Source organism: Pseudorca crassidens, chromosome 11 (assembly GCF_039906515.1).
Source record: "Pseudorca crassidens isolate mPseCra1 chromosome 11, mPseCra1.hap1, whole genome shotgun sequence".
In the NCBI taxonomy this organism is placed as follows: Eukaryota; Metazoa; Chordata; class Mammalia; order Artiodactyla; family Delphinidae; genus Pseudorca; species Pseudorca crassidens.
The window spans coordinates 49,174,544-49,318,722 of NC_090306.1; the positions used below are offsets into that span (position 1 = coordinate 49,174,544).

The 144,179-nt window shown below is 44.5% G+C and overlaps 1 protein-coding gene across 14 annotated transcripts; it reads left to right on the plus strand.

Annotated features, from left to right (window-relative positions):
• The first annotated feature begins 422 nt into the window (after positions 1–422).
• ATP23 (ATP23 metallopeptidase and ATP synthase assembly factor homolog) lies at positions 423–93,188 on the plus strand. Of its 14 annotated transcripts, XM_067697174.1 has the most exons (9): positions 423–680; positions 2,506–2,594; positions 13,689–13,734; positions 27,780–27,862; positions 84,033–84,078; positions 84,784–84,865; positions 88,480–88,617; positions 90,556–90,639; positions 92,728–93,188. In XM_067697174.1, the coding sequence occupies exons 5-9, from the start codon at positions 84,062–84,064 to the stop codon at positions 92,929–92,931; spliced, it is 525 nt and encodes a 174-aa protein (XP_067553275.1). In that variant the 5' UTR covers positions 423–680; positions 2,506–2,594; positions 13,689–13,734; positions 27,780–27,862; positions 84,033–84,061; the 3' UTR covers positions 92,932–93,188. The 14 variants fall into 14 exon arrangements, with proteins under 14 accessions (XP_067553275.1, XP_067553276.1, XP_067553278.1 ...); XM_067697175.1 differs by lacking the exon at positions 13,689–13,734; XM_067697166.1 differs by lacking the exons at positions 423–680; positions 2,506–2,594; positions 13,689–13,734; positions 27,780–27,862 and adding exons at positions 72,219–72,516; positions 73,046–73,112; positions 81,567–81,640.
• Positions 93,189–144,179: the final 50,991 nt, after the last annotated feature.

The following is a 144,179-nucleotide window of genomic DNA, read 5'->3' on the forward strand; positions in this document are numbered from 1 at the left end:
TCGGGAGCACTGCCTCCCCTCCCCCCACCTAGTCCTGGGAGGCCACGTGACCTGCGCCCCCAGGAGCCACTAATCGCCTGGCTCCGTCCCTTCTCCTAAATAGGGAAGCGACAAGAGTAGATCGAGTTTCTCGGCCCGTATTTACAGGTTTCCTGGACGAAGCCAAACCACCTCCTTCCCTCGCTCCCCCAGCGCGCGCACTGGGGAAAGGAGAGAAGGGCCCCCTCCCGCGCCCCACCCCCACCCCTCCAGTCCTCCGAGCCGCGGGTGCGGCCACTACTTTCTCCCTCCCTCTTCCCTCCCTCCCTCCCTCCGCAGCCGCTCCGCCGGCCCCTCTGGGGGCAAAGCAGAGGTTGCCGCATTCCAAACCCCGGACGGCCCTTTGAGGTCACGTGGCGCGATGGGGGTGGGGCGGCAGGACGCCCCTGACCTAGGCTGGCGACCTAGAGGCTTTGCAGTGAAGCGGCTCCTGGTGCCTTCTCCCCAGGCCTCTTGGAGGCCAGCTTCGTTTGGGGAGTGATGCAAGGCGGATTTTTACCCTCCAGCGCCTACTGTGTGCCTGGCCGGTGCTGAGTACTCACGCTTCTTACCTCCAGGCCTCCCTGCACCCAGGCAGGGGGCTCACGCCTTTCCCACTGGAAACACTGGCCGGGAGTCACCAAGGCAAAATGGATAGGGAGGTGAGAGACTGGCTTAGTTTATGCCAAGGGTCTTTGTTAGGCCCAAGTCCAGAGCTAACCGTGTCCCCTCTGCGTAGCCTGGGACCCAGCCTGACCTCTGAGAGCTGTACTTAGGGCCCCGGGGACAAGAAAACTTAAGAGGGGTGTGCTTTCCTTCCGGGCTGTGCAGACAGTCTCTGAAGTGCTCCGTCAATTTTAGTGTGAACTCAGTTGGAAATCCCTTTCCTGGAGCTAAACCTGGTCCCGTGAAGGGGCCTTGGCTGCCTTATGAGGTCAAGGCAGGAGTGGGTAGACGGGAAGTTGAGGCACTGGCCACAGCCAACTTGCCTGAGAAGTTTGACCTTGTAGGGGAGGGAGAGTATGGAGGGTAGAATGGAGATGACAGGAGGGAGGCATATTTTGGATGGAGGGGGAGGTCTGCGTCTGAATATTTATTACTCTTTCAAATCTTTATTGAGCCCTTACTAAATGTGAATCACGTGTTTAGCCATTGGCATGATCATCGGCTATTTTACCAGTCACAGGTCCTGACCTGGAGCTAGAGTGATTAAGAATGAATTCCTGTCCTCATCGAGCTTACAGTCTAGCGGGAAAGCTAAACAAGTGAGGGACATTTACAGAGCAGTGTGCTAAGAGCGACAGTGGGGACGCAGAGTTGTAGGAAAACACAGAGGAAGAGCATTTAGCCCAGACTAGGTTGGGAAGGAGGATGGCCATGGAGTAAGTGTTATCTCTGCCGAGGGCTGAAGTTTAAACTATCCTATATAGGTTGGGGTGAGAGTGGAATAGGAAAGAGTAACCTTACAGGTAGAGGGCACGCACGGTGCATGTGAAGTCCCAGAAGCTCGTTCTGGACCGTGGAGTACAGCCACCCTGTGAATGGCTGACAGAACAGGAGGAGATGGAGAGAGTGCATTTGGGAGAAGAGGGCTGAGCTGATGAGTAATGCCCATCTGGGGGGGGATGAGGTTGGGGAGACCCTTGCTCCTCTGAGTATACAGAGTTCCTCAGGCATTCTGTAGTGGAGGATGTGACACCTCCTTTTATAGTTGCTTTATAAAATTAATTTTTTTTTATCGAGCTAATACAAACACATCGCTTACAAATCAAGTCATTCTAAAGGGCTTGGAATAAACACAGAAGTCCCACTGGCGTTTCTCCCAATTTTAATCCTACTCCCCAGGGGCAACCGCTTTCAACTCGTTTAGCTGTGTCTTCTGGTATTTCCTTCCTTATTTCTAAATAATATATGTACTGCCATTCTGGGTTCATTTATCTAATTTGTTGACTCCCTGTCTTGGTAGATGAGGGTTTTGATTCTCTTCCTTGCCTCTTTCCCTCTTCCCACTCCCATTATGTTTATATCACAATTTAGGGTTAAATCCATGTTCAGTGATCTCGTTATTGACTTTGAAAATATTGTTTACTTTTGAGGCAAGTATGCTGGTTCCATTTCCTTTTCTAATATAACTTTTTGTTGTGTGCTCTGTTTACATTTCCTTTCTTGTACTACTTTTTTGTTTTTCCTGGAGTTAATTGCCTCATTTTTTATTTGCTTGGTTTTCTTTGAATCTCTGACTCCATCTTCCCACACCCTTCAACAGCTCTGTAAAACATCTTCTCAGTACAGTTTTGCATATGGCCAAACCTGTCATATAATCTTATTGGTTCTGTTTTGTTTCTCCTTGGAGACATTTGTCCTGTGGTGCTCCATCCTTCTGCTTTTCTCTGGATGCGTTGCTCTTGAGGCCTGTAGCACACCTGTCACCCTGGGACTTCTCATGGCCAGTAATTAAGAATTCACTTTGCCCTTTTCCTCTTTCAGGGACCCAGTGTCTTCCTCTTCCTCGGTTTACTTCGTTGTTTGGATGAAGCACATCCTCCAGTAGCTTCCTGAGAAAGAATGCCTGGGAGGTAACAGTTTAGAGACTTTTGCCTACCTAAAATGGTTTTATCCCACCCTCACTCTTTCTTTTCCTTTCCTTTCCCTTCCTTCCTTCTTTTCTTTCTTTCTTTTTTAATATTTATTTATTTGGCTGCGCCGGGTCTTAGATGCAGCATGCAGGATCTTTGTTGCATCATGTGGGATCTTTAGTTGGGGCATGTGGGATCTTTAGTTGCAGCGTGCAGGATCTAGTTCCCTAACCAGGGATTGAACTTAGACCCCCTGCTTTGGGAGTGCGCAGTCTCAACCGCTGGACCATCAGGGAAGTCCCTCCCTCAGCTTTTTTTTTTTTTTGGTGGTAAGCGGGCCTCACTGTTGTGGCCTCTCCCGTTGCGGAGCACAGGCTCCGGACGCGCAGGCTCAGTGGCCATGGCTCGCGGGCCCAGCCGCTCCGTGGCATGTGGGATCTTCCCGGACTGGGGCACGAACCCGTGTCCCCTAAGTCGGTAGGCGGACTCTCAACCACTGCGCCACCAGGGAAGCCCCCTCCCTCAGCTTTTGATCCCACTCCTTCTTCTCCCCCTGACCCCCCGCAAAGTCCAGAATCTCTCTGTTTCAATACTGTATCTCCAGAATCGATCTTCCTGTCTCCTGCATGAGTGGGGAAGGGGACACAATAAATCACTTCATTGCGCTGGGTACCACTGAGTTTCCTGACGATCAAATTGCACTTTAAGTAGGTCTTTGAACAAGCCCCCAGCTTTTAGACCCCTGCCTTCTAGTTTACTCACTCCTTCCAATTCCTAGCCTCTCTGAGGGGAGTGTCCACTTGCTTCTCGTGGGTGTTCTGGGCCTGCCTTTCTTGCCACTCTCCCATACACTTTCTGTTTTCATACGATGTAGTTCAGGATTCTTTTTTTTTTAAAAAAATTATTTATTTATGGCTGCATTGGGTCTTCGTTGCTGCGCGCGGTCTTTCTCTAGTTACGGCGAGCAACTATTCTTCATTGCGGTGCGCAGGCTTCTCGTTGCGGTGGCTTCTCTTGCTGCGGAGCACGGGCTGTAGGCGCACAGGCTTCAGTAGCTGTGGCACGTGGCCTCAGCAGTTGTGGCTCGCGGGCTCTAAAGCTCAGGCTCAGTAGTTGTGGCTCACTGGCCTAGTTGCTCCGCGGTATGTGGGATCTTCCCAAACCAGGGCTTGAACCTGTGTCCCCTGCATTGGCAGGCGGATTCTTAACCACTGCACCACCAGGGAAGCCTGGTTCAGGATTCTTAATGTCTCTTAGTTTAGTTGAAGGTGAAGTTTGGGTTTCTGTTTCTGATTCTCCTTGTTTTGAGGGTGATGTTTTGAGAGAAAAAGGGGACAGAAAGGGCTGTACTCCACCATCTTGTGACCACAAGTCTGAGATGTCTCCCTGAGGTGGACAGTAGAGCCAGTCTGTGCCTGACACTCCTGCTGACAGAGAGGGAGGGGCTTATCTGTAGGAGGAGGTGAGCAGGGGAGAAGAGGAGCTTCAGAGCTTAGAAGAGCTGCTGTGGGAACCTGATTGGGAGGCCCCCAGAGATAACAAGGATTACTGGGCCCCAGTGAGGCCTGGGTGAGGTGAGACTGAGAATCAGCAGAGAAGGCAGCAAGGAACAGGGATGGAGGTAGTGAGAGGCAGGGAGTAACCCCTAGCTGGGAGGGAGAGAGTGAGGGGCTGGGGGCCGTTCTAGAATTGGGGGGTAGGGGGGAGGGGAGAGGCAACAAAGTGACTGGCTTTGAGGCAGGCCATTCGCCAGGAGGCAGAAGAGGATGAGGTAGTCTTGATAACCACTAATCAGATGTTGATTATGTGCCAGGGGCTGAACCAAGTTCTTCAAAGCAGGCTCAGAGGAGTGGGCAGCCGAGAGGAGGGGAAAGAAAGTTTAAGGTCAGAGAGGGCAGGTCTGAGGCTCAGGTTTGAAGGTGAGGCAGGTCGGAGTGACAGTGGAGTCTTGGGTCCAGAGGTGGGAGAGCCCCTCAGGGCAGAACCACCAAGCGGCACGTCCCTGAGGAGGGTGAGATGTGAGGTGGGGGGAAAGGGCTGTGTGATTGCTCAAGTCTTCTGCAGGAAACGCGGTGGGTGGGAAAGGCCAGTCATTTCAGTCATCTACATGGATGGCCTCTTGGACACCGAGGAAGGATAGAGTTTTTAAAAGGGAGGGTGGTCACTTCAGTCCACTTCAATATTTACTGAACTTCCATGTGACCCACCTTCCCCAGGTTACATAGCCTGGGGGTACAATCAGAGTAAAGTCACTTGAAGTATACAGCCTCTGGCTCTAAGCCCTAATCATGCAGCTCTCAAAACCCCACAGGCTCTTTCCGGGGTCTTAGAGCTCTTTCCCGCCTGCTCCTTGTGTGGCCATTCTATTCCACCTCTCGGCTGTGTGCTGACATCACTCCTCCTGGCCATGAATGCCACTTCTGTCACTCCTCACTGTGCAGCCCCAGAGCTGCACCAGCCAGGATTCTGTGGTTACAGGCCACAGAAACCAACTCTGGCTAACTTCAGCAGAAAAGCAGTTGATTGGAAGGTTATTGGGCAGCTCACAGATTCAATAGCCACTCCCTACCTTTTTGTCTGGGCGGGTAAGCCTTGATTTTGTTCTGGAATTAACCTGCCCTGTACTCAGGGAAGGGGACCCCCCTCAGCCACAGGAGTTGAATGTTGATCAATCTAAGCAGCCAATCAGGGTGCTTCTGCCTCCCTGCCAGTGATTGGTTTAGGCCTAGGCATGTGATACAACCCTGGTCAATGAGACATGAGGTGGGAAGCCCACTAGGCCAGGGGTCTCCACAGAATCACAGAGAAGCTGACTGGAACCTTGACCTTATTGAAGGTGGAATCAACCCTGTGTGCCTCTGAAAAATGATATACTTTTCTTTTTTTTTGCGGTACGCGGGCCTCTCACTGTTGTGGCCTCTCCTGCTGCGGAGCACAGGCTCCGGACGCGCAGGCTCAGCGGCCATGGCTCACGGGCCCAGCTGCTCCGCGGCATGTGGGATCCTCCCAGACCAAGGCACGAACCCGCATCCCCTGCATTGGCAGGCGGATTCTCAACCACTGCGCCACCAGGGAAGCCCGAAAAATGATATACTTGTTCATTGTTTAAACCACCTTTAGTTGGTCTTCTGTTGCTTTCCACCAAAAGGTCCTAACCGACACATAAGACACTGCCAAGTATCTTTCCCTGGTAGCCTGGGGTGAAGGAGGAAAAAATAAGCTGATGGCTAAGGAGTAGGATTGATAAGTTTTCAAAATAAAGGAGACTGATGCATCTTTTGAAGATACAAGAATTACCTCATAAATAAGAATTGACTAAAAATGCTAGAGAGAAGGGGAATAACTCTGAGAGGGGACCACCAGTTATTAAGTAGACACTATATACCAGGCATTGTGAAAGGGGCTAAGGTGTGGTGATGAGCAGAAGACAAGATCCCTGCTCTTACGGAACTTTCAGTCTGAGTGGCGCAGAGAGACAATAAGCATGTAAATAACACAATAAACAGGATAAGGTAATGGAAGGTAATCTTAGGGGGGTAGTTAATTTTGATAGATGGAGGTCCAGAAAGTCTGCTCTGAAGAGGAGACCCAAAGGGTGGGAATGAGCCAGCTACGTGAAGAACCATATGGAGATTCCAGAAAATGTCTCAGGGAGCAGCAGTTGGCTCTGTCCTGGCTGGGAATTCCAGAAAGGGAAAGACATGGCGGCAAAACTTGCCTTGGAGGCTCACTCGGGCCAGGAGTGACAGAATAGCTGAAGACCTGTATTTTCCCGGCTCTGCCTTGGACATTAGCTCCCCTGTGACAGGACAGGCTGGGAACTGAGGTGTCGTTGACTTTCTAGAGGCTGAAAAAGTTTGAATGCAGTATTTTGAGAGACAGCCTGTGGGTTGAAAGAAAGACACCTGGGGCCAGCAGGTGACCCTGGTGCTACCACGTGTCTCCTCTTGTCTCTCCAGTCTAGAGTCCCAACCTGTTCCTCTGTTTTAACATGTCTTAGTTCAGACTGCTATAACATGATACCATAGACTAGGAGGCTTTATAAACAAGAGAAATTTATTTTTCACATTCCCATTTCCAGATCAAGGTGCAGGAAGGGTCAGCGTCGGGTGAGGGCCCGCTTCCTGGTTCCTAGATGGCTGGCTTCTAGTTGTGTGCTCACGTGGCAGAAGGGGCAAGAGAGCTCTATGAGGCAAGAGAGCTCTATGAGATCTCTTTTAAGAGGGCACTAATTCCATTCATGAGGGCTTATGATCTAATCACCACCCAAAGGCCCCACCTCCTAATACCATCACATTGGGAGTTAAGATCTCAGCATATGAATTTGGGTGGGGCCGGGGGGGGAGGGAGTGGGGGTGGTGATGGATGGACGGGGACACACACACACACACACACACACACACACGCCCCTTTAGTCCATAACAAACAGCTCAACCAAACCAATAAGCACTTCCAGAGTGTTTACTTTTTGTGTAGCTTCTCCTGGGAGTTTCTGTGGGGTGGATACCACGACAGAAAGATAAAACCTAACCTCAAGGAGCTTGCTGGTAAAGGATTCAAGAACTCTGCCTCTGAAACAACTAGAAAACAATTTCTCAGCAGAAAATCAAGGATACCTCATAGGGTTATATACCACGGTGACCATCACAGTCCCCTCACTGTCTACTGCGGTGGTGACACCCTCCCAGCCTAGCACCAATGGTCCCGTCTCCTCACCTACTGTTCCCTTCTTCCCCCAGGGTTAAGGGTGACCTATTTCTTACTGAGCTACCCCCACCCCATCCCTTTAAGGTGATTCATCAAGTTGGAGCCTGATGTATGATTTCTGTTCATCCTGTGCTGCCTTCCTCCAGTCTCCTGGGGATGTGAAGGAGGAGATGGGAGGGACCAGTTAGCTGGATTGAGATCCCTTTGCCCAGAGGTGACAGTGCCACAGTGGGGCTCTTCAAGGGCCTATCCAGCAAGAGGTCCTAGTTTGGGGGATCCTGAAGCTGAACAAATAAGAAAAACATTGAACACGTTCCTTGTTGATCTGTTGGAGAGGCAGACCACTAACAATTTTCTTGTGCTATCTCATTAAATCTACACAACAACCCCTCAAGGGCGGCGGAGGGGGGCGGGGGGCGGTTTATTCCATTTTACAGTGGAAGAAACTAAGGCACAGAGAAGCAAAGTCACTGTCCTAGTCAAACAACGAGTGGGTCGTGCAGCCAAGATTTGAACCCAAGCCGTGTGACTGCAGGTGTCCATCCCCGTTTGACACCACAGTCCACACTGCCAAACTGGCTCATTCTAGGAATTTCCCTTCTCCTTGCCACAATATTAAGAACTGAGCTAGAGGCCATTCTGAGCAAGGACCAGTTCCCCTCCTCCCTGTGTGAGGAGAAGGAGCTGGGATCCAAGAGAGGAATTCCGGAAGAGACACTGCCATTTGGGTTATTCTTCCTTAATGTTCCCCAGGCGGGGAACGCTAGCTTTTGATTTGCCAGGTGTCTCTCTGTTCTTCTAATTAATGCCAGGGTCAGCTTGTAGCTGGATCCCTGCCTGTAGCTGGAATCCGTGCCCCTGTGGCTCAGGGGCCAGTCCCCTGTGAGAGCAGGAGAGGACAAAGCAAGCCCTCACTCGGGGTGGAGCTTCCTGTGATGATGTTCCCTTCGCCTCATCTATAAAAAGCTCCAATCTGATCTACCCCATTTCTGGTGGAGGCCAGGGTGGCAGAGTGTGCGGGAGGAGGAAGAATCAGGCTGAAACAGCTCCTCTTTGCCTCCCTGGATTCTCTTCCAAAATGCTGGCAGCACTGCCAGTTGGAAAATATTTTTTTCCCTCCCTTTGTCTTCTTTCTTATTTAAAAAAAAAAAAAAAGCCATCTGGTGTCAAATTCACTCCTGGCACATCATAAAGGGTAGCACTAAAAATGTCCCTGAAAAACTAAAAGCAAAACCACAGCAGTACACATGGGATTTAATCTCAGCATCCTAGAATTTCAGAGTTGCTAGGGGCCTCAGAGATCAAACCGTTTGTTGCACCGAGAAGGAAACTGAGGCCAGGAGGGATTAGATCACACTTTCAAAACTGTTTATTGAGCGCCTGCTCTGTTCATGGCACTCTGCAGGCGGGGGGGACTAATCGAGATCATAAAAGACAAAAACCTCTGCCTTCCTAGAGTTCTCAGTGGGAGGTTCTTGCCTCTGTCCTCGGGCCTGCCTCTGCCACCGCCCTTCCCAAACGGCCCGGCCATCCTACTCCCGTGCTGCACCACCGGGCCGCGTGGTTGTCACCTCCAGGCCGTGGGCCGGCTGGGGCCTGGGGCGGCCCAGCTTTGCGCGCCGCACCCGGGGTTTTCATGGGGCCAAGTTTGCAGCGCGCCGCCCCAGCGCGGTCCCCCGCCGGCCGTCGCTGGGATCTCCCGCCGCTTCCGCCCGCCGCCGCTGCGGCTACGCATTCCTCAGGGTTGAGCAACAACTTTCCCTCCGAAGGCGGCTGGGCCGGGGCCAGGCGCCCCGGGCCGCTTGCGCTGGGCCCTTCGCAGGGCACGGCGCGGGTCGCCAGTGTGGGCCTCCTAAGGGGTGCGGTCCGCTCTCCGGTACCTGTCGCGGCGCTCTCGGCGCGGATCCCCGTCCAGGGCGCGGCGCCACAGCCGCCGGCCCTTCCCCTGGGAGCCGAGGCGGGCGCAGGCCGGGGACGCTCCGCGCTTCCTGCCCGCTGCAACAGGACTGCCTAAGGACCAAGCGGCTGCGTGGGCCTGACCCTGGCTGAGCGCGCAATGTTTGCCTCGATTTTTCACTCCAGTTGCGAAGGTTCTTTGACGACGGAAGGAGGAGGGTTTGTAGTAACTACAGAAGAGAGGTCCTAACCCACTTCTTAGTCTGAATCTAAATATTTACAACAATCGTATTAATGCAAGCACTTTTATCCTTTGAATACACATTATGCCCACTGAACTTCAGCATATCTCTGGGAGGAAGTTGGTTTCTTACTGCTTTACTCATGTTACAAATGAGAAAGGCCAGGCATGTAGTTCCATCTCTAGTCAGAAGCCAAGAAGCAGCCCAATTCGGCGCACAATCCGGGGCCACCTCAGGCCTCCTGACTCTCGCTGGTCAAAGCAAGCCCTTCCTGGACCCTGATGTGACCCCGAGAGGAACTGGCCCAGCTTTTCAGTCTTGGGGGCTGAGTGTTGGAGCCTGTAGGGTGGAGTGGGGTTAGACAAACAGATTAAGCTCTAGAGTGTAGACTAGTGAGTCTAGACTCACTAAAATGTAAGCCCCAGGTTGGCAGGGGTTGGCTCTGTTTTGTTCACTGCTGTAACCCCAACTCTGAAAACAATGCTTGGCACATAGTAGATGCTCAATAAATATTTGTTGAGTGGATAAATGCATACAGAAAAGGTCTTCAGATTTCTAACTAAGAATTAAACATATATCCCACTTTCTGCATCTTTACCTTCCCTTTGAACTTTTGCTTTCTCTTTTTTTTTTGCCTCTTAAATCTTGAACTTATGTTTTAAAGGTTTTGGGGGTTTTGTTTTATTTTAATATATTTGGAATAAGTTTAGACTTACAGAAAAGTTGCAAGATAGTGTAGAGTGTTCCCAAATACTTTTCATTTTACCTAGCTTCCCCTAAAGTTAACAACTTCCCTAACTGTGGTACATTTGTCAAAATGAAGAAATTAACATTGGCGCAATACTATTAACCAAACTATTGACTTCTTGCGGATTTCATGTTTTCCACTTATGTCCTTTTTCTGTTCCAAAATCCAAATCCAATCAAGGATGTCACATTGCATTTAGGGTGTGAAGCTTTTTTTTTTTTTTTTTTTTTAAAGAGTTAAAAAAATTTTTAATGTGGACCATGTTTAAAGTCCCTGTTGAAAGTACCACAACATTGCCCCCGTTTTATGTTTTGGTTCTTTGGCCCCGAGGCACTTGGGGTCTTAGCTCCCGGCCAGGGATCGAACCCACACCCCCTGCATTGGAAGGCAAGGTCTTAACCACTGGACCACCAGGGAAGTCCCTAGGGTGTGAAGCTTTTTAATATGTGAGCCAGGTCTCATTGTGTAGGGTCTCTTTACTTGGCAGTGAGGTAGGAGAGAGTGTCCCTTGTCACTGGACTGAGCTCCCTGTCCTGGGGGCCAAGGAAATACCTTGAGCCCTGGATTTCCTGAGAGTGCTGCTAAGGGATTCCTTCTGGGCCTGCCTGCTGGATCTGGTAGCATCTGGTTCAAATCCAGACCCCACTGGGTCTCCCCTCCCTGCCCCCTTCCCTCCACCATGCACATACCTGCCAGGGAATAGCCATGCTGCTCCAGGTCTGCATTTCCTTTGGGACCTGACTCTTCTCTATGCCCCTCACTATCTGGCTGCCATTCCTTGGTCTTCATGAGGGGGCAACCCCCCATACACCCCTCCCCAGCTTCACTGTTCCTCTTTCTCCATTCTGGAGTCGTCTTCCAGCCTGAAACCCTCAGGGCGACCTCTCTCTTGAGCTGTGTTACTTGGTCACAGCTCACCATCCAGTGAGCCTTGGGGTTAGAGATGAATGAAGTGAGACAATCCATTTATTTGGTCAGCCAGGATTTTTGGAGCATGGCTGGGTCACAAAGATGAACAATTCCGGTGTCTGCTCTCCAGGATCTTACCATCTGGAGGAGGAGACAATGTGAACAAATAATTGCGTAAATGGGGACATGCCCTAATGGAGATAATGTGTGTGAACAGTTGTGTGGCAGGAAAGGGGGCAGAGCCCAGCTGCTGGGGTTGTGCAGGACCATAGGGACAGCTTCTCAAATGAGGTCATGCTTGAGATGGGTCTTGAAAGATGGATAGGAAGTGGTAGGTGCCCAAAAAGTGGGCAGGGAGAGGAGTGAAGAAGGGCATTCCCAGAAGGATTGAGAGCAGGTGTGAAAGCGCAGGGGTGTTTGAGAGCAGGGCATTTTCGGGGAACTGCAGGGTAGCCCAGCGTGGCTTACCCTCAGGTGGTTTAGGAGAGGGTGGTTAGAGAGACCAGTGGGACAGGTGGAACAGCCAGGGCTTAGGTGCCATGGTAAGACGTTTGAACCTTGTTCAGCAGGGGGTGAGGGCTAGGAGTCAGTTTACTTCTTGGAATGGTCACTTGGGCACTCTGTGGAGCCTGGACTGGAGTTCAGGGGCACCTGGTAGGTGGCTGCTACGAGAAACCAGACAAGAAGCAATGGGGTGTGAACCAGGGCCGTGGGTTTGGGGCAGAGGGAACAGACGCCAGAGAAGCTTAGGAGGCAGGACTTAGTGACTGGATGGCAGGGGCCGTGGTGAGAGGTGAGAGGGGTTAAGGGTGACTTCAGAGCCCTGGCTTGCAGGAGGACGGGAAGGGAGGCTCAGGGGGCTGCTCATCAGACAGATGAGCATCGTTTTTTCTTTTATTTTTTATTTTTTTTTTTTTTTGGTGATACGCAGGCCTCTCACTGTTGTGGCCACTCCCGTTGCGGAGCACAGGCTCCGGACGCGCAGGCGCAGAGGCCATGGCTCACGGGCCCAGCCGCTCCGCGGCATGTGGGATCCCTCCGAACGGGGCACGAACCCATGTCCCCTGCATCGGCAGGCGGACTCTCAACCACTACGCCACCAGGGAAGCCCTCTTTTATGTTTTATGTTATTTATTTATTTATATTTGGCTGCGTGGGTCTTCGTTGCTGCCCGTGGGCTTTCTCTAGCTGCGGTGAGTGGGGACTACTTTTCGTTGCAGTCCGCGGGCTTCTCATTGCGGTGCTTTCTCTGGCTGCGGAGCACGGGCTCTAGAGCGCAGGCTCAGTAGTTGTGGCGCACTGGCTTAGTTTAGTTGCTCCGTGGCACGTGGGATCTTCCCGGAGCAGGGCTCGAACCCATTTCCCTGCATCGGTAGGAGGATTCTTAACCACTGCGCCACCAGGGAAGCCCCAGATAAGCGTCTTGAGTGGGGGCCGAGGATGGGGTGTTGCACAGATGGGCTCGCTGGACCGCCAGCTTCACTGCCCGGAGGAGAACTGTCTTAGGGATGGGAGGCAGCTGCAGAACAGGCCAACTGAGGGTTGTAGCTCCCTCAGGTGGCTCAGGGGGCCCTGACCTGGGAGACGTTGGTGGGAGGGTGGGGAAGTGGAGAGGAGGGGCACTGAAAGAAATGGCGTGAGGGATGGAGAAGGAGGGCAGTTTGGTTCAGGGAACTGAGGGAAGGTCACCATGTCATTCCAGACACAGAGCCAGAGCAGGATTCAACATCCTCCTGAAATCTGAGAATGGACCACCTGGGGACAAGGAGGTCCATGGGGCCCTGAGAGAATGCGCAGAGGCGAGGAAGTGAGCAACTGTTTTAACCCCACCCCCCAGCTTTGGATGTGTCAGCACCTGCTGGAGTTCCGGAAGTGGCTGGAGTTTAATCTGAAGGCTGATGCTTCTGTTTGCTTGTGGGAGCAGCAGAGGTACCTGAAAACACCTATGTGGACAGTTTATGCAGCTGGAAGGGACCTGTGGCAGGTTTCTAGTAACCGCCCCACAGAAACCCTGATTCTCAGCTGAACACTGTTGAGAATTGTGAAGGTCTGAGATTTTATTCTATTTACAAGCTAGCAAATGAGCCCCTGTGATAGCTGCTGGGGAGCTGAGACTCCTGGTCCGAGATGAAGGGCAGTTTATTACAGCAATAGCAGTAGAAGAGTATCAACCTCAGTTCCCATAGGGCTTCACAAGGATGGCCAAGTGATGATGTCCGGACACACAGTCAGTTGCATTTCAGGAGAGGAACCCCGAACTTGGGGAACCCAAATCTTTTATAATGGGAAGTATGCTTGCCCTTCACTCTAGAGGAAGGCACTATATACCTTCTATGGATGTTCACTGTATCCTGGAAATGATAATCTAACATGGAGGACAGTCAGTGGTTCACTTGCAAGATATGCAGAAATGGAATAGAACCATGGAGAATTCTCTGCCAGGAAACACATGGCCAGAGAAAACAAACAACACATTTCCCAGCCTCTCTTTTTTTTCTTTTTAAATGAGAAGTGTTGGATACAGAAGCCCATAGGTAAAACAGCCCTAATCTTTTTTTTTTTTAATTAATTAATTTTATTTATTTATTTTAGGCTGCGTTGGGTCTTCATTGCTGCACGCGGGCTTTCTCTAGCTGCGGTGAGTGGGGACTACTTTTCGTTGCAGTGCGCGGGTTTCTCATTGCGGTGGCTTCTCTTGTTGTGGAGAACAGGCTCTAGGGTGTGTGGGCTTCAATAGTTGGCATGCGGGCTCAGTAGTTGTGGCTCATAGGCTCTGTAGTTGTGGTGCACAGGCTTAGTTGCTCCGCAGCATGTGGGATCTTCCTGGACCAGGGCTCAAACCTGTGTCCCCTGCATTGGCAGGTGGATTCTTAACCACTGCACAATCAGGGAAGCCCCCAGCCTCTCTTGCAGCTAGGTGTAACCATCTAATTAAGTTGTGGTCTATTAAGTGTAAGCTTTTATGTGGCAGCTTCTGGGGAATTGCAAAAAAAAAAAAAGGGGGGGGGGCTGGCATATGCCCTGCGCTTCTGATGGCTGGAATGTGGATATGATGTTGGAGTGTGAGCAACCATGTTAGGCCAGGAGTGGCATGTAAGGACTAAGGATGCCAGACTAGTAGATGCAAGGGGCCTAGGTCTCTGATTATGTTTGGACTTCTTTACATGGGAGAAAAAGAAACTTCCATCTTAACTTTTTTTTTTTTTTTTTTGCATATGCAACTGAACTTGATTCCAACTGATATAGGGCTAGCACAGAGAAAGAACAATGGAGGATGAGACTTGTCAGCAGAGAGAAGGGTTAGGGTACTTCTCCCCCTTCCTTCTGCCTCAGCCTCATCAGGGACAGGGAGAGGGGATGGGGAGTCACCTCTGGCTTGTTCACCACCCACCGGTGATGCCCCATTCACAAGGGGGCCCAGGCTGGCCACGCGACCCAGCAGCATCCTTTCGAAGGCAGCAAGCAACAAGCTGGCTCCATTCACAAACCCTGTCCTCCTTTGAAAACCAATCATCGTGCGAAGCGTGACTGGGTGGTGGCCAGCGCTGGCCCATCTGTCATGCCCTTTCAGAGAGCCAGGCATCAGCGGCCGGCCTGGGCCGATCCAGCCCCTCTCCCTTTGTACCCCAGGGACACGCACTGTAACGAGATCACAGTGCCTGCTGAATTATTCAGAGCCGCCCTGAGTGTCAGTGTTATTATAAACATGCAGATTTCTCCGGGCTCCCAACTTCCAAATCTCCAGCAGCCATCTCCCTCCAGGAATTTTCATTGGCTGCTTTGTGCCTGTGATTTCAGATTCCCCAGGCCTTGATGGCCTAATCTGCCTTTGACTAGCTCCTACCTGCCGCCGGGCATGAAGGCCTCGGTGCCCTTTACGCACCACTTCAGGCCCCATTCTTTGCTCAGCAGCCAGTCCTCACTGGCACCCCGGCAGCCTGCCTCTTCCCTGTCTCCTCCCGGCTTCACCGCCCAGGTTGGTGACATCAGACTCTCCCAAGTGCCTGCCTGATGGGGACATGTTAATAACAGCATCCACCACTTCCGTGGGTCTCCGTCTCATCTGTGTCCTTGTGAGGCTTTAAGCCTCTGGGTCTCCCCTCCCGTCCCCATGTTCTAGCTCCAGCACAATCTTCCCCTTCCCCACAAGTCCCAGATTCCCGGTTCTCTCTGGAGTTGGTCTGGAGAATACCCCCCAGCTGGTAATGAGGCAGAGATGGTAATGCACATTTAAGAGTAATGAAATGCAGTGATATTTCAGGCCTGACAGACCTATTTCTGGCAGCCTTAGAATTAAAGTGTGAGGCTTTGTACTGCAGCTGCTACTAGGAGCCTTCAGAGTTTTTCTAAAGATGTGAATAAAGCTTGCAGGGTTTCAGCTCAGATCTCTGTGGCTATTTATCCTGCTGATGCTTTCATTGTACCTTTTTATTTGAAATTTTAGAGCTTTTAGATGAAGGAAACGCAGCAGCAAGTGTAAAGCATACAAAATACCCTGGTGGGGGAGAACGTCCCGGTTTTTCTCTCAATTGTCCGTGACAGCTCTGGGGAGGAAGAGGGCTCGCAGGGCTTCCCCGGTGTGGCCTCCATCTCCCCTTTGAGTGGGCTCCACCTGGATCCTTGCTCTGCCAAACCACGGAGCAGGGCCTCGTGAGAAAGCTCTAGGAGGGAGTCCATGCCACAGAGATCGATGGGGCCGCGCAGCCAGCCCTCCCTCACTGCCTCCCTGCTGTGTGAGCTGAGCCTATGCCGTCTCTGGTTGGGGCATGTGGCAGAAGGGAGTAGATCCCCTCTGGGCCAATAGTGAGACCTCACTCTCCAGACTCCGGACAGGAAAGGCGGCCTGCTGACCCCTGCCTCGGCACGCAGCTCCATCCTGCCAGGCCACCAGGAAGGCTGGAACCGTTCACAGGCAGAGCTGCAGAGGGCAGTGGTGCGAATCGCGGGCTCTGCCGTCAGACCAACCTGGGGGTGAACCCTGGCTCTGCTCACCAACTGCAGTGACCCTTCTGGACCTCAGTTTCCCCACCTGTAAAGTGGGGATAATAATGCGTCTATCATTTAGGTCCTTGTGATGTGTTAAGGTACCTGGCACATCCGAAGTCACAGTATCTATTACTAATACGAAAGTTACCTCAGGAGTCAGGATAGCTAGGTTTCCTTCCCGCCTGCCACTTGTGGGTCAAGTCCCTTTCCCACCCTGGGGCAGTGGAAAGAGAAGGGGCTCTGGAGTCAGATAGAACCAGGTTCCAACCTGGCTCCTTCATTTTCTGGCTTTGTGAGCTGGGCGGGTTGCTTAACATCTCTGAGCTCCAGTTTCTTCATCTGTCAAAGCAGTGATAATGAGTACTCACCTCCGAGGGTTGAGGTGGGGATTAAATGAGATTATCTTCCTGAAGAGCCCACCCACTGCCTGCCGTATAGTAGGTGTTGTATAAATAATGGCCCCCTTCCCTCTTCCCTTCTCTTCCCTCTGCTTCTGTTCAAAGGGGAGAAATTTTAGATCCAGAATTTCAGAAATTCTATAGGAAAAATGACCCAGAATCCTCAACTGGTAAATGATGAGAGAGAGAAAGAGGGAGAAACAAATGGAATGTGTGGACCTTATTTGGATCCTGATTCAGACAAACCGACCGGGAGAAGAAAAAGACCATCAGGGAGGTTTTGCTATTGGCTGGATATTCAATAATGTGAAGTAATTGTCGCTGATTTTTTAGGTGTGATAATGGTATTGTAGTTACTCTTAAAAAGAGTCTTTATCTTTTAGGGTATATACGGAAGAAATTACAGATGAAATAATATGGTAGTTGGGATTTGCTTTAAAATAATTGAGTGGACTGAAGTGGGTGCTGGGGCGCAGATGAGGCAGAATTGGCAATCCACCACGTGTCGATGACAGTTAAAGCCGGGTGATGGGACTTCCCTGGCGGCCCAGTGGTTAAGACTTTGGGCTTCCAATGCAGGGGGTGCGGGTTTGATCCCTGGTTGGGGAACTAAGATCCCACATGCCATGCAGAGCGACCAAAAAAAAAAAAAAAAAAAAAAAGCTGGGTGATGGTCTATGGGGGGTTGGTCAACTATTTTCTATGCTCTTGTGTAAAAAAGGCAGTGATCCTTTCTAGATGGGAAGTGTCTCTTCCATCTGTCTCTTCCTGTGGATCCTTCCAGCTCTTCCCTTGCTTCAAGTCCACCTTATTGCTCTCCTGGACTATTAGGACAGCCTCCTCCTATAGTCTCCCAGCCTTTGGTCTCTCTCCCTTCCAATCTCCTTCCCATTTTGCTGCCGAAGTTATCCTCCCAGCACACAGATCAGATCTTGTTACTTACCTGCTTAAAAATCTTTCGGTAACTCCCTACTGTCAATAACCTATAGGAGTATAAAACCCTTAGTATGATACACAAAGCCCTTCACAGTCTAAACTCAGCCTTTCTGCCCAGTCCCAATCCCAGCCTGATCTTCACCCCTCATGAAGCCAGGCTTTGGTCACACTGGCCAGGCACTTTCAGACCTCCGTGTCTTCTCCTGTGCAGCTCTCTGTTTGGCAGGTCCTCCCACCTCTCCCCTAACTCCATCTATTAAAGACTAAATTATTTTTCAAAGCGTGGTTCGAGCGTCATTCTTCCTTCATGCTTTCTGGAAGTCTTAGCACCGTTCACTGAATATCTGTCTCTCTGTCTTCTGGCATATGGCGGGCTCTCACTTCCTTGGCTCTCTGAGGTTGGATGGGGCCATGTGACCAGTTTTAGCCAATGGGTTGTAAGTGGAAGTCACACATTTCACTTCTGAGCCAAGAATTCAATTGCTAATTCAAAATCCTCCCAAGCTCTCTTTCCCTCTGGCTCAGCAATATCCAGATATCTGCTGCTCTGTCAGCCTGGGTTCTGGCGTGCGCGTGATGCTATGGGGCAGAACCTCCTGTCCAGCATGAGGGCTAAATAAGTGTGGGAGAAATAAATCGGAGGGGGTGCTTGTCTCTTCAGCATAACCGAGTCTATTCTGACTGATAATTCTTCTCTCTGTGATGTAGAATCAACTGTGCTGTTCTCCTTCTGTTTGCGCCCTAGTCCTGTGTGTGTACCGTGTCTAGATGATACAGCCCTTCAGGTCAGGAATTCTATTTTGCGCTGCTTGTATTCTGGCCCCCAGCGCTTAGCATGGTGACCTGCAGAGCGGAGGTGTGCACCGAACATCCAGCAGTGCAGAGCTGTGGTTGGTGCAGCTGGTGGGGCGGGTCGTGCAGGGGTTAAGATGTGCCATCCTTGCGAGGGGCCCCCACACTCATTCGTCACGGGAGTCGTGATGGTTTGGAGATGGAGCTGGGATGGAGCTTGATGTTCTCAGTGGATGCTGTGCGCAGCCCCAGGGAATGGCTCGTGCCTGGTCTAAGCCAATCATAATCATCCCCTTACCCTTGTGCTTATGAGTCGTTTACACACGGGCAATTACATGGTCCAGTTCTGGACAATGAGATGTAAGGGGAAGTCTTGTTCTCTCCTTGAAAAACAGAAAGAGATGAGAAACACAACTGGTCTGTTTGGAGTTTGGATTTCACTGAAAGCAGAATCTGAGAAAGGACTCAAATGCTAACGTTTCCATGAGAGGTTTCCGTGAGAGGGGATCCCAGGGAGCAGAGGAGAGGGAGAAGAGAGGGTAGAGTTGGGAGAATGAAACAGGAAAGGAAGACAAGCCAATAAAGGGTGTACTTTTGAGCTTGTTGCACTGGGGCTTAGTCCTGCTGGGGACCCTCTGAGGGACATCCGAATTGTCCCTCCATAGGCGGGAGGCTGGGGCATTTACCCAACGATGTTCATTGGTTGCTGGTCATTCCTCCTTTTCCTGGAACTGGATGTTCACTGGTAACCTCCTGGTGACCAGAATCCAGTGGGCATCTTGCTATTCAGTTGCTTCTTTGCTGTGTTTGTCCCCCACTTCCTGCTCCTGAGCTCTCTTCTGCCCTGGTTTCTAGGCCAAGTCTTCCTCCGTTGCTTCTCTGCAGCCTCTCTGGCCACCTCTTGGTTTCCTTCCCAGGCTCCTTTCCCTTTTTCCACTCTGTAGACATCTCCTAGATTCTATTCTGGTCTTCCCCACTTCTTCTACCTACTCTCACTGGGCAAACTGATTCATGAAATCGTTTCAGCTGTTACTGTTGTGACGCCAGCTCCCAAATCTACACCCCCAGCTCCCTGTCCTGAGTTCCGCAGGCATATATCTATCCAGCCAACCAACAAATATTTATTGAGCAGTTTTGTTCTTTTTTGTCCTTTGGCCACGCCGGGCAGCTTGTGGGATCTTAGTTCCCCGACCAGGGATCGAACCTGGGCCCCTGGCAGTGAGCGCACCGAGTCCTAACCACTGGACCGTCAGGGAATTTCCTTTATCCAGCAGTTTGAACCTGCCAGGAGTTGGGATAAAGCAGTAGACAGGAACTCACCTTCTAGGAGGGCTAGACAATATGGAGCAGTAGACAAAATCCAAATAAACCAGATAATTTTAGCTAATGGTAAGTGCTACGCAGACAATAGTACAGGCCCGTGTGATAGAGCGTGTGCGTGTGTGTGCGCACTATTTCCGACTGACTGAGGAGGTGGCATTTGAGCAGGGATCCTGTTGTTTGTGGTTGTGAAAGTGCAAAGGTCAGAGTGAACTTACCAGTGTATCTGAGGACGGATAGGAAGGCCGGAATGGCTGGAATGACGTCAGCACAAGGCAGTGTGGTGAGAGATAAGGTCAGGAAAATAGCAGGGCCGGGTGAGCAAAGTTTTAACAAGGTCTGCAGGTGATGGTTACATGCGCTTTTGCACACATTGGAGAGCAACTTGGGGAGGTGGAGAAGGGAGGAGATGAGAAGAGAAACTTCATTTAAGTTATTCTCCCAGGGAATTCCTTGGTTGGTCCAGTGGTTAGGACTCGGGGCTTTCACTGCCGGATACCTGGTTGGGGAACTAAGATCTCCGCCAACCTCGCGGTTCGGCCAAAAAAAAAAAAGAAAACAAAAAAAAATTATTCTTCAAAAGTATCTTGGGAAGTGTAGAACACAGAGAAGTATAAAATACTACCACGCCCTCCTATGAGCCCATAGCCAGCTTCAACACCATTAACTTAATTTAACAAAGGAAACTGAAAGTAACAGCCCGGAATGTAGGAGGAAAACCAGGGAAGTACTATGTCCATGAAGCCTGTCAAAGAGAGAGGTCATTGGTGGCAAATAAAGGCAACATGGTCTTGTAGGTTTCTTTTAGTTTTAATCTTTTTACTCAAGTATAGCTGATTTTCTTTTTTAAAAAAATTATTTATTTATTTGTTTGGCTGCATTGGGTCTTCGTTGCTGCACGCAGGCTTTCTCTAGTTGCGGTGAGCAGGGGCTACTCTTCGTTGCGGTATGCGGGCTTCTCATTGCAGTGGCTTCTCTTGTTGTAGAGCACGGGCTCTAGGCTCACAGGCTTCAGTAGTTGTGGCACATGGGCTTCAGTAGTTGTGGCTCACGGGCTCTAGAGCGCAGGCTCAGTAGTTGTGGCACACGAGCTTAGTTGCTCCGCGGCATGTGGGATCTTCCCAGACCAGGGCTCGAACCCATGTCCCCTGCATTGGCAGGCGGATTCTTAACCACTGGGACCCCAGGGAAGTCCATAGCTGATTTTCAATATTGTGTTAGTTTCAGGTGTGCACCATAGGGATTCAGTATTTCTGCAGATTATACTCCATTATTGGTTATTACAAGATAATGGGTATAATTCCTTGTGCTATACAGTCTATCCTTGTTGCTAATCTATTTTATATATAATAGTTTATATCTGTTAATCCCATACTCCTAATTTATACTCCCTCTTCCCTCTCTGCTTTGTAACCGTAAGTTTGTTTCTATGCCTGTGAGTCTATTTTTGTTTTGCATATACATTCATTTGTATTATTTTTTAGATTCCACATACAAGTGATATCCTACAGTTTTGTCTTTCTCTGTCTGACATTTCACTAAGCATAATATTCTCTAGGTCCATCCCTGTTGCTGCAAATGGCAATATTTGGTTCTTTTTATGGCTGAGTAATACTCCATTTATATAACCATTCCGCATCTTCTTAATCCAGTCGCCTGTTGATGGGCATTTGGGTTGCTTCCATGTCTTGGCTATTGTAAATAGTGCCGCTGTGAACATTGGGATGCATGTATCTTTTCGAATTAGTGTTTTCATTTTTGTCCAGATATGTGCCCAGGAGTGGAACTGCTGAGTCATATGATAGTTCTATTTTTAGGGAACCTCCATACTGTTTTCCATAGTGGCTACACCAACTTACACTCCCACCAACCGTGTAGGAGGGTTCCCTTTTCTCCACATCCTCACCAACATTTGAGAAGCCTTTCTAAATTTCTCAAGGCAGACTTAGGTGCACCTTCTTTTATCCCCCTGGTTAATGTTACAGTCCTAACCTCATTTTGGTAACACCATTTAGGTGTCTGCTCCCCTCTACATTTGGCTATAAACTCCTTGTTGGTTGCCTACCCAGCAGCCATTCCCTCCCTACTGCCACAGTGCATGGTTCCCCTTGGAAGATTTCGCCCATTGCCAGCACTGGGATTTGGGTGGGATGGACTCTTATCTCCAATTATCCCTTAGCCACTCAGCACACTGGCCACAAGGGCTGGCTCAGGGGTGGTTACTTGACCCATTTCGAGTGAATGAGAGAATATGAGTCCCAGGACTTGTAAAGCAGATACTAGTGTGAGGATATGAGTTGGGAATTGCTGTGGCCACTTTATGACCGGATGAACCTGGAGCTGATGGAAGGCCTGAAGCTGCATGAAACATGGTGATGAAGCCACCATGAAAAGCTGAGGGGGAGACAGGGAGCAGAGTCCTTGCTGACACTGTATGCACTCTTGCATCAAGCCTTGCTCAGAGCCAGCTCTTCCTCTGGACTTTAGAGTAATGTGATCCAATAAATTTTCTTTATTGTTTAAGCCGATTGAGTTGGATTTTTGTTTATTTCAACCTAAAAAGTCCTAACTAGCACAGAAATTAGTACCATGAGCCAGGGGTTTCAAGAGGCAGCTCCCCCCTTAGATGATTCAACCCTAAAATGATTCAACCCAAGGAGGTAAGATGAAGGGTAGTAATAACCCCTATATCTTGGGTTGAGAAACTGGCAGTCTGATACAGCTAGTTATATAGTTTCCTATTGTATCTTGGGATGTAGCTCATGTGCCTACTGTGGTTATAGCAGCACATTACTTAGTAGAGAAATTTAGAGCATTGGATAGGGTTAGTTCCTTCTTGTTGCTCTTAGTAAGGTACTATAAAAAGGTAAACTTATGTTCAAACTAGCCTACCCAAAAACAGAAAAGGAAGAAAATAGAGCTTTGCTAAGAGAAGCTCTTTCTGCCTATGGTCAAAAGTGGCTAAGGGGGCTTCCCTGGTGGCGCAGTGGTTGAGAGTCTGCCTGCCGATGCAGGGGACACGGATTTGTGCCCCGGTCCAGGAAGATCCCACATGCCGCGGAGCGGCTGGGCCCGTGAGCCATGGCCGCTGAGCCTGCGCATCCGGAGCCTGTGCTCCGCAACGGGAGAGGCCACAGCAGTGAGAGGCCCGCGTACCGCAAAAAAAAAAAAAAAAAAAAAAGTGGCTAAGATTCTGGAAACTGGAAGGACAGGGACTTCCCTGGTGGTCCAGTGGGTAAGACTTCACGCTCCCAATGCAGGAAACCCGGGTTCAATCCCTGGTTGGGGAACTAGATCCCGCATGCCGCAACTTAAGAGTCCGCATGCAGCAATTAAAAAAAAAGATCCCGCATGCTGCAACTAAGACCCGGCGCAGCCAAAATAAATAAATAAATAAATATTAAATTAAAAAAAAGACTGGGACACACATGAAGTCTGATCCCTAGCTCTTTCCTAAGTACCTCCTGGTTTTCATTACCTCCAAGACAAAGGGAACCATCAATTCCATTAGATATGTAAGTGGGATATAGCCTACAGGCCAGGACCAGACTCGGGATGCCTCTCCAGCTGTCCTAAGGTATAGCTCAAGATTAAATGTAAGGCTGAGTGTCTGGGAAAGCACTAAGGCCTGTTACTTAGAGAAAGATATACCCACACCAGACTCCAGACCCAAAGACTAGTCTCAACAAGATTTGTGGGGGGTTTTTTTGTTTTTTTTTTGCGGTACGCGGGCCTCTCACTGTCGTGGCCTCTCACTGTCGTGGAAGCCCAAGGTTTCTGGTTTTATAGACTAGCTCACAGAATCCACCAGAAGCAAACAGACTGGAAGCCTATCAAGGGAGTTATAGTGCCAAAGAAACTCTAAGCCCAGATGCCAATGGCCAGAGACTGTTCAACTCCTAACAAATTTCTTAGGTTTCCAGACCCAGTGAATCAACCTTCATAGGGATAAAACATTAAAGCAGTATTTCTTACATTTTTATGTATATAAGAAGCTTATTAAAAATATCAATTCTTGGGAATTCCCTGGTGGTCCAGTGGTTAGAACTCCATGATTCCATTGCAGGGGACCCGGTATCTCTGGTCAGGGAACTAAGTTCTCACAAGCCGTGAGGTTCGGCCAAGAAAGAAAAGAAAGTATCAATTCTTGGGCTTCATTCCTAAAGAATATGATTCCTTCTGTCTGGGAGTGAGCTCTGGCATCTGCATTATTAATAAACTTCCCTGACGGTTCACATGCAGGTGACTGGGAACCCGCACTTTGGGAAGCATTGCATTTAGGGAACTTATTAAATTCCTTAAGGACAGCAGGACTTCTTTTGTCCTTGTAGCATCTAGCACTGTGTAGGGCACAGAATGGGAGCTTGGCAGGGCCTTGCCCACTAGACCTGAAAAGCAGGGGTATCCAAGGTTGATTTGGGAAGTGTGCAGACTGTGATTCCAGAGACGGATCTGCCCGGAGTCCCCCCTCCTCGACTCCTCGATTCTGCTTGTTCCTGCTTTGCACCTATTGGGGTGGCCTTATCCAGACACTGAGCTGGCAGTGACTATGTCTGGGATCCTCTGTCAGTGCCCCTTGTACAGGCAGAGAGTTCCGGATACATCTGTGGGAGTGAGGAGAGTGTTTACTAGGTTTCGCCATGTCTATTTTCTTCCTTCTACTGCACCTCAGACAGGGAGTGTTCTGAGAGCCTGAGTGAAGCAGCTACACTTTTCTAGTACCTTAGGTGACTCATGTGTCTCAACTCCACACGCCTTCCATCGAAGGCCTTGGAATTGTCAAGGTCAGGATATTTAAAGCCACATTCTTGGGAGTGCCCTGGACACTGCCAGCTCAGCTCAGGAAGAGGGAAGTGCTCAGAGGACAGCTGTCAGAGTTAGTGCCCACTGTTTATGGCAAGTCTGAAGCATATACCAGTCATGAGTATGGCCGTATGGTTCTGATTGGTCATGGCCAAGTGATCATAGATTTCTCTTTATTCATTCTCCTACATATTTAATTCAGCACCTACTGTATGCCAGACACCAGGGAGGATACAAAGCTATGTAGACACAACCCCACCCCAAATGAGCTCACAGACTAAGAAGTGACATAGGGCCCTGCAGAGAGACTCATGAACAATGATCATAGTCACAGGCAGGGTATTCTGAGCTCACTAAGGAAGGGCATACAATCTGGAGAGATGGATATGATGGTGGGGTGTAGCGAAATCTTCTGGGAGCAGACTCCCGGCTGAATGTATAAACTTAAGTATAAGCAACCCAGGTCAACTTCAGCTTCTGGCCAAGATGGACTAACAGGAATGGGATTTACCCTCCCACCTGAGGCCATGAAAAGGTTGTACAAAATATATGAAGCAATCGTTATGGACATCAGACAGCCCAGTGATCCTTGAGAGAGGGAGAAAAAATGAAATGAGCCCTGTGAGTGCTTCAGCCTAGTTCCTTGGGAGAGTTTCCAGGATGCAGCACAAAGAAGAGGAACACAGGTGGAGTCCAATAGTCTTTCTGAGCTGGGGAGATGGACCAGGGAGTCCAGGGAGGCCAAGGCAGCTAGACTTTTCAGGGCAGAGTACCAGAGAGTAAGATGTGGAGAGAGGAAGGAGGATAGAGAAGAGAGACAGACAGAGACAGAGATATCCAGAAATCTGCAGAGGGTTCCTTCAAGTTTTCAGCTGAGCACTGGTCAGAGCATGTGTACGAGGAAACTACCTGAGTCTAGAGAAGCAACCAAATAAAGGCAGCAGAGGAAACAATCCCTGGAGGTCACACAAGACAAATAATAGTTTTTGTTCCCACTATAGCCAGAATGGCAAACCTCATACATCACGAGGCATCAGATAGAGTGCTCAGAAGGGGATCACCTCAGTAGTGGGGAAAAATTAGCTCTAGACTAATGGATATTCTGGTCCCAACTCACAAAACTGAAAAGCAAGCCTGAAAAGGATTAAACTATTTCCAAGTAACTTAACTGTATCCCAGAACAAAGCTCAAGAATATTTATAGGAATACAAAAATATCCAGCACCTAGCAAGGTAAAATTCACAGTGTCTGCCATTCAGTTCAAAATCACCAGACATGCAAATAATTAGGAAAATATGACCCATAACAAGGAAAATCAATCTATCAATGAAAGCAGACCCAGAATTGACACAGATGTTAGAACAAAGATATTAGCAGACAGACATTAAAACAGTTACTATATGCTCAAGAAAGTAAAAGAAATATTAAGCATGTTACGTAAAGGCATGGAAGATATAAGAAAGATCCAAGTCAATCTTCTAGAAATGAAAATTATAATGTGAAATAAAAAATACCCTGATGGGATTAACATCAGATTAGACACTGAGGAAGAAAACACTAGTGACCTTGAAGATATAATTATAGAGACTATTCAAAATGAAACACAGAGAAAATAGACTGAGGAAAGAAAAAACGAACAGGGTATCAGTGGATCTGTGAGAAAACTTCTGGGAGTCTAATATATGTGTAATTGGAGTTCCAGGAAAAGGGGGAGGGCAGAAAATATATTTGAAGAAATAATGGCCAAATATATTCCAAATGTGATGAAAACTATAAACCCACATTTCCAAAAAGTTCAATGAAACCCTAGCACAAGAAACTGAATTTCAACAAGGGACATCATAATGAAATTGCTTAAAATCAGTGCTAAATAGAACATCTTAAGAGTGGGCAGTGTGGGGGGAGGGAGAGACATTTTATGACAAAGGAACAAAGATAAACAATTTCAGCAGACTTTTTTTAAAAAATAAATTTATTTATTTTTGGCTGCATTGGGTCTTCTTTGCTGCATGCGGGCTTTCTCTAGTTGCAGTGAGCAGGGGCTACTCTTCGTTGCAGTGCGCGGGCTTCTCATTGCGGTGGCTTCTCTTGTTGCGGAACACGGGCTCTAGGCGCATGGGCTTCAGTAGTTGTGGCACGCAGGCTCTAGAGCGCAGGGTCAGTAGTTGTGGCGCACGGGCTTAGTTGCTCCACGGCATGTGCGATCTTCCCGGACCAGGGCTCAAACCTGTGTCCCCTGCATTGGCAGGCAGATTCTTAACCACTGCACCACCAGGGAAGCCCCAGACTTCTTTTTAAAAACAATGAAACCAGAAGTCAATGGAGCAACATAGTTAAAGTACTGAAAGAAGAAACTGTCACCCTTGAATTCTATACCCAACAAAAAATACCTTTCAGAAATTATGGTGAAATGAAAACTTTTTTAGACAAAATGTGAAAAAATTCATCATCAGCAGACCTGCACTATGAGAAATGTTGACATAAGTCCTTCAAGCAGAAGGAAACTTATACTGTTGGATTGGCCAAAAAGTTCATTTGGGTTTTTCTGTAAGATGGTATGGAAAAACCTGAATGAACTTTTTGGTCAACGCAATATATAGAAGTTTGGATGTAGATCCAGTTAAGAGCAGTAGAAATGAGATGTCCCAACTAATAAATGAAGAGGGAATGATATAACTAGAATATCACAATTTTAAAATTATTTATTTTTGGCTGCATCAGGTCTTAGTTGCGGTGGGCGGGCTCCAGAGCGGGTGGGCTCTGTAGTTGCGGCACTTGGGCTCTCTAGTTGTAGCTCAAGGACTTAGTTGCCCCATGGCATGTGGGATCTTAGTTCCCCAACCAGGGATTGAACCCGCATCCCCTGCATTAGAAGGCGGTTTCTTAACCACAGGACCACCAGGGAAATCCCAAGAACATCACAGTTTTGAAACCCCTACTGAATTAATGGATCTAGGCAATGAAGAACAATGGCTGATAGTATGACAAAGAGAGACAACCAGGTATTATACACGTTGTTAGAGGCACACTTCACCACCTATGTGCTATCAAAAAACAAAAACAAAAACAAAAAGATAATACTAAACCTGAATCTAGCCTCGAGATCTAACTACCAATTTACAAGATATCTAAGGGGAAGAGAAACATGTTAAATGACGCCACTGTGTTTTAATTAAAAAAAAAAAATCTAGGGGCTTCCCTGGTGGCGCAGTGGTTGAGAGTCCGCCTGCCGATGCAGGGGACGCAGGTTCGTGCCCCGGTCCGGGAAGATCCCACATGCCGTGGAGCAGCTGGGCCCGTGAGCCGTGGCAGCTGAGCCTGCGCGTCCGGAGCGGAGAAGCCACAACAGTGAGAGGCCCGCGTACCGCAAAAAAAAAAAAAAAAAAAAAAAAAAATCTAGGCTTGGGCAATTCTGTAGGATAAACAATCAGATTGTTTTCATCAACAGAGAGATTGACATTTACACGGATGGGGAGCTACAGACTACAAGAGACTTAAGAGCCACGTAAGAGCCACGTCAACAATCCCAAGGTATGGACCTTTAGATTCCTAATTCAAACTAACGAAAAAGGGACAAAAAAAAAAGATAAGACATTTAGGGAAATGCGAACACTGACAGATACATTAAGGAATTACTGGAGGAAAAAAAAAGTTATCCAGGCCAAAGAGAGGAGGAAGATCCCTTCAGTGGGTGGGGACAGCACTGGCAAAGGCATGGCCTCTTAGGGAGAGGGGCGGAGTTGGCATTTACAGGAGAAAAGACTCCTGCTGCATATGCGTCGCGTCCTCTGACCTTGCCCCCGGGCTAGGGCTGGCTGGGGTGCTCTGGCTTCTGACAAAGGAAAATGCAGAATATTGACGTGGAGACTATTTCTGTTGACTTCTTCTGGCCTCCCTGGGTGTAGGGACCACCTGGGGGAAGAAATCTCGTTGAGGGCTTTCAAGGCCACCCTTAGCAACAGGGGACAAGCACCCAGCAGCCTGAGGGAGACAGAGGCTTTGAGCACTTCAGCCTCCTCCCACCTTCTCAGCTCTGCCTGGGGGTAGAAGACCAGGAGAGAGGAGAGAACTGCCCTGAAGGAGAGGGAAGGAGAAGAGGGAAGAGAACAAGGAGAGAGAGCTCAGCGTGCACTCAGATGCTTCCAAGTACCAACTGACTTCAGCCTCTAGACGTTAGGTGGAACACTCCCCTCCTCCCCTCGTGCTGCCTGCAGTTCAGTCCAGAGACAAAGCTGCTTGTGAGGAGGGATAAAGGGGCTGCTCCGGCCACAGAGATTAAGGAGTTTGCTCCGGTCGATGGGCAAGTTGAGATGACGAAAGGGCTGAAGGACAAGCCCGGGGCCCTGACCCCGTTTTATCCACCATCACTCAGGGCTGATCTTGTACTCTGTGGTGCCTCTGTCCTGTGGTCCCTTGCTGCACCAAGCGCCCAGTGACAAGTAACAACCAGACTCTTATTAGCCAACATTACTGAGTGCTCACTTTGCCAGGCCCTATTCTAACTGTTGTACATATTAATTCATTTCATCTTCTCAACAACCCTTTGAGGAAGGTACTGTTATTAAGCCCATCTAATAGATGAAGTAACTGAGCTCAGAGAGCGTAAGTTGCTTACTTGAGATCACGCAGAGAGTAAGTGGCCCCCCTGTAACTGAACCTAGGAGAGGTCTGGTTGCAGAGCTCGTGCTCTTCACAGCCACCCCAACAGCAGTGGGGACTTCGGCACACTCCCCCAGGGGCCCGTCCACGCGCCTCCTTTCCCCCCTGGGCAGCTGAGGCCCAGGGCTGGAATCAAGGCTTCCCGGGGCTCTGAAGGAGGCCTTGGGGCCACCCTGGAAAAGCCACCCTGTGCATAAAAGGCTGGGGGCCCCCAAAGCTGGGGAAGCTCTTGCCCAAAACAAACTGCATGCCTGCCCTAAACTGTTCTCAGCTGAACAGCCTGGATGCGGGGCTGCTCGGCCCGTGATGCTTATCAGCCGTCCAAGAGAGAAATCTGCGTCGTGACATTCTGATCCCAGGGTATGAAGGGGACCTGGGGAAGGGGGCGTGAGGCAGCGCCGTGTCGGGAGGGCTCGGGCCTGGAGGGCCGCCCAGCCCAGCTCTCGGTGGGCAGCTGGGTCTCCTCCCCACGTTCTGGCAGAACACCCTTGAACGATTTAGCCTGAAATAGCATAAGAACTTCTTTCCCATTTTTTCCAGGCTTTTGGATGAAATTATATTTTACAAATGACTCATTATTATATTTATAGCTTCTCTCCAAATGATTCAAATTGTGGTTTGTCGCCTCCCTGTCTCTCAGCTCCCCCCAGCTCGACAGGAAGAAGTGCTGTTTACTGTACGGCCAGGTGTGGCCCCGAGAGCTGCTGGGCCCCCTATAATTACGTGCCCTGAGCCCTGACAGGCACTCGGGCACATGGAGTCACGCGCAGCCTTTGTTCCAGCACGTCGTCGTGGTCGTGGTGGTGGTGGTGGTGGTGGGAGCTCGGGCTCGGAATCCGCCGCTGTAGGAAGTGCCTGTGTGTGCCGGTGGTGCGGGGGGGAGTGGGAAGGCTGTTCCCCGGAGGCTGTGACAGAGGGTGCCTTTGTGAGGGCAGAGGCTGGAGGAGCCAGAGCTGCACTTCCTCAGAGCACCCTGTGAGAAGGCTGGGGAGGGGGTGGGATCTGGGCCTAGGACCCCCCCCACGCCGGGCGCTATACTCCTTCCCGTCCCCCAGCCTCCACTGAGGAGCTGAGAGGGTGGCCGATGGAGGAGGTGGCGGCCCAGACATTTCAGGCTGTGCTAGTGTCTGCTTATTGACACTTGACGCTTTCTTGTGAGGAACCACTCTGGCTCTGTGTCAGGAAGGATGGGGGGTGTGCGTCTGGTGCTTGAGTCCCCTCCCCCTTCCAGGCTCCGCGCCCCCATCCCTACCCTCCTACCCTGGCTCCCCCCAGCTCCCAGGAAACTGTGGTCAGGTTAGTGTGAGAGCAAATTGCTCTTAAACAGGCCACCTTTGAAAGGAAGAGTGGCGAGAAGGCCCCATTTGCACTGACAGTTTATTCCACCAGGTGCCTGTGGGATCAACGTCCCCTTGGTCTGCTCTGCTGCGTACTTAGAAAAGTTGAAAGCCCACAGAACGGGACAGAAAGACATTCTGGAACTCACAGTGTTAGTCTCAGAGCCCTCACGACAACCCCCTGTCCCTGGGGTCCTTGGACCTGAGGCGTGGTGACCCACAGAGGCCTGTGGCTGGCTGTGGGGTGGGGGCCCTGGGGCCGCAGCAACGACAGGCCGCCCGGGCGCCCGGAAGGCCCAGAGTTGAGAAGGGAAACAGGCCACCCTAGAGGGAGCTGGCTTCTTGGGACACATCTGCAGACCCCTCCCTGTGCCTCAAGGGAAGAATTGGCTCCTTGATGTTACAGATTCTGCAGCTGAGGGGCAGCGCGGGGCAGGAGGCTGGGCCCCGACCAGGTCGGAGCTTGGAGTTGCACGCAGTCCAAGCCTCGGGCTCTGGTTGTGTCCCCAGCTCGTCCACCAGGGTTCCTTCGGGACTGCTTCCATTTTCACATCTTGGCACCGCCTGAGGGAGTGGGAAGGTGGCTCCGGAGGACGTGCTGTGGGAATGGGTGTGGACGAGCATAACGTAATTATTGGTGAAATCAGTGTGGAGCCTTAACCGGATGACTTCCATCTGGGCTGAGCCGGGTCCCTGTGAGGTGTGTGAGGCTGTCCTGAGGAGCGGCCAGGGCCCTAGACGTGGAGGCCTGGGAACCCCTGCCTCTGGGGTGTTCCATGCAGGGGGGAGGGGCCTTGACAAGCCCCTCCTCAGAGGGAAGGGAAGGGAAGGCTGGGAGAAGGACCAGAAGGGGTCCTGGTGAGGTAGGAGTGGCAGCAGGAGGAAAGGGAAGGGCCAGGTGTGGACTCACCTGGGCTGTGGGTGACCTGAACGTCCTCCTTGGGCCTGAGGGACAGAGGGACTCTTGTTGGAGAGAAGTGCTGCCTCCTGCGTCCCGTGTAGAGCCGGGGCTGGCGGGCTTCCGACAGCAGCAAAGCCAGCTGGTGGTCAGACTGAGGGGCAGCCAACTCAGCTAACTGAAGCCACCTTTGGGCCACCTTCTTTGTGGGGTTTGTGGTCCTGCAGCCGCCCTACTTGTGCTGGCACCTTTTCACCAGTCAAATTTTGACAGTCATGTCAACGAATTAGAGTACCTTGAAGATCGTTAGAAGATGCCGTTTTTGAATATGTGCTCGAGGGGTTCAACTCTCCCTGGCCTTTCGCGTACCCCTCCCCCAACTCTGCCCCTGCTTGGAACCCCACTGCACGCCTGGTGGAGGTGATGCGATGGGCAGTCTGTGGGCAAAGCTGGATCCCAGCTCTGCATTAAGAGCGAATCGTGGAGAAGATGTGTCTTGACAAAATGGGCCTTCATGGCGGAGATCAGACTGGGAAGGACTCGGCTTCATTCCACCTCTGATGAGGGTGATGGTTTAGGGTGTTGGTGGAAGATCAAAGTTATTATCTTTAGGTCGTATTTATGGAGTGATTTACTGTCTACCTCCCTATTTTCAGGCAGCAACTTCCTTCTAATGTTTGAGATGTTTCTAGTTTGACAAAGTGAAATTAGAGATGATGAAACCAACTTGCATGCACTCCTCAAACTGTGTTCACATCCATTATCTCATGCGGGGCGGCCTGTTCCCTTCTCCATTTCCTTTATAAGGATACTGAGATACAGAGACTAGATAATTTGCCCAAGAGCACACAGCTAGTTACTGACTAGGTTTAGAGCCAAGGTCTGAATACTCCTTTTCCAGTGATGTCTCCTCTGTGGTCCTTCTGCTTTCCATCAATTTGAAAAGGGAGCAGAAGCCTACAGCCATGTAGGTGGGGTCAGCAGAGAGATGACTGAGAGCAGGTGAGGGTGCCCTCCTTAGCCTGGAACTCTGTGACAGGTGTTCACAGAGCTGCTGAGATCCAAGGTGGCAGAGGGAAGAGCCCCCATTTGTTGAATTAACTGCAAGTCTCTCTTAGGGTCAGAGTGAATGTTGCTGACACTACGTTTTTACTGTGGTAAAGTAGGCATCATATAAAATTTCCTACTTTTACCACTCTTAAGTTTACAGTGCAGTGACATTAAGTATATTTACACTGTTGGGCAACCATCACCACCATCGGTCTTCAAAAACTTTTCCATCTTCCCAGACTGAAACTCATACCCACTGAACAATAACTCCCCATTCTCCCCTCTCCCCAGACCCTGGCAGCCACTATTCTACTTTCTGTCTCTAGGAATTTGAGTACTCTAGGGACCTCGTGTAAGTGGAATCATACAGTATTTGTCCTTTTGTGTCTGTCTTACGTTGACTTATTTTTTATTGGATCATCATTTTTAACTACAACTGGGATACTGATTAGCAGTGCTCCATGCCCATAAAGGGGTAAAAAAAAAAAAAAAGAGAGAGAAGAAAGAGAGAGAGAACAAAAGTGATTTGGGGTGAATTTCTCAACTGGGAGGGGTACCAGATGTAAGGGGGCGGTGGTGGGGAGTGGAGGAGAAAGTGTTACATAGAAAAAAATGGCGCGCTTTATCATTCCAGGGGAGGGGTGCATCCCCCCTGGAGATAGATGCCTCTTTTTTGAGGATTATGAACCCTGATGGAGAAGCCGCTTTGTCTGGTGAGAACAGTGTGCCCCTCTGGGCATGCTGAAGGCAAGACAAATTGTTGTGTGAGAGAAATCCACAGGAACTTGGAGTTTGGATAGAAGGGTCTAGAGGAGAAGAGAGAGGTTGGAGAAGATAGTATAAGTTGGGACTTAGGAAATAGTGAGAAATTTTTCAAGGCTGGGAGATGGTGGATCTGGAGAGTAATGTCTACTAGTAGATTTGAACGTGCTTACTGTGATTCCCCTCCATTTCCCCAAACTTTAAGTAAATGTCTACTACTGTGACCATTAGCCTGGTGGGAGTTGGAGGGGTGGCTGGTGGGGAAGTGGGAAGGGAGCATTGCACGGGTGATAGAGGGGTGCTGGGGGAGCACGGCAGCTACAGGAGGTGAGATGCAGAAGGAGGGGAGAGGCGGACAAGCAGGAAATAGAGCCAGAGGTCGCCAGAGGAAGCATTAACCTTCTGAGGGTCCTGCGCACACGGTCCGTGATGGAGGCAAGAGGCCAGAGGGACTGTGAGGCTGAGGGGGGCGACACAGTGATGGGGTCCCCATAGTTGGGATGGGGCTCAAGTCGTTTCTTGAATATTAGGGGCAGGCATTCCAGTTAGATAGCCTGAAGGAATGAGTGGCTGTGGATTTCTCTTCTTGGAGACCTTCTGGCAAAATCTAGACAGGGCACAGCCTGGTTCATTAGGAAGCAGAGGCTCTCTGTGGTCCCGTCAGCTAAGCTCACTGCCTCCAGGATGTCCAGATTCACGGGGAAGAGAACTGTTTTTCTGAGAGATGGAGATGGGGCTGGAGCCAAACCCAAGCCCAGAACATGTCTTGAGCTTTCAAAACACCCTTCTCTTTAAAATCGTCTGAAAGCACAGATCTGGGGCCGTGACTGTCTCTGATGGAGACAGATGTTTTTGGGAACTTCCAGACATAGCAGGAGCCCAATGAGAGGGTCTGGCTGCTCCCACCCAGAGATCCCAGAGGAATCTGGCATGGAAGGCGAGCTTCGTGTCACCGGGAACGTTGGAGATTCCCTCACCAGGTCCTGGGCTAAGTGTGGGCTGGGGATGGAGCCCTGCCTGGAATTACTGATGCATCCAGAGATCTCAGGACCAGCCTGCATGGTGGAGGTGGGGCCGACCGAGGACATTTCCCTCTGGTCCTCTCCAGCCTTGGCCCAGAGAACCAAGGCTCAGGGCTTGACTAGCTGGATCCCATTTTGGTCCCAGCCCAGCATCCCTTCGTTAGCTGGGTCCTGGGGAAAAGGGCCCGGCTTGGCTCACACTTGAGGAGGTTTGCCAAATGTGTTAGTTGCCACTAAAAGCTTGTAAACTGGGGTGCAGGGTGCTGAGGGGCCTGGGCTGGCCCGAGGGTGTGCCGTTTAGAAGTCCCAGAAGTTCCCTGCAGGTTGGGAGGGAGGAATGTCGCTGCAGAATCACAGGCAAGCCTGTCCTGGGGCCAGGCCAGCTTTCCCTTTGATGGGCCCCTCTGCTCTGGGGGAGCTGTGTGTTCCATTCTACTCAGGCAGCTTGGGAAGGACCAGAGGCCCTTTCAGGGAAAGGAGAAAGAGGGAAAACAGGCCTGAAAACACTGTAGTGAAAGCCTAATTCTGAGCTTCAGCTGCGGACCCAGGCCCAGGGCACAGATGCATTTTCTACTCCGTTAGGAGAATGTGGATGGGTTCTGAAATAGGTTGTTTAGGGGAACTGCAGAGCCTCAGAGCTTTGGTGCTAGAAGGATGTTGAAGACCAGCTAGTACAGCCCCCTCATTTTGCTGGGAGGCTAATTTGAAACAGAATGGAATTTGGCAGGGGCTGGGATGCCTTTTTTCTTCTGAGGCCCCGTTTCCTGAAAGAGACAGTGTCCGAGATGAGTTGATTTCACTCATTCACTCATTGGCCTCCTTGGTGCATTAAAAAAAACAAAAACAAACACAAACAAACAAACAAAACAGCCCTCAGAGGTCCAGATCTGGCTTCTTTGAAACTAACAGAGTTTGTGGCTTCCAGGGAGTTTTCAGTTTGGAGCCATCATTTCTGTTTGTTCATTAAATTGTTTGTTCACCACAGGCTTCTTGCCAGATCTCCTTTTGCACGTTATCAGGCTGTGCTTGTGAATGGCCCAGGGAAGCCAGAAACCGAACTCAGGAAAGGACTGGAATAAGGCAGGGGCTGGTATGGTCTGGGTGGGGGTTGGAAGATGGAGGTTGGCAGGCCTGTGGTTAAGGGTGGAGGTCTGAGCACCCTCAACGAGGAGCCTTACGGCAACAGAAGAGACCTTGGCGCCGCATCTGCGCAGGGCTGGACGCTGGGGCCGCCTGTGGAAGCAGAGAGGCTGCCTTAAGAAGATGGCACCTGGATTAATAAGGGAGGGCTCTGAGGATAGGCAGGCCTCTGGCACAGGAAGCTTAGGAAAGAGGAGACCTGGATGGGGGACAGCCGGCTCTATCAGAAAAAGAGCAAAGAAAGAGAGAGAGTAAGGGGCGCGGAATGAAGTGGGGCCTGAACTGATTATAAGTTGTGGGAGGGGCCCAGGAGGCTGCCAACTTTGATCTCACTTTCTGGACAGGCCTTTGGGTTATTTCTTATACCCACCACCCAATCACCAGAGAGCTATCACCTTCTGATATAAGAAGCTCTTGGCAGACAAGTGAGACATATGCAGCTGGAATTGGGGGCAACAGAAGCTGGGTGTGGGCTGGGGAGGGGACATACACATGCTGGTGGAGGAGAGGAAAGTCTTTCAAAGGCTCCTGTCTGGGGAGGCCAGTGGGGGAGGAGAAAGTCAGGGCTCAGGGCAGGGGCATTGTGTGTGCTGTTCCCATGGTCCCCCTGTGCCCGGCTCAGGGCCAGGCACCCAGAAGCTGCTTACTGAATAACTGAATGAATGAAGTTGGTATCTGTCCGAACGCATGGAGTGCTGTTCTCTTGAATCCCTATGTCAACTACTATTTTTCTTCTTCAGGATTTAAAGAATAATCAAGAATATTTGCCTAACTTGAGCCTTCTGCTTCAGGAAGGATCTTACCATTGGTGTGACAGAGGGCATTAGGCACTGTTCTGGAAACTGTCTCAGCATAAAGACCCTCCATTTGGGGAGGGAGGGGAGACAGGAGGAGGGCCAGAATGACCTCTCAGGGCCCAGCTGGCTCTGTGGGATACAGAGGGTGGACTGAAATTCGCCAAGCTGTGCTGGTGATGCGGAGGTCATCGCACGATGATGCATTAGCAACTTCGGTAATGGCATCATGTTTTTCTCCATGTGACAGCGCCTGGCTTGTGCCTCATCCCCAGCAGATAACCAGTGGGGGAAAATAAAATGGAACTCAAATCTTTTCTCTGACAAGGTTTAACTCCTGGAACTGGTTACTCTAAGAAACCATGGGTCACCTTCCTTGGACAATTTCAGGGCCCATTACTGTGGTTTAGGGAAAAGACACGGCACTGAGAGAGATATTTCCTCCCCTCCCAGCTCTATGCCTTGTGGGAGGCTCTCATCCCCCAACTTCGCTTGGGCTTGGTTTTGGAAGTGATGGTTAATCGTCTCCTGCTGTAAGCATTTCCTGGAAGGGCTTGGTATAGTGTTCCTCCAGAGACAGGGGGATGGCTGAGATGACCTCTCCAAGTCTTGCCCACTCTACAGTTTCTGCATCTCAGGAGGATCTAAGCATTTCCTTTCCTTCATAAGTTGTCAGAGTTAACTCCACGTGGGCGTGGGCCTGGGCTCCTTGTAGCTACACCACCCTCCCTCTAATATTTAAAAGATCTGTGCTGGTTCTTAGGGCCTTAAAATCATCGATTTATTTTCCTTGGCTCTGCCTGAAAAGGCCACATCGGTCTTTTTTTTTTTTTTTTTTTTCCTGAAAGCTAGGTCCTCTGGGCTAAACACAACCGCCTCTCAGCTCTAGAAATGGCTGGTTTTCATCATGCCCTTTCCCGATCAAGTTATTTCTTAAATTGCATTCCCCCCTGCTGGGTGTTCCGGGACACAGGAGCCAGTCCGTGGGGGCCCCTGGTGTTTCTTTCTCCCGGAGTACTTGAGGGAGAGCCTGTTTCTCTGTCGCACACTTTGGCCCGAAGGGGGCAGGTGGCCCCCGGCCCTGGGCAGGGGATGCTCAGGCGGCGCGGTCGCGGGCAGCTGCGACCCGGGGCGCAGACCGCGGGGCCGGGTAGGGGCGTCTCCAGCGCTCCTGAACGTGACCCACCGCCAGAACGCTGGGGAGCAAACCGCTGTGCCCCGAGGCCGAACACCGCCCTCCGCCGGCGTCTGGGGCCACCGGGCAGCGCCGCAGGAATGAGGCACCGTGGACCGAGGCCCTTCTCGGTCACGGCCGCGCCCCGGCTCGCGGGGCTCCGGCGCTCAGAGAGGCTCGGGGCGCCCCCTGGCCCGCCCGCCTGGCCCCCTCCCCTCCAGCCCAGCCCGGCGGCCTGGGCCCCTATGGGAAGGGCTGGAGGCGACACCGGGAGGGGGCCGGTGGAGGAGGGAGCGTTCCTGCAAATCACATGATTTTCCCGCTTATATAAATCACAGCTTGTTTTTCTCAACTGGCTGCAGACTTAAAGGTGCAGTGTCTTCTTTCTCTCCCAAGGGCAGGGATGCCCCGGGGTGTTTCTGACGGCCCCGAGCTGGCTGGAGGTGGCTTCACTAATGAGAGCGTCAGGGTTTAGGGAGCCCCCCACTCCCATCCCACCCCCACCCCATACTCGGGGATGTTTCCTTTTAGCTGGAGACCGGGGAAGGACATGGAAGTATGATCACCAAAGGAAGCAGAGTCAACCCGGGTTGGCGGCGTGGGTCAGAGACCTCTCTGGAGACCAGCTCCCCCTGAAAGCTGCTGGCGCCCTGGATGCCCCTGGGGAGCCCTCAGCTGAGGGGTCAACATGAAACTGTCCTGTGGGAGATCTGTTGTGGCCAAAATCAGGCTTCCAAGGCTGACGCTTGTTATTCTGACCAGTCCTGGCTATTTGTCTGAGGCCAATGTATGTGGGAAGAAAAAGGAGATCAACACGTGTTGAGCACCTACTATCTAAGTATTAGGCACCGCAGGGAGAAACCTACTAGACCCATTAGACGGTCTTCTTCAAGTGGTTTATACTGTTTGGGGGTGATGAGATAGAGACTTGTGAGAGATTACATAGCACTAGCATGTTTCAAAGCCTGTTCCAGGCTAAATAGAAGAGTTACAAGGCAGTACATAATTACTGCCTGATGAACAGTACAGATAATGAGTCTTGCAGGCTTTGAGGGGAGGGCTGGCAGGCCTGAACTGAGAGGTGGCGGGAGGGAGGAGGGGACAGCCTCCTGGGGGCACTGGGGCCACAAGTGGGGAGGAGAGGGGAGGCAAGGAGCTTGGTGTTGGAGGGGTGTGTGCAGCAAGCAATCCTTTGCTAAACTGTGGAACAGAGGAGTGGAGGATGGGGCTGGAGGCTGGAAAGACACGGGGCCAGATGCAGGCAGCCTAGGGAGCAGGGCTGAGCGCGGACTCGATTTGATGAAGGCAGCCTGGCATCCAGTGAAGGTGAAGGGCAGGTACGAGGTGTGATGTTTCTGGCGGCAGTGTACAGGTGAACTGAAAACCCTGAGGGAACCAGCTGGAGGCTTCTGCGGGGACCAGGCAGACGGAAGGTTCACAGTGCTAGGCTGTGAAGAGAAAAAGTAGAAACGAAAAGTGAAGGGTAAGAGAGATTTTGAAGAAAGAATTGAGATCATTGAGGGGTTGTGTATATGCAGGAGAAATGACCAAAAGTGATGGTGATTTTGAGCTTGGGATGCTGGGAGGAGGGGGTATGTGAGTGGTGAGGTGAAGAGCTCCTTTTAGAAATGTTGGGTTTGTAAGGGGAGTGGATCTTAACTGGGAACTGTCCAAGGGGCTGGAAATCAGAACAGAGGATCTGCACGGAGATGACCCAAGGGGTGAAATGACCCAAGATTTTTTTTTTAAATTAATTTATTTTATTTTTGCTGTGTTGGGTCTTCGTTTCTGTGCGAGGGCTTTCTCTAGTTGTGGCAAGCGGGGGCCACTCTTCATCGAGGTGCACGAGCCTCTCACTATCACGGCCTCTCTTGTTGCGGAGCACAGGCTCCAGACACGCAGGCTCAGTAGTTGTGGCTCACAGGCCTAGTGGCTCTGCAGCATGTGGGATCCTCCCAGACCAGGGCTCGAACCCGTGTCCCCTGCATTACCAGGCAGATTCTCAACCACTGCGCCACCAGGGAAGCCCTGACCCAAGATTTTAAAGGGAGATAACAGAAAGGGAGGAGACCCAGGGCCTGGGAACACCCACGTTTAGGGGGAGGAGCCAGTGGGGAGGCTGTGGAGGAACATGCAGCCTCAGTGAGTAGTGTCTCTGCCTGACCTTGGCTACGTTGTTGATTCTCTCTGATCTGTAAAATGGGAGAAGCACACCTGTTATCATATTCTGTGCAGATTACGGGAAACACATGAAGCCTGTTGCACACTGCACGGTGTTTGGCACATAGCGTGCGCTTAATCCCAGTGTCCTCCCTCTCTGCACTGCCCTTCCCACCTCACTCCCCGCACCCCCATTTCATTTAAGTGACTGGCACTCGAACAGAGCCTCTCCCTTCTTAAATCGTAACTGAACTGTTGTTGCTGTGGTTTTTCTTCTTACCCAAGTCGCCTTCATCTTCTTCTTCTAGAAGAAACAGTCTTTGCGTGACTGATTATTTGAACCGGAGATACCCTCCGTTATAAAGGAAGGAAATAATCCATTTGTTTCCTAAGGATCTCTTAGCTGAAGATGGCTGTTACCTCATTTGATCCTTCCAAGCTGCCCTGCAAGGTTCGGGAGGGCGGTTATTGTCAGGCCTTTTTGTCCCCCTGAGAAATGGAAGAAAGCTTGTAAAAGGTTTGATTATTATGTTTGAGAACCAAGCACGTGTCTAGCGGTACCCTCGAGTTCAAAGATTTCCACACTTTGGAAATCTTTTCAGCCCTTTATTTTTTGGAAATAAATTTTACCAGGAGTCAAATCAGATACAGGCAACCGAGTTCTGGTTTCAGTGGAATCAGGAGGCTCGATCGCTCGATTCTCGATCGCTGGGCTCTGCTCCTACTGCTGGTCCCCAGGCCAGGCTGGGAAATGAGGCTGTGCTTCTGGGATGGCCCCGCACCCAGAGCCTCTGTCTCTACACTCAGCTTCTTTCCCCTCCTTTTCAGCCACAAACTTCCTGACTTTGAAGGCCTGGCTGGAGCCCAAGAAGGCTTCACAGACCCCCATCATGCAGGTTAAGTGTTGTCTCTGGTGATGCTGCTGCCTGGAGCATGAACCAGCTGAGCAGGACCAGCAGGCGCTCGGACACGGAAGGCCTGGGGTGCTGTCTCTGGTCAGACACGATCAACAGCCACTCCTGGTGTCCCTGGTCCCAGGAACCACCCCGGCTGGTATGCCGGGGTGCTCTGCATACTCACTGTGCTTTGAGTCCTTATTTCCTTTTTGAATGTGTTTCTTGAAAAACAAACCCTTTGAGGTCAGAAAACAGTTTATGGTTTTCAGAACGGTGATTGGAAGTAGACAAATCGTGTAACCTGTTCTGCAGATAGTTATATAAAGCTGTGAAAGAGCCACAATAATGTACTCTCACTGCCGTACTGTTCAGCATCCTGTTCAAAGCAGCCACCTGTAGGATTCATTTCTTTGAGTGCTATCATTTCCCCAAAGAGATAAGCATAAAAAATGATTCAAAGAATTACATGTGATTTTTGCTTTTAAAATAAAATCTTGGTAGGTTAGCATCCTAATCTTATAGCTGTTATTTATTTTTTTCCACTGATTTATTTATTTGCATTAGAAAGGTAATACACACTAATGGTAAAAACAGACATACAAATCTTTCTGAAGGGTGTAAAATGAAAAGTAGAAGTCCCCTCTCATTACCCAATCTTACTCCCCTGAGACGATCAAAGTTAATGGTTTCTTATGACCCAGGAAGTTTTTTTGTTGTGTGTGTGTATATACATGTAATATTTTAACACAAATGGTCTAGTTCTGTGATGATTTTTCCCACTTAAATATATATCTTGGCATACAGGTCTATCAGTCTTTTAAATGATTGTCTAGCTCTGGCATTTCATTGAATATTTTATATAATATTCCCATATTTAGGTTGTTTCCAGTTTTTTCTTTCCCCTTAAAAACTGCTATAATAAGCATCTTTGTATAGATTGTTGCATACTTGTATATATGCTAGTGTGTATGTAAGATAAATTCCTAGCAGTGGAGTTAGGTGAAAGTACGTGTACATAAATTAAAAAAATGTTGTTCTGCACTCCTTAAGACATATGAAAAGACATAAAGCATAAAAACAGCTTAAAAACATTGTTAACACACATAAATTCTCCTTTGTACAAGCCTGATCGCCATCCCTCTTATTCTACCCCGAGGATGCCAGGATACTAAATTTGGTATTTATTGTTCCCATGCAATGCTTTGAATGTTTTTATTTATTTATTTTTTAATTAATTAACTTATTCGGCTGCAGCGGGTCTTAGTTGCGGCACATGGGCTCTTCGTTGCCGTGTGCAGGCCTCAGATCACGCGGGTTCAGTAGTTGCGGTGTGTGGGCTCTAGAGCGCGTGGGCTCAGTAGTTGTGGCGTGCAGCTTAGTTGCCCCGCGGCATGTGGGATCTTAGTTCCCCAACCAGGGATCGAACCCGTGTCCCCTGCACTGGAAGGTGGATTCTTAACCACTGGACCACCAGGGATGTCCCTGAATGTTTTTACTTTTACCTAAGTAGTACTTTGCTGTATATATTCTTCTGATACTTGCATCTTTTCCTCAGTATTATATTTCTGGGAGTCTTTCATGCTGATACCATTTCAGTACTGAAGTTATTCAGTACTGAAAAGAATACCAAGTTATTCTTTTCAGTACCAAATAACTTCAAATTATATGAATACACCACAAATTATATATCCATTTCCTGGTTAATGGACATTAAAGGTGTACCAGTTTCTTTTCTGTTACAAACAGTGCAGCGGTGAACATTCTTGTGTATCTCTCTTGATTGTGTATGTCTGGGGATTTCTCTAGGGTATTTGCCTATGAGGGAACAGCTGTTCACAGAATATGAGAATCTTCAATGATATTAGACATTGTTCTCCAAAGTGGTTCTACACTCTCACTGCAGTCAGTTACTGGACATCCTCACCAATACACTTGGTATTGTCCAATCATTTAATTTTGCCAGTTTGATGTGAAATGCTTCTTGTGGTTTTCGTTCACATTTCTTGGATTACTCATGAGATTGGGTGTCTTTTCATGTATTTTGTGGCCATGCATGTTTCCTCTCGTGTGAATTGCCTTTGCCCATTTTTTTCCTGTTGGAGTGTTTGTCCTTTGTGATCTCCGGTGGCCTCGGCCTTTAGCGGCTTGAAGCAGGATTTCGGTTACTTACCCAGCCAGAGACTGAAGTCAGGCCGAGACAGTGAGAGCGCTGAATCCTAGTAACTAGATCAGTGGCCAGTGACAAGGCCCTGGCCCATCGCTTTTGTAGAGATGAATTTCCTCAAAGAGACGGAAAGTAGTGAAACAAGTAAAGTGTTTATTAGGAGGAAAAAGTGTACGTGTGGATACACAGGGGCGGGCTCAGAGAGAGAGTCACGCCCTCGTGCTAGTTTGAATCACTTGTACAGGGCATTTCTTCCAGGTTTCCTCTGGCCAATCATCTTGCTTTGCCTGGCGCTGAGTCCGTATTTGGTTTATCTTAGGGTCCTCCCCTGTGCGGGCGTGGGCATCTCTTAGCCAAGATGGATTCTAGCGAGGAGGCCTAGGGGTAGGTTGACATCGCCTACTATGGGGTGGTGCCCCCTCCCTTTTTGATCCCTGAGGAGCCTTTCTGCGCATGTGTAGTCGGTAAGGTCTCCTTGACCTCGAGAATGAGAAATATGTGGTCTCTTTATCCTTTATCTGGGCAGAACTCTGCTCCTCTTTGCCTCTGCCTTTACTGTTATCTTAAAGTGTCCACCGGAAGCGAAGTCCAGTTACTTACCGTATTCCTGTTGTTGTTTTTATCAGGAAGTGTAAACAGGAGGCTGGCTGTAAATGTCTAACCTGGAGCCCATCTATCTCCTGCCTCACTTTCCTTATTGATTTACAGAATTTCATTATATTTCGTGCTTACTGGTCTGTTATGGGTTAAATAATATCTTCTCCCAATCTGTTGATTCTCTTTTCACTTTTTTAAAATTTTTATTTTTTATAATTAATTTTTATTGGAATATAGTTGATTTACAATGTTGTGTTTCTGCTGTACAGCAAAGTGAGTCAGTTATACATATATCCACTTTTTTAGATTCTATTCCCATATAGGTCATTACTTAGCATTAAGTAGAGTACCCTGTGCTATACAATAGGCTCTTATTAGTCATCTATTTTATATATAGTACTGTGTATATGTCAATCCCAATCTCCCAATTTACCCCTCCTGCCCCCCACTTCCCTCTTGGTAACCATAAGTTTATTTTCTACATCTGTGACTCTATTTCTGTTTTGTAAATAGGTTCAAATGTACCATTGTTTTAGATTTCACATATAAGCGATTTCATATAATATTTGTCTTTGTCTGACTTACTTCACTCAGTATGACAGTCTCTAGGTCCATCCATGTTGCTGCAAATGGCATTATTTCATTCTTTCTGTGGCTGAATAATATTCCAATTTATATGTATACCACATCTTCTTTATCCATTCCGCCGTCGATGGACATTTAGGTTGCTTCCACGTCCTGGCTATTGTAAATAGTGCCGCAGTGAACATTGGGGTACATGTATCTTTTCAAATTATGGTTTTCTCCAGATGTATGCCCAGGAGTGGGATTGCTGGGTCATATGGTAGCTCAATTTTTAGTTTTTAAAGGAACCTCCATACTGTTCTCCACAGTGGCTGTACCAATTTACATTCCCACCAACAGTGTAGGAGGGTTCCTTTTTTTCCACACCCTCTCCAGCATTTACTGTTTGTAGATTTAAAAAAAAATTATTTATTTATTTAGCTGCGCCATGTCTTAGTTGTGGCATGCGGGATCTAGTTCCCTGACCAGGGATCGAACCCAGGCCCCCTGCATTGGGAGCCTGGAGTCTTAACCACTGGACAACCAGGGAAGTCCCATATTGTTTGTAGAGATTTTGATGATGGCCATTCTGACCAGTGGAAGGTGATACCTCATTTGTATTTCTCTGATCATTAGTGATGTTGAGCATCTTTTCATGTGCCTCTTGGCCATGTGTATGTCTTCTTTGGAGAAATGTCTATTTCTTTTCACTTTTCAAATGGGTGACTGAATGAACAAAAGCTGAACTAATGTAGTTGTTTTGTATTTAAATTTTTGATAGTGTTAATTGCCCAGCTTAGACTTCGGTCAAAGGTGTATAAGAATGCCTGTTTCTCCACACTGCTGCCAACACTGGGCATTATCGGTTTTAATTTTTATTAATCTGATACCTGAAAAATGGTGCCTCATGGTTTTGATTTGTCTTAATTATGAGTAAGCCTGAACATATTTTCATAGGGTTCTTTTTCTGTTCTTATGCTTCATTTCTTCTATTGGGTAGTTTGCTTTTTCTTAATTGACTTTCCTAATGGATTTGTAAGCGTTTCTGAAAGTGAAAGAAATTTGCCTGTTCTGCCATGTGTGTGCCTATATGTTGTACCCATAGCCCTTCACTGCGGCCCACTGGATTAGGGAAACCTTAGCCTCTATAACACATTTACCCTCTTTGGCCCTTGAACACTTGGCCACATTGAGCAATAAAGTAAAAAGTTGCAGTCGGAGGCTGTGGGGACGGCAGAGGGAGGAGTGTTGTTCTGTGTAAGTGGGAGCAGCTGAGGTAGGGAGCGCGCGTGTGCGTTGTGGACGGACGGCCATCTGATATTGAGGCGGTTATAAAAATGGAGGCTGGGGAGAGAGTTTGAGTTGGGGTGACGGTGATGTGGCCTGCGTTCTTATTTCTTAAGAAGTAGAATGTTACTAATGCCTGGATGAGTAAGTCTGACGTGTCTTGGGTGTAAGGTCGGATCTTAACAAACGGCACCGCGAAACAGAGGAAAGCTTCGAGTGAGCTTTATTAGGGAGTGCTCCCGGGCGAGGTTCACTGGTCCGAGAGAAAGGGGCCCGAGAAGTCGCGCCCGGGCGAGGGTTTGGGCAGAATTTATAGGGGAAGAAGGGAAAGGGGTGTGGTGAATCCTTATTTGGTGGTCTTTTCGGGTATCCTGGGGGACCGTTAGTCCCGCCCCTCGAAAGGCGGGAAGGCTGGGCCGGGTGCAAAGTCCCCAGGTCAGTTCCTGGAACTGGGTGGTCCGGAATGTCTCCAGGTCAGTGTCTGGAACTGGGTGGTCCGGAGAATTTCGGTCTGATGCAACCTGTGAATCTGATTGTGTTCCCCTGCCTCGGGCCAGTTGGCCTTACATTGGGTAGCTTGGCTACTCTTGGCTGGCAGTGAGAGGTAGGGGATTGAATAGTTCTGAGGGTCCACATGTGCCAGGCACATAGCCTGATGGGAGGCGTTACTGGGTGGGGAGATGGAAGCTTGAGAAAGCTGATTTGCTCCAGGTCACTAGGCTGCAAGTGGCCAAGCTGGGTGGGACTAGCTCCCTCCCCAGGCCAGGTCTGTGCAGTAATACTAATGGTTCTACCATGATTAGGCTCAATTAGGGGAGGACTCAGCTTTTATAAAGAGATTTGTCAGGAGAACCTTCTAACAAGAGCATAAAATTAGGACACATTTTAAATAGATTGCCATCTCAACAGTGAAATTTCACATTTCTATGTTTTAATGTTAGTAATTGGCTTAAGTAGTCCTTCCAGGAGAACACAGGTAAATGAACAGTAATTATAATTGGACTCTATTGAAAAAGATCAGTCATCTTAATAGTCCTGTTCACTCCTGAAAGGATGTTCAACACAGGAAACCAGCCATGAATCTATTTTCCCCTTCTTGCATTTGGTAGAATTGGATGACACTAGACTTTCTCTTCACTCATTTTTTCACTCAACAACTCTTCACTAAGTGCTCACTTTGTGCCGTTTTGCTGAGAGCTGAGAGAGTGGTGAACAGAACTGACTCAGGTCCTGCCCTCAGGGAGCCTAGAGTCTAGTGGAGAAGATAATAAACAAGTAAACAAACAAATGAAATACTTAACGGCTGTCATCAGTGCTGTGAAGCACATTTGCAGGTGCCGTGACAGAGAACAATATGGGGACCACCTTTAGATGGGGGGAGCCCGGGAATGTCACATACATTTTGTGGGTGATTGGGTACTAACATTTAATTTTTGGTTAAAAATCCCTCCTGTAATCAGCCTGCCTCTCAACAGTTTTCTTTTAGCACAGGAGAAACAGCAGCACTCTATGAAGATGAAAAGCAGGACATGGAATGATTTCTTTTGGGGGCTACAAAACTAAGACAGTGACGAGGCTCCCTGGACAGCCTCTCCTGCTTAGGTCTTCTGAAGGGAAGTACCATGCACCGCCCTAGCACAGTCTTTTCTTACTATCTGGGTGTGAATCGTGATTTTTAATGGAAATCTCTTCCTTGAGGTAAATAACTACCACGCATCTTTTTTTTTTTTTTTTTTCCGGTACGCGGGCCTCTCACTGTTTTGGCCTCTCCCGTTGCGGAGCACAGGCTCCGGACGCGCAGGCTCAGCGGCCATGGCTCACGGGCCCAGCCGTTCCGCGGCATGTGGGATCTTCGCGGACCAGGGCACGAACCTGTGTCCTCTGCATCGGCAGGCGGACTCTCAACCACTGCGCCACCAGGGAAGCCCACTACCACCCATCTTTAATGGGAGGACCTGAAAGCATCTAAGGAGAATACAAATTCTAGAGTCTGTCTAGAAATAACATGAAAAATTCCTCGCCTGAGTTTGCTGCCCTTCAATAAAGCCGCTTCCTCCAAGCGCATCTGGAAGGTTTGCTTTCTGCTCCCCACCCCTTGCTCCCCTTCCCACCTGCCAGCCCACCAGGGGCCAAGTAGCAGGACACGGCTTAACCGTCTTCTTGGCCCAGAAGTCTCTGCCAAGCAGAAGTTTCCTCAGTTCATAAACACGTTCATTTTGGTTGTTTGAGCCATGATGAGAGCACCAGGTTTTCAAGGATATAATTTGATGATTGTGATTAGGATTCACCACCCATCTCCCAGGACTTTCTTAGAGAATTTTAGTTGGTGTGTTTTCCCTTTAGTTATGTGTATGTAGAATTTGGATGACATTAAACTTCCTCTTCACTCACTCACTCAGCCACTGTTTACTAAACGCACACTTTGTGCCATTTTGGTAAGAGCTGAGAGAGTGGTGACCAGAAAAGACCCAGGTCCTGCCCTCATGGGCAAAACACCATTCATCAAACCACCACCCTTAAGCAAAACACCATTAATTAACACACCTAAACAAATTACCGATAATTCTTTGTATTCACCTAAATCCTCAGTCCACATTCAATTTTCTGGTCTTTTATTTGGCCTGGAAGAGGGCCTCTCTTTCTAGCCAATTTTTAAAAAATTCTTAGTGTTGCTTCGCTTTCTTCCTATTCCCTCTTCCTAAGCAAAGTAACGTATAGCTCTAGACGATTTCCAGGTATTTGGTCACCTGTGGGAGAGATTTCACTTTTCAGGGAGAGGGACTAAAAGTAACCTGAGTCGGCCGTGCACGCGATGGAAATCAAATCCTTGCCGCCATTAAACTGGTGTTTGGGGTCCATCTTGTGGCCGGAAGGTTTTTAACACAAACCTGGACTCCCGGTTGCCCTCTCGTGGCAATAGGCAGCATGACACCCTAGGAACCTTTCCCTGCTTTGTGTAGGATTACAGAAGTAAAGATACAGATGAGGAAGGCAGTTAAGAGTTAACTTTTAACTTAACACCCATAAAGCAGATAGGACTCAGAGATGAGCCAGGAGAGTGCCAACACTGGCATGGCATTTGCAATTGCTGCCTGCTGCCCTGCAGGATATTTAAGAAAACCTCAAATATGAAAATCCAAATTTACAATTTTGTGTGGCTGTGGTATGAATATATGACATATTCTCAATTATTATTTTTTGATCATTATCCTGTGTCTGAATCACAGAATTTTAGAGCTGGAAAAGATCTTAGAAATTAGTCAACAAAACTGTGTTGAATTTTTACTATTAGCCTCTGTACTAAGTGCTGTTAGAGACCTAAGATGGTTTAGATACGTATAAACCCTCTCCTCAAGGAGTTAAATGTGTAGAGGTAAAGACAGATGAATGAACGGGTAAATGCCACGTAGTGTGCAGTGACAGTGGAAGCCCATGCTTGCTGTAGGACAGAGATGTGGAATGGCCACTTCTACCTGGAGGTCAGGGAAGCCTTGAAAGAGAGGAGGTAGCACCGGACTTGTGTCTTGCAGAAGAGGGAGTTTTCCAGGTGGGCTGGGTGAGGGTGGAGATAGAAGAGGGAGGCCTGGGCAGTTGGAAAGCACACGCAGGGAGGCGGGACGTTGCCTTGGGTGTCCAGGTACTGCAAATACGGCTGTAGCGTGGGGTGGGAGGTAGATAATAGATGCTCCATAAATCCTTGCTGAATGAATGAATGAGAGAATGATGATGACGGGAGTGGTGAGAGAGGAGGGTGAAGAGGTTATGTGGTGGACAGATCATATGAACATTATGGAATATGTTCCATAATTATGTTCCATAATTCATAAGGAATATGAACATTATGCTGGAAGAGGTGAGGGAGGGTGGGGCAGGGACCATTGAAGTGCTTAAGCAGTGCAGCTGCAGGATCAGATTGATGTTTTAAAACGAATTTGGCGAGGACTTCCTTGGTGACGCAGTGGTTAAGAATCTACCTGCCAATACAGGGGACATGGGTTCGAGCCCTGGTCCAGGAAGATCCCACGTGCCGCAGAGCAACTTAGCCCGTGCACCACAACTACTGAAGCCTGCGCTCTAGAGCCCGGGAGCCACAACTGCTGAGCCCACGCGCCACAACTACTGAAGGCTGTGTGCCTAGAGCCCGTGCTCTGCAAGAGAGAAGCTACCGCAAGGAAGAGTAGCCCCCGCTCGTGGCAGCTAGAGGAAACCCGAGCGCAGCAACGAAGGCCCAATGCAGCCATAAATAAATAAATAAATAAATAAATAAATAAATAAATAAATAATTTGGCTAGAGAATTCCCTGGTGGTCCAGTGGTTAGGGCTCCGTGCTTCCCCTGCAGGGGGCACCAGTTTGATCCCTGGTCAGGGAACTAGAGCCCGCATGCCACAACTAAAGATCCTGCATGCTGCAATGAAGATCCTGCACGCAGCAACGAAGACCTGGTGCGGCCAAAAAAATAAATAAATATTAAAAAATAATAATTTGGTTAGCAGTGAGAAGGAAGCAGAGAACTAATTAGCAGGCTACTTTAATAATTCGGTGAATGATAAGGGCCTGAGATGGTGGAAATGGAACATTGAGGAAGGAATGGATTTAAGTACTATTTATTATTTTTATTTTAAATTTTTTCCAGCTTTATTGGAATATAATTGACATATAACTGTGTGTTAGTTTAAAGCATACAACATAATGATTCGATAATATATGTATATTCAAAATGGTTACCATGGTGTGTTTAGTTAACATTCACCACCACCCATAGTTACAAATTTTTTTCCTTGTGATGAGAACTTTTAAGATTTCCTCTCTTAACAACTTTAAAATATATAATATTGTTAACTACTACAGTCACCATGCTGTATGTTACATCCCCAGAACTTACCTTATAGCTGGAAGTTTGTACCTTTTGATCACCTTCACCTAATTCCCCCACCTCCCACCCACCCCCACCTCTGCTGACTACCAATCTGCCCACTGTTTCTATGAGTTTGGTTTTTTTAGATTCCACAAGTGAGATAATACGGTATTTGTCTTTCTCTGTCTGACTTATTTCACTTAGCATAATGCCCTCCAAGTCCATCCATATTGTCACAAATAAAAGGATTTCCTTCTTTGTTATGGCTGCATAATAGTCCACTGTGTGTGTGTGTGTGTGTGTGTGTGTGTGTGTGTGTGTGTGTGTATGTATGTGTGTATATATATATATATATATATATATATATATATATATACCATATTTTCTTTATCCACTCAACAGCACATAGGTTGTTTCCATGTCTTGGTTATTGTGAATAATGCTGCAATGAACATGGGAGTGCAGATATCTCTTTGAGATGATTTTGTTTCCTTCGGTATGTATACCCAGAAGTGGAATTACTGGATCACATGGTAGTTCTATTTATAAATTTTTTAAGGAACCTCCATATTGCTTTCCATAGTGGCTCCACTTTACATTCCCACCAACAGCGCACGAGGGTTCCCTTTTCTCCACATCCTCACCAACACTTGTTATCTCTTGTCTTTTTTTTTTTATAAATTTATTTTATTTATTTACTTTTGGCTGCATTGGGTCTTTGTTGCTGTGTGTGGACTTTCTCTAGTTGCGGCGAGCAGGGGCTGCTCTTCATTGCAGTGTGCAGGCTTCTCATTGTGGTGGCTTCTCTTGTTGCGGAGCATGGGCTCTAGGTGCACGGGCTTCAGTAGTCGTGGCACGCAGGCTCAGTAGTTGTGCCTCATGGGCTGAGTTGCTCCGCAGCATGTGGGATCTTCCCAGACCAGGGATTGAACCCGTGTCCCCTGCACAGATAGGCAGATTCTTAACCACTGTGCCACCAGAGAAGTCCCTGCCCATCTTTTAATTGAATTGGGTTTTTTTTGTTTTTTTTTTGCGGTACGCGGGCCTCTCACTGTTGTGGCCTCTCCCGTTGCGCAGAGCACAGGCTCCGGACGCGCAGGCTCAGTGGCCATGGCTCACGGGCCCAGCCGCTCTGCGGCATGTGGGATCCTCCCGGAACAGGGTACGAACCCACGTCCCCTGCATCGGCAGGTGGACTCTCAACCACTGCACCACCAGGGAAGCCCCAACACCATTTATTGAAGAGACTGTCATATCCCATTGTATATTCTTGGCTCCTTTGTTGTAATTAATTGGATATATGTGCATGGGGTTATTTGTGAGCTCTTTATTCTATTCCATTGATCTATGTGTCTGTTTTTATGCCATTACCATACTGTTCTAATTACTATAGCTTTGTAATGTAGTTTGAAATCAGGAAGTGTGATGCCTCTGGCTTTGTTCTTCTTTCTCAGTTTCTTTCGTTATTCAGGGTCTTTTGTGGTTCCCTACAAATTTTAGGATTTTTTTTTCTGTTCCTGTGAAAAATGCCATTGGAATTTTGATAGGGGTTACACTGAACCTGTAGATTGCTTTGGGTAATATGGGCTTTTTAACAATATTAATTCTTCTAATCTATGATCATGGAATATCTTTCCATTTATTTGAGTCTTATATGTCTTATAGTTTTCAGCTTTATCTCTCAGGACTCCTCTGCTCACTTCCTCCAAGCCAGACCCTTAAACACATTGGAACACATTTCCCCTTCCTCTGCATTGCCACCAAAATTCTTTCCATCCTTTAAGGTCAAGATTAACCTGTCCTTCATTCAACATTCCCTGATTCTTCCAGCCCAGACTTTTTTTGTTTTTTACTTTTCTGAACTTCTATAGCACTTAACACATACTTTCCTCTTCTGTAGTAATTTTTTTTTTTTTTTTTTTTTTGCGGTACGCGGGCCTCTCACTGCTGTGGCCTCTCCCGTTGCGGAGCACAGGCTCCGGACGCGCAGGCTCAGCGGCCATGGCTCACGGGCCCAGCCGCTCCGCGGCATGTGGGATCCTCCCGGACCGGGGCACGAACCCGTGTCCCCTGCATCGGCAGGCGGACTCTCAACCACTGCGCCACCAGGGAAGCCCTTCTGTAGTAATTTTGAATCCATTTTATTCCCTCTAAGCCTGTTAAGGTAGAAAAGTTTTGTCTTATTTTTCTTGTTTTCTCCTAAGAGCCTAACAAAATGTCCTATATGCTGTATGCTTAGTGAATATTAGAGGAATAATTGATTACACAGAAATCCTTAGGAAGTAGCTTAAGGGGGTGTGTGCTATGGGCTGAATGTACCCCCCAAATTTGTATGTCAAAATCCTAATGCCTGGTGTGATGGTATCAGTATACTGTAGTAGGTAGAGACTTTGGGAGGTGCTTAAGCCATGAGGATGGAGCCCTCTTGAATGGGATTAGTGCCTTATTTTTTTAAAAAATTATTTAATTATTTATTTATTTTTGGCTGCATTGGGTCTTCGTTGCTGCGCACAGGCTTCCTCTAGGTGCGGCGAGCGGGGGCTACTCTTCATTGCGGTGCACAGGCTTCTCATTGCAGTGGCTTCTTTTGTTGTGGAGCACAGGCTCTAGGCATGTGGGCTTCAATAATTGTGGCACACGGGCTCAGTAGTTGTGGCTCACGGGCTTTAGAGCGCAGGTTCAGTAGTTGTGGTGCATGGGCTTAGTTGCTCTGTGCCATGTGGGATCTTCGCGGACCAGGGCTCGAACCCATGTCCCCTGCATTGGCAGGCAGATTCTTAACCACTGCGTCACCAGGGTAGCCCACAATAGGCACTTTTCATCCATTGTTTCTGATCCTCAAAAATAATACTTCAAAGTAGGTATTATTATTATCCACCTTTCACAGGTGAGGAATATGAAGCTCGATGAATTTAAACATCTCACTCAGGGCCACATAGCTAATAAGTGCTAGAAATAGTCTTTAAATTATTTTCTCACCCTTGCAGAGGGAGGGCGAGGTGGGGGTGAGGAATGAAGTATGACTGGTGGAGGCCTGGGGAGGCAGTGAGGGCCTGTGATGAGGTGAGCAGAAATAGAACCAGGTTTTGTGGGGCTGAAGTTTTTACAATTTGGGGGGCCCTTTAAGGAAAAGATGCAAAAGTATGCACAAAGTGGCCTATTTAGATACTTACTTAGGATGAAAAAATAAACCACAATGAATGACTGATGCTTTGGAGACTCAGCATACTTTCTTCTGATTCTTTTTTAAATTTATTAATTAATTTATTTTTGGCTGCATTGGGTCTTTCTTGCTGCGCGTGGGCTTTCTCTAGTTGCGGCGAGCGGGGGCTACTCTTTGTTGTAGTGTGCCGGCTTCTCATTGCGGTGGCTTCTCTTGTTGCGGAGCGTGGGCTCTAGGCGCATGGGCTTCAGTAGTTGTGGCACGCGGGCTCAGTAGTTGTGGCTCCCGGGCTCTAGAGCGCAGGCTCAGTAGTTGTGGCACACGGGCTTAGTTGCTCTGAGGCATGTGGGATCTTCCCGGACCAGGGCTTGAACCCGTGTCCCCTGCATTGGCAGGTGGATTCTTAACCACTACGCCACCAGGGAAGTCCTTTTCTTCTGATTCTTTTTAGGCAATTCAGTAGAATTGCTCACAGAGAAATACCTTCTGATTGCTTGGCCTCCCCATCTAGACCCTTGACAACTCCAACATGCCCAGAGGCCTCACAGGTGAGTGCCCTGAGGCTGAAACTTCCTTAGCCTCACTGTGAATCACCTTTGGAGGTGACTAGGGTGTGGAGTGAGGGATGAGGGAGAGATCAGAGATGGGCTATAAGTATCAAGAGAAGGATGTGTATACTACATGTTACCTGATGATTCTACAAAGTGAAGGGTTGGGGAGAGAGTGCGAGGAGAAATGATGCTTTGTCTTTCAGACTTAAAAAAAAAATAACTCCATATCAGAACAGCCGTGTTAAAATGTGAAGTCCCCCTTTCCACCCTGGTGAGCCCTCGCCATCTTGTCTGTTGCGTCAAGGAGATGGTTTAGTGAAAGGGACCTGGAAACAGAGTTATGAAAATGAAATCGTCCATCAGCAACAAATCATTTTTAATATTTTAGGGGTGTGTGTGTGTGTGAGTGCAGACACTTGTGAGAGAGGGAGAGAGGGAGAGGAGAGAGTTTTTAAGCAAACCAGACTTCAATCTCTGATTTTTTTTCTTCATAACTTTTTAGATTGGCTGCTAAATCTTGTTTTAAACTAAATATAAAACACACCTTCACATCTATACTGTGAAGACAGTTATTCCCAATACATGTTTACATTGATTATTTCTAAAAAACAAGGATGCTATGAGGAAATATCTAGGGCAGATATAAAGGAGACAGTTGAAGGTGGTCTAGGCCAAGAAACCTGTTTTCCTCTGTAATGCAGACTCCTTGCCTCGTTGTCTGTAAGCTTAACGATAGGCAGACCCGTAATGTTCTCTTGGAGACCTGTGAGCTGAGCTGGGCCTGAAGGTCTGGCCCAAAAGATGAGACCTAGAAGGGAGAGGGATGAACGGTAGTCCCCAGGGTACAACCAAGTGAGTGGGGTTGATTGCTGATGATAAGAAGAAAACAAAGAGGATGTGGGTGAGCAGAAGTATTTAGTAAGCCCTGGACACAGCTTAACTGAAATTCACAGACATTCAGTAATAAATTGTCTACATGATTTAAACATTTTTGAAAATCTGTTTTTTTGCTCTATATTATTAGGGAAGAATTACTGCTTATTCGTCTTCAACAATTTAGAGGGACTTATTTTATTAGATCCTTTCCAGACAGTAAATGTCACACTTTATTTTTTTTAAAGAGGAGAAAAGGTGGAGAGTTGGGGGTCTAGCCTGGTCTGAGGAGCAAGAGGAGTGGGGTGCTGTTGGGGCCTACGTGCATTGAATCTTTTGTGGGGGGGGACTTAGGTGGTACTTCGCTAATTAGGAACTAAAAGAAGACTGTGGAAGCTGTTGAGGACAAACATTGCCTCATAAACTTTCTGCTGAAGGACACCTTGCATAGGAACTGGTCACCAACCCCACTTTCTCTGTGATTAGAATGGAACAAGTAGCACCAATGTGGGTGGAAAGGTGTGGTAGATAGAATAATGGCCCCTAATTCCTGCTGTCTTTGAATATGCTAAATTATACGGTAAAAGAGACTTTGCAGAGGGAATTAAGGTTATGAACCTTAACATAGGAAGATTATCCTGCATTATCCAGATGGGCCTAATGTAATCACATCGTAATCACATGAGCCTTTAGAAGGGGGAGAGAAAGGCAGGAAAAGGAGTCAGAGGTATGAGACTGAAGAAGAGGCAGGAGAGACTTGAAGCTTAGAAAGGACTCAAACCCTGGCTTTGAAGATGGAGGAAGGGGGCCACATCCAAGAGGGCAGCCTCTAGAGCAGCAAGGTGACAGCCAGCAAGGAAGTGAGGACCTCAGTCCTACAACCACAAGGAACTGAATTCTGCCAACAACCTGAATGATCAAGCAAACAGATTCTCTCCTAGAGCTTCCAGAAAAGAATGCAGCCCTGCCAACACCTTGATTTTAACCTGGAGAGACCATGTCAGACTCCTGATCTACGGAACTGTAGGATAATAAATTAGTTTTATGTTTCTAAATTTATGGTGATTTGTTACTGAAGCAATAGAAAATTAATACAGCAGGTCAGGCACTTAGTTTCTTTCATATATGTGTATATATATGTGTATATATATATATTTTTAATTTTTTTAATTTTTTTTGTTTTTTGGCCACACCACGTGGCACATGGAATCTTAGTTCCCTGACCAGAGATTGAACCCACACCCCCTGCAGTGGAGGCATGGAGTCTTAACCACTGGACCACCAGGGAAATCCCACTACTTAATTTCTTATGTCAGTAGTCCTTCACTTTTTGAGAGTCATAGACACCTTTGAGAATGTGATGAAAGCTACGGGTCTTCTATCTAGAAGAATTCATATACACACAGAACTGAATATAATTTCAAGAGGTTCATGAACCCACCAAAGCACCTCTCATGGCTCAGGTTAAAAACCTTTGCAGATGGTAGTGTTTAGTGGAGACAAGCAGGGTACAAGTGGCTGCCTTGTAATCTCCCACCGAAGGCTGTCGCAGTACCCAGGAGAGCACTTAGCTGGGTTGCATTGAACTAATTCAGTTTCAATGAAATGAATTTCATAGCTAGTGAAGCTAAAAGGCCACCATCTCAGCCTGCTCTTTTACTGATGAGCTCCTTGGGGGGCACACTGTTGAGTGTGACAGTCAGTCTTCATCAGATAGCCACTGATATCTAGTGATTTGAGGATCATCCAAAGGTTTAGAGAATAATGAAGCATTGAAATCAAATTTTTGAGGTATAAACATTATTTAAGGACTCATATATACACATGTATGAGAAGAGCCTCAACAGCCAAAGTACTTATATGTAGAGGAATGATTGTCACTTGCTGCTCCTTTGGGTCATATACACAGTGATACCACTGGCAAGAATGTATGAAGGAAGGAAAAAAATGAAAATCTAAAGATTGTTTTTTTCAGCAGATTGTAATTTAATCTGGTTCACCTGAAGAAATTTTATGTGACCTTCTTTGCACATAATAGGCCTTTAGTATACATCTGTTTAATTTTTGCCATTAAAACTAGAATTTTAATATTGGGACAGACCTTTAAAATAATTCCTTTTTAAAGTGAGGAAGCACAGAATAGAAGGTGGAAAGAAGAGAAAGTATGAAGATACCTTTCTGGCTTTCCTTCCGTGGGCTTTTTATGTAGGAAGCTGAAGTTCCTTCTCTCCTCCTTCCATGACCACAACCACTACCGGTTATTATTTATTGAGCTACTAATGTGTCAGATATCAAAACCATCATTATTAATCCTACAGCAATTCTACAAAGTAGATCTTATTATCCCCATGTGTAGATGACAAAAGTGAGACCTGGTGGGACTGTTATGATGTTTCCAAGTTCATAAAGCTCATTAATGCAGAGGCAAGAGTCAAACCTACCATTTTTTAGTCCAGAGCCTGTGCTGTTACCCATATGCCATGCAGCCTCTGTCAGGCTGGGAAGGAGATGACCACAGTGGGCTTGGTGAAGTACCAGCGGATGATTGGTGAAGCGGCCAAGGGAAGCCGGGGTGAAGCATGAGAGAGAAAGAGCAAAGGAAAGACAGAAGAGATGTGGCATATGCAGAGAAAGGTGGCTGGATGAAGGGTGGGAGTTAGCAGAGTGGTTTCTTCCACCAGCCGTGGTCGATGGCTTGGAGGCCCTTCCTTGACAGCCGACCAGGCAAGTGGGCTTTGAGGAGGTGTAAGGGGAAGACATTGATGAGTTGCTTGACTCCTTCAAAAAGGAGCTGTGCCTTGTGACTGGTTCCAAAATCTTTGTCTATTGACAGATACGCTTTTTCCTGCCTGGGATTCTATGGTATGAACGGTACCATAGAATGGTAAGAACACAATGAGGGTTAAAGGCATGTACTTTCTATTCATTCTATTCACTCAGCATCCTTGAGCTTCTTGGGGTTTGCAGTGTGCTTTTAGTCAAACCCAGGAAACATCTGCAGTATGCTGGCTTCTCCTTGCATGTATCTCTTGGTGACATTTAGTTTCAAACCCATAGGTTTAGCATTTCCTTGTTTCTTTGTGCCAAAGTTTCCAAAAGTGGAAACTTATTTTCTTACAGGATGAAAATATGTAAAGGAAACTAAGATAAACGTTGCAGGGAAGATAAACAATAGCACCTAGTCTTTGAGACAGTGATAATGACAGGGATGGGTGGGTGTAAATTTGAGTGGTTGTTCTCAGGTTACATTTCTACTGTAGCCTGCTACAGGCTGATAGCCAGACTGACTACAAGTTTCGGACATGCACCATGCCTTTTTCCAGGTTTTCAACCACATTGTTCCAAAGCATAGCTGCCAAAAAAAAAGGAAATCCAATAGAAAATTCACGTGGTTCCAAATCCACATAATGAAAACCATGAATGCGAGGGGTGCTTATAGGTCTATGGACTTCCACCTAAAATTCTTTTGGGAAAAGTATCAATTTTAGAATATAAAAATAGACATGAATGATGGTTATGGTTGTTGTATTTTTAAATTTTTAATTCCTTAATTAATTTAAAATCATCACTAATTATTTTTAATTTTTCTTCCAGTTTTATTGAGATATTATTGACATACAGCACTGTATATGTTTAAGGTAGAATGATTTGGCTTACGTATATCATGAAATGATGATCACAATATGTTTAGTGAACATCCATCATCTTATATAGGTACAAAATTAAAAGACATTGGGGCTTCCCTGGTGGTGCAGTAGTGGAGAGTCCGCCTGCCGATGCAGGGGACATGGGTTCGTGCCCCAGTCTGGGAAGATCCCACATGCCGCGGAGCAGCTGGGCCTGTGAGCCATGGCCGCTGAGCCTGGGCGTCCGGAGCCTGTGCTCTGCAATGGGAGAGGCCGCAACAGTGAGAGGCCCACGTACCACACACACAAAAAATCAAAGACATAGAAAAAAGGAAAAAAAAATTTTTTTTTGTTAGGATAACTCAGGATTTACTCTCTTAACAATTTTCATATATAACATAGAGCAGTGCTAATTGTATTTATCATGGTGTACATTACATCCCTAGTTCTTGTTTATCTTATAACTGGGAGTTTGTACCTTTTGACTGCTTTCATCCAATTCCCCCTCCTTTCTCACCCACCTCTGGTAACTACAAATCTGATCTCTTTTTCTATAAGTTTGTATGTTTGTTTGCTTTTGAAGTATAATTGACCTACGACACTATGTTATTCCCTGTCACACAACATAGTGATTTTTTTCTCTGCATTTCAAAATGATCACCACAATAAGTCTAGTTATGATTTGTCACCATACAAAGATAATCCTTAGTTATTGACTATATTCCCCACATTGTACATTTCATACTCATGACTCATTTATTTTGCACTTGTAAGTTTGTACCTCTTAATCTCCCTCATCTATTTCTTTCTTCCCTCCACCGCCTTCTCCTCTGGTAACCACCTGTTTGTTCTCTGCATCTATGACTCTGTTTCTGTTTTGTTATGTGTGTTCATTTGTTTTGTTTTTTAGATTCCGCATATAAGTGAACTCATACAGTATTTGTCTTGAAGAGGGAATTTGGCAATATCTAAGAAAACTACATATGAATTTACCCTTTGACCCAATTCTGTAGGAATTTATCCTGAAGAACCATCTCCAACAATACAAAACTACATATGCATAAGATTATATGTCGCAGTGTACTTGTAATTGCAAAATGTTGGAGCTAACCTCAATATGTATACATAGGAGACAGACTGAATATACATACTAGAGTGCTATACCCATCATAGGCTACCAGGCAGCTTTTATGGAGTGATTTTCAGGATTTACTGTTCAGTGAAAAAAGCAAAGAACAAAAAAGAATAAATAGTATGCTACATTTGGGGTAAGAAATAAGGAGAAATAGGGCTTCCCTGGTGGTGCAGTGGTTAAGAATCCACCTGCCAGTGCAGGGGACACAGGTTTGAGCCCTGGTCTGGGAAGATCCCACATGCCGCAGAGCAGCTAAGCCCGTGCACCACAACTACTGAGCCTGTGTGCCATAGCTCCTCAAGCCCGCGCGCCTAGAGCCTGTGCTCTGCAACAAGAGAAGCCACCGCAATGAGAAGCCCGTGCACCACAACGAAGAATAGCCCCCGCTCCCCACCACTAGAGAAAGCCTGCACACAGCAACAAAGACCCAACGCAGCCAAAAATAAATAAATTAAATAAATAAATTTTAAAAAAAACCTTTACAAATAAGGGGAAATAATATACCTGTATCTGCTCATTTTTTACAAAATGATATATTGAAAGAATAAACCAGAAACGAATGAAATTTACCTATAGAGGGAGAGTGGGAACAGAGTGGAAGGAATATAAGAGATAATGACACTTCTCTGGATAAGCATTTGTGTACAGTTTTGACTTTAGAACCATGATTTTTTGGGTCTCCTTCTTTAGTTTGTTATAAGGGTAGCCAGACAGGTAAAATGTGCAAATGTATCTATTATGCTGTTTAGGCTAAAGGTCAAGGTCTACATCTTTCTTTAAGGAAGTGGGATATTTTCCAAGGTACTCACTTTTCCAAATTTAAGTAGAAATGTGTGGACCTTAGCTCCATTCTTGGCATTAATGTAATTGAGTGACACCTTGTACTTTTCTGTGTCCAACTTGTCAGCCTAAGGATTGACTACTCTTGAGTCAGAAATGTGCTTTATCAGTTGTGATGCTCTTGGCCAAAAGTAATAGAAAATCCAATTCAAATTTGTTTAAACATTTACTATCTTATATAACAATCTGGAGAAAGGGCATGTCCTCAGTGACCTCATCAAGGACCTACGTTCCTTCCATCTTTCTGTTTTTTTTTTGTCATCCTCAGCATGTTACCTTTTCCTCTGAAGCTGCCTTCTTTCATGATTCCAGGTTGTCTGCCACAGCTTCAGGGGTTGACAACACCAGGAAACAGGAAATAAACTGTGCCTATCATGTGTTCCTTTTAAAGAGCAACTTTCTTAGAAGGCCTCCAGCAGATTTCCCCTTGGCATCTCATTGGCAGAGTTGGCAAGGGAAATGGCAATTATCATGAATGACTTAGAATAATCAAGATTAATCCTCTTAGGCTGAGGAGGAAGTATAGTAATGCATTTGGACACTGATATCTAACAAATAAAACAAATACCTAAAACAAATAAAATTTTCCACAAGAATGGAAGAAGGGAGAAGGGGGACTGATATTGGATATAGTGCCACATCCCCTCGCCCAATGAGTGATGGTGATGGTAGGTAGCTATATGGTGCGGTAAATGGTCCTTTAGGGAAAAAAATCTGTGCACAAAGCAAGTTCGCTTAGAAGACGATGTGACCTGGCAGACAATTATCAGCACCTCTCATATATTATTATTATTATCATCATTATTATTATTATTTTGGCCGTACCTCGTGGCATGTGGGATCTTAGCTCCCCGACCAGGGATTCAACCCGCGCCCCCTGCAGTGGAAGTGCGGAGTCTTAACTGCTGGACCACCAGGGAAGTCCATCTCATATATTAACATTTGTTGCATCAATTAACTAGTGATGAATGTGATTATCTGATGGGAACATTATTTTTAAAATTTATTCCAAAATAACAACTTTTTGTTAAATCATATAAATATATAATCCTTGTAAAGAAGTTAAACCATAAACTAAGAAAATAATTGCAGTTGTAAAGAGGAAGGAGGAGTATGTTTATTTACTACAATGGAGTGATCTTCAGTTCTACTGGTAAGTTAAAAAGCAAGGAGGGATTTGAAATTAAGAAAAAAAATTCTGTTAAATTATATGAATCTTTGTAAAGGACAGTAATGAAGGCTGGAGGCCTAAGTAAGGAATGATGAAACACTGATACTAGACAGTTATAACATTGTATGAAAACAGTTATAAATGCATCTGTAATACCTCTTTTTTTTAAAAAAAATTTATTTATTTATTTTTGGCTGTGTTGGGTCTTCGTTGCTGCACACGGGCTTTCTCTAGTTGCGGACAGCGGGGGCTACTCTTTGTTGCGGTGCGCTGGCTTCTCTTTGCCGTGGCTTCTCTTGTTGCGGAGCGCGGACTCTAGGCGCGTGCACTTCAGTAGTTGTGGCACACGGGCTCAGTAGCTGTGACGCACGGGCTCTAGAGCGCAGGTTCAGTAGATGTAGCACATGGGCTTAGTTGCTCTGTGGCATGTGGGATCTTCCCAGACCAGGGCTCGAACCTGAGTTCCCTGCATTGGCAGGTGGATTCTTAACCACTGTGCCACCAGGGAAGGCCCTGTAATACCTCTTCAATTGATCTTGTACAGCAGATATTCCTTAACATTTATTTTCCTGCCATACTAATGCTATATTGTTCCCCTTCTCAGGATCATAATTTTTTCTTACTTTTTAATTGAAGTCTAGTTGATTTACAGCATTATATTAATTTCAGTGGTAAACATAGTGATTCAATATTTTTATGGATAGGATCATAGTTTTTATTTATTTCAATTTTGGAATTGACTTGAAAAGAGATAGTATGTATCCAAAATTCCAAAATAAATAGATCAAGTTTCTAAAATTGAAAAAAAAAAAAAGAATACAATTCCCTTTGCAATAGCATCAAAAAGAATAAAATACTTAGGAATAAATTTAACATAAAGTGCAAAACTTATACTCTGAAAACTACAAAAATATATAAAATTAAAGAAGACATGAATAAATTGAAAGACATCAAATATTCATGGATTGGAAGACTTAATAATGCTAAGATGGATGGCAATACTTTCCAAATTTACCTACAAATTCAACACAATCCCTATCAAAATCCCAGTTGGCTTTTTTTTTCCAGAAATTTATAATTTATATGGAAATGCAAGGAATCAAGAATAACTAAACAATCTTCAAAAAGAAGAACATTGTTGAAGGACTACTCAGTTCCTGAGTTCAAATTTACTACAAAGTTACAGTAATCAAGACAGTGTGGCACTGGCATAAGGGTAGATATATAGATCAATGGAATAAAATTGAGAGTCCAGAAATAAACCATTACATTTATGGTCAACTGATTTTCAACAATGGTGCCAACACAATTAAATCAGGGAAAGAATAGAAAAGTCTTTTCAACAGGTGGTGCTAGGACAATTGAATATTCACATGCAAAGGAATGAAGTTAGACCCCTACCTCATGCCATACACAAAAATTAATTCATAACTATGAATCATAGATCGAAATGTAATAACTAAAACTATAAAACTTTTAGAATAAAACACCAGAGTAAATCTTTGTGACCTTGGGTTATGCAAAGCCTTCTTAGACATGATGCCCAAAATATAGCAACAAAAGAACAAGTAGACAAATTAGACTTCATCAAAATAACAACAATTAAAAAAACCTTTTGTGCTTCAAAGAACACCATCAAGAAAATGAAAAGACAACAGAATGGGAGAGAATATTTGTAAATACACATTGATAAGGAACTTGTATCCAGAAGATATAAAGAACTCTTATAACAGCAATAGAAAGACAAATAACCCAATTGATAATTGGGTGAAGGATTTGAACTGACATTTCTCCAAAGAAGATATACAAATAGCCAATAAGCACATAAAAAGATGCTCTGCATCATTAGTATTAGAAAATGCAAATCAAAACCACAATGAGTGGGACTTCCCTGGTGGTGCAGTGGTTAAGAATCCACCTGCCAACACAGGGGACATGGGTTTGATCCCTGGTCCAGGAAGATCCCACATGCTGCAGAGCAACTAAGCCCGTGCGCCACAACTACTGAGCCTGCGTGCCACAACTACTGAAGCCCGCGTGCCTAGAGCCCGTGCTCCACGACAAGAGAAGCCACCGCAATGAGAAGCCCATGCGCTGCAACGAAGAGTAGCCCGCACTGGCTGCAACTAGAGAAAGCCCACACGCAGCAATGAAGACCCAATGCAGCCAAAAAATAAACACAAACAAACAAACAAAAAAACCCCACAGTGAATTAACATCTCACTCCCACTAGGATGGCTATAATAAAAAAGATGGGTAAGAACAAATGTGGCAGGAATGTGGAGAAATTGGAACTCACATTGCTGGTGGGAATGTAAAATGGTACAGCTGCTTTGGAAAACAGTCTGGCAGTTCCTCTAAATGTTAAACATGGGGTTATCATATGACCCAGCAATTCTACTCAAGAGAAATGAAAATATAAGCTTACACTACACAGTAACTTGTACACAAATGTTCAGAGCAGCATTATTCACAATAGCCAAAAAGTGGAAACAACCCAAATGTCCATCAACTGATGAATAGATAAGTAACATGTGGTGTATCCATACGATGGAACATATTCCGCAATAAAAAAGGAACAAAGTACTGATACACATACAATATGGATGAACCTTGAAAACATTATGGTAAATTAAAAAAGCCAAACACAAAAGAACACATATTGTATGATTCCATTTATATGAAATATTCAGAATAAGCAAATCTGTAGAGATAGAAAGTATCAATAGATGAGTGGTTACTTAGGGCTAGGGAAGATGGGGGGATTGAGAGGGAATGACTAAGGCAGGCAGGGTGTCTTTTGGGGATAATTAAAATGTTCTAAAATTGTGGATTGTTGCATAACTTTGTGAATATACTAAAAACCATTAAATTGTACAGTTATTTTTATTTTTTATTGAAGTATAGTTGATTTACAATGTTATGTTAGTTTCATGTGTACAGCAAACTGATTCAGTTATACATATATATATATATTTTTTTTCCACAGATTCTTTTCCCTTATAAGTTATTACAGAATATTGAGTATAGTTCCCTGTGCTATACAGTAGGTCCTTGTTGGTTATCTACTTTATATATAGTAGTGTGTATATGTTAATCACAAACTCCTAATTTATCCCTCCCAACTTCTCCTTTGGTAACCATAAGTTTGTCTTCTATGTCTGTGGGTCTATTTCTGTTTTGTATATAAGTTCATTTGTATCATTTTTTTTTTTTTTTTTTTTTTTTTTTTGCGGTACACGAGCCTCTCACCGCTGTGGCCTCTCCCGTTGCGGAGCACAGGCTCCGGACGCGCAGGCTTAGCGGCCATGGCCCACGGGACCAGCCGCTCCGCGGCATATGGGATCCTCCCCAACCGGGGCACGAACCCATGCCGCCTGCATTGGCAGGCGGACTCTCAACCACTGCGCCACCAGGGAAGCCCTGTGTCATTTTTTTTAGATTCCACATATAAGCGATATCATATGATATTGTCTTTCTCTGACTGGCTTACTTCACTTTGTATGATAATCTCTAGGTCCATCCATGATGCGGCAGATGACATTGTTTCATTCTTTTTTATGGCTGAGTAATATTCCATTGTATAATTATACCACGTCTTTTTTATCCATTCATCTGTCAATGGACATTTACATTTTAAATGAGTGAATTGACTGCACAGTAGCATACCATTTATTTTAAAAGAAAGAATATAATTGCTTATATATCTAAAAATAGAAGGATAACCAGTAAAATGAATGGTTGTTTATATGGCAAGGGAGGGATAAGCACAGAAAGGACAGGGGTAGAAGCTAGATTTTTTTCTAATAGCCTTTGTCCTATAAACTTGACTTTAGAACCATGTAAATATTTTATATAGTTAGAAACCAAAGTTAAGTTAAAAAATATAATGCCTGGGCTTCCCTGGTGGCGCAGTGGTTGAGAGTCCGCCTGCCGATGCAGGGGACACGGGTTCGTGCCCGGGTCCGGGGGGATCCCGTGTGCCGCGGAGCGGCTGGGCCTGTGGGCCATGGCCGCTGGGCCTGCGTGTCTGGAGCCTGTTGCTCCGCAGCGGGAGAGGCCGCAGCGGTGAGAGGCCCGCGTACCGCAAAAAAAAAAAAATAATAATAATAATGCCTAAAAATTGAAATCAAGAATAAACAATTTAACCTAACTATGTATTGAGTTGGTGGCATAATCACACGAGGAATCTAAGTGACTTTAAAACACTGTAATTGACTACACATCCCTATTAGAATATATCCTGATAACAAAAGGAGTTACAAAAAGCCCACCCCCGCCCCCAACAAATAACAGTTTTCAGTAATCATACTGTGGTGGTAGTGCCAAGACTGTTGCTCTGAGACTGTTGTTTGTACGTGGTGGGATAAAGCAAATGAGCAATTGTTGTAGTTTAGGCATGGGTAAAAGCAGACAGATTTGAGATTGATGCGGGTAGTCCTGATTTTGAATTGGACATATTAGTATAAACTCATGTTGCGTTGTATCTTTAACCAACAAGGACACATTTCCTAGCTCCACTAACTGGAAAGGTCTAGAAACAATGAACCACTCAGTAGCAATAAATGTCTTTAGCACATTGTGGCCTCTAAAATAACCATTTCCCACTCAAAAGAACCAGGGTTCCTTGGAGAAATGGCTGGTTCCATGTCTGGGGCAGGAAATGCTGAAGATGAGTCTGGAACATCTTGTCATTTAGAAGGCAAGGAAGCTATCAGAGACTTAGAGAGTTGTGTCAAAGGACTCAGGAGCTAATCAGAAGAGATTCCCACTGGCTCCGCGGATGTGGGATCTTCCCGGATTAGGGCTCGAACCCGTGTCCCCTGCATTGGCAGACAGATTCTTAGCCACTGCGCCACCAGGGAAGCCCTACATCATCATTTTAAATGGTACAAAGCATCCCACTAACTGCGTATCAGGGTAGTCAGTCAGACTGCAACTCTACATTCCCTTCCTAGATAACCTGCAGATGCTCTTACTTAAACTAGTATGAGTGAACTTCTCTTATCTGCAACAATATTATCCAAGTCTAAGAAGTATGGGTGTAATATAATAACCTATCTTTTTTGGTGGACAGACTGAAATGAACTCCACCCAGCTTAACACACGTATGCAGTTTTGATTATTTCCTTTTGAGAACATCCTGGAAGTATAGTTGCTTAGTTAAAGTATATATTTTAAGGATTTTGATACATATTTCTAAAATGCCTGGGGAAGGGGGACATGTACGAATTTCTATCCCCACCTGCAATGCTTGTTTCACTGAACACTTGCCCAATGCATATACTAATTTCTTTTTCATCTTTGCCAATTTAATAGGCATTTAATATGCCATTTATATTTTTAGCTAATGTGGCTGAACATACCTATTTATTGGCCATTTTTATATATATCTTTTGACATATTTTTGTTACTCTTTTGCCGATTTTCAATAGTTTAAAAATTACTAACATCCATACCCACCTTGACATCCTCTTTCCTAGTTCTGCCTCCTATCTAAGCTAATTTATGTACCTGATCTATGGATCTCATCTCCTCTTTTTTTTTTTTTTTTACATCTTTATTGGGGTATAATTGCTTTACAATGGTGTGTTAGGTTCTGCTTTATAACAAAGTGAATCAGTTATACATATACATATGTTCCCATATCTCTTCCCTCTTGCATCTCCCTCCCTCCCACCCTCCCTATCCCACCCCTCCAGGCGGTCACAAAGCACCGAGCTGATCTCCCTGTCATCTCCTCTTTCTTTATGGAATCATTCAATCAGTTATTCTCTTTCTTGGCAGTATCTTTAACTACCAGGTTTTTTTCTCTTATACTAACAAACATCACTGTCTGTTCTCCTTACAGAGAAACTAACATTTTTCTTTCACTTGCCATTCTCCTCCGGCTACTGACCTTTCTCTTCTCCTTTACAGCCAAACTTCTTGAAAGAATTGTCTTCACATGCTGCGTCCACTTCATCCCTGTTTCTTCAACTCATTACAGATGATTTACATTAAGGTCTTCAATGCTGTCTTTGTTGCTAAGATTTTAGTAACAGAATTATATCATATACATGTGAAAAAGCAGGACTTAAAATGGTTTTCCCCAAATATACTCAACTATGCAAAAAATATTTATGCAGAGAAAATAACATGTAATATATGAAAATTTTAAGTTACTTCTGGATGACTGGTGAGTTTTATTTTCTTCTTTTAAAAAATATCCTCAGGGGCTTCCCTGGTGGCTCAGTGGTTAAGAATCTGCCTGACAATGCAGGGGACACGGGTTTGAGCCCTGGTCTGGGAAGATCCCACATGCCACGGAGCAACTAAGCCTGTGCGCCACAACTACTGAGCCTGTGCTCTAGAGCCCACGAGCCACAACTACTGAGCCCGTGAGCCACAACTACTGAAGCCCGTGCGCCTAGAGCCTGTGCTCCACAAGAGAAGCCACCACAATGAGAAGCCCGCACACCGCAACGAAGGGTAGCCCCCACTCTCCATAACTAGAGAAAGCCTGTGCGCAGCAACAAAGACCCAACAAAGCCAAAAAAATATATATATCCTCAGGACTTCCCTGGTGGTCCACAGTTAAGACTGTGCTCCCAATGCAGCGGGTCCGGGGCTTGATCCCTGGTCAGGGAACTAGATCCCGCATACCGCAGCTAAAGATCCCGCATGGGGCAACGAAGATCCCATGTGCTGCAACTAAGACCCTGCACAGCCAAAAAAAAAGTCCTCAATTTAATTAATTAATTAATTTATTTCAGTGGTTACCCTTGTTTATTTCATTTTAGTTCACATTCCTTTAGACTAGTTAACAAAGGTAGTTTACGTTTATCCAACAAATATCTGTTGAGAACCAAATGAGCCGAGCCTCAATGCAATTGAGATAAATATAAAATATGCCCTGCCCATAAGGAGGTCTCCAAAGTTGGAAGAACAGATGTCACTAAATGAATCATAATTACTATGATAAATATGCAAATGTTCATAAAGAAGAGCATATTCTATCTTGAATGGGAGGTGGACAAAAGTCCCAGGGAAGGACTGTAAAGGACATAATACCTAAATGAGGATTTGAACAAAGAAAATTAAGGCAAGGAAGAGCATTTTTACCATTTGCAAAAGGAGCAGACTTGAAAAAGCATAGTACTGCAGAAATTAAAAGTTAGCTGGAACATAAATGGGGGAGTTTAGCATGGAGAGGGAGGAGGGTGGTAATTAATGTCCCTTTGTGGCCAGAATTACACTGTGATCACTGTTACAAGTGATTAATCCCACACACTCTATTTTCTGTTCATTACATGGAAAAAAATATTCACATTATTTCCCTAACGGAATTCAAAAATTCCTTTTGGGGAAAGTAATTTCCCCAAAATTTCTTCATCTAAAATCCTTATGCCCTTACCATATCTCAAGGGGCAGTCTAAAATTTGTGAATTTTAAGTTCTCAATTTGTGGCCCCATAAAATGTCCTTAAACAAGAATTTCACGTTGATATTAGAACACATTACAGTGTTAATCAGAAATTCTTAACTTACATTTTCTGAGAGGAGCAGAAAAGTAAAGTAAAGAAATGACAGGAGCCGCTGGGCTACTTCATTTGGCCGAAAGGCTGAAAGAAGGAGGGGGTCGTGACCCAGATTCTCAGAGCTGGCGCTCCCGCCTAGGGCACGACTAGATAACCTGACAGGACAACTGTCTCCTGAAAGGGCCCTTCTTCCCTCTTCGCTCATCCCACATGGCCTCTGAGCGTCTCAGACTGTCCAGCTAACGGCGCCAAACCACGGATAACCGCCAAGCGCCTCTGGTTGCCCCGGTAACAGCCAGCCACACCAACCCGGCTCCTTTAAATCTTCCCAGAATGCTGCGTGCCTTCTCCCATTCACTTCCGGGTTCGGAGGGCTGACTCCTGCTGGAAGTAGGTGTGTTTGTTGGTGGGTTGCGTTTCCCAGCGGTGTGCGATTACCGGGCCGAGTGTGGCGTGTTCCCGCGGAGAGTGGTGGAGACTGTTTTGTTCTTTCCCTGTATTCAAAATGACTGGATCACTAAGGAAAGGCTATAATGTCCCCCAAGTTTTGGCGGCCCTGGAGAAGTGGATTTATTAGTTGCGAAAAAACAAAGCTAGAAAGCACTTTAAAGTTATATGCAACTTCATTTGTTGCTGTGATTTATTTAAGCAGCTTCAAACAACTTACTATAAAACAACTATTTTTGCTTTAGAGAATGAAGGCAAGCACACACAGGTGCAAACAAAACAAAACTCCCAAATTTCATCTTTCGCTCATGTGCCTGATGCACAGTGAGCCCAAACCAGAACGTGGGAGTTTGGAGCAGAGAAAGGTATGTTGCAGGGCCCAGCAAGGAGAAGGGACAGAGCTCCTGCTCAAAATACCCTGAACTCCTGGAAGGGTTTCAGCAAAGCATTTTTAAAAGCCAGGTGTGGGAGACTGGTTGCAGGGTATGTGATCAGGTCCTGCACAATTCTCTGGTTGATGTTGAGATAATAGGGCGGTTAACATTATCAATCCTTAGGGGCCTATAGGGTCTGGGGGCTCATCATCATCAAGTAATTTCTTCCATCTGGTGGTGGTTTTAGCATCTGTAACTCAGGAAGTGTGCATCAGATACTATTATCTAGGTATTTCAGAGGAGCTACAGCGAGGATATGGGGGAGGGGGTCCGTCCTGGGAAGGCCCCATAGGGTCCTGCTCGGTTACATATCCACCCAGAAACAACCACTAAAAACACTTTGCAGCAGTCTTCCAGACCCTCTCTGTGCATATAATAAACTTCCAGCTTGTACATGCTATTTTGTAACCTAAAAAGCTTTTATGAACATATTTCATTTAAAAAACAACATGGTTGTATGTTTTCCATTGCACTTTTTGTTAAAACAGCTTCTATCCTTTTTGTTCTTAATTAGTACTGCAATGGAGAAATGAAAATCCTTATAGCTAAGTCTTTGCCCATGTTCTCATTTCTTTGTGGTGATTATTTTTCTCTTTTTACCTTAGTAATTTGTATTTGCACTTCCCTCTCTCTCCCCTAATGCCGTCCCATTCCACTCCTATGTCTTTATGGTATAAATGGATGAAGTTAACATATATGCCATCCAAAGGCTACTCAATTTTTTAAAAGTATACCTTTCTGATTATAAAGGTAGTACATGCTTATTGTAGAATATTAGGAAAATTTGGAAAAATAATAAAAATATTCTGATACCTAGACAACTACTGATCATATCTTGGTGTACAATTTTCTAGTTTTCTCTCTGTTGCTTTCAGCAATGAACATTGAAAAAATGTTTGCTAATTTGGTGCGGGGAAATGAGAGCTTTGAATTTGCATTTTTTGCTTATTCATATAGCTGAATAGTATTTCAAATGTTTACAGTCTGTGGTCCATTTCAGGCCCCATCTTTTCTATCTAGCCTTCCCTGAGAATTCCAGACTAATTACACTAACTTGAAATGGTCTAGTTTTCCATATGTGTATATTTTAGTCCTCTAACTAGATTAAGAGCTAGTTGTGTGGTCCTGGATTATTCAGTTTCGCTGAGCCCACTTTCTTTATCTGAAAAATATAGTGATAACAATATTTATTTTGCAGGGTTGTGGTAGGGATTAGAAATAATGTATTGCAGGTGAGCTCAATAAAAAGTAGCTTTTTTTTGTTACAGCTTTAGTAGTCTATGTACATAGAAGGTGTTCATAATATTATTTTTCAAACGAGTAATCCTAGCATCTCACTCAATTTAGATATTTATTGAGCACCTATGACACATAGGTACTGTTCATAATCCTCAATGTCTCTTGAACCTTTATGAATTAGATACATTTCTTACATAAATCATATGCTCCTCTCAACCTTAGAAATTCTCTTATTATCCTGTTTCTGCTGCCATGCCTGGCCCATCATAGCAAGTACTGAATAAATGTGTGAGTTGAACTGAGTAAATTTACTGGGAAAAGAGAAACACAAATTAGTTAAAACCTGTCAGGCAGTGATGAAGCCATAATAGGTATGAAGTACTTTGTACATTGGGAGATCAGGAGAGATTAATTTTGATTAAGGTATCTGGGAAGGCCCTGTGGATTAGGAAGATTTGATCAGGACCTGGATCATAAGGACTGAGGATGGGGGCTTAAAGATGGAAATATGAGTTAAGGCTTGGAGTTATAAGTAAAAAGGTTGTATTTTGTTATGTTGATGAAAAAATTAATAGTCGATCTAAGAAAGAAATGGAAAATTTTATTTGAGCGAATCTGAGGATTATAACCTGGGAGACAGTCTTTCAGAAAGCTCTGAGCACTGTTTCACCCACTAGAAATCACAGCACAGTTAAAGAAGTTTTTGAGACAAAGTATTAGACGTCAAATGAATTATTGACAGAAGGAAGGTTATCTCCCAAGGAGTTATGGAGTAGTGGGTCATCCTGACCCTATACAAGATTAAGAAGGAATATCTTCTAAGGAGGTCTGGTTAATGCAGATGCACAATATACTCTAAGGGGGAGGGAGGAGGCCCAAACTGGCAGAGAAAAATTTTGTTTAAATTTTTCTTGCCTTGCCATAAAATATGAATTTTATTTCATCAATTATCAGAGAGTTATTTGCAGTGGCAAAAGAGTAGGGTGGGCGAATGGGCCTAGAAGAGGCAGAAAAAAAGTAGTTGGGTCTTATATTTTGAGGGTATTGACGCGACCATTCATTATAATTGCAGCTTTCAAACGTTTCTGAAAAACAGGGCTTTTAATATGGCTTGGGGCGTCAAGAGAGAGAGGTGGACCAGAGGCTGCAATTGGCCTGCTGGTGGACAAAACAGGGAGTGCGAAGATGGCAGAAACCTTCAGAGGGAGAAGGGTATTTAATGGCCAGTACTGGTCAGGAGGTAACGACGGAGTGTGCACGAGTAAGCAGGGCTGCGGAACAAGGCTTATGGGGACGGCACAAGCACGCTGAGCGGCGAAGGCCGCGCCCACATCGGGCGGGTTGTAGCCTGCGAGGGTACTCGCTAACCCCAGCTCAGCCAGCAGGCGCTTGGCCCCGCCCCTTGCCCGCCTAGCAGCCGTCGCCCCGCCCCGTTACCGTCTTCCCTCCTGGCGCCTGTGGCCCAGCGCTCCTTCGGTCTCCGGGCTTGTGGACCCCTGCGGCCGTCGCCCGGCTGGCGCCAGGTCGGCTCGGCGGAGGGAGGGCCTGGGCTGTGGGTAGGCGGGAGGGAGGTTGCCTTTCCCTGTCTCCCCCCGGGCCGCCTGAGGCGGGCGGAAGCAGCTGCAAAGTCCGTGGGCGGCATGGCAGGAGCTCCGGATGAACGCGGCCCGGGCCCCGCTGCGGGGGAGCAGCTGCAGCAGCAACACGTCGGGTGCCAGGTTTTCCCGGAGCGGTTGGCTCAGGGGAAGCCACAGCAAGGGTTCCTCTCCAGCTTCTTCACCAACAACCAGAAGTGCCAGCTTATGCTCTTGCAGACGTTGGAGACAAGTAGGAGCCGTGAGCCTGGGGGCTGGGCGTCTGCGGAGGGTGCGGTGGGGGGTGTCTGAGAGCCGGCGGCCAGGGTGGGGCCTTGGTGCCGCTCCGCTAGGGAGCTCCGGGTTCAGCCCAGGTCGGGGGCGGGGTTCAGGCACCAAGTGCAGAGTTAAAGGCAGATTCTTGTGAGGGCGGGTGTGGGTGTCTGAGCCTCAGTTTCCATCAGAGGAAGCGCTGAGGCCCCTTTCAGCACTACGTTTGCTTGCGGCGTGAGTGAGGAGTTGGGTTAGGAGTTTGCCCTTTCCGTCACGCGCACTGGTCTGACAGATCCTTTGATATTTTAGGTAAATTATGCAGTAATATGAGGAATTGAGAGTCCAGGTGAAGCAGAGTTTTAAAGAGCCATGTTAATTAAGGCATACCTGCTGAAACTGCACAACTCAGATGGGATTTGAACCCCGCCAAAACTCAGCTTGGGACTTGAACCCGCAGGCTGGGACTCGAACCCACTGCCTTTTAATTGAAATTGCACTCCTGGTCTCAGGACTTAATGAAGCTCAGGTTCTTTATGTCTCACTGAAGAAGCAATCCGGCGAGAGGCAAAGTGATAGGTAAGAAGTAGATTTGTTGAGAGAGAGACACACACTCCATAGAGTGTGGGCCATCTCAGAAGGGGAGAGGCCCTGGGAGATACACGTTCCGTAGACAGAATACAGTCTGTCTCAAAAGGTGAGAGCAGCCAGGAAATATGGGTGGTTAGTTTTTATGGGCTGGGTAATTTCATAGGCTAATGAGTGGGAGGATTATTCCAACTATTTTGGAGAAGGGGTGGGGATTTCCAGGATTTGGGCCACTGCCCACTTTTTGGCCTTTTATAGTTAGCCTTGGAACAGTCATGGTGCCCGTGGGTGTGTTATGTAGCATACGCTAATGTATTACAATGAGCGTATAATGAGGCTCAAGATCTACTGGAAGTTGAATCTTCTTCCATCTTGGGCCTAATCGGTTCTAACCAGGTTTTAACCAGTTTATGTCGTGTCCACAACAGCTCTGTCATTCTTTAAGGGTTGTGCCCTGCCCTCTTCCCTCCTGTTAAAAACAAGTTTTGCAATCCTACCCTTTGATGGAAAGGGTTCTTAACCTTCATACATGGGTGGACTTCAGAGTGTAGAAATTCCTGACATGGACTATGAAACCGTATGTGTATGCCCCTAAGTGCATTTTTCTGGGGAGAGAGTTCATAGCTCCATGATATTCTCAGAGAGACCCACGATCCCAAAAATGTTAAGAACCACTGTTGTGGGTTAAATAGGGACACCATCTGCTGACCAATTTTTCTCTAATCCCAGGGACATTGCACTAGAGATTTCTTAACTTTTTTACATTGCCATCTAAAGTTTACTTTAGATACATTTAGAAAATCAAAGACTTAAACTTATTGTTCCAAAGTAAGGTTACTGTTTCATAGCTGGCCAGTCACACTTCAAAAGTCAACCACCCAATTATTTTCCAGCCTTCTTGAGATTACCTGCATCTAGGGAGTCAAGGGAGGAGGAGGGGGAGTAGAGAAAATGATGTCATTGTATTTACTTTGCAAATAGGTATTGAATGCCTCCTAGGTTCTGGTTTGGGCAAATACAGAGAGGAGTTGGGACCCTGCCTTTAAGATGTTTCAAAGTGGAATGCAGTGGAAAGAACATAGGCTGCAGAATTAGACATGGGTTCAAATTTTGATCCCTTGTTACGTATGGAAGAGTGATTTAACTCTCTGATCCTCTCCATCTTTATCTGAGGGAAAAAAAAAGGGAGTGGGGGAGGGATAAAAATACCCCTTTTAGGGTTGTTGTGAGGAATAGATTTTATGAGTGTAAAGGGCCAGCATATCAGGAGCTGAGTAAAGAAAAGGTAGCTGTTCTTACAGTGGCAGAGCCAAAAAGTGGAGGAAGAGTTGATATAGGCAGGATATGAGGAGGGTGAGGTGCTGAACTTGACACCCAGTAGGAATTAACCTGCCTCAACCTTTCAAGGGGAAGGCTGCTGGGAGAACCTGTTGGTAGTATTAAAGCATCAACTTAAAGCTGTAAAATCCTATCCCTGGGGCGAGTGTGATGGGAGAAATCAGACCTCAAGGGCGACCTTTGTTTTCTTTTTCTCCAAAGCAAATCCATTCCAAATACTGCAAGTCCTTTTTGAAGTACCAAACCAATGTGCTCCCAGAAATTTTTTTTTTTAAGAGGACTGTAGGCTTTTGAATCCACTTCAACTTTGTAAAACTCTTAGTTGCTTGAATAATAATGCACTTAGTATGGTGCCTGATACCTGATATACACTAAATAATACTTATTATTAATAATAATTGTTTTATTGTTAACACTCTTAAGAGGGGTCAGGTTAGTAAAGCAGTAACCTATACCTAACTTTCTCATCCCACACTAATTTTACTCACCTGTTTTTGCTTTCAGCACTTAAAGACCTTGATTTTTTTCTCTCTTTTTTTTTTTGCTTATGTCACGTAATTTGCTGTGCATTTATACTCTCAGACAGGACATCTATGCGAAAAGTTGATATTAGAGGCACTTGGGTTCATAATACTTTGCTGTAATTTTAGCAGGCACATAGATTCTTTTTTTTTTTATAAATAACAACTTTTATTTGTATTTTTCTCTTCTTGCTTTTTTTTTAAGCATCTTTATTGGATTTTAATTGCTTTACAGTGTTGTGTTAGTTTCTGCTGTATAACAAAGTGAATCAGCTATATGCATATGTATATCCCCATATCCCCTCCGTCTTGTGTCTCCCTCCCACCCTCCTTATCCCACTCCTCTAGGTGGTTGCAAAGCACTGAGCTGATCTCCCTGTGCTGTGCAGCTGCTTCCCGCTAGCTATCTATTTCACGTTTGGTAGTGTATATATGTCAATGCTACTCTCTTACTATATCCCAGCTTACCCTTCCCCCTCCCCATGTCCTCAAGTCCATTCTCTACGTCTGTGTCTTTATTCCTGTCCTGCTCCTAGGTTCCACTTTTTTTTTTTTTTAGATTCCATATATATGTGTTAGCATACGGTATTTGTTTTTCTCCTTCTGACTTACTTCACTCTGTATGACAGACTCTAGGTCCATCCACCTCACTACAAATAACTCAGTTTCATTTCTTTTTTTTTTTCTTTTTTTTTTTTTTGCGGTACGCGGGCCCCTCACTGCTGTGGCCTCTCCCGTTGCGGAGCACAGGCTCCGGACGCGCAGGCTCAGCGGCTGTGGCTCACGGGCCCAGCCGCTCTGCGGCATGTGGGATCTTCCCGGAACGGGGCACGAACCCGTGTCCCCTGCATCGGCAGGCCGACTGTCAACCACTGTGCCACCAGGGAAGCCCTCATTTCTTTTTATGGCTGAGTAATATTCCGTTGTATGTATGTGCCACATCTGCTTTATCCATTCATCTGTCGATGGACACTTAGGTTGGTTCCATGTCCTGGCTGTTGTAAATAGTGCTGCAATGAACATTGTGGTACATGACTCTTTTTGAATTATGGTTTTCTCAGGGTATATGCCCAGTAGTGGGATTGCTGGGTCATATGGTAGTTCTATTTTTAGTTTTTTAAGGAACCTCCATACTGTTCTCCATAGTGGCTGTATCAATTTACATTCCCACCAACAGTGCAAGAGGGTTGCCTTTTCTCCACACCTTCTCCACCATTTATTGTTTGTAGATTTTTTGATGATGCCATTCTGACCAGTGTGAAGTGATACCTCATTGTAGTTTTGATTTGCATTTCTCTAATGATTAGTGATGTTGAGTGTCCTTTCAAGTGTTTGTTGGCAATCTGTATATCTTCTTTGCAGAAATGTCTATTTAGGTCTTCTGCCCATTTTTGGGTTGGGTTGTTTGTTTTTTGATATTGAGCTGCATGAGCTGCTTGTGTATTTTGGAGATTAATCCTTTGTCCATTTCTTCATTTGCAAATATTTTCTCCCATTCTGAGGGTTGTCTTTTCGTCTTGTTTATGGTTTCCTTTGCTGTGCAAAAGCTTTTAAGTTTCATTAGGTCCCATTTGTTTATTTATTAATTATTTTTTTTTAAAGAAGATGTTGGGGGTAGGAGTTTATTAATTTATTTAGTTTTGGCTGTGTTGGGTCTCCGTTTCTGTGCGAGGGCTTTCTCCGGTTGTGGCGAGTGGGGGCCACTCTTCATCGCGGTGCGCGGGCCTCTTACTGTCGCGGCCTCTCTTGTTGTGGGGCACAGGCTTTGGATGAGCAGGCTCAGTAGTTGTGGCTCGTGGGCCTAACTGCTCCACGGCATGTGGGATCCTCCCAGACCAGGGCTCGAACCCCTGTCCCCTGCATTAGCAGGCAGATTCTCAACCACTGCGCCACCAAGGAAGCCCCTATTTTTGTTTTTATTTCCATTTCTCTAGGAGGTGGGTCAAAAAGGATCTTGATGTGATTTATGTCATGGAGTGTTCTGCTTATGTTTTTCTCTAAGAGTTTGATAGTATCTGGCCTTACATTTAGGTCTGTAATCCATTTTGAGTTTATTTTTGTGTATGGTGTTAGGAAGTGTTCTAATATCATTCTTTTACATGTAGCTGTCTAGTTTTCCCAGCATCACTTATTGAAGAGGCTGTCTTTTCTCCATTGTATATTCTTGCCTCCTTTATCAAAGGTAAGGTGACCATATGTGAGTGGGTTTATCTCTGAGCTTTCTATCCTGTTCCTTTGATCTATATTTCTGGTTTTGTGCCAGTACCATACTGTCTTGATTAATGTAGCTTTGTAATATAGTCTGAAGTCAGGGAGCCTGATTCCTCCAGCTGTTTTTCTTTCTCAAGATTGCTTTGGCTATTTGGGGTCTTTTGTGTTTCTATACAAATTGTGTATTTTTTTGTTCTAGTTCTGTGAAAAATGCCATTGGTAGTTTGATAGGGATTGCATTGAATCTGTAGATTGCTTTGGGTAGTATAGTCATCTTCACAATGTTGATTCTTCCAATCCAAGAACATAGTATATCTCTCCATCTGTTTGTATCATCTTTAATTTCTTTCATCAGTGTCTTATCGTTTTCTGCATACAGGTCTTTTGTCTCCTTAGGTAGGTTTATTCCTAAGTATTTTATTCTTTTTGTTGCAGTGGTAAATGGGAGTGTTTCCTTAATTTCTTATTCAGATTTCTCATCATTAGTGTATAGGAATGCAAGAGATTTCTGTCCATTAATTTTGTACCGTTACTTTACCAGATTCGTTGATTAGGTCTAGTAGTTTTCTGGTAGCATCTTTAGGATTCTCTAGGTATAGTATCATGTCATCTGCAAACAGATGACTTCTTTTCTGATTTAGATTCGTTTTATTTCTTTTTCTTCGCTGACTGCTGTGGCTAAAACTTCTAAAACTATGTTGAATAATAGTGGTGAGAGTGGGCAACCTTGTCTTGTTCCTGATCTTAGAGGAAATGGTTTCAGTGTTTCACCATTGAGGACGATGTTGGCTGTGGGTTTGTCATATAGCCTTTATTATGTTGACATAGGTTCCTGCTATGCCTACTTTCTGGAGAGTTTTTATCATAAATGGGTGTTCAATCTTGTCGAAAGCTTTTTCTGCATCTATTGAGATTATCATATGGTTTTTATCCTTCAGTTTGTTAGTATGATGTATCACATTGATTGATTTGCATATATTGAAGAATCCTTGCATTCCTGGGATAAACCCCACTTGATCATGGTGTATGATCCTTTTAATGTGCTGTTGGATTCTGTTTGCTAGTATTTTGTTGAGGACTTTTGCATCTAAGTACTTCAGAGATATTGGCCTGTAGTTTTCTTTTTTGTGACATCTTTGTCTGGTTTTGGTATCAGGGTGGTGGTGGCCTCGTAGAATGAGTTTGGGAGTGTTCCTCCCTCTGCTATATTTTGGAAGAGTTTGAGAAGGATTAGGTGCTAGCTCTTGTCTAAATGTTTGATAGAATTTGCCAGTGAAGCCATCTGGTCCTGGGCTTGTTTGTTGGAAGATTTTTAATCACACTTTCAATTTCGGTGCTTGTGATTGGTCTGTTTATATTTTCTATTTCTTCCTGATTCAGTCTCAGAAGATTGTGCTCTTCTAAGAATTTGTCCATTTCTTCCAGGTTGTCCATTTTATTGGCATATAGTTGCTTGTACTAATCTCTCATGATCCTTTGTATTTCTGCAGTGTCAGTTGTTACTTCTCCTTTTTCATTTCTAATTCTGTTGATTTGAGTCTTCTCCCTGTTTTTCTTGATGAGTCTGGCTGATGGTTTATCAATTTTGTTTATCTTCTCAAAGAGCCAGCTTTTAGTTTTATTGATCTTTGCTATTGTTTCCTTCATTTCTTTTCCATTTATTTCTGAGCTGATCTTTATGATTTCTTTCCTTCTGCTAACTTTGGGTTTTTTTTGTTGTTGTTGTTCTTTCTCTAATTGCTTTAGGTGTAAGTTTAGATTGTTTATTTGAGATTTTTCTTGTTTCTTGAGGTAGGTTTGTATTGCTATAAACTTCCCTCTTAGAACTGCTTTTGCTGCATTCCATAGGTTTTGGATCGCCATGTTTTCGTTGTAATTTGTCTCTAGGTATTTTTTGATTTCCTCTTTGATTTCTTCGGTGATCTCTTGGTTATTTAGTAACGTATTGTTTAGCCTCCATGTGTTTGTGTTTTTTACGTTTTTTTCCCTGTAATTGTTGATTTCTAATTTCATAGCACCGTGGTCGGAAAAGATGCTTGATATGATTTCAGTTTTCTTAAATTTACCAAGGCTTGATTTGTGACCCAAGATGTGATCTATCCTGGAGAATGTTCCGTGTGCACTTGAGAAGAAAGTGTAATCTGCTCTTTTTGGATGGAATGTCCTATAAATATCAATTAAATCTATCTGGTCTATTGTGTCATTTAAAGCTTGTGTTTCCTTATTAATATTCTGTTTGGATGATCCGTCCATTGGTGTAAGTGAGGTGTTAAAGTCCCCCACTATTATTGTGTTACTGTCGATTTCCTCTTTTATAGCTGTTAGCAGTTGGCTTATGTATTGAGGTGCTCCTATGTTGGGTGCATATATATTTATAATTCTTTTATCTTCTTCTTGGATTGATCCCTTTGATCATTATGTAGTGTCCTTCCTTGTCTCTTGTAATAGTCTTTATTTTAAAGTCTATTTTATCTCATATGAATATTGCTACTCCAGCTTTCTTTTGATTTCCATTTGCATGGAATATCTTTTTCCATCCCCTCACCTTCAGTCTGTATGTGTCCCTAGGTCTGAAGTGGGTCTCTTGTAGACAGCATATGTACAGGTCTTTTTTTGTATCCATTCAGCCAGTCTGTGTCTTTTGGTTGGGGCATTTAAGCATTTACATTTAATGTAATTATCGATATGTATGTTCCTATTAACATTTTCTTAATTGTTTTGGGTTTGTTTTTGTGGGTCTTTTCCTTCTCTTGTGTTTCCTGCCTAGAGAAGTTCCTTTAGCATTTTTAGTTTGGTGGTGCTGAATTCTCTTAACTTTTGCTTATCTGTAAAGGTTTTAATTTCTCCATTGAATCTGAATGAGTTGCTTGTTGGGTAGAGTAATCTTGGTTGTAGGTTTTTCCCTTTCAGCACTTTAAATATGTCCTGCCACTCCCTTGTGGCTTGCAGAGTTTCTGCTGAAAAATCAGCTGTTAACCTTATGGGGATTCCCTTGTATGTTATTTGTTGCTTTTCCCTTGCTGCTTTTAATATTTTTTCTTTGTATTTAATTTTTGATAGGTTGATTAATATGTGTCTCAGCATGTTTCTCTCTGGGTTGATCCTGTATGGGACTCTCTGCACTTCCTGGACTTGATTGACTATTACGTTTCCCATGTTAGGGAAGTTTTCAACTATAATCTCTTCAAATATTTTCTCAGACCCTTTCTTGTTCTCTTCTTCTTCTGGGAGCCCTATAATTCGAATGTTGGTGTGTTTAGTGTTGTCCCAGAGTCTCTGAGACTGTCCTCAATTCTTTTCCTTCTTTTTTCTTTATTCTGCTCCCTGGCAGTTATTTCCACCATTGTATCTTCCAGCTCACTTATCTGTTCTTCTGCCTCAGTTATTCTGTTATTGACTCCTTCCAGAGTATTTTTAATTTCAGTAGTTGTGCTGCTCATCACTGTGTGTTTGCCCTTTAGTTCTTCTAGATCCTTGTGAATGTTTCTTGTGTTTTCTCCATTCCGTTTCTGAGATTTTGGATCATCGTTACTCTCATTACTCTGAATTGTTTTTCAGGTAGTTTGTCTATTTCATCTTCCTTTATTTGGTCTTGTAGGTTTTTTATCTTGCTCCTTCCTCTGTAACAATTTTTTGTCGTTTCATTTTTTTTTTTTTTTTTAATGGGTGGTGCTGTCTTCTTGTCTTACTGGTTGTTTGGCCTCAGGCCTCCAGCACTGGAGTTTGCAGGCAGTTGGATAGAGCTGGGTCTTGGTGCTGAGATGAGGACCTCCAGGAGGCCTCACTCTGGTTGATATTCCCTGGGGTCTGAGGTTCTCTGTTAGTCCAGCGGTTTGGACTCAGAGCTCCCACCACAGGAGCTTGGCCCGATCTCCCACCTGGGATCCAAGACCCCACAAGCTTTGTGGTGCATTAAGAAAAGAAAAAAAAAAGGGAAGAAAGAAAGAAAAAAGGAACAGTACAATATCAAAGAATAAAAAACAAAATAAAATTAGAAAGATAAAAAAATATATTAGGAAAAATAAAACTATAATTGAAACAACTGCAACAGGGTAAAATAAAACCACAAGAGAAAAAAGAAAAAAAAAGGGGGGGGTGAACAAGCCAAAAGAAGAGAACAATAACAAAGTATAAAGAATAAAATAAAATTAGAAAAATAAAAGATTAGAAAAAATAAAAATATAAAAGAATGAACAACAGTGAATCAACGAGGTAACACAGAACCCTAATGTAAAAGTGGAAAAAAAAAAAGGCCTTGGCTATGGGGGTGAAACTTAGACAGGGGCGGAACTCAGGCAGGGGTGGGGTTTAGGGTGGGGCAGGACCTAGGCAGGTTGGGGGTGATGTTTGAGCATGGTGTGGGGCCTCTGCTTAGGACCTGCCCACGGAAGGGGAGAGGCAGCACGTCAAAAGGATGGCCTCTGGAGTGTGGAGTTCCGGAGTTTGGAGGTAGGGCGCCGAGTGAGGGTGTGTGGGTGGGGTTTAGGTCCATTGCGTTGGAGGGAGTCTCAGAGGGTGTCTCCGAGTGTAGAGGTGGGGCCCTGGGTGTGGTTAGAGGGGTGGGCCTTGGGCTCTGTGGGGCACAAGGGAGGCTCCAATGGCAGAGAATTAGGCCTCCCGGTGCCTAAGTGGACAGGGAAGGCACTGGCCCCATTCCTTCGTGCCCCTCCCCCACCGTCTCCCACAGGGTCTCCCCCATCGCCACTGGACACCTAACTTGGGGGGGTCCCGCTGGGTGTAGGAACTCCTCCCCTCCCCCAGCCACCCCTCTGGGGTGCTGGTCCCGGAGGTCCGGCCTTTACTTCTGCTCCCCCTTCCCTCCCTCCCACTCCCTCAGGACCCGTGTGGCTGGAGGGGGCCTAGGTGGGCAGAGGATCAGGCCTGGGATCTCAGCAGGTTCCTGGGGGCCCAAGTGGGCAGGGGAAGCATGGCAACTCTCCCTTTTGATACTCTGCCCTCCCAGTGGTTCCCCAATTTCCCCCTTCGGCCGTGGGAATCCCTTGCCCTCCCCCAGCCGCCCCTCAGGGGCGCCAGTCTTGTCCGGCCTCCGCTTCTCCTCCCCCTTCGCTCCCCCAATGCCCCACGTCCTACCCAGTTGCTGGGGGTCCCTCCCATCCCCTTAGGTGTCTGTGGTCCCCCACTGGTGCCTGGTAGGTGCCCTAGTTGTGAGGAAGAGCGCATTCTGCATCCTCCTAGTATGCTGTCTTGACTCCGCCCCCCACTTTTTTTTATAAAGTTTTTTTTTAAAATTTTATTTATTTTGGGCTGCATTGGGTCTTCGTTGCTTTGTGCGGGCATTCTCTAGTTGTGGCGAGCAGGGGCTACTCTTTGTTGCAGTGCTTGAGCTCGTTGTGGTGGCTTCTCTTGTTGCAGAGCATGGGTTCTAGGCGCGCAGGCTTCAGTAGTTGCAGCACAGAGCTCAGTAGTTTTGGTGCACGGGCTTAGTTGCTCTGCGGCATGTGGTATCTTCCCGGACCAGGGATCGAACCCGTGTCCCCTGCATTGGTAGGCGGATTCTCAACCACTGTGCCACCAGGGAAGTCCCTCATAGATTCTTAGAAGTGGGGGGGCCTCAGGAGTCATCTAGGCCTTTCCAACCCCCATCACTGACCGGAAACCTCTGTGCCATCAGTTGACCAGCGTGTTTATAGACCTCTGCTGGAACAGATTATCTTTGAGGCCCTTTGAGGCTATTGGGCTCTTGTATCGACAGCTTTGATTGTTGGAAAAATCCTTTCTTATACTGAGTTGAAATGTGCCCTTTGTAACTTCTGCCCTTTGGTCCTTGTGCTGCCCTCTGAAGAAATGTTGGCTGAATTTATTCCCACATGATGGCACCCCTTCAGGTACTTGAAGCTACTGTGGCCCTAGTTAAGCCTTTTTTCTCTTTTTCAAATCTACAGATCCCTTTCTTGCTTCCTGTGGAAAGTAGTCCTGCACTGTTCTAGTCACTTTCTCCCATAGAACAGCTTCGGTTGGCAGGTCCTGTTTAGAGTATGGTACTCAGAATGGGACACTATTCACAGACCAGGACAGACAATAGTGGGGCTACCTACTGCCTTCCTCTAACCTGGATACTATGCTGCTATTTGTTTCTATGGATATTGGTCCCAAATTTTCTCAGTCTTTTGGGGGGGGGTGTGTGTGTGTGTGTGTGTATATATTTTTTAATTAATTTATTTTAAAAATAAATTTATTTATTTTATTTATTTATTTTTGGCTATGTTGGGTCTTCGTTGCTGCATGCAGGCTTTCTCTAGTTGCAGTAAGCAGGGGCTACTGTTCGTTGCGGTGCGTGGGCTTCTCATTGCGGTGACTTCTCATCGCAGAGCACGGGCTCTAGGCGTGCGGGCTTCAGTAGTTGTGGCATGTGGCTCAGTAGTTGTGTCTCTCGGGCTCTAGAGCACAGGCTCAGTAGTTGTGGCGCACAGGCTTAGATGCTCCGCATCATGTGGGATCTTCCCGGACCAGGGCTCGAACCCGTGTCCCCTGCATTGGCAGGTGGATTCTCAACCACTGCGCCACCAGGGAAGCCCCTTGGTATATATTTTAATACATTGTGTTCGATCATTTAACTGAAAAGCATATTTGATGTTATCTAAGATGTTTGGTACTACCCATTTTGGTATTTCTATCAGTGTTTCATTTCATTAAAGACTTGCTTTTATGTTAATTTAAGCTTATCTTTTTTATATTCATTTTTTTATCATTTTTAAGATGGTATTACTTTGCTAAGATTTGTGAGGTTTTGTTTGATAATATCTTACACTGCTATTTGGATCATTTAATTGGTGCTCTTTTTTTCCAATTACCATATGTAACTGAATCAATATCTTTCTAGATCCATATGTTAAACTGCTGCTTGATGCCATGAAGCATTCGGGTTGGTAAGTGAATCTTTTTGAAGTGCTGCTCTGTATTCTGGCTGCTGAAAACAAAAAATCCCCACCCAAACTGGAAGTACTTCAGATATTTCACTTCAGGCCACAAAGCCCTTTCCATATGGTAGGTGGTGGTGGTTGGCTGCACTCTCCCCAGGCAGGCCGTGTTCTCTCTGGACCTCTTCAGCCCTAACTCCACATCTCTGGCTCTGCTGTTCACCTCAGGTATTTAGTAAAGACGATACTTAAAATCTTACTTGTAAGTAATCACCAAACCTGGTTTTTCCACTATGCCAGTCCCAGCATTCTCCTTAACGGAGAAGAAATCTCAGCTTGTTATGCACGTAGAAGCCTTCCAGGTGTTGTTAAACTTTGAGGAGATCGGAAGAAGTGATTTCTGAGGTCCACTTCTTAACATGCTGGCCCAAGGGCAGAAACTCCAGCATATTTCCAATATGGTCTTAATGAGTTGATCAAATTCTTTATGGAATCATAGCATAGAATTTGAACTGGGATAGATTTTGCAGAGACAGTTTCCTTATTTACAGATGAGAGAACTGAGTCCTGGTGTTGAGTTGCTTTCCCAAGGTGTCCTGTGTGATAGTGATGGAGAGATGTGTCATCTGGGTCTCCTGGCCCAGGGCTGTTTCCCCTGTGCCCCACGCACACTACTTCTGGACGTTGTCTTTTTAATCCATTCTTACCTTCCAGCGCTGTTAACAGAGAAAGACACTTTTCTTGTGAAGATTGTAATGGAAATGTCAGTGGAGGTTTTGATGCTTCAGTGTCTCAGGTAGGCGGTCTACCAAGCTGTCCTCTTTCCTCCAGTTCTCTCTCCTGATGTTTGCTGATTGCCTTCTATGTGCTGGGCATTCCATTTGGTAGACTTTGTGTAGAATTCAAAAAATGAGTTAACTGTGGTCCTTACTCTTAAGGTCCTTACTTCTCACAGGGGAGACAAGACAGGAACGCAGAGACAATGATAAAATTTGAGGCGGGTTAAACTCTTTGAGGTGGGTGTGGTTACCACAATGGGACAGTGATGTGATTGACTGAAAGATGCCAGCAGAGTCAGCTAGAGGATGTAAAGGCTCTTCAGGGGCAAAGAAGACAAAGACTGTTGCCAAAAGCAGGGGGAGCACGAGCAAAGGTGACGTGTTGAGAAAGCACAAGGTGTATTTGGGGAATGGCATGTTGTCTAGTTCAGCTGGAGGGCAGGAATGCATGGGGAATGAGGAGAAATAGGATTGGAAAGAAAGATAGGCTATATGGTGGGAGGCTTTGAATGCCAAGATAGAGTTTCACCTTTACACGGTGAGAAGTGATAGATCTTTGAGAATTTTTGACGAGGAGAGTGAGTTTTCTCACCTGTAAAATATGGGTAATGATTGTATTTATCTTATAGAATGGTTATGAGAATTAAATGCGATTTCTCTTGTAAACTACTTATCATAGTAAGCAGAGCACTTAAGTCAATAAATGTTACAAGTTTTAAGTCAATGGGGGGTTTTGACAGTCTTGAGGTGGTAGATGGATGTGTCATGTGATATGAGGGTAGATAAAAGTGTTGTAAGTCACTGTTTCCATCATGAATATATGACACATTGAAGTACATTTAATTGTTTCCTGCTAGGGAATTTTATATGTATTTGAGTTATTTATAGCTGTTTCATGGTAATCATGGGAAAGAGCAACATAGCAGAGGGGTGAGGTGTCTGAGTTTTGGAGTCACATAGACTTTGAGTTCAAATCCTAGTTCCCCTGCTTATTAGCTGTGGGGCTTGGGCAAGTTATTCGTTTTATTCTCAGTTTCCTCATTTGTAAATTGATAATTGCCAACACCTGTAGCTCCCAAGATGGGTCTTGGTAAGTTCATCCTCTTTGGGGGTTAGAGTGCACGTTTTGAATCTTCATCTTATTTCTCAGCAGTGTTATACACAGTTGGGCACTCTTTTTTTTTTTTTTAATTAAAATTTTTGTTGTGAAGTATCTCATTCATATAGAAGAGTAAAATACCTGTGTGTACACTTTCAGTCATAATAGTAAAATGAACATCTATATAACCACCACCCAGATTTGAGAAATAAAACACTGCCAGGACTTCAGAAGCCTGTGTGCCCCTCTTGGGTTACAACCCCCTCCCTTCCTTATTCTGACTTCCGTGATAACCATTCCCTGCTTGTCTGAATGGTTTTGCCATCTATGTGTACAGTCCAACAATGTGTTTAGTTTCCTCCTTTTAAGCTTTATACTTGGGGTCATGTGTAATACTTTGTCATTTTATGAAATCATACAGTCTTTGTAACTTAATTCTTTCGTTCAACATCGTGAGATTCTTCTGTGTTGTTGTGTGCACCTCTGGTTAATTTAGTTTGTGTTGTATATTATTCCATTATATGTCTGTACTAGCGTTCACCCTATCGAGTATCGATTGTTTCCCACTTTATTATTATTATAAACAATGCTGCTGTGAATGTTCTTCACCTTCTCTCCCAGTGCTCGTGGGCAAGAGTTATTCCAAGGTATCTGGCTAGAGTGGAGGTCCTATCACATGCACACACTTGACGTTAACAGCTAATGCCACTTTCTTGCCATGGTTTCCAGTCTGCCACACTCTTGTGGTTGCTCCTTTGCTAACTTAGCTTCCTCTACCAGCCCTTAAATGAAGTCCCTTAATCCTTGGTGTTAGAGCCCCTTCTTTTCTACTCTGCATTCTACCGAGGGGATCTCATTTACTTTGCTGGGTCAGAGCTTTCTCTTGAACTCCACATCCATATCGCCAAGTGTTCACTGAACACCTACACTTGGGTGTCCTAAAGGCACCTCAGACGTGACATGTCCAAGTTCAAATTGATTTTTACGATCCTCCATCCCCACCCATCCTGGTCTTTTAGTTTTGCATATCTCGGTGAACGGTACCACCATCCGTCCTATTACCCATGCCAGAAATTTAGGGATCATCCTTGATACCTCTGATTCCCTTCCCATATTCTGTCCGACACCAAATTTTGTCCAGTCTCCCTCCTAAATACCTTTTTAGGCCCCCACCATCCTAGCTCTGGAACTATTATCTCTTGCCTAGAATACTTCATTTGCCTTCAACTAGTCTCTGTGTATCCAGTTTTGATCATCTTTTGTTTATTTTTCCAACTGTGGTCAAAAGGATAAAAACAAAATAAAACACCCCCCGTTTCACTACTCCCTTTCAGTGACTTCCCACTGTTGTCAGGATAAAGAGTGATTTGGCCCCTGCCGACCTCACCAGCCCTATCTCATGCCTGCCACCTCCAACTCTGTGCTTGGTACTACAGGCCTGCCGCCGTCAGCTTCTCCAACATTCTTTTCCTTCAACCCTCCCCCTACCCTTTGCCTATGTTGTTCTCTGTCTGGAATGCTCCCTTCCCCTCTCCTCGAATTTAACTCCTGTTCATCCATTAGATCCCAGTTTAAACATTCCTTCTGCAGAAAAGCCTTTCCCAACCCTGCAGACCAGGTCAGGCACTCTCATTGTATGTACTCGTGACAACCTGGGTTTTTCTTCATGACAACTGTCACTGCATGTGTTTAAACATTTTGGTAAATACTTGATTAATTTCTATCTCCATTAGTAGATTATAAATCTCTAGTAGGTCTTGATAAATATTAGTTGAATAAATGAATGTTGAATGAATGTATATAAAATACCTGGGACATGTCCCAGTGTCTGGCACACAGTAAGTACACAGTAAGTGGGGACTATTATTATTAGGAGCCCGCACGTCTTTATTATTCTTATAGGGTCCTGCTCAGTGTGCTGCTGGCTTTTTGCACTTCTTTCTGAAGCTCTTTCTGAGGACTTTTCCTGGCAATTCTAGTAGGATGGGACAGTGTGGTCATTCATTGTTGATTCATTGCTTATTGAGAAACTTGATAAGAAACATTTTACACATATTCTCATTTAATTCTCACAATTCTAAGAGGTAGGTACTCTAAGTCATCTCCTTTTTTATAGTTGAGGAAACTGCGGCACAGAAAGCTTAAGAAACTTGCCCAAGGTCACTGACTTAGTAAGGAGTGGGGCTGGAATTTGAATCTCCCTGCTTCATTCCAGAGTCCACTCTTAATACAAGACTGTGGAGTCTAAGATGGCTGGTACAGTCAACCCAGTGAGGGTGGTGTGTGAATAAATGTCCTTAAACTAAGTGCTATGTAGTCCAGAGAGAGGAGAAGGGAGAAGTTAGCCATTGGGAAAGCTTCATGGAGAATGTATGAAGACCGAGCCTTGATGGAGGGGTGGGTGTTGGGTGGATAGAGTGGGTGAGGCTTTCCAGGCAGTTGAGCCCACTCAGGTGAGAGAGAAGATGGAATCTGCGAAGTGAGAGTAGATCTTAGAAATAACCGAACTCTCCTCATTTTGGTGCTTCTTAGATTGTTTTGTGCCAGAATAATATCTGTAATCAGGCGCATATGAACAGAGTGGTCACCCATGAGCTCATTCACGCATTCGATCATTGTCGAGCTCATGTCGACTGGTTCACCAACGTCAGGCACTTGGCTTGCTCTGAGGTAAGTTTTATTGTAGAAGGTACTTCTTCCCCAAGGACACTGTTGTGCGTTTGAACATTTTATTCAAGGATGATTTATTTAAACGTATTCCTTTTCTTGTCATAATTCCACATTAGTCTTCAGTTTACATTTTTAACTATTGAATACAATACTTTTAGATACAGCAGGTAGACATTTTTAAGTATCTTTTTAGAATTGTCTTAAATATAACCTTTAAATCCTAATAATAGTGATGACTTTTAATAATAAGCTATTTTTCCTATGGAATAAACTATATAATACAAAAACTTTACAGTTAACATTTACTGAGGGGCTGTGTGCCAAACCCTAACCCTGTGCTGTTTGTGGACCTTTTTTTTTTTTTTTTTGGGGGGTACGCGGGCCTCTCACTGTTGTGGCCTCTCCCGTTGCGGAGCACAGGCTCCGGACGCGCAGGCTCAGCGGCCATGGCTTACGGGCCCAGCCACTCCACGGCATGTGGGATCTTCCCGGACCGGGGCACGAACCCGTGTCCCCTGCATCGGCAGGTGGACTCTCAACCACTGTGCCACCAGGGAAGCCCTGTGGACTCTTATTTAATATTCACAACAGCCCATTGAGGTAGATACTGTTATCCCCATTTTATTTCTGTGAAAAGTGAGGCAGTTGTTCAGATACCATACATAGTAAGTGGCAGAGGCAGGATTACAACCAAGGTTCTTGAGTGGTTTGCTGTGCTGCCTTCCATAGGTAAAGTTCCTAGCTTTCCCTAGAGTAAAACAGTTCGTTTCAAAAATACAACATAGGAAGATATTTATTATTAAGCATTTTGGATTGCTGTCAGAAATACACACATATATATGCTCCTAGAAAGACATTTGTATTTCATACTTGCATTTCATTAATTGAAGAGTGCAGTGTGCTGAGAAGCTAAAGAAAACTAATATAAATTTCAAGCTTATACTTTATAACTTAGATTATTTTCTCTTTCCCTTGAAATTAATAAGTAGCCTCACTGCATCTGATTATAACTCATATTATTTGGAAAGAAGACCGAAATCTGAGCTTTTAAATATTTCTCTCTCTTGGGTGTTATGAGAATTAATGCCTGTTAGCTAGTTAAAGTGTGTTAAGTGCTTTGAGCTCCTCAGAGGAATGAAGCCATGTTATTATAGAAGTAACAAGAAGTGGGCCATTCTGATTGCAGTGAATGAGCAAAAACGTGGCCAGGTTGGCTGTAGAATCCATGTGGGTAATTCCATGACTTTTTCACCTATTAAAGCTGCTTTTTACCTTAAAGATATAGAAAATACATAATAACTTCAGGCTGTCATGTTCATAGCATGCCCAGTTTGGAATGTTCTTGATTCTCTGTACCACTTAATTTTTCATAGGCCCATCAAGACCCTGGAGGAAGGGCATGAACTTACACGGGTTTAAGGGAGGGTCCGAGAGAGTTTCAGTGGTTTGGGCTAGGAGAGCTGGGAGGTTTGTGTGCCTCAAGTGTCTTAGGTACTCATGTATTCAGTTTTAAGCTCATACTGAAACTCAGTTTGTAGATCTTTGGAAGAATGCTTTCTTGAAGTCCTTTTGGTAATTTCTAGAAGTGTTTGTATTTTGTAGAGAGCATAATCTTTAACTTTGAGGTCCAACTCTTTGACTTTTGGTTCCAAAAGAAATTAGTTCTGTCTGTAAGACTCTGGTGGAAAGTTTTGAAAATTCCCTTTGAATAGGTGATTGCCCACTGTATCTGGCGCTGCCTAGTGTAGCTCATGTATATCTGCTCTTTTTCTTAAGAACTTAAGTCAATAGAGTTAAAAAAAAAAAAAATCTTACAGGTACTCTGTTCTCAGAAAAATATACCAATTTTATATTTTACAATTAAAAAAATCAGCTGATATAAAGGTATAGAGCACGAGTGCTTATTTTCTGTTTGTTTGCCTTCTGTCTTTGTGATAGGTTCGAGCTGCTAACCTTAGTGGAGACTGCTCACTTTTAAATGAAATATTCAGGTTACATTTTGGATTAAAACGACACCATCAGGTAAAAACTAACACATGAAATCATTTACTGTTAAGAGTGCTATGAGTGGAAATAATGAATAGAAAAGTGAGAAGTATATTTAGTATTTGAAATTTGAAAGCACTACTTATATGAAAGAATACAAAATGTGTGTCCCTGAAGCCAAATAGATGGAATTCAGTTCTAGTTTATAATTATGGGCAAGCTGTGTGACTAAGTGAGAGATTTTCACAGTGAAAAGCGCTACGGTCTCACACGTGGGATACTTTTGGATGGGGGTAGATAAGGACCGGAAGTGAAATCACAGCCTGTCTTACTTTTATCCTACCGGTACTGGACTTGTGTTTTGAAACCATCACAGTATTCTCTAGACACAAAAGTAATACCTGTCAGCACAGAGACTGCACTGCAGCGCACTGTGTATTAGCACACCTTTTTTTTTTTTTTTTAAATTATTTATTTGGCTGCACCGGGTCCAAGTTGGGGCACGGGGGATCTTTAGTTGTGGCATGTGGGATCTAGTTCCCTGACCAGGGATCGAACCCGGGCCCCCGGCACTAGGAGCACAGAGTCTTAACCACTGGACCACCAGGGAAGTCCCTAGCACACCTTTAAAGGCTGTATGATGTGACAGCAAAGCTTCGGATCAGCACACACTTGATCATGATGAGCTGAGCTGAGAGATTTTGTAAGCAAAACAAAATGAAAACTGTAGGCAAGACCATCCTGCTAGAAAGCTTTTTTGTTGTTTTTGTCTAAAAGAAACACTTTATATTTTTTTATTGGGGTATAGTTGTTTTACAATGTTGTGTTAGTTTCTACTGTACTAGAAAGCTTTTAAGGTCCACGATAGATGGGCATGGGGAGAGGAAGTTTAGAACTGATGGACTGGTAAAGAATGTGAGCAGTTCTGCCCGTAGCAACCAAGGGGCTCTGTGTCCACATTTAGGAGAAAGGCTGGTCAGAGCTCTTCTATGGGGAGAGGTTACTGGGCCAATTTGTCAGGTACATGGGCGTCAGGATAGCAGTTTTAACCAGATGCAAAAAGGACAGGCTTGGAACAACAGCAGGAAGGCCCTTGGCTCTCCAGAGAAAAGAGTAACTCAACTCTGGGGAGGAAGGTAGAAGGTCACAGAGAACTACGAAGAGAAATTTTGAACTCAGTGAATGGGAGTTAGTTAGACGGCAAACCTGGGGCCTGGGAAGGGTGCCTACTCTGATAGGGCTGTTACGCTTTCAGCCTGTGCCAAGTCCGCTTAGTGATGTGCCACTGACCTGTGCTGCATGTCTTCCGTGCCCTCCAATCCCTGCTTATCTGGTGAATTCAGCTCAGGCAGCCTTCGAATGGGTGGTGTGTTCTGGCTCTCAGTGGAAGTAGGGTGCACATCAGAACATCCCAGAGAAGAGGCTAACGCAGTTAAGGCATGTCATCCGGAGTCCAGAGTCTTTGAAAGAGAAATCTCTCCTCTTTTTAACTTGGGTAGCAGCAGCAGAAAATGACTAGAACTAGCAATAGGATGGAAAATACGTGGAGGTAGTGGGAGAAGACTCCTAGAGAACAGAGTCCCTGCTTTTGTACAGTATGTACCCAAGAAAAAAGTTGTTTTTTTTTTCCCCCTGAAAAATTAGGATGCCTTCAAATTTTGTGTGTATGTATGTGTGGTTTCCTGTTGCCTCCAGGGGAGATGCCCCTCTCGAAGGAAAAGTTATCTAGCATTGGTCACCTGAAAATCTAAGGGAGAGAGAGGAACAGGAGTATATTTCATATTTATTCAAATTAAAAAGCTCAACCAGAACCTTATAGACTTTTTTATGATTTTGCAAAGTTGGAGTTATTGTTTAGCAGATACTGCCTAGAAATTATCATCATTAGGAAAGATGAGAAGAAGGGAGGAGGGGAAGGAGATCTTACTTATACCTAAATAATTTTAGGTTGAGCTAAACACGTTCCATAATTTAATCTTTCTTCTTTGGACTGACAGAAATTAATAAAATAACATGAGAGGAAATTAATTTTGACTGTGGTTCACACATTGTATAAAATGTTACTATTTCATGACAGAATTTTCATATATTAATAAAATTAAAGCCACATACTTTTCTCCTTAGACGTGTGTGCGAGACAGAGCCATTCGTTCTATCCTGGCTGTTAGGAACATCAGCAAAGAAGTAGCTCAGAAGGCTGTTGATGAAGTTTTTGAATCTTGTTTCAATGACCATGAACCTTTTGGAAGGATCCCTCATAATAAGACCTATGCAAGATATGCTCATAGAGACTTTCAAAACCGGGATCGGTACTACTCAAACATATGACGACGATGACATTTTATATGGCAGAGCTTCAGTGATCATGAAGAAAGTATGGTTCCCAAGTGGACAAACATAAAACGTAAATGATCAATTAAATACAGAGAAGACACAGAAGATTCTAGCACAGAAGATTCTAGCATCAGAAAAAGTAACTGTGGTAAGAAATGAAACTGCCTTAAACTCCAAGGCAAAAATTGTATCTTTGTAGCTAACCATTTGGTAAATAAGGCAAATAAATAGCATTTTTAAATTTTCTACAATGTACTTATTACTTGTGTTTTATTTTTTATGATTGTGATTTGCTTTTATTACATTTTAAAACTTGATTATGAAACCTGTGAAGTATGCCCTTTATGATGTGTATGTCTTCTTTGGAAAAATGTCTGTTCAAATCCTCTGCCCATTTTAAAATCAGGTTGTTTATTTTGATATTGAGTTGTATGAGTTCTTTGTATATTTTGGATGGTAACCCCTTATCAGATATTGTTTGCAAATATCTTCTCCCATTCAGTAGGTGGCCTTTTCATTTTGTTGATGGTTTCTTTTTTTTTTTTTGCGGTACGTGGGCCTCTCACCGTTGTGGCCTCTCCCGTTGCGGAGCGCAGGCTCAGCGGCCATGGCTCACGGGCCCAGCCGCTCCGCGGCATGTGGGATCGTCCCGGACCGGGGCACGAACCCATGTCCCCTGCATCGGCAGGCGGACTCTCAACCACTGCGCCACCAGGGAAGCCCATCACCTGCATTTTTTTCTCACGTTATTTTCTTCTTTCTCTTCCCTGCTGATTTCTGCTTCTAACTTCTTAGATAATGCAAGTGTTAGAGTTCCCAAGAGCAGAATTTGGTTCTACAGAAATTACCAAGTAGAATATCTGGGATTTTATGAGGATAATATTTTTTCAGCAGGTACCAAGGCTAAGTTAAAAGGGAAAAATTAATCACGTGACATCCTAAGTGTCAAGTGGCAGCCTCTCTGAGTGCTAACTGCGTTCATACCGCCTCACATCCAAGGTGGTAAAATAAGGGGGAAAAAAACTGGGTCAAGGAAACTCTCCTAACATAATGACTCTTTTTCTGAAGATTAATAAGTCCCAGAGTCCCACAGCAAAGGCCAAAGCTATATGTACGTACCTTTCAAATCTGGATCTGCTGGGTCAAAGCCCGACATGTCTGGAGGGGCCAGGCTGGCCCCTAGAGTGCTCACTTATTAGTAGGAGGCCCTGGGGAGCCTTGTAAGCGTCAAGTGGCTGGACTCAGCATTCAGTAATGGAACCACAGCTCCCCCTCATTCTCCCAACCACAGCATAAGGAGGAGAATCAATCAGAGGGGAAAAATAGACATTGCATTAATTCAATAAATATTTATTAAGCTCTATCTACTATGTACTGATGTAGGCACTAGGGATACTGAAGTGTCCAACATGGGTTGGATCTTTGTCATCGTGGGGAACAGCTGCACCAGAGAGGAAGTGTGCAGTTGTTTGGGGATATAAAACTTGGCACCTAACCTAGAGAAGTGATATTTAAACTCGAGACCTGAGGGGCTTCCCTGGTGGCACAGTGGTTAAGAATCCGCCTGCCAATGCAGGGGACACGGGTCCAAACCTTGGTCCGGGAAGATCCCACATGCTGCAGAGCAGCTAAGCCCATGCGCCACGACTGTTGAGCCTGCGCTCTAGAGCGTGCGTGCCACAACTACTGAAGCCCGTGTGCCTAGAGCACATGCTCTGCAACAAGAGAAGCCACGGCAATAAGACCGTGCACTGCAACGAAGAGTAGCCCCCGCTCACCGCAGCTAGAGAAAGACCGCGCAGCTACGAAGACCCAGCGCAGCCAAAAAAAAAAAAAAAAAAAAAAACAACAACAACTTGAGATCTGAGTATGAGAAGGAGTTAGCAAGTCAAGGGGGTGGGGAAGGAGACTTCCAGACAAGAGGAGACCCTTTGTGTGAAGGCCTTAGAAGGGGGCAGGGACAGTGAGAGAAGGGTTGTGGAAAGGGATAATGTGGAACAAAGTACCTGGTTCCCAAGGAAGCTGGTACCCAATTCCCAGGGAGAGGAGAAGCTCTGTGACCTGAGTGTCAAATAAAAAAGGTAAGCAGTGGGAAAGAATGAAATATTCTGTAAATGGTTTGGAGAAAACTGGAGACCTGGAAAAAATTAAGTTAAATGCCTCATTCATTTATACCACAGTAAGTCCCAGAGATATCAAAGATGTTAATAGTAAAGAAAGCCATAAAAATACCAGAACATGGGAGAATTTTTAACATAATCTTAGAATGGGAATGCCTAAAGTGGCATAAAAATTGCAAAACCATAAAACAAGTTATTGATATACTTAACAGCATTTTTTAATCTTCAAAAAATTTAAATAAAATATTTTCAACACGGTATCCTGAAAGATGTTATTCATAATAAAGTGATGACTATTTACATCTATATTAAAAAAAAAACAAAAATGAGGAAATAACATGAACAGAAAATGCAAGTAGGTGCCTCTTTAAGCATACGACTTATGTGACCTTACCTATAATAAGAAATGTGTAAACTGTGGCATACTGTTTTCACCGAAGAGGTTTACAAGGGTCAAATATACGATATACATCAAACTAAAGAGCTTCTGCACAGCAAAGGGAACCATTAACAAAATGAAAGGCAACTTACTGAGTGGGAGAAAATATTTGCAAATCATATACCTGATAAGGGGTTAATACCCCAAATATATCAAGAACTCATATAATTCAATAGTAAAACCCCGCAAACAACCTGATTAAAAAAATGGGCAGAGGATCTGAATAGACATTTTTCCAAAGAAGACATATAGATGGCCAACAGGAACATGAAAAGATGCTCTGCGTCACTCATCATCATGGAAATGCAAATCAAAACCACAATGAAATTATCACCTTACACCTGTTAAAATGACTATTATAAAAAAGACGAGAAATAATGTGTTGGCGAGCATGTGGAGAAAAAGGAATCCTCATGCTCTGTCGGTGCAGCCACTGTGGAAAACAGTATGGAGGTTTCTCAAAAAATTAAAAATAGAACTACCATATGATCCAGCAATTCCAATTCTGGGTATTAACCTGAAGAAAACTAAAAGACTAACTTGAAAAGCAGAAACTAACACAACATTGTAAAGCAACTATACTCCAATTAAAAAAAAAAAAGTTAAAAAGACACATGCACCCCTACGTTCATTGCAGTATTATTTACAATAGCCAAGATATGGAAACAACCTAAGTGTCCATCGCTGGATGTGGGTGAATGGACAAAGACATTGTGAACAGGTTGATGGCTGCCTGAGGCAGGGGGTGGAGGTGTGGGAGAATGGGTTAAGGGGGTCAAAGAGTGCAAACTTTCAGTTATGAAATAAGTCACGTGGATGTGACATTACAGGATGGTGACTATAGTTAATAATACTGTATTGCATACAGTAGTCCTCCCTTACCTGTGGGGGATATGGTCCAAGACCACCCCCCCCATGGATGCCTGAAAACTTCTATAGTACAGAATCCTATATATACTATGTCTTTTCCTATGCATACAGACCTATGATAAAGTTTAATTTATAAACTAGGCACAGTAAAAGGTGAACAATAATAGTAAAATAGAACAATTATAACAATACACTATAATAAACGTTATGCAAATGTGGTTTCCCTCTCAAAATATCGTATTGTATTGATACAAATGTAATGCCTTTCCCATCATAATCAAGCACTTACACCTTGCGGCCATAACTTTTGCAGTTTGAGGCATGACAGCAAAACTAACACCATTTTTTTTTCCTTTTTTCACAATTTAATGGATAGAAGATTTGTTCTCTACAGTGAATCTTAGCAACCTCAACATATGATTTTTTTTCTTTCCTAATTAAGTTGAAAACTTTCACCTATTCACTTAAAGAAAGTACTGTATGGCTTCAGTCTGGTGGATCTGAATTGCCAGTATCACTACTCTTGCACTTTGGGGCATTATTAAGTAAAAGAAGGGTTATTGAACACAAGCTCTGAGATACCATGATGGTTGACCTGTTAACCAAGTTAGCTAATAAGTGACTAATGCGTGGGATATGATGAGCAAAGGGATGATTCATGCCCCAGACGAATGGATTGGGACAGTGTGAAATTTTGTCACGCTAGTTGTGTCAGTGCACAATTTAAAACTTATGAATTGTTTATTTCTGGAATTTTCCATTTAATATTTTTGGACCATGGTTGACCGCAGGTAACTGAACCACGGATAAGGGGGGACTACTGTATTTGAAAGTTGCTAAGAGAGTAAATCTTTTTTTAAAAAAATATATTTTTTATTTTTTTGGCTGTTGGCTCTTCGTTGCGGTGCATGGGCTTCTCTCTAGTTCTGGTACGTGGGCTTCTCTCTAGTTGTGGCATGCGTATTTTGTCTCTCTAGTTGTGGTGCTTGGGCTCCAGGGCACACAGACTTAGTTGCTCCATGGCATGTGGGATCTTAGTTCCCCAACCAGGGATAGAACCCACGTCCCCTGCATTGGAAGGCGGATTCTTTACCACTGGACCACCAGGGGAGTCCCAGAGAGTAAATCTTAAAAGTTTTCATCACGGGCTTCCCTGGTGGCGCAGTGGTTGAGAGTCCGCCTGCCGATGCAGGGGACACGGGTTCGTGCCGCGGTCCGGGAGGATCCCACATGCCGCGGAGCGGCTGGGCCCGTGAGCCATGGCCGCTGAGCCTGCGCGTCCGGAGCCTGTGCTCCGCAACGGGAGAGGCCACAGCAGTGGGAGGCCCACGTACCGAAAAAAAAAAAAAAAAAAAGTTTTCATCACAAGAAAAATCTTTTTGGTAACTATGTAAGGTGATGGATGTTAACTAGACTTATTGTGTTGATCATTTTGCAATGTATACAAATGTCAAATTATTATGTTGTACACCTGAAACTGATTAAAAAGTAAATTAAAAAAATACACTCTCAGACATTATTAGGGAGTCATTGACTGCAACCTCTAAGGAGAATAATTTGACGGGTATTATTTAAATACACATACTCTTGATATGGAAAGCTCTCCATGATATATTAAGTGAAAACAGCGGGGCATTGGACAAGGAAAGGAGGAAAAAGACAATATATACATACATACATGCATGTTACAGGTTTCTAGAATATCCCTGTATGTAAATACAATGAGCTATAAATAGAAGTCTCCACCAGGGAAGGTGAGTTGAATATTGGAGAGAGGGAAGTGTTACTATTCTCTGTGTGCACTTTTGAACCTTTTGAATTTTGTACAGGTGCTTGTAGAATCTAAAAAAATTAAATGCACATTTACTTATTCATAATTTTTTCAAAACTGTTATGTCAGTATAACCAATGTCTTTGTTCTAAGTGTGAGCAAATAGTTGCAGTGTTAACCTCAATGTTGTTAAATGTGATAAATTTATTTTCATATTAGTTTCATGTTTCAAGCTATAGTCCCAAGCACACTTTTTTTTTAAAGTGTCTACCATAAAATTCCCATTTTAATTGGATTCTCTTTCAGTAGTCTTACTGCTGGCATTAGTTATCTGTTATAATGAGGAGTTCCAAATACCTGTTTCCAAAGCTACAATGCATACCCGTTTCACCACAATTTTAAAAGTACTTAGTACAAACCTTGTCTGTTTGTTTGTTTTCATTGTGCTACCACACATATAAAATTTGACATCGTAACCATTTTTAAGTGTACAGTTCAGTGGTATTAAGTACATTCATATTGTGCGGCCATCACCAAGCTTCATCTCCAGAACTAATTTCATCTTGCAGAATGGAAACTCTATATCCATTAAACAATTCCCCAACCTTCACTCCCTGACGCCCCCCAGCAACCAACGTTCTACTTTCTGTCTCTGTGATTTTGACTACTGTTAAGTACCTCAGAAGTTTGTCCTGAGGATTAGTTTACATATAAAAGACTTGGAAGAATCCCTGGCACATATATTACTAGCTATTGTTATCTAGGTATCACTGTCCAGTAGAATTTTTTTGTGATGATGGAAAAGTTTTTACCTGAACTATACAATGTGGCATACACTAGACGTATGTGGTTACTCAGTATTGAAATGTGGCTAGTGAGATTGAGGAATGGAATTTTAAATTTTATTTAATTCTAATTAAAAAATTTCAAAAAAAAAATCAAAAAAAAAAAATTTCAGTCACATGTGACTAGTAACTGCCCTATTGAACAGCAAGAATCTAGAGCTTAGAGGCCAGGCCTGGAGTTACAGGCGGAGTTATCACCTTATGGCTGATAGTTGGAGCCATATGAATGAAGGGGAATAAATGAAAAGGGAAGGGAAGAGAGAGGGCCAAGGATTAGAAGGGGGGAATACCAGCATCTAAGGTTTTGTCAGAGAAAGAAGACATGAAGAAAATATTGTGAAAAAGACCAAAAATAGGTGTGGTTCCCTGTAAGAAAAACAGAAGAGAGTTCCAAGAAAGGGAGTGGTCGCAAGGTTACATACCATTGATTGAGTTAATACAATGAGAACTGAAACTATCGTTGACCTTACCTGTGTGCTCCAAGTAGGCCTTGTAACTTTGCAGGTAGTCGGTGGGGAGATTGGCTGTCCAGTGGAATGAGGCACCATTTGTAATGCTTCTGCCTTCTCTGGTGAATACACGGCAAAGACCTTGTAAAGGCATTGGCTTTGAGTGCTAGAAGAAATATTTCAATGTTAATTTCCATGACTAATTCTGGTGAGATTTTAAAGACAACACTATATGCACTGCTTTCTTTTTTTTTTTTTAACATCTTTATTGGAGTATAATTGCTTTACAATGGTATGTTAGTTTCTGCTTTATAACAAAGTGAATCAGTTATACATATACATATGTCCCCATATCTCTTCCCTCTTGTGTCTCCCTCCCTCCCACCCTCCCTATCCCACCCCTCTGGGTGGTCACAAAGCACCGAGCTGATCTCCCTGTGTTATGCGGCTGCTTCCCACTAGCTATCTATTTTACGTTTGGTAGTATATATATGTCCATGCCACTCTCTCACTTTGTCACAGCTTACCCTTCCCCCTCCCCACATCCTCAAGTCCGTTCTCTAGTAGGTCTGTGTCTTTATTCCTGTCTTACCCCTAGGTTCTTCATGACCATTTTTTTTTTCTAGATGCCATATAAATGTGTTAGCATACGGTATTTGTTTTTCTCTTTCTGACTTACTTCATTCTGTATGACAGACTCTAGGTCCATCCACCTCACTACAAATAACTCAATTTTGTTTCTTTTTACGGCTGAGTAATATTCCATTGTGTATATGTGCCTCATCTTCTTTATCCATTTATCTGTCGATGGACACTTAGGTTGCTCCCATGTCCTGGCTATTGTAAATGGAGCTGCAGTGAACCTTGTAGTACATGACTCTTTTTGAATTATGGTTTGCTCAGGGTATGTGCCCAGTAGTGGGATTGCCGGGTCGTATGGTAGTTCCGTTTTTAGTTTTTTAAGGAACCTCCATACTGTTCTCCATAGTGGCTGTATCAATTTACACTCCCAGCAACAGTGCAGGAGGGTTCCCTTGTCTCCTGTGCACTGCTTTTTAAACGTAACCCTGTTGGGCTGTACCCTGCCCGCCTTCAAGGCCTGCACTTGCACAGCTTTAAGACCAAAGAAAGAGCCCAGAGTCAGCAACAGAGACATCAGTGATGGGACAGCTTAGACGGCTGAAGCAAGGTCCTGGACTGACACCCCACCGCGTGAGGTGGACAGCGGGCAGGACACGGTGGCAGGCTTCCCTGGGGAGGAGGGGGAAGGGGAGATTGCCAGTTACAAGTTGGGAATTGGGTCAGGTTGGCTCATTAGTTGTCAGGGAAACCAGCAGAGGGGAACGCCCCTCACCACCCCTTTGATCAGAACAATCACTAGCTGGGCCTGGGGCAAGTGTGTAGGAAGGTCAGTCCTGTGAGTAGGTGTGGGTGAAGCAGGCCCTGGTTAAGCCGGGCGTGTACAGGGAGAAAGAGAGCAGCCGTCCTGAGTGGCCTGACTAGACACTCCACCCCTACATACCCTGTATGACCCTTAAGTATCTCGGTCCAGCCCCTCTTCCATGACATCCCTGGGGTCAGGTATGTAGGGGTCACTGCAACCAGCTGCCACAATACAATACAGACAGCAGCAGCCAAACAGCATCAAGAGTAAGATGCCGGGCTTCCCTGGTGGCGCAGTGGTTGAGAGTCCGCCTGCCAATGCAGGGGACGCGGGTTCGTGCCCCGGTCCGGGAAGATCCCACATGCCGCGGAGCGGCTGGGCCCGTGAGCCATGGCCGCTGAGCCTGCGCGTCCGGAGCCTATGCCCCGCAACGGGAGAGGCCACAGCAGTGGGAGGCCCCCGTACCGCAAAAAAGAAAAAAAAAAAGAAAAGAGTGAGCTACCCAGTGCGCTCAGAACAGTCATTGCCAGGATGTGGGCACATTCTGGGCCCAGGCGCTTACCAGGTCAATGAAGCGGCAGTGCCCTGTCCAGTAATAAGGAAGGTAAGGCCGCCCCTGGTTTTCACAAACCCAGAGCCACCCCCATGGGGAGGGGAAGGCCTTGCTCTAAAAGAAACATTCTGGTGGCCTCACCGGGGGTCAGCCGCCCTAGTACACATCTGTCACCCCGTGTTACGTTGGGTGCAATTAGGGGTGGACACATTAGGTCTTTCCAAGCAGAAAACAGTCCCACTAGTTGGACTTCTGTGTCCAGAAGCCAGCCTGTCCCACTCCACACACAGCATAGCCCAGGGAGGGTCACGGGCAGTCAGTTGTACAGTAACGTTTACGGTGGGGGGGTCCTTCTGACATGTTGCACATGGAACTGGAAGCTGGTAAGTCTTTCCCCCCATGGTCAGTCGTCCCATACAGTCCCATTAGCCGGGTCAGTTTTTCATGGAAGTCCAGAGGACAACAATGGTATCTCCCTGTAGACCCAGCACTAAGACTCACTGCACAGTGAGGCCGGTGTGGCTGCCCAGCCCTCGAATAGATTTCCTCCCTCAGGCTAGGGACAAAATGTAAGACATCTAACAGGCACAACACAGGGAGATGATGACAAGCAAAATACAAGCGGTAGCCACATTCTGAGATAATACCACATCCGCCTGTGGTTTCTGTCCTGGTCTGCAATACAGTTCAGAAAACTCAAGTTTTCAGTAACAGAGGACTATGTCTAACATCATGTGATGGCCACCTCATTTTACCTTGGCTCTCTGAACCACAGCTACTCCATTTTGACTTTCAAATGCATTCCCTTCCGCAATGGCCAAAGCAGATATAAAATGTTTGTCTGAAAGGCCACAAAACAGGCTGCTCTTGTCAGTAAAATTTAAGTTAAACCATGTATAAGCCTCATATACAACCCCATACCTCAATATGTGTAGATTTTTCCATCATTTCCCCTTTTGATCGCAAATCTTCCAATAGAAAGCATTGATGATCAAAATATCCGTCCCTCAATGCTGGGGTGCTGGCTCCTACCCCAGGTTCAGATCATGTCCCTTGGTGCTGGACCTCCTTTATTTTCGCCTAGTTATTCACACTGGGGGAAACTTAATCAGATCTTGTGAACAGACTCAGGGGTATGTTAATGGGGAAACACTTTATAGGCCATACATTTTATCACTTATGCCAAATTGTTACGCAAGACTTGCACGTGTGCTTTTAGCAGCCGACTTAAAGCGAGCAATGTTATATACATCATGAGTAGTTACACTCTGTGATAACTTCACTGGATAATTTTTTCCTCCTGAACATCAGGGCAAGTGTGGCTAACACAATAACTTTCCTCAGTACAGACCTCATTAACAGAACTAGAATTTAATATCTATTGAAACAATCTTTTTCAATCTAAAATTACTCTCATCTCCACCAAACACAGCCAAATCAAAACTGATTTGTTCGCAAAACAAGTCTGATCAATTGACCACGTAGTCTCCTCCAAAGTGGCTGAGGCAGAACTCCTCAGAAGGAGTCTCAGGCTGAATTCCCCAAAGGCCTCTCAAGGCCAAGAAAGCCATGCCAAAGACCTGCCATCAGGCTCCACCTTGGATTTCTCGGTCCCCAAATATAGAGATTCCTGCACATGCCAGGAGACAGTCTTTCCCTCTCACCTCATAAGGCTGCTCAGAACCTAAGAGTCTCCAATTTCTGGAGGGACCTGTGATCTGAAAAAAAAATTGCACAATGTGAGAGTTGTGAGTCGTTTTATTGGGGGCGAAAGGAGGACTATAGCCCTGGAGGCAGCATTTCAGATAGCTGAGAAACTGCTCCAAAGAGATAGGGCGGAAGGTCAGTATATATGTGATTGTGGTGAAGGCAGGGTACATGCAGTCAAGCACACATTTTTGCAGAAGGTTTCTGCTACGCTCGAGAAGGTTACTGCTAGTCGTGAGGAGCAGACGTCACCATGAAAGACTTCAGTGCTTTTCTAGCTACGAGGAGATGCAAGCATTGGGCTCATAAAATCTTCTCCTGAAAATATCTAACTATCTGAAGGCCTGTTCTGCCAGTTTTTCCCAGAGCACAGAGTACCTCATTCCTGATCTCCACCCTGAACTCCTTTCAGGATGTGTTGAAGGTCAGCAGTCATAGCAGCTTAGGATTTAATCCTTGTAGAGGTAGATGGCAAGGGGCAACCTTTAGTTGGCAGACCAGACAGAAAAGTGCTTCAACTTATGAACTAAGAATGCTGCTTGCCATATCAGGAAACAAAAGATGTTGCAGCCTTCAAGCTACCACATTACAGCCGCCCCTACGGTGAGCTCTGAGGGAACTCAAGATAGAAACAGGATGCCTGCCATCTAGCAGTCAACTGCTGCAGCCACCAACGACTGGTGCACCCTGAAGCTCTGGAGGAGAAAACACAGGTTACTGGCCCCAGACAGCTGAGGTGCATATCAAAGGAATGATTTCAATGAGCCCAGACTTTACCTCTTCCCATACATAGAAAAGGGCTAATTTCGTTAACTTGAGATGTCTGGTTTTCCTTAATTTACAGTAATCTTTTGATATCCCTACTACCTGCCCTTTGTTGCAGAAAGTCCTATATATCCTGGCTTCCCTCTCGCCTCTAACAATTTTCTCAGCATTATCCGAGATGCTGTGTCCAGGCTTGAAGTCCTCTGAAAGTCCACCAACTAGAACAACTCTCAACTTTTAGGTAGCGCGTTTTTTTTCAGTCGACAAATTCTACCCATAGGTGTAGTTTACCAAATTGCTGTAAGTCAAAGCTAACTTGAGGGGAAGGGCTCCCCTCTACCTGGAAAACAGATCAAAACCAGTAACATTCCAAACAAAACCCATAAACATTATAACCATATTCACCAGTAAACAACCCTTTTGTTACCTTTTTATGAAGCCATTGGGTTTTCCATTAGGATTCTTTAATTTCTTACCCCGTTCAGCTGTGTGATCTGAAATTGATCAGAGACCTGTACTTGCCAAATGGCCTTCCTATGAATCTTCTTGAAGATGAAGCACTTTTGCAGAAGCATCAGAGCACAACAATTACTGCCCATAAATGACAAAAGACTTAAAAAGTCACTGTTAAACTCCGGATCACAATGTAATGGATAAACAAACTTGGTTACAATAATTAATTATGTCTGATTGTAGTCTTAACACTTAAAAACGTTAATCTCTGGCAAAAACCAAGAAGCACGTAATTGTAAATTTCCTGATTGGAAAACTTAATGCTCTAGTCTTCCTCTCCCAAGCAGGCAAAGAGAGACAAACTTAGGCCTGCCCAGCAATTAATGTTCCAATATTTTACCCTATTTGAAATGAACCAGTCAATGAATTCTCTTCATTTAACTTAGTTTAGTTTCCAGTTACCAAAATCTGGAGAGGCTCTTTTAGATAGATATTCCCAAAACATAATTATTCCTATACGGTTTTTTAAAAGCCTCTCTCCCTTTTCTTCATTTACTCTTAGAGATCACATGTGATTAAAGTTCCTGAGAACCCAGGTAGATCATCTACATCTCAAAAGCACAAGAAGAGAATACATTGCTTCTAGAGAGCTAGCTTAACCAGCTACAAAAGCCTCACTTTGATACCATAGCAGAACCATCGGGGCCGTTGTTCTCCAGATCTCTTGGCAGCCCCCGTTCATCAAGGACAGCCACCGGGGATTTCCCCCATAACTTTTGGGATCACCCCTGGAACTTCTGGGCACCACGTGTAGTGGACAGCCCCCCGCAGCTTTCCATTCCCCGTTGTGTATTTCTCAACATCTCGGCACCCGGGAGTTTCCTTGGTCTCCTGGCTGCTCCGCCAGTTGTTGGGCTGCACTTGCCCAGCTTTAAAACCGAAGAGCCCGGACTCACCAACAGAGACATCAGTGGTTTAATGGATGGGAGAGCTGACAGGTCTGAAGCAGGGTCCTGGAGGGACACCCCACGGCGTGCAGCAGACAGACGGTGGGCAGGACATGGTAGCAGACTTTCTCCTGGTTGTGGGAAGGGGAGATTGCCAGTTATAGGGGGGAATTGATGTCAGGTGGCCTCATTAGTTACCAGGGAAACCTCATTAGTTACCAGGGAAACCAGCACAGGGACACGCCCCTCACCACCCCTTTGATCAGAACAATCACTAGCTGAGGCTGGGGCAAGTCCGTAGGAAGGTCAGTCATGTGCATAGGGTATAGATGAAGCAGGCACTGGTCAAGTAGGGGACGTACAGAGAGCAAGAGAATGGCCATCCTGAGTGGCCTGACCAGACAACCCCGTAATAGACAACCCTCTAATAGAACACTCTTAGAAGGCGCTGGAAGATTACTGTGGCTGTTTCCATATTAAAATGTTAATGTGTGAGTCAGATGGACGGGTTTTGAACCTGAAGGATCAGTTTCATTTAATTGTATTAACCAAATTGATTTTTAAGCCAGCAGAATTATTTGCAGGGCTCAGGAAGTCATTATGTGCCACCCAAGCCAGATAAATGGGTCACCTTGGGATTTGCAGCTGGCGTTTTCTTTTATGACAATACATTGGGAACCGCGTCATCTGTCCCGAAGAGACTCTGTCAGCAAGGTTCACCAAACCTGTCTTGATTAATTTTTCAAAAGCACATGAGGAGATTTACTAATTACACTTTCCAGGGTTGATTTGATCAGCTTCACTTGGTCTCACAATCAGCCTATCACTGCTTTAAGCTCCAACAGACTAAAATGGTTAAAAAAGGTCTCATGGAACTGTGAACTAAATTCTAATATGACCTAAACTTGTATGCTTTAAATTACTGCATATTTGAGATGCTGCAAATAAAATGATCTAATGCAAATTCTCATACCTTTTCTGCAAAAGTAGTCAGGGAGCAAACATTAACACCTTTTGGCCAGTGAGAGATGCTGTGACAGAAAACAGGAAGATCCCTCAAGTTGATACAATAACCCACTGCAGAACTATTAAGTTTTTTATTTAATTTAAAAAATTTTTAACATTTTTTTAATTTTTAAATTTTATTTATTTTTTTATACAGCAGGTTCTTATTAGTCGTCCATTTTATACACATCAGTGTATATATGTCAATCCCAATCTCCCAATTCATCACACCACCACCACCCGCTGCCGCTTTCCCCCCTTGGTGTCCCCCCTACGTTTTTTCTCTACTTCTGTGTCTCAATTTCTGCCCTGCAAACCGGTTCATCTGTACCATTTTCTAGGTTCCACATATATGCGTTAATATACGATGTTTGTTTTTCTCTTTCTGACTTACTTCAGTCTGTATGACAGTCTCTAGATGCATCCATGTCTGTGCAAAAGACCCAATTTTGTTCCTTTTTAGGGCTGAGTAATATTCCATTGTATATATGTGCCACATCTTCTTTACCCATTCATCTGTCAATGGACACCTAGGTTGCTTCCACATCCTGACTATTGTAAATAGTGCTGCAATGAACATTGTGGTACATGACTCTTTTTGAATTATGGTTTTCTGAGGGTATATGCCCAGTAGTGGGATTGCTGGGTCATATGGTAGTTCTATTTTTAGTTTTTTAAGGCACCTCCATACTGTTCTCCATAGTGTTTGTATCAATTTACATTCCCACCAACAGTGCAAGAGGGTTCCCTTTTCTCCACACCCTCTCCAGCATTTGTTGTTTGTAGATTTTCTGATGATGCCCATTGTAACTGGTGTGAGGTGATACCTCATTGTAGTTTAGATTTGCATTTCTCTAATAATTAGTGATGTTGAGCAGCTCTTCATGTGCTTCTTGGCCATCTGTATGTCTTCTTTGGAGAAATGTCTATTTAGGTCTTCTGCCCATTTTTGGATTGGGTTGTTTGTTTTTTGATAATTGAGCTGCATGAGCTGCTTGTGTATTTTGGAGATTAATCCTTTGTCAGTTGCTTCGTTTGCAAATATTTTCCCCCATTCCGAGGGTTGTCTTTTGGTCTTGTTTATGGTTTCCTTTGCTGTGCAAAAGCTTTTAAGTTTCATTAGGTCCCATTTGTTTATTTTTATTTCCATTAGTCTAGGAGGTGGATCAAAAAAGATCTTGCTGTGATTTATGTCAAAGACTGTTCTTCCTATGTTTTCCTCTAAGAGTTTTATAGTGTCCGGTCTTACATTTAGGTCTCTAATCCAGAACTATTAAGTTTTTCTCTGAGCCTTCCTCCCTCCTTCATTTCTGTGGCAGTTGTCATTACAGTAATGCAGTTGTAAGTAATCTGCATTTTCAATTCACACAGACATTCTGTAATTCCCTATTGAAACAAGTCACCTTTTCTTTTGTGACCTCTCTTAAAATCTTGCTCCTCAAAGTGTGGTCCTTGGCCCAGCAGCAACTACATCAACTGGAAGCTAGTTAAAAATGCCCAGATTCTACTAAATCAATCTGCACTGATTCACATGCAAGTCAAAGGAAAGAAGCACTTTCTGAAGGGACTTGATGGCCTCAGGACAGTGTTTTGCCACCCTGGCTGCATATTAGAATTGCCTGGGCCACTTTAAAGGCATAAAGTTCCCTGGGATCCCAATCTCAAGGGTTCTGATTTTATTGGTCTGTAGGTGGGGCCTGGGTAGCCTTGAGTTTTAAAACTTCCACAGGTGATTCTACTGTGTTGGCTTGAGATCCCCTGCCTTAGAATCCTGTTGCATCTAGGTGCCCTTATTTTCAAATCTACTATTCTGAAAACAAAGCAAAACAAAACATTCTATATGTTTTATATATCAGTAGTACTTTTTGTTGCTGCATAAAAGAAATCCAGGAATTCAGGATTTCTCTCATTCAATCCATTCATGAATTAAATAACTTTTTTTTAAAAAAGAACAAATGTTTTCTAAAAAAAGAACAAATGTTTTCAATCTCAGCCCTAGCAGACCCTGCTAATGCAATCTTTTGCTTTAAGCTTTGATATGTTAAAACCTATTCAGTGTCTCACAAATGTGAGGGAAAAACAGAAAACAGGGAGAGAGATGTTTTGCTTCTATTCATTATTATGGTAGGATAAGCACTGCGTATCACAAGAGAAAAGAATTTCAATTATGAAATTCAGAGCACACCTGAAAATAAGTAAGGTCTCCGGATAAATGCAGGCAACCCAATTAAATTTGAATTTCAGAAAAACAATGGATTCTTTTCTACTCAATAATTTAGTATTCTTTAATATATTTAGGATGAGTATGTGTCATGCAAGTACGTGGGACATATTTTTATTTGCCAGATCTGGCAGTCCAAAGCGATAAGCCATGTAAAATGAGGCAAAAATTTTATCCATAGTTAATAAAAATGAGAATCTATATGATGTGCCAGCAGGATGCCTACACAAATTGCCTTTTATGGAATATTTTACAATTTAAAGAGAAAGAATACAATAATACTCCATGATTACAGCTCAATAGGAAATCTCTAAGTGTTTTTGACCAAGCTACCTCTTCAGGTGAGGACTGAAAGGTTAAGAAATAATAATTTTAAATAATTCCATGCATTTTGATTCTATAGTAAGTACCATTCTACTAACACTTTTTTCTAGTTTATGTGTAAAAAAAATTGAACCGAAATGAAACATCGCAGGCTCTTAAAAAGAAGGAAAAAACCCCAAAAAACACTACTGAGCCATCTGAGCTGTTAGAAAATCTAGCCAGCAGAGGGCGCCAGCGTATCACTGATGAATTTCGAGTCACAAAAGGCTCATTTTTGCAGTGCCTCGTGCTACTTTGATTTTATTTAAATATTTCAGTCCACTTTGCCATGCAGTGTTGCCACCACAGATTAGAAACCAAATGCAGTGCTAGTGTACTGTTCAGCACTTGCGTTGCCCTAATTGATATATTTCTTTTGCCCAAGATCCTTGGCTGAGAAATACACTTTAGCCCATGTTGGCAATTGGAAGCACTGTGCTTTCGGTTTAGGCTTGAATGCCCGGGTGTGTCTAAGTGTGTGTGATTGTGTGAATGATCATGGGTCTAATGAACAAAAGCAGCGGCAGGTGGAGGTTTATCAGATGAAGGACATGGAAATCCCAGCTGGGATGGGAGATGGCCACGGCTGGCCTGATTTGACTCCTGAACCAGAGAATGAGTGCACGTGCCACAATTCTGTCCTCACGTGTACACACCTAAAAGGTGTATGCAGGTCTAGTTAAATTCGGGACAATTTCATTTTCCCCCCAGTACTGCCTGTATGGACAGAGAAGCAGCATTCATCATGTGCCTGCTTTGCGCTGCTAGGCTTGACCTTTTAAAGACTTGATTTCGTCTCATTTTCATGACAACCCTGTGCGATGGATGTTATTATCATCTGTTTACAGATTAAAAAAAATAACAATAACTACCGAGGCCGAGAGAAGGGATGTGTTTCCATGGACACTATTCTTGCATACAGTGGGTACTCATTTAACATTTGTCTAAGGTAGCGTTTCCCAAACTTCGTTGTGAAAGACACTGGTGCCCTTCAAAGTTTCATAAGTTTTCCTTATTAAACAATTTTGGAAAATATTGCAAACTTTAACCATCTCTTAGAGTTTCACAATGCACAAACATGTTATAAACTTTCTTAAGAACTTCTGTGGCAGAAAAACATCTTTAACCTTGTACACCTCAGGTTTCACAATCTTAATTGATCTAAGGAGCCCTTCTTCTTTCTCCATTTTTTTTTTTTTTTTTGCGGTACGCGGGCCTCTCACTGTTGTGGTCTCTCCCGTTGCGGAGCACAGGTTCCGAACTCGCAGGCTCAGCGGCCATGGCTCACGGGCCCAGCCGCTCCGCGGCATGTGGGATCCTCCCGGACCGGGGCACGAACGCTTGTCCCCTGCATCGGAAGGCAGACTCTCAACCACTGCGCCACCAGGGAAGCCCCTTCCTCCATATTTAATAGAACAACCATCAGTATTGCAACACAGGTACCTTTTGTGGAACATGTTTAGAGAAATATGGGTCTAATGAATAAATATATGGAATATCATTCATGGTAGGAATTAAGGGGAGTTAGTTCATTATTCTTATTATCATCATCAAAAAACATGTATTCAGCCCCTTCTGTTTGTAGAGCATTTGGTTAGGACCCAGAGACATGACACAAATCCTATTGTAGAGGACTTTACAGTTTAGGTGAGGAGGCAAAAATGCCTTTAGTTTGAATGGGAATATAGCTTGAATTCTTGTGATCTTTTTATTTATTTATTATTTTTGGCTGCGTTGGGTCTTCGTTGCTGCTCACTGGCTTTCTCTAGTTAAAGCGAGCAGGGGCTACTTTTCGTTGTGATACGTGGGCTTCTCATTGCGGTGGCTTCTCTTGTTGCAGAGCATGGGCTCTAGGCACAGGGACTTCAGCAGTTGTGGTGCACGGGCTTCAGTAGTTGTGGCTCACAGGCTCAGTAGTTGTGGCTTGCAGGCTCAGTAGTTGTGGCTTGTGGGCTCTAGAGCGCAGGCTCACTAGTTGTGGCGCACGGGCTTAGTTGCTCTGTGACATGTGGGATCTTCCCGGACTAGGGCTCGAACCAGTGTCCCTTGCATTGGCAGGTGGATTCTTAACCACTGCGCCACCAGGGAAGCCCAATTCTTGTGATCTTATTTTGCCAATTTTTAGAATAGGATAGTGTTAATGGATAACAGGGTTTCCAGTGATTTCTTAATGTGGCATTCTGTTTCATTCCCCTAGCGAACAATTACCGTTTTCTTTCATTAATTTAGTATGGCTCAGACGTTTTGAGGATGAGACATTTAAACATTTGATTATGAGTAGATCCTAACAGAAGTCATTAAGAATCATACATCTTTGACATACCCTGGGAAAACAGATGTTCTCCTTTTCACATGCAAGCGCGCACACATGCACACACTCGATTTCATCTCATCAGAGCATCACATCTTCATGTCACTTAGTAGCTGAACAAAAGCAAATGAAGGATGTAGATATCTATATCAGGGGATCGGTCAAAGGATTTGGAGTTTAGAGAATAAAAAAATGTCGGTATCTTTCAGTAATTTTGTTGCCTGACAAGTTGTCAGTAAGCTGGAGATCTCTAGTCTTTCTTCTCCAGAGATGTGAGAGTTCACCCGATTCTGGCACCTTTTCTCTAAGACTCTTTTAAAGCCTTATCAAGCAATGTAGCATACTACCAACAGGGAAGAAATTCATTCATGGTTGCACCATTCACAGAAGAGCTGGAAATGAAATATTCCGTTGTGATTAGATGTGCAAATGGAAATGTGAAGATGATGAAAAATGATCTGGATAATTCTATCTGGAAACTTTCCTGAGGTATTCAGAAACTGATTTTTCCTTTTGAATCATCTTATTTAATCCAGCCCCATGACTTCACCCTGACGTCCTTTTGAAGTAGGCTCCACGTGGAAGGGCTCTGGGTGGACAGTTATGCTTTTGGAAGTACCATGACTTGCAGCTCCATTGAATCAAGTTCATCATCTTGGAGAGAATGGGCAGAGGTTTTATCTTTGCCTTTACATATCTTAGCAGCCTTATCATCCTATTAAACCGCCAGGCCTTATTTATTCAGGTCACAAATAACTGAGCAGTGTAGAAATAATAGGATACTGGTGGCAAATTGTGTTTCTCTGCATCATGACTATAAATAAGTTACCTGAAATAACTTTTCAGAAGCCGATTTCAGTCGAATGGTTTACACCAAAATCCAATGCAAGGAAGTCATTTTTTTACATAATGCAGTCATGATTAAGAATGATAGTGTTCTCTTTACATTGATAACCCCTAATCCTTAATCCTCCTCATGAGATTTGCTTTAATATCTAAAAATACGGACATTTCTGAAAATGGAAATGGAACTTGCAGCGGAGCTACAAACTCACTAGTAATTTCAGAGAATGTCCATGTGGGTCTTTTTCATATGACATTGGAAATGTCTCATGACCTTATTTGGATCGCATCCTAGGGGAACGAGACACATATCTGACCATATAAACGGGATAATTCATGTCTTGGTCCCAATTGGCACTATTAGTAGGCTTTCTGCCTTGGTTACTCTTTGTTTCATGTAAGTGCACTATGGGGTCAGGGAAGAAGCAGGCCAGTTCAGCGTTAAAACTCTGTTCCCTGCATCGAGAAACTGAGAATGCAAAACAAAAGGAGCTGAACTTCAGAGTCACTGGCTGCAACCTCTCCCAGCATCACTCTTCCAGTCCCAGATCTCATGTGAACTTGTTAGGGCAACTTGGGACTCTGTAATCATTTGTTTATAACAGAGGTTAATGTTTTTAACCCCTGTAACCCCAGTTGTGGCATGAAATCATCACTTAACCAAAACCTCTTCAATACTTCTATTCATTTCTTTAATGAATATCTATTGAGTACCTGTTTTGTGTCAGGCATCATCTGGGCACTGGGATACTGGTGAAAATGTTGGATGAAGTCCTAGCTTTCTTAAAGCTTACTTTGCAGTGGGAATAAAGATGATAAGCAAACTAACATTGAGTCTATAAAGAAAATCAGATAGGATATATGTGGTTGAGAGTGATAGGTGTGAGATGAGAAAAGGCCTCTCTGAGGGAGTGTTGAAGGAGATGGAGTCAGGTGGGGAAGGAGAAGAGCATCCCAAGCATTGGACACAGCAAGTGCGAAGGTCCTGAGGCAGCAGCAAGCTCGGCATGTGCAAGGCTCTGGAAGGAGCTCTTGTAGCTGGAGCCTAGTGAGCAAGGGAGGGAGAATGGAAGATGGGGAAGGAGGGGCAGGCAGGCACTGGGCTATGAGGGATCTTGTAAGGCTCTGGTGAGGAGTTTGGATTTTATTCCATGTGTAGTCAGAAGCTGTTGAAGGGTTAAAAAATCATTCTAGCTAGAAGAATGACTGTGAAAATGGCAAGAATGGGATCAGGAAGACACTTTGGGCTATTTCAGGTACGTCCAGGGGCTTAGGACTCAGGTGGAAATAGAAGTGGTTGATAACAAAATATATTTTGGAGAAAGAGACAATAGGATATGTTGATGGATTAGATGCGGGCGTGAAGGAAAAAGAGGTATTTGTCCTGAGCAACCTACTGAGGTGGGAAAGAAGAGTTGTAGAGGGTGGAAATTAAGAGTTTGATTTGAACTTGGTTAGTTTCAGATGCTTATTGGACATCAAAACACTGAGATCAGATAAGTCAGAGCTGCAGATATAAATTTGGGCATCATTTGCCTATAGATGGTATTTGAAGACCAGAGACTGGACCAGCTGATCCCAGGGGAGAGTATAGATCTGAGAGAAGATGGTCAAGAACTGCGTCCTAGGTCACACCAATAGAGAGGTTGGGAAAAGGAGGAAGAGCCAGCATGGTGGGTGGAAAGCTGGAGAGGTGAGGTGTTATGGAAACTAAAAGAAAAAGAGGTTTTAGGGAGGAAGTGTCTACCACTGCTGAGAGATGCAGTAAGACGAGAACAGAGAGATGGGCCTCAGATTTGTCTCTTCAAGGTTGTAGGTGACCTTGACCAGAGTGAGGCCCTTGCCCAGGATGACAAAGAGGATGAGGCTCAATGTTTGTCTTCAAAGAACTGACAATGTAGCCACGGAGACAAAGACAGTACTAAACAGCACTTCCTTTTATGGCTGCACTTCCCTTCTCAGAGGACCTGTGTTACTGTGGAAACCCAGAGTTGCCCTAGAATAATATTCTCTCTAGATTTAAGGGCCAGTAAAGGTCTGGTAGTCTGAACTGCCACCTTATGCCTTCTTGATGGGCAGCCAGATGTCGACATTTGCACAGACCTTTCCAGGGATAGAAGTTCATCTTATAAGAGAGTCCATTCTGTCGCGGCATGGCTTTGGTCTTTTTGAGAACATGGGTGATTTATTATGCCAGGATTTTAAATTTTATTGAAGTTTCAGGTGTACAGCATTATAATTTGACATCTGCGCTGGTCTTGCGCATCCGGAGCCTGTGCTCCGCAACGGGAGAGGCCACAGCAGTGAGAAGCCCACGTACCGCAAAAAAAAAAAAAAGATGATGTGTGCAGAGTAAAGAGACTGCCCTTGAAGGAGTACTTGGAAACAATGGGAAGAGGTGTCTTTTTCAAAAATTCTCTCCCATGACTCTCTCCTATGCTATTTTCCTATTAGAGCTGAATTTCTTGGAGTTAAGATATTATTGCCAGAAAGCCCCTGTAAAGTTGCAGGTGAGCACAGTTCCTCAACAAGGCCGCTTATGGGGAGGTAGGGCCCTGAGAATCCCGGGATGCTCTGTCCATGTCAGAGTTTGGCCTTGGGCTCGTCCTGCTCAAGGAATCGGAGACCTAGCTCTGACTTGGAAGCTTGGACCCTCTTGCTTGCTACTCCTTGATTTTGTCATGCTCTGGTTCTTCAATGAGTGTTCCTCTCTTCAGACTCCTTTTATATTTTGAATAAACAGTAGGAGGAGCTCTTTGGATGGGCTGAGGCTGTATCCTTTCATAATACATTTTTATTTCTAAGGCACTGTGCACAGACCCAGAGGCATTTTGCTGTGGTCGGTTTTTCTCTCTTTTTAAAAAATAAACAGAAAGGGCCCCATGAATTTTTATCAAATCATCGATCTAAAAACAAAGCCCAGGATAACAGAACGTTGTCCCGTATTTTCTAATAATGCTTTATCGCTAACATTTTCTTATTATCCTAAAAACGACTTACTTTTCTCCTGATTTTATGATAATTTAAAACCATTGGTTGGAACATTATTATAGCTGTTTTAGATCTGATGATTTATTTTGGGACTGGAGTCACATCTTTTGGAAAAACATGATTTTATATTCATAGATGTTGTTGGTTTCCTAACCAAACCTTTTAATTTTTTTTTTGTGTGTGTGTGGTACGCGGGCCTCTCACTGCTGTGGCCTCTCCCGTTGCGGAGCACAGGCTCCGGACGCGCAGGCTCAGCGGCCATGGCTCACAGGCCCAGCCGCTCCGCGGCATGTGGGATCTTCCCGGACCGGGGCATGAACCCGCGTCCCCTGCATCGGCAGGCGGACTCTCAACCACTGCGCCACCAGGGAAGCCCAATCTTTTAATTTTTAATAATATTTAAATTCTTTTATTTGCCTAAATGTTCAATTCATCAATAAACCAAGGCTTAGTGCTTAAGTGTCCTTGTATTTAGGACAATAAATTTCATATTGATAATTCAGGGCTTCCCCATCTAGTTGATCATAATAAATGTGAATCCTCACTGACTGAAATCTGGGTAGACGCTGCTGTTATGATAGCCTCCCTCTCCGAGGCCAGTATTTTCTGTGGAAGTTAGTAGCTATTAAATTCCACCCCTATGAGCACTCCTGTCTTTTCAGATGATTATGATGTTTTGATGGAATAAAGAGCAGTTCTCACAAAGAAGTGTCACTGGAAAAGAAGTTCATTCATTCAGTTATGTATCCATGAACAAATATCTGTTAAGAACTGGGCACCACACTAAGTCATAGCTGTCTTAGCTCAGGTTCCCCCCCAAAAGCAGAAGTTTTATTTTGGGAAATAAACAAGAGTGGGAACTGGAAACAATGAAATAGGAAGGACACAAAGCGTTACTGAACTGACTTACCACTGTGGGCAATGAGGGTTCAATCCCACTGGGCACCCTCTAAGAAGCTGTGTACAATGTCCCTCAGAATTGCCCACTTGAGATATGGAAGTGGGCAGTAGTCAATCCCTTGAACAAGGATTGTCCTTGGGATGTTAACTCCCTCCACTTCCAAGTTTGTGTAAGAATCAGAACGGCCGAGTGACTCCTGGGGTCCCCTAGCAGACGCCGAGGCCCCCCAATAGAAAACCAGAGATACTGGTGAAGCTGAGAGACTATGCTGTCCGTTTTCTCCTGCCGGCTGTTGTGGCCCAGGCTGAACTAAAAAGTGGGCCAGGAGACATGAGCTAAGGCAGAAGAGGAGTCTGATAAAACAGTCCATGTGCTCATGAATCTTATTGTGTAGTGGTAGACTTAGACAATAGGCAACTACTAACATACAATGTGACAAGTGATAAGAAAAAAGGGAGAGTTTATCAGCCAGAACTGGGTTGGGCTACATATAACAGAAACTCAACAGTAGTAGCTTAATCCAATGGAAGTTCATTTTTCTCATGTAACAAGAAGACCAGAGGAAGGCAGCCCAGGGCTGGCACTCATGCTCAAGCAAGTCAAATAGCACCAGGATCCATCTAACTTCCTGCTCTTCCATCCTCAGTGTCTGGCTTCCATTCTTATAGATGCAAGCTGGTTGTTCTACTTCCGGGTGCCCTGTGTTCTAGGCAGGGGGTCAGGAAAAGGGTAAATGGCAAGGGCATTGGCCAGCTAAGTCTGTGTTTATCAGGAAAACCCTAGCTTTCTGGAAGCCCCACCCAATAAAATTCTACTTCCATATCATTGAGCAAAGTAGGTCACATGCTCACTCTTAGCTCAAGGGAGCCCGGATGATGAGTATTTTTACATGGACACCTTGTACACTGTATGGAATTGGAGCTCGGTTAGTGAGGAGAGCGGAGAAAGGACACTGAGTAGACGACTTACGGTTTCTGCCTCAGAAATCTAGAGTGCTATGGGACCATGAAGGAGAGACCCCAAACTTGGACTGGGATGGAGAGAGGGTGGTCAAAGTAGGTCCTTAAAGATGACTCTCGAGCTAGGTCTTGAAAGATAAGCTAGATTAGCCAAGTAGAGAAGATGTGAGCTTCTTTTGGTGTATGGTGGCAGGGGGCAGAGGTGGGGATGAATGGAAGGACAATCTAGACATTATGTAGAAGAATATGGAAATATGAAAGATTATAAGCACCTAAGAAGCATTTCAGAGAGTTACAACATAGCTAGAAAATTAAGGGCAAATGGGTAGTGGTGAGGTACAATTCTGACAGGTATTCTAGAATCAGTCTAGACTACAATGGACCTTGTAAGCCATAATAAGGAATTTGGATTTTATATGGAAGGTTATGTGAGGTTGTTGAAGTATTTTAAACAGGCAGGTAATGTTAGGTGAGCCAACGCGGGTTGTGAAAGAATTCACAGAAATATTAGCAAGAGGAAAAGAGAGATTTTATTCACTTCCCAAGAGAGGAAAGGGGCCAGATGCATAGAGCGGCGTTGGCACCCAAGGGTGGGGATTTGAGTCTTTTACTGGGCTTCACAGGGTTGATGTCTACTCTGGTCCACAGCAGTACCTGGGCTGGCTGTGTCTCTATAGGATGTGGTTTTTCAGAGAATAGACTTGCAGTCTTCAGTAATTTTCCAGTTCTTGGGTGTCTGAAAGAGACTTAATAGGGGCCCTTGACAGGTGTTACTCCATTTTGAATCATGTTATATGGCTTACAGGTAATGTTATAAGATCTGTATTTAAAAAAATCAACCTGAAAAAGTTTTGGAGAATGGATTGGGGGACTCAAGGCTGGCAATAATCCAGCACTTGCCATAATCCAAGGAAAAAATGGTGTGGACTTGAACTAACAAGGATAGAGAGAAAAGGGCAGGTTCAAGAAATATTTTGGAGACAGAACTGATAGGACTTGGTGGACATCTGTATGATGCAATTTCTCTAATCCAGCAACACAGGAGGAGGAGTAGCTTTTGAGGGTAAGATGATGAATGAACATGCTGAGGTGGAGGCTCCTATGGGACGGTCAAGAGAATGTTGGGACTGGCATCTTTGCAAGATATTTGAGCTGGAATCATAGGTTGGAGGTCATTGGCTTATGGGTGTCATTGCCATGATTGAGGTCCTTCAGATCGTGGAGTATAAGAGAGAAATAAGGAAGAAGTGCATGATGGCAGCGCCAAAGGGCACACTGACATTTAGAAGATGGAATGAAGAAGATAAGCCCATAGAGGAGACAGAGAAGGAAGGTGAGAGAGACACAAGGAGCTCCAGGAGAGAGTGATGTACTAACAGCCAGGAAGGGGAGCGATTCAGGGTCTGGTGTAGTGGTGAACAGCATGAACTTCAGAGTCAGGCAGACCTCAGTTGCAGTCCAGGTTCTAGCCATTACTAATTATGTGATCTTGAAACCAAGCAGGACTCTGTGGGGCTCCTGGGCCCAGAAGCCTTTTCTGTCCCCCATTTCTTGGAGGTAAGACTCCAGCCTCCATGACCTTCCCTGAGTTCCAAAGTGCAGATTAGACCAGTTGCTAATCAAGGGAGTGGCAGCCAAGAAACCACCTGAGATTAAAGGCCATGGGCTTCCCTGGTGGCGCAGTGGTTGAGAGTCCGCCTGCCGATGTAGGGTACACGGGTTCGTGCCCCGGTCCGGGAAGATCTCACATGCCGCGGAGCAGCCGGGCCCGTGAGCCATGGCCGCTGAGCCTGCACGTCCGAAGCCCGTGCTCCACAACGGGAGAGGCCACAACGGTGAGAGGCCCGCGTACCGTAAAAAAAAAAAAAAAAAAAAATTAAAGGGGCCAGAGAAGCTCATTAAAATTAGGAGACATCCACCTGAGAGGAGATTAAGGCAGTGCAGACCTTTACACATCCTAATCTTATCAGAAACCCCACCCATGACCACTGCTATAAAGACCCTCATTAAATCCCCCGGGGCTGAGGGGCGGGGCAGACACAGTTTTGAGAGGCACGAGGCTGCTGTGGCCCCCTTTGCCTGGCAAAGCAATAAAGCTCTTCTTTTCTACTTCACCCAAAACTCTGTCTCTGAGATTCGATTCGGCACCGGTGCACAGAGGTTGAGCTTTCAGCATCAATCTCAGTCAAATCTATTTAGCCTCCTTATGCCTCATTTTGTTTCCTCAAAATGAGAAATGTTTACCAGTCTGTTTCCTCCTTTTGAAAATGGAGACTGTAATAGTACCTACCTCAACATTGTTTTGAAGATTAAATGACATGTATAAAAAGTGCTCAGGACTGTGCCCGGCACAGAGAAAGTTCTCAGAGCATGGTAACTATCCTATTAATATGATCTTAGAAGTATCTTCTCAAAAGTGTCAGGAGATTCAGATAGATCAGGAGAATGACATTGGAAAAGGCTGGAAAACATCCACTGGCCTGTGATTCAAAGAAGTCTTTGGGAACCTTGATGAGTTTCCATGGTGCCGTGGAGAAAGAAGCCAGAATAGGTGGGGGGAGGGGACTAGCGGGAATAAATGGGTTGTGAAGGGGTAGATGGTGATGGGCATACAGGAGTTCATTGTACTGTTCCTCTACTCTTCGGGATACTTGAAGATCTCATAATAGAGATTTTTTAAAAGACCATCTATTATAAAAAATATTTTACTTTTCCTCCAAAATATACACTTGATAGAAATAGCAGAAGCCCTTAGTGAGTAGAGGACTCAGTCTTTGCCTGATGGAGAGAGCTATGTGTAACCCAAGTAGAATGATTTCCAGAGTTAGGATGTTGCCAGAGGGAAACTCAATGGTTTGTATCTATCAATCAAACTCAGATTATGTATGAGTCAATCTCCACACCAGCGTGGGCTTTGGAGTCAGACTGTTGTATTCACATCCTGGCTCCACCATTTGGCAAACTGTGAGATCTTGGTGACTGACTTAACCACTCTGTACCTCGGTTTCAGAAATTTATAAAATAAGGGTAAGGGCTTCCCTGGTGGCGCAGTGGTTGAGACTCCGCCTGCCGATGCAGGGGACACGGGTTCGCGCCCCGGTCCAGGAAGATCCCACATGCCGCGTAGCGGCTGGGCCCGTGAGTCATGGCCGCTGAGCCTGCGCGTCCGGAGCCTGTGCTCCATCCGCAGCGGGAGAGGCCACAACAGTGAGAGGCCCGCATACCGCAAAAAAAAAAAAAAAAAAAAAAAGGGTAAGAGCTCCTGCCTCACATGGTTGTTAGGAGCTAATCCATGAGCTAATACGTATAAGGTGCTTAGAACAGTGTCGGAAACATAACCAAGTGCTCAAAACTCTTTTCTTTCTTTCTATATATAATTCTATCTTTCTGTGTAATCGAACACTTTTCCACTTAAAAAAATCTTATATTAATTTTGTTCCCTAAGGGAATTCAGTAGTGATGCAGTCTTTCTCGGCCTTGTCCCTCTCAGGACAGTGGCAAGTATAACAGTGATATTTCTTCTGACCCATATGCTCACACCCCCTACCACGTACACACACATCACAAAAACACAGTACCCCCTACCCCAACCGTTACTGAATCTGTCAGCCTTGAAAAGTTTCTATTCCACCTTTAAAACTGTTAGATATCTTTGTGGTGGCGGCCCAGGGATAGGTCCATTCAAGTGGGAAGTTGACCTTTTTGGCCTAGTCCGAGTCCCTCTGGGAGGTAGTCATTCACACAAACCCTCAAGAAGCTGGCTGGATGTAGTCAAGTGTGGGAAGGAAGAAATTCCTTCTAATGAGTACCTCCACGGAGCACCTCAACCTGTGCTTTGTGACCACTATTCACTCTCCCATGTATGACGGGAGGATGGAGCTGAAACTGAGCACCTTTTATTTTCATCAAAGGAATGTGCTTATTAAGTCCTACTGTTTCCTACGATGGTCAACCTGTTTCTCTGGTGTGGCATGCTCACTCCCCTTTCTTCAGCTTACAAATCCTATCTATCCTCTAAAGTCAAGGCTTGAGTGTGAGGGAATAAGTCAAAGAGACTTCTTCCAGGAGAAGCAAGAGACCCACAGGACGAGTTCTGAGCTCCAAAACCAGGGCACCGAGGCATCATTTTTTTGGTTAGTAATTTGTCCTTTACCATAACATTTGGCTTCAGTTGGCAAACAATAACTCTGAGCAATAATAAATCAATCAAGAGTCAGTTGTCCAGTAGTTTAGATTTTGAAATTTAAATGTAGGCAAATGCTAATTTATTCATTTATGCCTGTCTAACTGCTCAGACATGGAAATCTACTCTTTCTTATAAATAGAAAATAGCAACCAAAGTGCCCTTGGCAAAGAAGCAGCTCCTCCCCTCCCCAAGAGGTAACTTTAAAATAAGACTTGAATTAGCTTTGAATATTTACATTAAAAGTTTTTTTTAAAACAAACAAAGTTAAAAACATTATTAAAAAATGAACCAGGAATGAAGGAAGTCTGATCAGGTGGGTGGCGTTAGTAGAAGGCATTTGGATAATTTCATTACGTAACTGAGCCAAGAATTCTAGTGGTGTGGAATCTTCAGAGGCAATGTCCTTTCAGAGCAGAATTCCCTGTTCTTTGATGACATGAAGCCTTTCTCTTTGCTATTAGAGAATGACGGTGAGCATACGCCCCACCCAGTAGGAAACCCAACTGGAGTGATGTGTGAGACCTCCTCCAGTGGGTCGATAAATGATGGTAACACATTCCTCCAAACTGTTTTTCTTTTAAAATTACCTAGAGGCTGGGACACTAGGGGTCTCGAGAGAGTGTCAAGGGGGTCCATAGACCATTCACTGCTGAAATGACTATGAACCCGATTTCTTTTCTTTCCTCACTTTTAAACATGTGGCTTTGGAAGTAGTCTATTCTAGATGAGAATCTGAAGCTGATCCCATGCAAAAATGAGCTGTAACCCCAGCTGACTGCATTTTATGTTTTCACCAGAGCTTTTCCTTTCCATGTGGCTGGCAGAAAGAATACATTTAACTGAGGCTTAATATTTGTGAATTATCCATTTCAGTATTCTTGCAGACCTAAAAATGTAACCTCAGCAACTGGGTGGGCTGCAGACATCTGGGCTGGCAGGGTTGAACTTGGGTCCAACCAGGCAGAAACGTTGGTCAGTTGAGAGAGATGATGAAGGTTCTGATCTGATGGGCAGGAATGGCCCCAATGGTGAGGAAAGTTTGAACTGGAGATTGAGTTCATAGGTGGCCAGTTCATTAACAGATTATTTCTAGTTCTAACAACTTTTGCTCGTCTTGTAACTGAGGTCTAGAATGAATACTCTGAAAGCGAGGACTCCAATAGGTCATGATATGTTTGCTCATGTTCCGTTCCAAGGCAAGTCATGTGGCTGTTCTCAAGGTATGTTCCATCCGTGGAGATGGTGGGAGAGGGAGGGAGGGGTTCTGAGCAATGATCTAAACCAGCATGGAAAGCCACAGGTGAGGTGCACGGAAGATGCCCCTCCACCTTCTCTGCAGGGCAGAACATGAGTAGGGGCAAGTCCTGGTGTAGCGGGGGAGGGATGGAGAAAGCCTTTTAGGGGCCCCGCGTGGCCTGGCTGTTCTGTTGAGCTGAGTCTCCACACTACGTTATTGGAGACCTGACCAGCACTTGGAGGACCAAACATTTTTAGTCCATATAATAGTTATTAATATGCCAAGGCTGTATTTATGTCAATGAATATCATTTATTGAGCCCCTACTATGTGCCAAGCCTCATGCTTATTTCAGAGGTCAACAAACTTCGTCTGGGGAGGGCCACAAAGTAAATATTTCAGGCTTTGCAGGCCATGAGGTCTCTGCTACAACTATTCGACTCTGCTGTTGTAGTGTGGACGCAGCCTAGACAACACAAAATGAACGAGTGTCGCTGTGTTCCAGTATCACCTCAGTTATGGACTCTGAAATTTGAATTTTACACAATTTTCACATCGTGAAATATTACTATTCTTTTGATTAAAAATTTGTTTTTTAAATGTAAAAGCCATTCTTACGTTGTGGCCTAAAAAAATAGATGGTGGACCAGATTTAGCTCAGCAGCCATAATTTGCTTACCCCCTGCTTATTCTCATTAAATCTTCACAATAACCCTCACACAGTAGTTACATTATCCCTTGTTATAGATAAATATTGCAGAAGTTTAGTCCGCTAATCTCTGGCAATCAGATATCACACCAAGAAGTTAGTGGGATTTTTTTGTTTTTGACTAACGACATGTTTGTAAGGTGTCATAGAACAACACGAGTTTCCAGTGTTTTCTGAGGATATTTTATTTTATTTTAAGTTTTTTTATTTTGATGTGGACCATTTTTGAAGTCTTTATTGAATTTGTTACAATATTACTTCTGTTTTTTTTTTTTTTTTATGTTTTGGTTTTTTTGGCCCCGAGGCATGTGGGATCTTAGCTCCCCGATCAGGGATCGAACCCACACCCCCTGCATTGGAAGGTGAAGTCTTAACCACTGGACCTCCAGGGAAGTCCTCTATGAGGATGTTTTAAATGTCACCTATACCACAGAAAGAAAATACATTTATCTTATTTTTCATGATTTTAAGTGCATTGTTGATGCTTAAGTTATTTGACTATGACAGATAACAACTTATTTTAGACATCTCTTCCATTTAATTATGTTTTGTTTAGTCTAATGTTAAAATGTACTGATTTCTCCTGAATACACTCTGAGGAGAGAGGAGGGTGGTTGTGAGGGATGGCAGGGGATGTCAGTGTAAGATGAAAACTTTGCCATTTTATATGCAGTTAATTGAGAGATGGCTAAATGTGGACAGATATGAATGCATGGGCATGCAAACACATACACCACACACACACACTCTCCCTCCCTTTCCAGAGAAAGAACTCCCTTCCTGAACTTGGTGAAATGTGGAAAGCAAACAAAAGGAGCTTTTCTCTCTTTTACATACTCAGTAGAGTACATTACTGATGCCTCAGTGAGTTTAAACAAAACAACTGGACTCATAAGAATTCATACATATTTCCAGCATATTACATTTTATACTGTAATAGAATTCCTTTATAATATGGATTTTTTGGTTAAATGGGTTTAGATAGAATATAAGCCAAACAATGTTCCCTGAAACACAGTCTCTGCATACAATAAAGATCTGACCTGTCTCAGATATTAGCTTTAGCTGCCAGAATACTCCTACATTAAAAAATTTAAAACTTCAAGCTTAAATAATAGGCAATTAAAAAGTTTCAGAATGCATCCATTGCATATGACAAAGGCATTTAGACCCAAAGGGCCATAGACAAAACTGAAGAATCTCCTGTGCTAATGAACAACATATCCACAATTTGCATGTTTAAAACAATGTAACTTGCTCAGTATGGCTGTATCTAATTGCATATCACAACATCAGTGGGTAATTGTGCTTTCTGTGAGAAAAATTTGTTCCAAAGTCAAAATGTCATCTTGCTGTCAAATAATCCCACCGATTGCTATAAACAGAGCTGGAGAAACTGTGCTGTGACTGAGAAGATGTGATGGGAATCTTGCTCGTTACCCGAGACATGACTTCCATTGTAATTATGTACCTATCACAATAGTTTCCTTCTGCCGTCTCCTGCTTACCTGCTGCCACACACACAACTCTTTAGCATTCGGTCCATACAGGACCATCCGTACAGTTAACCTCTGAGCAAAGTGAGGTTGTTACTTCATTATGATGGGTTCTGTAATAACACAACAACTTGCATCATGGATTAATATTTCCCTTTTCTTCATTTATGGCTAAATTAGTAATTAGTCTAACACCTGGGTTCCATTATATTCCTGTTGGTCTGATCTTGTGTTGAGAATTCAATTGGCTTAGGGGAAACTTCAGGACCCTCTTGCCAAGGAAGAGCTACATTCCTCTCTGGCTACATCTCCTTTAAAAAAGTAGAAAAAATATTTGGCATCAGGTCCGCTGATGAATATGAATGTCACTGGTGATATGTTATGAAGCGAAGGAACATATGGTCTAGAAAGTCCATTGTGGTCTTTGAAAATTGAGATTGGATTAAACTAGATGAAAGTTCTAACAACTTGTTTATTGCAGTGAGAAACTTGAGTCTGAGTTCATTCTGGTGTTTCTACCCAAAGTACAGATCTAAGGTCTGGGTTTTCTTTTCATAGTCCTTTAGTGCAGCATCTCATTCCATTTGGTAAACTGTTGTCAACAGCTGCATTCTCTATAAAGAAGTGGTTAGTTGTCCTATAAGAAGTTATTTGACTTTCTAAGTTGAGAATAGAATTATTATATCAAGACACTTTTAAGAAGCAAAGTTCACTTTAAAAAAATATCTCTCACTATAAAGAGTAACAAAAGTCAGGGAGAGGCGGCAAGACAGCTAATGTTTCTGAGAATCTCTATTAACCTTTGGTGCCTATGCCCATTACTGTTTTTTTCTTCCCAACAATTCTGGAATATTGTTTAGAAATTTACGATAATTAGTGGACCATTTTACAAAGCTTTACTTTATGTTTCTGTGGCTGTCTTTGGAATGAGAGTTTGAATTAACTTGGCATGCTTACAATGCTCACCATGGGCAGCTGAGTAAAATTCCTAAAGCTATGAGAGCAGCAGAAATCACAGATGCAGGCCATCTTTAAAAATAGATACTTTCTCTGGGGCAAGTACTCTAGTAGATGCTCCAGAGAGTCTTTTTAAACTCTGCAAGGTGGGTGTTATTGTCCCAGTTGAAGATGAGGAAACTGAAGTTTCTAGAGATTAAATGATCTGCTTAAGGTCACACGCCCAGAAAGTGATGGAGTCAGAATTTAAAACCATGTCAGCCTGACAGAGAGCCAATGCTCTTTCCATCATGATACATCTTACTGCGCTATTCATTCATAATACATCCAAGTAGAAGAGGACAACAATTGTGTGCTTATATCAGAAAGAAGAAACAAAAGCAAATACTAAGAGGCAAGAACTTAAAGTGAATAAAATAACTTGAATTTATGATTATATAGAACAGCATGCACCCAGACCTACACAGGGCATTATTGGACCAGGGTACCTTTCAGTGCCCTAAGTAGATACTCAGGTATCTTCTAAGTGTCACATTTTCAGAATGGATAGACTACACTTTATTTTTCAGGACCCGGAGCTTCACACTTAGGCATGGTTTTGGATTGTTTTTGGTTGGGAGGGTATGTTGCATTAGAAAGTAGCAACTCTTAGAAAAGTATAATATTGCAGTTCATCAACAGGTTATGCTGTGAATATTGCATCCAAATAAGAAAAGAGGGTACGCCAGTTATCAGTTTATTGCCTCTTAACTTCAAATCCATCCATTATTGCCTGCTCTATGAAAATGGAATAGGGCTCTTGAAATATTTCTCCTGTGCCAACTGGCATGATGTTAAACTTTGTCGGTAGAGGACGCTAGAGGGATACTGGGGGGAGAATTTTTTTCTTTCTTTTTTCTTTTCTTTCTTCCTTTATTCTTTTTTCTTTCTTTCTTTCTTTTTTTTTTTTTTTTTTTTGGTCCTGGTTCCAGAGTGTTCTCCTGGCAGGCTTCTGCTCTCTATGTGACTTCTATCTTACAGGCTGGCAGTGCAGGGCCCAACTTTCTTCAGTACTGAGTTTCTGCAGTGCATGTCCTCTCCAGCACCCAGCTCGTTTAGTGAATGCCTCCTCCGGTGTTTGGCTCCAGAAATGAGTGCATAGCAACCAACAGTATCCAGCATCCAGAAGCTTTCCCTGGTAGCTCCCTGTGCAGCTTTGCATCTCCCTGTGAATTGCTTTCGCTGGCACCCCGGAGGGTGGATTTCCAGCAAGTTGCAACAGTAACGGCACCTAAGCAACTCCCCTCAATCCAGTGAGCGATGACTGTGCTCTCTTGACAAGGTACAGATCTCAGCCCTAAGGGTGGTCACTGCTCCTTACATCTGCAATTCCTATATTCTTTTTTTTTTTTTTTTTTGCGGTACGCGGGCCTCTCACTGTTGTGGCCTCTCCCATTGCGGAGCACAGGCTCTGGACGCACAGGCTCAGCGGCCATGGCTCACGGGCCCAGCCGCTCTGCGGCATGTGGGATCCTCCCAGACCGGGGCACGAACCCGTGTCCCCTGCATCGGCAGGCGGACTCTCAACCACTGCACCACCAGGGAAACCCCCTATATTCTTTTGAGTTTACTTCTTATTAGTTATGCTCCATTATCTAATCTTCTGTTATAAACTTTCCTTGTTAAAATTACTGTGTGATTTCTGTCTCCCAGTTGGACATTGACAGATACAGTTGAGTAGCAGTGCTTGAGGAGTGAGACAATGCCTGGATATTGCAGAAATGTTTAGTTCTCTAGGAAGTGTACAGATGGGCTTTGAAAACTGGGGTGGGGTGAGGGGGGAAGAATTATTTTTTTAAAGATTTTTTTTTCTTGATGTGGACCATTTTTAAAGTCTTTATTGAATTTGTTACAATATTGCTTCTGTTTTATGTTTTGGTTTTTTGGCCCCAAGGCATGTGGGATCTTAGCTCCCTGACCAGGGATTGAACCAGTGCCCCCTGCACTGGAAGGCGAAGGCTTAACCACTGTACCACCAGGGAAGTCCCCAGAATGTTTTTTTTTAAAAAATAAATTTATTTATTTATTTATTTGGTTTTGGCTGCATTGGGTTTTCACTGCTGTGCGTGGGCTTTCTCTAGTTGCAGCGAGCAGGGGCTACTCTTCATTGCGGTGCGCAGGCTTCTCATTGCGGTGGCTTCTCTTATTGAGGAGCATGGGCTCTAGGCACGTGGGCCTCAGTAGTTGTGGCACACAGGCTTAGCTGCTGCGCGGCATGTGGGATCTTCCTGGACCAGGGATCGAACCCGTGTTCCCCGCACCGGCAGGTGGATTCTTAACCACTGCACCACCAGGGAAGCCCCCCCAGGATGTTTTGATATTTGATAGGTTTTGGACTGGAAAGATGATTCAAGGAAAGATGAATTCTTAGGTGGGAGCATGGGTTCTCTGCAGTGTGATTTTCCCATCTCACTTAGAGAAAAAGCCAAAGGCTTCACAGTGGCTTACAAGGCCTGTCATGGCCTGATCACCGTCTTACTCTGACCCCACCTCCAATCCCTCTCCCATGGCTCACTCCAGGGGCTCCAAGTACACTGGTCTCTTTGTGGTCTTTGAACGTTCCAGGTGAGCACCTGCCTCAGTGCCTTACACCTGCTGCTCCTTCCTGGAGTACTTTCCTCCAGATACCTGCCTGACTTACATCCTTTCTCCCCACCAGTCTTTGCTCCATTGTCACCTCAGTGAGGCCCTTCCTGATCACTCTCTCTTTTTTTTTTTTTTTTTTTGCGGTACGCGGACCTCTCTCTGTTGTGGCCTCTCCCGTTGCGGAGCACAGGCTCCAGACGCACAGGCTCTGGACGCGCAGGCTCAGTGGCCATGGCTCACGGGCCAAGCTGCTCCACGGCATGTGGGATCTTCCCGGACTGGGGCATGAACCCACGTCCCCTGCATCGGCAGGCGGACTCCCAACCACTGCGCCACCTGGGAAGCCCCTGATCACTCTCTTTAAACTTGCAACCTTGACCTGGCACTCCCTTTCCTCTGTCCTTCCTCCCTTATTTATTCTTCTCCATAGCACTTGTCAACTTCTAAGATGCCACAAAATTTACTTATTTATTTTGTCTATTGTTTCTCTCTCTCTCACAAAAATGAGGAAAGGATTAAAATAAATTTTTGTTTTCAGTCTTGTATCCCCAATATCTAGAATTGTGCCTAAATATTTGTGGATAAATGAATGGATGAGCCCCTTATATTATTAGGCCCAATATAATTAAACTTAACACACTTTATCTGTAATTTTTACTCATATCTGTGTGTGTGTGTGTGTGTGTGTGTGTGTGTGTGTGTGTGTGTCTTCAATTATATAACCAGAATTAAAGAGATGATAGACTTTGTGTTATGGACAGACCATATTTCTTGAATGAGGGATTACTATGATTGACTTGCTTTTAAGTGGTATTTTAAAATTAATGATTTCATAAAACAGCATGGTATTGGCACAAAAACAGAGACATGGATCGGTGGAACAGAATACAGCACCCAAAAATAAACCCACACATCTACGATCAGTTAATCTTTGACAAAGGAGGCAAGAATATACGATGGGAAAAAGATAGTCTCTTCAGCAAGTAGTGTTGGGAAAGTTGGACAGCTGCATGTAAATTAATGAAGTTAGAACACTCCCTCCCACCATACACAAAAATAAACTCTAAATGGCTTTAAGACTGAGACATAAGACATGACACCATAAAACTTCTAGAAGAGAACATAGGCAAAATATTCTCTGACATAAATCATACCAATGTTTTCTTAGGTCAGCCTCTCAAGGCAATAGAATAAAACCAAAAATAAACAAATGGGACCTAATCAAACTTACCAAGCTTTTGCACAGCAAAGGAAACCATAAACAAGATGAAAAGACAATCTATAGAATGGGAGAAAATATTTGCAAATGATGCAATGGACAAGGGCTTAATTTCCAATATATATAAACAGCTCATACAACTCAACAACAAAAGAAACAAATAACCCAATTGAAAAATGGGCAGAAGACCTAAATAGACATTTCTCCAAAGAAGAAATACAAATGGCCAATAGGCACATGAAAAGATGCTCAACATCGCTAATAGAGAAATGCAAATCAAAACTACAATGAGGTACTACCTCACACCAGTCAGAATGGCCATCATTAAAAACTCTACTAATAACAAATGCTGGAGAGGTTGTGGAGAAAAGGGGACCCTCACGCACTGTTGGTGGGAATGTAAGTTGTTATAGCCACTGTGGAAACAGTATGGAGGTTCCTCAGAAAACTAAAAATAGAATTACCATATGATCCAGCAATCTCACTGCTGGACATATATCCAGACAAAGCTCTAATTAAAAAATGTACATGCACCCCTATGCTCATAGCAGTATTATTCACAATAGCCACGACATGGAAAAAATCTAAATGTCCATTGAGAAATGAATGGATAAACAAGATGCGGTACATATATACAATGGAATACTACTCAGCCATAAAAAGAATGAAATAATGCCATTTGCAGCAACATGAATGCAACTAGAGATTGTCATACTAAGTGAAATAACCCAGAAGGAGAAAGACAAATACCATATGATATCACTTATATGTGGAATGTAAAATATGACACCAATGAACCTATCTATGAAAGAGAAACAGACATAGAGAAATGGACATAGAGAACAGACTTGTGGTTGCCAAGGGCCGGGGGGAGGGTGGGGCGGGATGGAGTGGGAGGTTGTGGTGAGCAGATGTAAACTATTACATATAGAATGGATAAACAACAAGGTCCTACTGTGTAGCACAGAGAACTATATTCAATATCCTATGATAAACCATAATAGAAAAGAATATTTAAAAAAAGAACGTATATATGTATAACTGAATCACTTTGCTGGACAGCAGAAATTAACAAAACATTGTAAATCAACTATGCTTCAATTAAAAAAAGAAAAAAGAAAATTAATGATTTCAGTGGACATTTATCATTTTTGCCCCCATCTGCTATTTCGCTTAATAGCACCCCAACTTTGCTTTGATGGACTATCAATCAGTGACATGATGACCCCTGACCCAAGCCAGGTGGCTGGAGGCATTTATGTTCTTGAAAAGAGTGATCTAAAGACCCCAAATGGCCGGCACTATTTATCTCTGCAGCACTCCCTGAAGTGACCATTCATCATGTCCGGCTTCTGTTTTCTCCAGGGTTGCTCTAGTTCCTGCCCTTTCTGAACCTGTTTATTCCACATTTTGTTGCATTTTGTGAGTTACCTTCTCTTCTTCCCATACAGTCTTTTTCTGCTAAAGTTCCCCAGGCAGTTTCTATCTCTTGCAGCCAGGTCATCTTAATTGATAAAATAATTCACTTTCTCATAGGAGGAGAATCTGTATCTTATTATACAGATTGAAAACAATATGCCCGGATCACTTATTCTGTAGAAAATACGTTTTTTAAGATACTGAATATTTAACATAAAAATGACAACTTTTGATAGTATATTTCAATCCTGATAGACTAAATGCATTTAGGCAAATGAGATCAAGAAGTAGGAATGATGTAACTTCTGCTCACGTTATATTACATACAACATATTATACTATGGATGCCTCCTCTAGATTTCTTGTCACCATCAGTAATTTTAGAACGAGTGATTCATATACTTAGACACAAGTAAAGAAGAGCTTAGTTGTAGAGGAATGAGAGAGTCTATAGTGAATTTATGCAACAAAATGGCTTGTTACAGACTGTTTTGCCACACAGAGAGCATCTTCGTTCTATAATAGCTAGAATAAATTTTAAGGAATAATGGAGACGTGCTCCACATACCTCATCTCCAAAACAATTGCAAACTATTTGCTGGCATAATGAGAAGTTTAAAAAATCTGCTGCTGTGTTCTGAAAGTTGGCACATTTTTCAACTCAAATTAACTCAAGACATCGTCATAATAAATATCGTAAATCATTGTTAAAATGTCACAAAATCTGGAAAATAATATCTGATACCTATAAAAAACAAAGTAGAGTATTAGGAAGAAATATTCCTTTTCCTTGAAGCATAATTGAAAGATAACAGGCATACAAAATAATGATTTGATATTTGTATATGTTGCAAGATAATTTGTTCTTGATAACAGAGGTGTTTTCAGATCAAACAAATGACTTTTTCCCTGAAAAACTGATAAAAATGTTCAGCCGATAGTACATATAAAATAAACTTTCGGTGGGTTAGCTCCTGTGTTAATAATAATACTTTTTTTTAAAAGCCCAGGACTATACAAAAATCTGTGTGTGCTAGTCATGCGTTTTGAGTTAGAAGAAGCAGGAGAGGTTGTTTCATAGTAGCTGGCATCAGTTCGGTGTGCTGGCACCAGCGTCCTGTGTCTGGGGAGGTCTCGACCAAGATGCAGCACCTTTGACTCCCACCGGATAGCTGCGTATCAGGGTATCCATCCCACTTTTCCCCCAGGTCCCCAAGGATGCCTCTCCCCTGACTAGTCCCAGAGGCGCAGTTTTGGTCTGATATTGCATCCTTACCTTTAGCATTGCATCCCCACTCACCTCTTTCGATCTGACGTTGTGTGGTCTTTCCTGGGCTGTGCCTCGGGTGTCCACGATCGGGAGAGCAAGGGCCCAAGATGCCAGGAAGCCAGACCTCTGCCGCAGGCTCTGAGTAGGCGCCTGAGCTGATCTGAGGAGCTCGACGCGTGCTTCTCAATTGACGGAAATGTGCCACGATTAAGCAGCGGCTGTATCCCCTTGGGGTCTCCACTGCGCTGGGACATGGATCGAGTCCAAGCTCAACAGCTTCGGACTCTAGAGACTCCCATTGTCCCAGAGAGGCTGAGTTGGGCCGAGGCCCACGGTGCGTCTTCTCTCTGGGGTGTAGTTACGAGTCTTAGATCCCAGCTCGGATCCCAGGCTCAGGTGACTGAGGCGCTGAGGCAGGCTGTGCAGGGCCTGCTGGAATAGCAAGAGCAGCAGAAGTACCAGATCTGTGCCCTGGAAGCATCACTGAGGTTGCTGCAGGGGGGCCCAGAGCGAAGGGCCCGTCTCCCGGAGCGACGCTTGGAGGGGCTCAGAAGGGAACTGCAGGGCCTGGGAAGCCAGGTGCAGGAATGCGCCAGAGCCCAGATACAAACAGGACCACAGAAGTGCAAGGCTACCAGCGGCCTTCACCGAGAGCTGCGGAATGAGCAGCAACTGCCGTGGGAGGAGCCAGAGATGCTTCGGGAGGAGCCGGCACCCGGTGCTGCTGCTGAAACCAAAGACGTAGGGGCGGCACTCAGGCCGCAGATGGAGGACTTCCGTTCACATCCTCCAGTCTAAGCTGCCCGCGGCTGCCATCTTCGCCTTGTCACTTTCTTCATCTAGCTCTGAAATCAGTCTTCCGGACTGTGACAGTAGCTGGGAACTTTTAAGGAAGCTAGGTGGGGGAGCTCCAGAGGCACACCCTTTCTAACCCGGAGCCCAACAGCTTTCAGCTCCAGGCCCAGAGCCTTGAGCGGGACGACCCATTCTTTAAGGGCCCCAAGATGTTCCTGAGTGACCTGGAAGGACTTGTAAGAGTGGTAGGATGACGTCTTCTTTGCTCACCTTCCCCTCCAAGGTCCCCGTTTCTGGATCCCCTGCCCCTCCCTTCTTGATCTAGCTGGTATTTGCCCCCCTACTGAGGCTTGTCACTGCCTGTCCCTCTCTACCCACCAATAAATAAATAAAATGGTTTAACTCTCAAAAAAAAAAAAGGTTGTTTCATTTGAATTTTTAAATTCCCTGCTTCAGCAATCATGTCATCTAAAACAACTGTATTTCCTAAGAGGGACTGTTTATCTGGTACAGCCACTTTTAAAACCAGATGGGAAAAAAACTTTTTACTCCACAAAATTTCAAACACGTAGGAGAGTTGAGGGAGGGGGAGGGAGAGGGAGAGGGAGACAGGGAGAGACAGAGAGAATGAATAACATTAGTCTGTGTGCATGAGAATCACCTGGAGGGCTTATTAAAGCAGATTGCTAGGATCCACCCCCAGAGTTTCTGATTCCTGTCTTAGGTGGGGCCTGAAATTCGCATTTCTAACAAGTCTGCAGCTGATGCTGATGCCGATGGTCTTGGGACCACGCTTTGAGAACCACGAGTATAATATACCCATCCTCAGCTATTTATGAGCACATGACCGACCTTGTTCCATTTATACTGCTCAGCCACCTTCCCCTCCTCTCCATTCGTTCATCCAGAAGCTCTTTTGAATGTATCTGTAAAACAGAGGTTGACAACATCCATGCAGTTGTCTGTTTTTGTGAAGAACACAGTCACAGCCATTTGTTATGTGTTGTTTTTGGCTGCTTTCAGGCTGCAATGACAGAGCTGAGTAGTTGCAACAGACTGTTACCCACCCAGCCTAAAACACTAACTATTTGGCCCTTTATAGAAAAAGCTGCTGACCTAAAAATTTAACATAAATGTCTTAGTATCATCAAATATCTAGCAATATTCAGATTTCCTTGATTGTCTTATAATTTTTTTTAAACTGTTGGTTTGTTCAAATCAGGATTCAAATAAGGTCTATGTATTTGCATTGGTTATGTCTTTTATGACGATTTTAATCTACCAATTCCCTATCCTTTATCGTTTTCTTATAATTTATTTGTTAGAGAAACTGAAGTATTTGTCTTGTAGACTTCACCACATTCTGGATTTTGCTGATTACATCCTGAGGGTGTCCTTTATTTCGTGTAGGTCCCTTTTACTTCCTGTAGGTGATAGTTAAATAGTTAAGAGGCTACACCAGTTTCAGGCTGACTTTTTGACAAGTACACATCCTAAGTGGTGTTGGGTACTTCCAATTGCATCCCACCTTTTGACGATGGTGGGATAGATCAGTGGAGTTAGCTGTGATCCATCTGAGCCATCTATACTAGACCAGCTTTTCTATCTGGTTGTTCCAGTGACTGTTGATGTCCATTGCCCATATCAATGGTCTCAACCTTGCCTGCTCATTAGAGTCACCCAGGGAGATGTTAATCCTCCCAAGTCTCATTGCCAAGCTCCCCACCAGGTGAATCGAATCGGAATCTCTGGGGGTGGGAGCCGGTAGTTAGTGTGTTTCAAGCTCCCAAAGGTGATTCCCATGTACAATCAAGCTTCAGAACTACTGGCCTAAATCCTTTATTTCATTAGGGGTTGCCAAGTGGTGATAATTTATTATTTTTATTACCTATTAGCTGATGTTTTCTTTTTCCCCCAGCTTTATTGAGATACAATTGACATATAACATTGCTTAAGTTTGAAGTGTACAAGGTGACGGTTCAATGTATGTGTATATTGCCTAATGATTACCACAATAAGTTCAGTTAAACACATCTGTCATCTCACATAGTTACTGTGTTTTTGTATGTGTGTGTTGAGAACTTTTAAGATCTACTTAGCAACTTTCAAGTATACAACACAGTGTTGTTAACTATAGTCACCATAGATCCCCAGAACTTTTTCATCTTAAAACTGGAATTTGACCACCTTCACCTGTTCCCCCTACCCCTGGCAACCATCAATCTACTCTCTTTCTATGAGTTCGTTTATTTTTTAGATTCCACATGTGAGATTATACAGTATTTGTCTTTCTCTGTCTAACTTATTTCACTTAGCACAATGCCCTCAAGATTTATCCTTTTTTTTTTTTTTTTTTGCGGTACACGGGCCTCTCACTGTTGTGGCCTCTCCCGTTGCGGAGCACAGGCTCCGGACGCGCAGGCTCAGCGGCCATGGCTCACGGGCCCAGCCGCTCCGCGGCATGTGGGATCTTCCCGGACCGGGGCACGAACCCGCGTCCCCTGCATTGGCAGGCGGACTCTCAACCACTGCGCCACAAGGGAAGCCCTATCCATGTTTTATTTATTTGAATTTTTGAATTTTATTTTATTTATTATTTTATACAGCAGGTTCTTATTAGTCATCAATTATATACACATCGGTGTATACATGTCAATCCCAATCGCCCAATTCATCACACCACCACCCCCATGTTGTTTTAAACGGCAGGACTTCCTTCTTTTTAACAGCTGAATAATATTCCATTGTATCTATGTGCCGTATTTCTCCCCTACCTCAGCTCTATTCAGGTATAATTGACAAATAAAATTGTAAGATATTTAAAGAATACAAAGTGATGATATACGTATATGTCATAAAAGGATTTCTCCCATTGAGTTTGTTAACACATCACTTCACATATTGACCTTATTTTAATTTTTTTTGGTGAGAACATTTACATTCTACTCTTTTAGCAAATTTCAATTATACAGTACAGTGCTATCAGTTACAGTCACCATGTTATACATTAGATCCCCAGACCTTATTAATCTTATAACTGAAAGTTTACACCCTTTTACCAACCTCTCCATATCTCCCCCACCCTCCAGTCCCTGGCAACCACTTTTCTACTCTCTGTTGCTATATACCTGTCAGGCTGATCTGCTCTGGGAGGTTTCTTTCTGCAGCTAGGGTTCTGATCTCCAGTCTCTGTTTATGAACTTTCTTCACATTCTAACCCAGTTATTCTCCATCCTGGCTGTGTATCAGAATCCCTGGTGGAGATTAAAACAAACAAACAAACAACAAACCCACAAAATCTCTGGGGGGGCGGGACCCAGGACCAAGGATCTAGTTTAAAAATCTCCCCAGGTGATTCTAATATGCAGCCTGAGTTGAGAATCAACGTTTCAAACACCAAATTTTTCATTTCAGTATTGCTAAGAGGGTTTACTCCCTCAAAAACGGTCGGCAGGTATTCCCTGGTGGCGCAGTGGTTGAGTCCACCTGCCGATGCAGGGGACACGGGTTCGTGCCCCGGCCCGGGAAGATCCCAGCCGCCGAGCGGCTGGGCCCGTGAGCCATGGCCGCTGAGCCTGCGCGTCCGGAGCCTGTGCTCCGCAACGGAAGAGGCCGCAACAGTGAGAGGCCCGCGTACCAAAAAAAAAAAAAAAAAAAAAAGCGGTCAGCAAAAAGCTCTTAATCCTTATGAACTCGGGAATTCCTACTCGGTTTGTGTAACTCCCTGGTTCTGTCTTTTCCCAGTGCTCAGATCTTGGAGGGTTACAGATTCTGTTCTCTTTACATATTTGCTGACCAAATGGAAGGACTGTTTTATTTCACCATCTTTCACAAGATAAATAACTTCCCTATTGCAGTCCAAGCTGAAAACAGATTTTTCCCATTAGGCAGAAACTTGGATACCAGGAAACATCCCATGCTATTACACGGCTGGTTGTTTATGTTCAGACGGTTTGTGTTGGGTGTTGTTCCTGATACAGGCAGTGGGCGGAGTTTTTAGGCCCGTCAATACAGAGGCAGTAAAGTCTGTGCAGACATCAGCCAGAAGGAGGAAAAGAACAATGGAAAGGCCAGTTGCTGTTGAGGATTTAAAAGTCTTTAAAAGGTTGCCAGCTGCGAAATGAGTTGTGCTGCTGCCCAATTACCCATCTACCTCCTCTGGTCCACTGGCTCCATGGTATCCGTGCACAGAGAGAAAGAAATGATTTTCGGGCAGAGATTTGGAAACCAACCCTTAGAGCTGTTTACCAGATTCTCACATTAATATGCTGAGATCCATCCCTCTTCAGTTTCTGGAGGCATCTCTGTGTACTGAGCACCTTGTTTAAACGCTTTTTTAAAAAAGTGACATAAACACATTCCAGTTCCCCGTCTCTCTCCTGGACCAAACAAATATGTATTGTTCCCAAACCTTTCCCTTGCCAGGAGAAAAAGAAAAATGCTATCTGAAAAAGGGAAAAAAATATCGACTCTGAGATCCTGCCCAATTTAAACTGTGCTTGTAAAAGTCTGTCAGGCAAGTATCTGGAAAGAATAAATGTTAAAGTGCTAAAGGGCTTCCCTGTTCCTGAAGAGACATTTGGAGGTGAACAGGTGAAGTATGTATCAAAGCATCGTCGACTTGGACGGGCCACATCCAGGACTCATTTTGTTGCATTGCTCAAGTCAGGACCAAAAAGAGGGAAGAGTTCCATAAAGCAGAATTAAAATGAATTCAATGATCACACCCTCAAGACAGGGTCATTCAGGCATTCCAGGAAAAAAAGACAACTTCCTGTGGGTTCCTTCGTGGGGAAGTGACATGCCCCTTGAAAGTCCCTCACCTCAGAGAATATCTTGGTGGAGTCTTCTGTTATTTTCAGTCTTCAAAATCACCAGGCTAAGGGGTGTGTGTGTGTGTGTCTGTGTGTATGCAACATATAGAGGAAGGTTGGAGGATATAAAAACTTGCACAAGGAATTGCTTTTGTTGTCCTAAGGGAAGGAGAAAGGACTGAGCATCTGCTATATTTTTGGTGCTTTATAAGTTACTGTGTTAATCCTTATAATAACCTCTGAGGTTGATATTAAGAAAAATTAAAGTTATTAATCACAAGAAATTTTAATATGAAACTAAAGTCAGAAGAGAATTTGACAGACAGAAAATTTTGTCTTTCCTCATTCTCCATTTCTCCTAAGGACATCAGAGCAGAATGGCTATGGATATCCAGGTATTTGCCAAACGGCTATTCATTTTATCTTCCTGTTGCTCCAAGTAATTTCTTTAGGAAATCCTTCTTATTTCCTAACAAACACCTCCTCCCTCTCCTCCCATTTCCCTGATAGGAATCAGATTCACTAATATGCAAAATGCAGGTAACTGCCTTCTTTAAAGAACAATGGACAGTGTATACTGGTTCTCTTAAATCATGGGCTATCACAGAAAATAAAGCTCCTGGACTAGATAACCCCAGGAACCTCTTTTCCTTCCCATTTTATTATGTGCGTTGTTGGGAGAGGGTGTTTTCTTGGAGAAGATTGGGAAAATATTGTAACATTCTGCCTTGTAAAACCTGAGTCAGGTGTGACTGGAACATTGCCTGACTCCCAAGGCTGAACCTCAGTCGTTCAATAAAATCTAAGGTTCTTCTTGACCAAAGATTTTTGTCTGTCTTTAAGCCCCCAAATATTCTGACAGCTAAAGGAGGGTCTAGACCCTAGAGCTGTAAGTATTATTAATTTATAGATGCAAAATTTGAGGCTCAGGAAGTATATTAGTTTGCTAGGGCTGCCATAACAAAATACCACAGACAGGGTGGCTTAAGCAACAGAAATTAATTTTCTCACAGTTCTGGAGACTGGAAGTCCAAAATCAACATGTCTGCAAGTGTGATTTCTCTTGAGGCCTCTCTCCTTGGCTTTTTGATGGCCACCTTCTCTTTCCTCTGTGTGAAAGTGCCCATGGGGTTCCTCTCCTTATAAGGACACCAGTTATATTGGATTAGGGCCCACTCTTATGGCCTCTTTCAACCTTAATTACCTCTGTAAAGGCCCATGTGCAGTCACATTCTAAGCTACGAGCGTTTAGGTCTTCAACATATGATTCTTTTGGGGGGAACAAAATTCAGTCCATAGCAGGAAGTTATGTAAAGTGGCCAAAGTCATGTAACTGGTAAGGTATGGAGTTGGGGCAAGAACCCACGTGTGTGTGACTGTAGAACCTGTCCCATTTCATACCACCCCCAAAGTTGTATGATCATGTCAGGGATAAGGCATCGTGGGTCAGGGAGATTGCATTAATGTAGGTTCCTAAGTCTTTTTGCTTTATTCCTCAGCAAGTTTTCAGGAGTCATGAGGTGTTTTTGAGACAATCAAGATGTCTCCCTGTACTTTGTTATTTTGCTGGTCTGATTATGATGAAGACTATCCAACCCACCCCCACCCATATAAGCCCCTCCCACAATCCACCCCCCACCCCCATTATCCACTCACAAATATTCTGTGAATTCAGTAAGTACAAATCTAGTAAAACTCAGCTGACCTCAGGCAACAGCTTTTCACTTGTTGTTACACTTGATTACAGATAATTTGTTCCATCAAACCTGTATTAGTTTTCAACTGCTGGGTAACAACTTACCTCAAAACCCAAAGTCTTAAAACAATGATAAACATTTATCATATTTCACAATTTCTGTCAGTTAGGAGTTTGGGGTGTGTCGACTTGGCTGGGCTGAACTGTGTCCTTTAGAATTCCCTTTCTAGTACGTTTCCAGATAGGTTGGGCTCCTAGGTATGTTGTTTTGTGAGAGTTGGAGGATGGAAAAGAAGCACAACCATTTTGTAACACACACATGCCTCTTCCCAGTTATTTAATGGAACGAATCTAGTTGCTGGCGGGAAGGGATTTCGCAGATGTAATCAAAGTCTTTAATCAGTTGTCTTTAAGTTCGGGAGATTATCTTGGGTGGGCCTGAGTTATCCAGTTGAAAGGGAGATTCTCCATTGTGAGCATGAGTTAAACAATTGGAAGGCCTTTTAAAAGAGGGTTTAGGCAAGAGAGAGGAGGGTGGGGGGATATATATATATATATATATAGAGAGAGAGAGAGAGAGAGAGAGAGAGAGAGAGAGAGAGAGAGTGAGCACATGAACATGAAAGAGACACTTCTGTCTGTGGACAGCAGCTTCTGCCTGTATCCAGGAGTTCAACCTTGACTGCTTTGCTTGTTTGCTTTGCTGTTTGCTTTTGATCTTCTCTTCCTGAGTGCCTGTGAACAACAGCTTTGGTCTCTGTGCCTGGGGTTTCAGCCTGTTTGTGATCTTTCTTTCCTGATTGCCCACCCTATGGACTTCAGACCTGCTAAGCCAGACCCAACAATTTCATAAGCCAATTCCTTGTTTTAAATCCATATATTGCTACTGGTTCTGCTTCTCTGATTGAATGCTGACTTACACAGAGTGGCTTAGCTGGGCTGTTCTGGCTTGGGGTTTCTCATGAGGTTGTAGTCAGAATGTTGGCCAGTGCTACAGTCATCAAAGGCTTGACTGGGACTGGAAGATCTTTTTCCAAGGTGGCCCATTCCTGTAGCTGGCAAGCTGATGTAGTCTGTTGGCAGTAGGGCTCAGTTCATGCCACAGAGACCTCTCCATAGAGCTGCTTGGGTATCCTCACGACACTCAGAGTGGGTGATCCAAAGAGCAAAGCAGAAGCAGAAATGTCTTTTATTACCTAGCATTAGAAGTCACATAGCATCACTCCCACTGGTTTCTCTTGGTCACCCAGACCAACTCTGAGAAAATGTGGAAGGGAACTAGGTAAGGGCATGAGTACCAGGAGGCAAGGATCAACAGTGCTCATCTTGGAGGCTGGCAACCACAAAGCTTTCTCGTCTCAACTCCTTATTTTGGTGTCATGTAGACATGGGTGTAATAATGCAATGGATAAAAAGCCTTATATAAAAATTTAAACCTTAGATAAAATCTAATAACTTTAATAACATTTAAATAATGATTTAATTTAAAGATAAATTAAAATGTAACTATGTATTTTAGATAAAAAAGTAAAGGATTAGTAAAATGAACCTCAAATACCTATCAGCCAGATTCAACAAATATAGAGTTGGTCAATTTTGTCTCATTTATTTCCTTTACTACACTTTTTTTTTTTTTGCTAAAGCATTTGAGAGCAAATTCCTGAAATTAGGTCATTTCACCTGTAAATACTTTCATTTGCATCTCCAGTAAGTTTTTTTTTTTTTAAATATAACCACCAAGCCGTGATCACACTCAATAAAGTTAACAATTCTTTAATATCATCTGATGTTCCATCCATGTTCAAGTTGTCCTCATGTCTTCTTATTTTTGGTTTGTTTGAAACAAGGTCTACGCAAGGACCAAACAATGCTTGATCGGATGTCCACTAAATTTTTTTAACCAAGACATTTCCTCCTCCTTGTTTCTCCATAGCATTTCCATGTGTTTCAATGCTTCTTAGCACTGGTGAGTTTCAATCAATCCATTGCAGTTACTGTTCTTTCTGATTTCCTTTAGGCCAGTGGGTATCCCTTTAAGGGCTCCTATTTCCCTTTGATGTGCGCTTACTCATTGTTGAAGCTTCCTTTCAAAAGGCCTTCCCATATTCATCTCCATGCACTTTCTGCCCCCTACTTGGAATGAGTCATTTACCCAAGGAGCTCTTTTCCTTTCAGTGGGAAATGATATATCAATACAAACTGCTTTTAGGGGTGCTCACCGCTACTGCAATATTTTGTAATGTTATTCTTACCCACTCAATAAGGCAGCAAATAAAAATAGCTGGATGTTCCATTTCTAATTCAATCTGATCCGACATATTGTAACATATACTGAAATTGAACTGAAATTTCAGACAGGAGGTCTTGAAAGTGGAGTGGGTTACTACCAGGTAACATTGTAGACAGAGTTCTTAGAAGTCAAACTCAAGCGATGGCCAACTCGAGGCAAAACTGAAGTAGACGTTATTCTTTTGACACCTCTCAGCTTCCTTATCTGTTCCTTTTCTCTTTTTCCTGGGTCCTCATTTCTACTTACTCAGTGTTTTCATGTACTGATTTCTTTCCTCTCACTTAGGAAAAAAACTCACATTTACTTGTTAGTGACCATCCTCAAAGGGAGGCAGTTTGTAGTAGGGAAAAGTGCAAGAGTGGTGCAGCAATGAACTGGGTTTCAATCCTGGCTCTGCTTACTGCATTTTATAAAAAGGGTGCCCGGGGCTTCCCTGGTGGCGCTCGTGGTTGAGAGTCCGCCTGCCGATGCAGGGGACACGGGTTCGTGCCCCGGTCCGGGAAGATCCCACATGCCGCAGAGCAGCTGAGCCCGTGAGCCATGGCCGCTGAGCCTGCGCGTCCGGAGCCTGTGCTCCACAACGGGAGAGGCCACAACAGTGAGAGGTCCGCGTACCGCAAAAAAAAAAAAAAAAAAAAAAAAAAAAAACGGTGCCCAGACAGAGATTGCTGAGCCCCCAATAATGCATCATTAATGGAGAACTTTCAGGCCTTCCGAAGGAAGATATTTCTAGCTTGAGAATGTCTCCAGATGTCTCCCAAATGCCACCTTTTAATTATTTAATTCTGTTTGATAAGAAAATAAGAACTCTTTATAAAGTTTTACCCCAGAAAAAAAACTCCTTCCGTAGGTACTAAAAAAATCTTAAAAATTTCTCCCAGTGTAGAAGGGCGTTAAATAACTTTTTGCAGAAAGACTCAGAAGATGGAAAACCATACATCCCATAATTCCAAGGGTTAAAGCAAAAAGGACAGCTTTTGTTTTTTTATTTTTATTTTTTGGCACCAGAGTAACTATGTCAAGTACAGGCATATTTGCATATGTTGTATTTTAAAATCATGCTTAAAATTGCCTCCTGTATTCTGAATCTGGCAAGTGGAAGGCAAGGTCACCTGTACAGCTGGTGCAAGTAATGGAATTCCCACCAGGCACATTTAGAAGCTCCAAAGTAATGTGACAGACAGAGCGCTCCATCTGTTGGTTGACCATTGAGATGAGCACCAGATCTGCAGATACTTTAACATGGGCTGTGCGTCTTGAGAATAACCATTTATATTAAGTATCTTTACTTTTACTTGCTTTCCATCTAATGATTTTAGAAGTAGTCACAAATATGAACTCTATGTGCATACATGTGCTGGTGAGTGAAGATAATATTTCAATCTCAACTATACTACAGGAAGAACAAATGGAAACATGTTTTGACACAAGTCCCTTTATAAATCATGCCTGACTGAAAACTGTCTAATGAAAGCTTGGTGGCGGTTAATTCACGATATTCAAAATAACCATGAGCAGCTACATGAAGAATGCTTGAGATAAGAAAAGGTAATAAATACTGTCCTTTTAAATACTTTGGATCATTGAAGAAAAAAACATAGGTAATTAAACAGAGATTTTTTTTTTTAGTGGATTATAAATTGTAACATAACTGAATACAAGTGATAGGATAGGTAAGGTTATTGCAACTTTTACTAATAACGCTTAGCATCAATATTTTTAACTAATTCCAGCAGCCCTCACCTGGAGCAGCAGTTCCCAACTGAGATATGTTGCTCGTGAGGTATGTCACAAGTAATTTGTGATTAATAATAGTTCCCAAAGCTTTAAAATGAATTACTCGCTAGAAATTACAGCAAACTCAAAGTGATCTGTACGACAAGGTCGTCTGAAGACATGGGACATCACTGACATTCCTTTGAGTAAAGATGAGGGTGAGTGTATTCAACCTGCAGCATATCTCATCTGTGCCAAGCCCCCCTTTCAGTGCTGTGGGCTCAGAGCTCACCAGTGGAAGTGAATGGGGCAGTGGCTGGCTTGGTTTGCAATCCCATCTTTTTCTCAGGGTGTAGAGTCAGAGGGAGAAGAGAGGGAAGCTGGGAAAGAGACTTGGATGATATTAACTGAGACAGTAATTCCTGAAGTGGATTAGAAGACTGCTGGACTGGGCCAGGTTTGGTGGATTGGACTAAATTTAGTTTTCTTACTGTCAAGTGGTAGTGGAAGCTTGTCAAAGAAAAGTGTGTGCAGACATAAAGATAGAGTACCATGTTTTCACACAGATGATTTATCATTATCCAATTTATACCATTTACACTAGATTTGTTAAATCTACAGTGAGGCAGTTATTGAAAGCCAGGCTTTGTTGAAAAGAACAGGACTCTCTAAATTCTAAAAGCTTCCCTTTAAATATCACAAGCTCCAGATTTCGAGGGCTCAGCTTAGAGCTCAGGAGGAGCACAGAGGTGCAGAGGAAAAGGGCTAAGGAGCTGGCCTGAGGGCCTTGGTCCACCTGCTGCCACGATGGCTGAAAGTCTTTAGGCACTCCAGGTTAGAAGTAATCGGAGGACGTTCGGGAAGTACTGAACAGGAATCTTTCACCATCACTGGGAATGGGGCTCTAGAGGGAGAGG

Bases quoted from the DNA above. Each gene is read 5' to 3' on its own strand.
- ATP23 (XM_067697166.1), top strand. From the start codon at position 72,330: ATGGCAGGAGCTCCGGATGAACGCGGCCCGGGCCCCGCTGCGGGGGAG. The intron at 73,113-81,566 runs GTAAGAAGTAGA...GCCTCTGCTTAG, and splicing joins GGCGAGAGGCAAAGTGATAG to GACCTGCCCACGGAAGGGGA. The intron at 88,618-90,555 runs GTAAGTTTTATT...TCTTTGTGATAG, and splicing joins GGCACTTGGCTTGCTCTGAG to GTTCGAGCTGCTAACCTTAG.